Source organism: Ovis canadensis, chromosome 20 (genome assembly GCF_042477335.2).
Source record: "Ovis canadensis isolate MfBH-ARS-UI-01 breed Bighorn chromosome 20, ARS-UI_OviCan_v2, whole genome shotgun sequence".
NCBI lineage: Eukaryota > Metazoa > Chordata > Mammalia > Artiodactyla > Bovidae > Ovis > Ovis canadensis.
In genome coordinates, this window is record NC_091264.1 from 60,218,104 (window position 1) to 60,362,282 (window position 144,179).

Genomic DNA, 144,179 nt, shown 5'->3' on the forward strand with positions numbered 1-144,179 from the left:
GGCCTGTCTTCCTCCTGCCTCCTCTTCCACTCTGGGTGATGCGGTCACCACCTAGGCAGTCTCTTTGACCGGAGCCCCAGTGTCATCCCTATTCATTCCCCTCTCCCAGGCTCCAGTCTCATGAGTCACAGGAGATTTTCCTGGAAGATAATTCACAGCACACACTTGTTCATTCCTCTTAGACACGTTCCTCAAATCTGACTTCCTACTCCTACTCCCGTCGACATTCCCTGGTCACCTCGTCACCTTTTGCCTCAACTACTGCACCCATCCATGAGACATCCCTGGTGGGCCAGTGGTTAGGACGCTGAGCGTCCATTGTAGGGGATCTCAGGTTCCATCCTTGGTGGGGGAACTAAGATCCCACGTGCCACATGGCTGAAAAAACCCTCCAAAAATGATCACGCCCATCCAGCCATGTCCATTCTGCAATCTGTTGTCAATGTGATTTGTTTAAAACGGAAGTTCTTAAACCCTCCATGGTTTTCTGATGCTCTCCAAAGTCAAGTCCAAACTCCCTGCATCCTTAATATACATCCTAGAGCGATCACACTCCCCTGCACCATCTTGCCCTGACAGGCTTCTGCAGCACCGCTGCTGGGAGGTCTGGAACACGTGGCCACACTCCCGGCTGAGTTGTACTTCCAACCTTTTTCCACGCCACTACCCCCCTGAAAATCCAAGTCTTTTAATTTCTGCCAAAGTCTCTTTTCTCTCAACTTTCTTGTGGACAGATTGTTTTTCCCCTCTTCAAAACTTAACTCAAGAATCTTACCCTCTAAGGGATTAAGGGATAGTTAGGGAGTTTGAGATGGACACACTGTTCTATTTAAAATGGATAACCAATAGGGACCTACTGTAGACCACAGGGAACTCTACTCAATGGTATGCGGCAGCCTGGATGGGAGGGGAGACTGGAGGAGAATGGACACGTGTATATGTATGGCTGAGTCCCTTCACTGTTCATCTGAAACTATCAACATTGCTTGTTAATCGGCTATCTCCCAGTACAAAATAAAAAGTTAAGAAAAAGAAAAGGTCCTTGCCTTCTGTGAAGCTTCTTTGCATTGTACCAGGCTGCTTGCTTACCCCTGTGCTCACCAGCTGGAGCTTCTTCAGCACTTTGGAGATGCTCAGTCCAGTTTCCTGAAAGTGTGAGTAAGCATAGGCAGAACCAGGCTGATAGAACAAATTTATAGGTATTATGGGTGAGCGAAGTTCTGTGGGCATGCTTGCAGAAAGAGGTTGCTATTAATGTGTGGAAGATGATTTCTTCCACTCAGGCCACTCTCTTTTTCTTCTTTTGGCTGCATGTGGTCTCTCTTCGTTAAGGTGCCTGGGCTTTCTCTAGTTGTGGCCTATGGGCTAAGCTGCCTGAGGCGTGTGGGATCTTAGTTCCCAGACCAGGGATGGAACCCATGTCCCTTGCATTGGGAGGCAGAATCTCAACCACTGGACCACTCGGAAAGTCCCAGGCAAATTTCTAAATGGCAATTTTCATTAAATTTAGCCTTAGTTCTAGGTAGATAGGGGTAGGCCATGCACACAAGAGCTATCTCCTCTGAAAATTGTACCTATTTGGTTTGCTGTGGCTAAGTGAAATTTAAAAAAGATCCAAAAAAGAAGGAGGTCCAAAAAAAGAGATGATATATATATATATATATACCTATGGGCTTCCCTGGTGGTTCAGACAGTAAAGAATCTGCCTGCAATGCAGGAGACCCAGGTTCGATTCCTGGGTTGGGAAGATCCCCTGGAGAAGGGGATGGCTACCCACTCCAGTATTCTTGCCTGGAGAATTCGAGGACAGGGGAGGGCTCGAGGACTGGTGGGCTGCAGTCCATGGGGTGGCAAAGAGTTGGACACGACTTGGCGACCAACACGTCACTTCACTTCCTGTATACATATAGCTGATGCACTTTGCTGTCAGCAGAAACTAACTCAACACTGCAAACAACTACACTCCAGTAAAAATTCAAAAAATATAACAAATAATAACTAGAGAAATCTGTGAACAAAAATTTAAAAACTCTCACCACGGGTAAGAAATGAAACTTTTGAACTGGGAGTAAAGGAGGAGAAAAGCGAGTGGGAGAGATAAAGTCTGATCAGTGGTCTGAAGCAAGAACAAGCATGTTTTCTGCAGAGAACAGTGGAAAGGGCAGCCTGTGTAAGGGGCTGCTGGGATGTTGGCAAGGAGGATCTTTGTATGAAACGGACAGAGAAGGTTGAGGGTCAGGCTGAGAGGCGGGGACACGATTGAGTTTTTTTTTTCGGTTTGGGGATGGCAGCTTTGAGCCAAGAATGGAAGGGTGTCAGAGCACAGCAATGTGTTCCTTCCCCAAGTTTTCCATGAATGAGGTCTTGGGGCAATACTGTTCCTTGCCTGCCGTGCACAAGGTCTCAGGGAAGGACAGACTTCATTTACATTTGGAGTTTGCTTTGCAGGTAATGGGGGATTTGACATCCTGACCCCTGGGAGCTCGCATCCTCAACCACTCCAGACTGGTCAAGGCAATTCCATTAGCATATCTGTTCTCTGTGACAGATTATTTTTAGCAGCCCATTGCCCGAATCCATTCAAAGAATGCACCTGTTAGATGGGAATCTAGATCTGGCAACCATGCAAGCTAATTTCGAGAGAGCCAAGTCAGGTTGTACCCTGAACTGGGCGACACGACCGCAGCTCTATTGATCTGAAGCTCATGACAGCTGCTTTGCAAAGCTGGTAACATGAAGGTGTTGCTACTCATCTGGATATTTTAGTTTAACTGGATTCGTGAAAATAGTCAGATACAAAGGAACATTCTTTCCACTCTCCTCGGTTCCCTTGCTCCCTTTCTTCTTTCCTTTAGCGATATAGTTTTTAAAATATTTTATTTTGTTATTTTCAATTGGAGTTTAGTTGTTTAACAATGTTGTGTTAGTTCCTGCTGTACAGTGGAGTGAATCTGCTCTGTGCATACGTATATTCCCTCCCTTTGCGGATCTCCTTCCTACCCCACCCCCATCCCATCCCTCTACGTCATCACAGAGCACCAAGCTGAGCTCCCCGTCCTATATAGCAGCTTCCCATGAGCTATCTGTTCTACGCATGGTAGTGTATTTGTGCCAAGCCTCATCTCCCTAGTCATCTCAGCTTCCCCTCCCCTCTCTGTGTCTATTTGTCTAGCAATATTTTTTCAATGTTCTATCTTGGGTCTGGAATCTCGGGGGTAGAAAAAACAACTACGGTTTCCTTCTTCTATTAAATGTATATTCCAGAAAGGAAAATAGGTAAGTAACAAATAAACAAGTTAAAAGATAATTTAGTTGCATAGGGTGATGTGTGCTGGGAAGAAGGGAAGGAAGGATTAGAGGGTGACTGGGCGTGGACTAGAAAATCATGCGAAACCTGAACTGAGAATGGGCATTCGAGCAAGTCCTGAGGTAGAGAGCTTGGCAGGAAGAGGTGGCAAAGAGCAAAATTTGGTCAAGGAGGAGCAAGAAGGTCAGTGTGCCTGGGGAGGAGTGGTGAAGGAAGAGCAGGGTGGGAGGAGAGGAAGCAGCCAGTAGCTGCTTCGCTAGGGACTTGTCGGCCACAATGGGAGCCCCGAGTGTTATTCCGTGTGCAGTGGGAAACTGTTGGAGTTGTGCAGGGAAGCAAGGGGATCTGATCTACAGTTTAGGAAGATTATGCAGACAGCTCCATGGAGAATAGTCTTGTTGAGAAGAAAGAAGGAGGTGGGAGAGCAGCTGCTGGGCTTTTGGAAGCGCACGTGGAAGCTGACCGTGGCTGAGGGGGGAGGTGGTGGTGAAAGATGCTGAAGCCCAGCACGTGTTTTAAGAGACTGTCAGAGGACTTGATAAAGGATCAGATGAGGAGCAAGATGGAAAAAGGGGAGTCAAGGGTGACTTGTGGGTGGAACGTCTGAACAACAGGATGATTTGTGGGGTCATTTTCGGAAATGGGGAAATTAGGGGAGGAGGTAGTTGAGATTGGGAAATTGAGAATTCTGTTTTGATCATTTGAAGTGAAGACATTGAGAATTAGATGGATATGGAGAGAGTAGGCTGCAACTGAGGTGAAAGATCAGAGCTGGAGAAACACTTTGGGAGTTACCAGCGTGACTCACCAGTAGACAGGGCATTAAAGTCATGGGTCAGGAATAAGTCACCTGGGGAGGGGCGTGTTCACCTGGAGGCTGGGGCTGAGCTCAGGGGCACTCTGATATTTAATGGGTAGTCTGAGAATAGGCCGCCCAATGCGAAGAGTCGCCTTATTGGAAAATACCCTGATGCAGGGAAAGACTGAGGGCAGGAGAAGAAGGGAGCAACAGAGGATGAGATGGTTGGATGGCATCATTGACTTGATGGACATGAGTTTGAGCAAGCTCTGGGAGATGGGGAAGGACAGGGAAGCCTGATGTGCGGCAGTACACTGGGTCGCAGGGAGTCAGGGACGACTGAGCAACTGAACAACAACGAGAATGGGGAGCCAGCAAGGAAGACTGGGAAGGAGCAGCCAACAAAAGAGGAGAAAACTCAGACCTAGGCGGTGTCCTGAAAACCATAATGTTTTAAGAAAGAACAGGTGGTCCACTGTGTTGATTCCTGTTGAGACATCCAGTAGAATCAGGATGGAAAGCTGACCGCTAGATTTGACATGATGACCTTAACACGAGCAGTGATAGCTGAATGGTGGGGAGAAAATGCTGAATAAAATGAGTCAAAGAAAAAACGGGAGGGAAAGAAGTGGAGATGCAAAGTATAGAGACTCAAATTTTGCTGTAAAAGGAAGGAAAATATGGGAATGTGGGGTGAAAGATAGATTTTTTTTTAAGGAAAAAGCGGTTAAGGTGTTTCTGTATATGGATGGAAGTGGTGTAGAAGAAAGGACGAAAGATAAATTACAAGAAAGAAGAGATAAATAGGAGTTACTAAGCCCTCAATAGGCAAGGAGTTACTGACTCAAGAGAACAAGGGATCAGTTGACCTTGTGTGTGTGTGTGTGTGCACGCGCTAAGTTGCTTCAGTTGTGTCCAATCCTTTGTGACACTATGGACTGTAGCCTGTCAGGCTCCTCTGTCCATGGGACTCTCCAGGCAAGAATACAGGGAGTGGGTTGCTATGCTTTCCTCCAGGGGATCTTTCAGACCAGGGGATAGAACCCATGTCTCTTATGTCTCCTGCATTGGGAGGTAGGTTCTTTACCAGTCGTGCCACCTAGGAAGCCCAATCAATTGACCTTAGAAGGTAGGAAATAAGGAAAAGCAAGTTAAGGCTGTAGGAATATGACTCATTGGAGAAGACCCTGATGCTGGGAACAAGGCAGAAAGAGAAGGGGACGACAGAGGATGAGATGGCTGGATGGCATCACCAACTCAATGGACATCAGTCTGAGTGACCTCCGGGAGTTGGCAGTCCATGGGTTGCAAAGAGTTGGACACGACTAAGCGACTGAACTGAACTAAACTGAATATTGGTAGAACTGGGTTGTGGGGAAGCTAGCTGAATCTCTTCTTCTTGTTTCTATTTTCTGTAGGAGATAAAGCAGTGTCAGAGTGAGTGGGGAGGTGTGACGTCTTTTAGAATTTTAGGAAGAGAGGAAACGGGGGTGAGATAGTCATTTTGGAGGATGAGAAACTGAGTGACCGGACAGCTAATGTTAGGAAGTTTTCAAAAGTCACTTGAGATTTTTGTTCATAAACTTTTAAGCTATAATATAAATTAAAGATGAAACCTGTTAGGACTGCTGTGTGCTTTTCTCCGGTCCTGTTCAGCTGGAGGGCAGATGCTAAGCAGACGGGCGGGATGGGGGGGGGGGGGGCGGGCCTTGGGTTTAACCAGATTTTGGAGTTTTGCCAAGTGAGTTCTAGGAAGGGGAGGGAGAAAGAAAGGGATCGAGGGTGTGTGTGAAGGGGAGAATACTCAGACGGATGTGAATTCTAAGCAGGGTTAGGAGGAAAACGTACATCTTGTGAAGCTGATGGCTATGAAGACAATTTGGAGGAGTACACAGGCTTGGGTCATTGTGGGTCTAGGAACTGTAGGCTTTTCTTCTTACCATCTGTCCATTTCTCTCTTCCTTCCTTCATGCCTCCGTGTAAGATCTCTGAATTTCTAATGCCTAGGTCATTTCCTCCATGAAATCCTTCCTATAACTAGGCTCTTAAATGATGTCCCCTTTCCTGGATTCCTATTGTATTTTATTATGTGTATGTTATTCGAACGTATTTAGGAATAACTAGCAAAGACTTGTAACCAAGTGCTTGTTATAAGTACTGAGAAGGTGAACGTGAACACACGCTGACGTGAACCTGGGCCTCACGCTGCATGGTCTGTTACAGAGACACATGGAACAGATTACAGGCACACTGTGTTGCACAAGACCTAACAATCCGGAAAAATCTCAGATGGGATGAACATTTCTCAATGACTAGGTGGTAAGCCTCCAGGAAGCAGATGGTTGCGCTGCACCAACAATGGTTCAGTAAACACTGTGTCCTTGGAGAGCTTCTCTTCACCTTGAGGATGTTCCTTGCAAAGGTCTGCAGGAAAAGGAGTGAGCAGGAAAATGGCAGTAGGAAAAGTTTTCTTGAAGCCCATGAGTTTATATCCAAGTTTGGGAAAGCTTGGAATGGTTATGGAATGATCATGTCAAGAAAGCTTGGTTGCTTCCTTGCACAATAATCTTGTGCTTGTTCCACAGTTTGTTAGGACCATATGTCCCTGGCAACCCATAATCTATGCGCTGCATGTCCCTTTCAGCATTTAAATTAATTACCTTGAAAGGCTAAGGTGTATGTGTGACAATCGGATCTAAGTGGGAAGAAAAAAAAACTGTGGTCTTACCCTGAATTGTTGGAAGACTTAAATGGATAGTTACCAACTAGTGACCACACATTCAAATCAAACACAGCTTTCTCCTTCACCAGATGTGTGCACTTATCAAGAACTTTCTGCTAATTATTCAAAGAAGTCCTAGAACAGCACACATGTGCCCTCTTCAAGGAAAGCCCACGTATGCAATACACACTCATAATCACTTACAGATAAGCCAGCCAGATGGACACATTGTTTTACATAATGTTACATAATTCTGCCAATGATTAAGACATATTTCAGCACATAATTCAATATCAGTTCAGTTCAGTCGCTCAGTCATGTTCAACTCTTTGCGATCCCGTGGACTGTAGCAAGCGCCAGGCTTCCCTGTCCATCACCAACTCCCAGAGCTTGCTCAAACTCATGTCCATCAAGTTGGTGATGCCATCCAACCAACTTATGCTCTGTCATCCCCTTCTGCTCCTGCCTTCAATCTTCCCCAGCATCAGGGTTTTTTCCAGTGAGTCAGTTCTTCGAATCAGGTGGCCAAAGTATTGGAGTTTCAGCTTCAGCATCTGTCCTTCCAGTAAATATTCAGGACTGGTCTCTTTTAGGATGGACTGGTTGGCTCTCCTTGCAGTCCAAGGGACTCTCAAGAGTCTCCTCCAACTCCACAGTTCAAAAGCATCAATTCTTTGGCGCTCAGCTTTCTTTATAGTCCAACTCTCACATCCATACGTGACTAGTGGAAAAACCATAGATTTGACTAGACTGACCTTTGTTGGCAAAGTAATGTCAATTCAATAAAGTAATTCAATATAGGAAGTTTAAATGTAAACCCAGCATTTTAGTTATGAAAGGTTATGAATTACAGTGATATGAACTAGAGGTTGTGAACAAGAGTGATACGGTAGATTCCAAGTGAAGAGGCTCAGAACACTTTTATTCCTTTGCACCAAGGACAACTAGTTGGGAATAGCCAGTGTTACTTTTTGTATAAACAGAGCATCTGTGTCTGCAGTTGGGTTTTGGAAGAGAGCAGTTAGTGCCAGTGTTGGTGATGTGCCTGAGTCCCAAGGTGTGGAAAGTCATCTTACATCATGGGAATTGGGAGATTGATTTTACTTTCGATATGGGCCATTATTTCTTTTCCCACTTTGATCTGCTTTCTAGGAATTGTCCTGGGGATATTTTGGGTGTAGAAGTTTTCTAAGCTGGCAAGTAAGGGCTCTTTCATTATGCTTTTTTTCTTATTGTTGCTTTTTTGGCTTGTGGAACATACTCCCGAGTATAGTCTATGAATGTGAATTATAAACCCACTTACTGTGTATCTCTTATTGACTATGAAGCATATGAAAGAAAAGGAGGCATTTTAAACTTATTTTACATCCTTCAAAGGTGTAACTGAGATCAATCAAGGCACGCTGTGGGTGAGAAGATTTTAATTCATAAGAAAAAAGAACTACCTAGCACTCAGAAAACAAAAAATGGAATAGTACTTTCCCAGCAGCATCTTGTGCAAAGTCTTCTTCTAAGCTGGAAATTGATGAACTTAATGTTTCTCACACTGGCTCGTGCTTCAAAGAGCGAATTCAGAACAGAACCCAAAGTGGCCTTGCCAGACACCCATCCTGAAAATGTGGGCAGTGCTTGGGTGTGGCTGGCATTGATTGGACAATGTGGCTAAGTTTTGTGGTCACTCTGGGATGCTGTGGGGTGAGTAGTAGGTACTTAGAATGGTGAGAAATTGGAAGGGCTGGTCACTGGGCGATAGGCACTGATATGAGATGCGTATTTTCTAGAATCAGAAAGTGGGAGTGCTGAGAAATCATGACTATTACCTATATTACCATTAGTCCCTTAACTCCTCTCTAAAAGGCAAGACCTTAAGTAAAACCAAAAGATCTACTTGGCTTGAGAGTGTGTCCAGTTTGAGGTGCTAGGCAGCCTTTGCTAGGAGGGATGAGACCAGCCGAAATTGGAGTCCATCTTGATCAAAACTGTGCTGACTATAAAACCCAGCAAGAGACAGAGTGTGCTTGGTGGCCTTGTGATCCCTCTCTGCTAGCCTCTGTTTTCTTTTTTCTTAACTAAATTTTTTTTGAATTTTATTTATTATTAAAGATGTTTTATTTATTTATCTACTTTTGGCCACGTGGGCCTTGTCTATTGTGGCGAGGGGGTCTACCCTGTGTGGTGAGCGGGCTTCTCATTGTGGATGGGGGTCTACCCTGTGTGGTGAGCGGGCTTCTCATTGTGGAGGCTTCTCTTGTTGCTGCACACGGGCTCAGCTACCCCGAGACATGTGGGATCTTCCCGGACTAGGGATTGAACCCCTTGTGTCCGGATTCTTTACCATCAGACCACCAGGGAAGTCTTTTTGTTTAATTTTAAAATTAGGTGTTTTTTTTTTTTAGTGTAACTGCTTCACAACGTGTTAGTTTCTGTGTGCACCAAGGTGAGTCAGCTATATGTCTATATGTACATGTGTATACGTCCCCTCCCTCTGTCACCTTGCTCCCGTTCCATCCACCTAGATCATCACAGAGCCCCGAGCTGAGCCCCCTTGCTATGCAGCAGCTTCCCACGAGCTCTCTACTTTGCGCATGGTAGTATCTATATTAGACTTGGTTTTCTTTATCCACTATTGGAAGCTAGTGGCACAGAGGGGTGGGTAAGGAAAAAAACCCAAATATTTATTGAAAGTCTGTTGTGCACTTTTAGGTGATTTACACATCTTAACTCACTTTGTTCTTTGGATCATTTTCTCTGGGTAGATTGTTACTATACGCATGTAGCAAATGGGGAAACTGAGTCTCAGGAAGATGAGTTGGGATCCAAGCCAGTCATTTCATGACACTGTGCTGGATAAGAGAAAGGAGGAAGGTTGACGATGGGAGATATATTACCTATAGGGAAATGATACATTAAGCATTATTCATTTTATTAATTGTATTGCTATAATGGTATAAAGTTGTCACAGTTATAATTTCATGCTTTGACATTCAGAATTCCTGGCAAAGAATGCCTTTTTCTACACTGAATTTTCAATGACTCTGTCTTGGTAAGCTTTTTCCTTTTGCTTCTCTGGTTAAATCCGGGATACACTTTGTCATCCTTGAACTTTTAACTCCCAGTTTGAACTTCTGTAAGTCCACCTGCACCTGTTATCAGACTTCTCATCATGAAAAAGGCTAGGTCAGACTTTATCAAGCATCTCTCATTCATTTTTAGCGCTCCACCCAATTCCACTCTTATCTCTATCTGGAGTCTCATTTTGAGTTACTCCCTTCTCACCACCAACTCCCCTTTTTTTCACCAGTCCTCATTCCTGACCTCTGCTTCATCCCCTTTTCCATTCACTATTCTAACATCACCTTCCATTTAGTGACTAGTGGGTTCCCTCACCCTACTGCTCTCCACCTAGGTGCTCTTTCCCAATAAAATCTCTTGCTTTGTCAGCACATGTGTCTCCTCTGACAATTCATTTCCGAGTGTTAGACAAGAGCCCAGTTTGGGGCCCTGGAAGGGGTCCTCCTTCCTGCAACAAATGGCGACTCTGGTGGGATTCTTCTTCGCTGAGACTGACATCCTGACCACTCGGGGTACTCAGGGGCCAGCTTGCCTGCCAATGGACCAGAGCCAGCGGCCGCAACTGGGACCCTTTGTCCCTGGTCTTCTCCTGACGCGGACAACTGGCCAGAGTGCCCCGACCGGTAAGGAACAAAAGACTTTATTGACCTCTCTCCCCTTCCCTCTTTCTTTCCTCTCCTTAACCCTTCCTATCCTTCCCTGTTTTTCTAGTCCCCCGGTCTTGGACGCAGGAATCTGGTCGAAGGGCCCTCAGCCTGAGCTGAGGATTGGAGACTGATCACCTCCTCTTGGCAGAGAACTCGAATTCTGGTTCTGGTCTGGTCTGATTTCTGGTAGGGCCAAGTTCCAGTCCTCCCTTCTCTGGAGGCCCAGGGAAAGTCCCATAATGCTTGGGTTTCTGCAGGTGGCAGGAGACATCTGTAAGGCCACTCCTTTTGCCCCCCTCTCTCGCCTCCTCCCCCTTCTTCTTTCAACCTAGCTTCCTTTTCTCCCTTGAAATCTTTGATGTTAGTACTTGGATTCTTATATTTAAGGGCTTCCCTAGTGGTGCAGAGGTTAAAGCATCTGCCTGCAATGTGGGAGACCTGGGTTTGATCCCTGGGTTGGGAAGATCCCCTGGAGAAGGAAATGGCAACCCACTCCAGTATTCTTGCCTGGAGAATCCCATGGACAGAGGAGCTTGGTGGGCTATAGTCCACGGGTTGCAGAGTCGGACACAACTGAGCGACTTCACTTTCACTTTCACTTAAACATCTAAAAAGCTAGTATATGTCCAGTTAGAGCTTTTTATTATTTCTTGACTTTTATTCTGTTTTGTTAAAAATGATTTTTTTATTGGAATGTAATTGCTTTACAGTGTTGTGTTAGTTTTTGTTCTAGAATGAAGTGAAAACCTGTATGTATACATATATCTTCCCTCTTGAGCCTCACTCCCCACCGCCATCCCACCCCTCTAGGTTCCCAGAGCCCTGAGCTGAGCTCCCTATGCTATGCAGCAGCTTCCCACTAGCCATCTATTTCACACATGGAAGTGTATATACTTGGAATGTATTTGGAAATTTGGGAAACAAATTTGGAAAACAGCAGTTTAGAAAAACATAGCAGAAATTTGGAGAACAGCAAATCTGGAAAACTCAGCAGTGGCCACAGGACTGGAAAAGGTCCAATTTCATTCCAATCCCAAAGAAAGGCAATGCCAAAGAATGCTCAAACTACTGCACAATTGCATTCATCTCACACGCTAGCAAAGTAATGCTCAAAATTCTCTAAGCCAGGCTTCAACAGTATGTGAACTGAGAACTTCCAGATGTTCAAGCTGGATTTAGAAAAGGCAGAGGACCCAGAGATCAAATTGCCAACATCAACTGTATCATAGAAAAAGCAAGAGAGTTCCAGAAAAACATCTACTTCTGCTTTATTGACTATGCCAAAGCCATTGACTATGTGGATCACAAACTGTGGAAAATTCTTAAAGAGATGGAAATACCAGAGCACCTGACCTGCTTCCTGAGAAATCTGTATGCAGGTCAAGAAGCAACAGTTAGAACTGGACATGGAACAATAGACTGTTTCCAAATTGGGAAAGGAGTACGTCAAGACTGTATACTGTTGCCCTGATTATTTAATTTATATGCAGAGTACATCATGGGAAATGCCGGGCTGGATGAAGCACAAGCTGGAATCCAGATTGCTAGGAGAACTATCAATAACCTCAGATATGCAGATGACACCACCCTTATGGCAGAAAGCGAAGAAGAACTAAAGAAACTCCTGATAAAAGTGAAAGAGGAGAGTGAAAAAGCTGGCTTAAAACGTAACATTCAAAAAACTAAGATCATGGCATCTGGCCCTATCACTTCATAGCAAATAGATGGGGAAACAGTGGAAACAGTGGCTGACTTTATTTTGGGGGGCACCAAAATCACTGCAGATGATGACTGCAGCCATGAAATTAAAAGACACTTACTCCTTGGAAGAAAAGTTATGACCAACCTAGATAGCATATTCAAAAGTAGAGACATTACTTTGCCAACGAAAGTCCATCTAGTCAAGGCTATGGTTTTTCCAGTAGTCATGTATGGATGTGAGAGTTGGACTATAAAGAAAGCTGAGCACCGAAGAATTGATGCTTTTGAACTGTGTTGTTGGAGAAGACTCTTGAGAGTCCCTTGGACTGCAAGGAGATCCAACCAGTCCATCCTAAAGGAGACCAGTCCTGAATATTCATTGGAAGGACTGACGCTGAAGCTGAAATCCAATACTTTGGCCACCTGATGCAAAGAACTGACTCATTGGAAAAGACCCTGATGCTGGGAAAGATTGAAGGCACGAAGAGAATGGGACGACAAGATGAGATGGTTGGATGGCATCACCGACTCGATGATGAGATTGAGCAAGCTCTGGGAGCTGGTGATGGACAGGGAAGCCTGACATGCTGCAGTCCATGGGGTCGCAAGGAGTCAGACATGACTGAGTGACACTTTCACTTCACAGTGTACGTATGTCAATGCTACTCTAGAAAAATGGTCCTGATGAACCTGTTTGCAAGGCAGGAATAGAGATGCAGACATAGAGAATGGACTTGCAGACATGGGTAAGGGGGGAAGGGGAGGGTGGGATGAATTGAGAGGGTACCATTGATAAGTTATAGCTTTTTAAAGTCCCTAGAAACACAGAACATGCAGGCTTAAATGAAACATAGTGTATTTACGGCAGCATCTACTTTAGTTTCCCTGACCTCATTTCAGTACCATCTGGATGATTTTTTTTTTTTTTTGGTTGCACCAGGTGGCATGTGGAACTTCCCCAACCAGGGATTGAACCCGTTCCCCTGCAGTGAAGGAACAGAGTCATAACCACTGGACCACCAGGGAAGCCCCCATCTGGCTGCTTCTTTCCCTCTCTTCAGATTTTTTTGTGTGTAATTTGCATCTTTGTCCACATTATTTGGCTACCTCTCTTTTTCATCTAGCGTGCTAACATGACCTTTTACAATGTCGATTTTTAGGACTTGCATAGTTTTCCCCATCTATTTAGTATTTTAAAATTTAACCAGCCTGTTATTTTGTACATTTAGGTTGCTTCCCAGTTTTTCTTACTATAAATCACCCATGAACATCTTTGTTTCTAAATCATAGTGCATTTCTCTGGTTACTTTCTTATGGCAAATTCATAAAAGTGGAATGGCTGAGTCTATCTTGAAAAAGGTTGCCTAAATTATTATTTGGAAAGATGATCTGTTTGTCATTGTAGAGGAAGTATTGCAAAGGTTTTTTATAATATAAGAAGAATGATATCATCACTCCTAACCCACACTAAATTACTCATGTGATATTCAGTAAACCAAAAAACTTTTATCACTATCAACTGATTCATATATTAGACTGAAGGCAATGGATTAGAGCTCTAAGGTATTCCTCCATATGTCATTCTTTTATGCTGATTTCACACAGTGGGAATAATTGCATTCCGGAATCTTCTCTTTGTTGCTGTTGTTCAGTTGCTAAGTTGTGTCTGACTCTTAGCAACCCCATGGACTGCAGCAAGCACGCCAGGCTCCTCTGTCCTTCATTATTATCTCCTGGAGTTTGCTCAAACTCATGGCTGTTGACTTGGTGATGCTATCTAATCATCTCATCTTCTGTTGCCCCCTTCTCCTCCTGCCTTCAATCTTTCCCAGCATCAGGGTTCCAATGAGTCAGCTGTTTGCATTAGGTGGCCAAAGCATTAGAGCCTCAGTTTCAGCATCAGCCCTTCCAGTGAATATTCAAGGTTGATTTCCTTTAGGATGGATCGGTTTGGTCTCCTTACAGTCTGGGCTTCACAAAAGACAATTTAGAAAGCCAATCCAGTGAAGTGGCTGAAACAAAGGCACAGATTTTCTTGAAGTCCTGTCTTAGGAGAAAGAAAAGAGTTGCCACTGTTTTCACTTTCACTTTGGCCTCCAAAAATTCTTTGTTTTTGGTTTTCAGTCATTAAGTGATGTCTGACTTTTTGTGACCGCAGGGACTACAGCATGCCAAGGACTAAATATTCTTCTTGGTGCTAAATATTTAGCAAAATGGCTTTTGATCTTGTCCACGTTTGAGTAATGTCGCTCATGGCTCTTATTATCTTTCTCATTGATGGGTTCTCATTGGCATTCTCCAGATGAAGAAACAGCAGAATCTGAAAGCTGGTGACCTGCTCAGCTTTAGAAGGTGAATCAGAGGTTATAGCAAGGAACTTCCTAGACTTTCCCCCATGAGGCTAGCAGAAAGAAGGCTCTGCCTTGGAATACTGCTTTGGGTCTATCCAAGGGGGTTATGGGAACTAGTAGATTGAATTCTTTCAAAACACTCTCCTCCAGCAGGGCCCTGGGGCCAGGCACTCTTTCTCAGATCTTATGTGGAGTCTCTGACTTTTTCTTACTTCTGGCAATCAGCATTTGGGTCATCAGGATATCCATGCCAAAGGATGAACCTGGCAAATGTACGGATGAACTCAGACATCGCTGATAAAAACAAGAGTTGAAAACAGTGATGAAACGCGGCACCAAGGACAGTTTGGCTTACTTAAAATTTTTGTTGGGCAACAGCTATGTGGAAGTTCCATGCGGGCAGCATCCAGAACGGGAGGAGACTCAGGGCTTGATATGTATCTGCTGAACGCCAGGTTCTGGACGTACAAGGATAAATAAGCCTCAGGACCTTCCCTCAAGCAACTCGCAGTCCAGCAGAGGAGACTGACACACACAAAAAAACAGCAGCAAAATCATAAATTGAAATTTATACAAACACTCAAGCAGCAAGGAGGAGGGAGTGAGTGAGTGACTTGAAAGCTCTACTACAGTAAAACTTAAAAGCCTGCCTCATCTGATAGATTTCAGGTGCAAGTTCCTTTCAGAGCAGATGGACTCCTGAACTTTTCTCTGACGTGAACTTGTATGTTTCAGAGCCTATATGGTTTCATTATAAAATGGAATGTATATACACTAAAATTACTTTCGATAACTCGAACCATTAAATTACTTAACAGTTTCCTCCCTGCTCCCTTCTGAGCAAAGTAAAAAAAAAAAAATTCTTAACGGAATAGTCACAGTGGATTGAAGTCATTTGTTTCCAACCAATTGACACTTCATTATTTTCCACTGGGAGTGAATGTGCAACTCCTTTTGATTATTCAGAGCTTGTAATACAGAACAAGAAGAGGTTGCATTAAGACTATTACAATATTGTAATTATCCTTCAATTAAAAATAAAATAAAGAAATGAAAAAAGAATGTGCAGACTCTTCTAGACTAGAAAAAATGCAGACATATTGCAGAGATGGAGTCTCCTTGTCTCAGGAAATGAAGTAAGGGGATGGGATGCGCTTACTGGAATATTTATGGCTGAACGGACTTGAATATTATGTAAAAGAAGTTGTGAGATTTTGTGTGTTATGTGGATTGAGTTAGTTTTCCAGTTCCTAAATTCTTTGTTTTGTGGGGGGAGGTGTTATATGTCTTTTCTTTTTAAATTTATTTTTAATTGGAAGATAATTGGTTTACAATGTTGTATTGGTTTCTGCCATACAAGAACATGAATCAGCCATAAGGATACAAATGTCCCTCCCTCTAGAACCTCCCTCCCACCTCCTACCCCACCCCTCCCACTCCTCTAGGTTGTCACAGAGTCTAAATTCTTTGACAGTGAATTTCAGAGTATCAGATTTCTGTGTAATGAGGTGTATATGTGAGGGCTACATATACAAATCCACTTCCTATTTCCCAAATGATTTGTGACATTTAGGGGAACTCTATGGGAGATTAATACGAGAACACCTTCCTATCTTTGTAGAAGAAAAACATTATATACTGTTAATTATCATAACGTTTTTCTTGTAGAAAATTGGAGAAATCGAAGGTTGAGAGGCACAGATGTTCTCTATATTAGAACTCTCAGTCAAGAGTTGTACTGAGGGGAATTTCCTGGTAGTCTAGTGGTTAAGAATCTGCCTGCCCATGCAGAGGACATAGGTTCGATTCCTGGTCAGGGAACTAAGATTCCAAATACTCTGGAAGAACTAAGCCAGCATACTTCAGCTACTGAGCTGGCACACATGCCTGCGTGCTGCAACGAAATATTACACATGACACGACAGAGATCCTGCGTGCCACAACTAGGCGCTGATGCAGCCAAATACGTAAACATAAATTAAAAAAGATAGAGCTGTACTGAGGAAATTTGTCTACGCACAGAATCCACATTGTTGAGAAGGTGGCAGGCACGATTTGCATTTGAAAAGAACTCCATAATCCTTCTGATGTTTATCCAGCTTAATAACATTTCAGATGTTTAAAGATTTTCTGATTCTTTTACTGTGCCAAGTATAAAGGAATTAACTTATTGATGGTTGGAATATTCTTCAAATAAGCACTTTTACTATGAAACTACCCAAAAGATGTTGAAAAATGAGTGTGAAAAGAATTAGGTCTACATTTAGAAATAAATGTATGAATTTAAAGGAAAAATAAAAACCATGAACACTGCTCTGTGTCTTAGCTTAGAAATATTTCTCTTTCTCTTTAAAAAAAAATTATTTATATTCATTTAGTTTGGCTGTGCTGGTCTTCGTTGCTGCTCAAGTTTTTCTCTAGTTGTGGGAAACGGGGCTACTCTTGAGCTATGGTGCTTGGGCTTCTCATCGCAGTGGCTGCTCTTGCTGCAGAGCACGTGCTCTAGGGTGTGTGGGTTGCGGTGTGTGAGCCCCCAGGCTCTAAAGCGCAGGCTCAATAGTTGTGGTGCCCAGGCTTAGTCACTTTGAGGTGTGGGGGTCCTCCCAGACCTGGGATGGAACCCAGGTCTCCTGCATTGGCAGGCAGATTTCTTTACCACTGAGCCACCAGGGAAATCCCTCTTTTTCGTACGTTGCAGGGGCCTTGAAGACTAACACAACCCAAAATGGCCCATCAACATGTATGGATGTTCTTCTGTCCCAAATGCCATGAAGTTGGTGAGAAGTGTTCTCCTAATTCCACCCCAGATTGAAGTGGGGCACAAAAGACGAAGCAGGCACCTCACCCAGAGTCACAAACCAGGCAGCTGTTGGAGCAGGAGAGAGGCTGAGAGCTCCAGAACTTTCCCACACTAACCTTTAGAAGGAAGACGTCCCCTCATTCTGCTTCCTTGACACCACTCAGACCTGGCTGGCTGGTTTTTCTGGACCTTTGTTCAGGAAAATATTATTATGCAGATGATGGAATTTGGCTTTTAATATTTCTGGGCAAGGCTCTGGGAAGGAACTGTTGTTCAGCTTTCCCATTTATTTCCTTTTCAGAAATAGAGCCATGTGCAGGAAGACTGGATCCAGGGAAGGTGTCCAGCTCTTCCTTGGTCTTTCTTGAGCACTTCCAGATCCCTCCCCTTTCTATTTCTTTTTTTAAAAATTTATTTAGTTTTAATTGAAGGATAATGCTTTACAACACTCTGTTGGTTTCTGCCATACATCAAGAAGTCATGTGCTTTCTGTAGAGGCTTCCCTGGTGGCTCAGACAATAAAGAATCTGTCTGCAGTGTGGGAGACCTGGGTTTGATCCCTGGGTCAGGAAGATTCTCTGGAGAAGGAAATGGCAACCCACTTCAGTACTGTTGCCTGGAGAATCTCATGGACAGAGGGGCCTGGCAGGGCTACAGTCCATGGGGTTGCAAAGAGTCAGACATGACTGAGTGATTAAACAACAATCCTGAAGAATACAGTCCTGTCCTGAGAGAATAAAGTCAGCTGTCACACTGGTCTCACACAGGAAGACTTTCCCCCTCACTAGTAGCCAGTAAAGGGTGAACTTAGCTGAGAAGAGTCAAGTGGGTTACTTCGGAGTGTGCTGGGTGGGTGGTGCTCTGAGAGGTCTTGGCTTCTCCTGGGAGTTGCTTTCTTTTTCACCCTTACATACACTGAGCACGTGCATGCTCAGTTGCGAAGCCATATCTGACTCTTTGCAACGTCATGGACTGTAGCCCGCCAGGCTCCTCAGTCCGTGGGATTTTCCAGGCAAGAATACCAGAGTGGGTTGCCATTTCCTCTTCCTGAGGATCTTCCCAACCCAGGGATCGAACCAGAGTCTCCTGTGTCTTCTGGGTTGGCAAGCAAATTCTTTGCCACTGAGCCACCTGGGAAGATATTAGATGCCACCGAAATAGGTGTGCGCTTGAACGAAACACTTCACTTTATATTACTGTATTATACTCGTTTTGGCTTCGGTTTTTATTTTACGCTTGGAATGTAGGATAAGGTTGCTCCCGTTTCAGCTTTTATAGTTGCTTCTTTGACCATGTTTGGCTTGGCAGTTAAGGAAAAAAACAGAAGGATTACATTTCAGTGGCACAACACCTAATCCTCAGGCAAATGATTTGTCCACACTTAATATAAAGTACTTAGGATGTATTGTCTGATGTAAACACCGGTTCTAATAAAGTGGTGCCTGAGGTACAGTGCTTTAACGTGTAATACCCTATTTGTGTTGGCCTGTACACACTGGATATAAAGCCGTTATGATAAAATATATCCTCTTTAGCTTGATAAAAATGAAAATCAGAGTACAGAACTCTCACCAAGAAAGAAAAGACGCTATAAAACACAAAGACCCCTGTGATATTTGTAGTCGGCACGGGGGACAAGCCAGTCAGCATCTCTTCAGATGGAAACTACCCAGCTGTCTTTTTAAAAAATAATTTTAAATTTGCTTTGTTTATTGGCTGTGCTGGGTCTTTGCTGCTGCTCTGGCTTTCTCCAGTTGCAGCGAGCAGGGGGTACTCTCGAGGTGTGGTGTGCAGGCTTCCCTTTGCGCCGGCTTCTCTTGTTGCAGAGCACGGGCTCTAGGCTCACGGGCTCAGTAGCTGTGGCTCCCTGGACTCTAGAGCACAGACTCAGTAGTTGTGGCTCACGGGCTTAGTTGCTCTGCTGCCTGTGGCATCTTCCCAGACCAGGAATTGAACCTGTGTCTCCTGCTTTGGCAGGTGGATTGTTTACCACCGAGCCACCAGGGAAGCCCTACCCAGTTGTCTTGGAGGAGCATCAGTTTAATCATTTCAGGTACTTTATTTGAATCTAACATTGTACTGAATTCAACGACATTTAGCTGCTCTGTTGTGGGGTTTTTATCACTGGGAAAGAGCAGCTGCATGGAGGGAGTAGATTTCAAGCACAAAGAAAGGTTAAAGGAAGCAGATACGATTCCACCTACCCTGGATAGCAGTCTCTGCCTTCCAACATCCACTTGGTATAACCTTTTTCTCCAGGACCCCGTGCTGCTTAGAAGCACGAGAGGTTAATAATAGCAGGCAAAAAAATGCGAGGCATTTCAAGACGCAACATTCATCTTGCCGTTCCACTAATGCGGGGATGACAGAAAGTCACTTTCAACCTCCTTTTCTGCTGCTTCTATTACCTGGGTGTTGCGAGACACTCCTCCAGGTACTGGAGAATGATTACTGTTCATAGGGTATTATAAGAAAGATAGGCATATTTGCCATTATCCTCATCTGATTTAATGCTTATAAATCAGCAAAACCTCTACCTCAGTCCTCTTCTCTTAGTCTCTGAAGAGCAGATGCTCAGTAATAGCCCCATTCACAGTTCATCCGGCGACTCACTTCCCAGACACAGGTGATGGAGAGCCTTCTCTGTAATTGTTGCTTTAGCCAATGGATGAAAAATCACAGGCCTTGAACTAAAGTGACTTGTGTTTTCAGGTTCCTGCTTCCTCCTGGCTCAGACTCGACTCCTCAAGGCCTGCAGGAGAGGTGAACTTGGAAATGAGATGCAGTCTTTGGCTTTGGGTTTGCCTTCCTAATTTCTATCTTCCCCAGAAAGAGTCGTTCAAAGGGCAAGTCTTTGAAGGCTGCTTTGACTTAGATGTTTATTTTTGAGGGTGTTTACAAATAGATGCAGCACTTAAATGCAGGAAAGTATCTTTCCACTAACTGAAAATCTGGAAGTAAACCTGAAAACAGGAATGGCAACGAAAGGGAAGGAGGAGGGAGAATGATCCTTTTTTTTCCCTCAGTTTAAGGGGGTCATTTCATCACAGCCCTCTTAGGCACCTGTGCTTATCCTCGCTAAAAGACCCTGAAAGTGAAGTGAAAGTGTTTGTCATTTCAGTTGTGTCTGCCTCTTTATGACCCCCTGGACTGTAGCCCCGCCAGGCTCCTCTGTCCATGGGATTCTCCAGGCAAGAATAGTGGAGTGGGTTGCTATTCCCTCTTTCAGAGGATCTTCCCAAGCCAAGGATAGAGCTGAGCCTCTAGGGAAGCCCCATGACACTGGGAAAAGAAAAACGAACGTGTTAGTTGCTTAGTCGTGTCCGATTCTTTGTGACCCCATGGACTGTAGCCCATCAGGCTCCTCTGGCCATGGGATTCTCCAGGTAAGAATACTGGAGTGGGTTGCCATTCCCTTCTCTGGGGGATCTTCCTGACCCAGAGATCAAAGCAGAGTCTCCTGCATTGCAGGCAGATTCTTTACCGTCTGAGCCAGCAGGAAAGCCTGAAAGGCACAGAGACAAAGGTGACTACGGCACACACTGATTTCTGTGCCAGGGTGAGTCCTGTGTCCTCCGGCACCGTGAAGGGGGCAGCCCAGTCCGTGAGAGGCCTTTCTGGGCTCCCACTTGGCTCTTCTGGCCCATTGGCCCGGAGCAAAGAGGCCTAAGTTCTAATTGATTGATGGAAACTTGGGAAAGAAGGGCTGGCTCTTCCAGGAACTCTTCCTTTAATGCAGGTCCAGAGTCCCTCACCTAGGTGAGGCCAGTAGGTATGCGCTCAGGTATTCAGATCAGACCAGGAATGTGCTGGAGCCTTTCCAGGGCTTTCTCTACACAGGGGAACTGAACTGTCCTGAAAAGAACATCCTTTCCTGGTCAGGTTCCCACCCACGGGAACGCAGCTGGAAGCAGATGCCGTGTGAGAGGTCGAATTACGATGGAAGTTACAAGGAGAATCAGGAAACCTTTTGGTTTGCTCTGACAAAGACTTCTCTTCAATCAAATCTTAAATGGTTTCCTATTCTTTTTTCCATTGTTGGTTCAATGTCCAGTCGTGAAGCTGGGAGATTTTCCTGTCACTTTCTGCCCTGCGAGTAGCCACTCATATTTACCCTAGACTTCAAATCTTTTAAAAATAGGTTCCAACGACTTCTCTGGTGGCGCAATGGATAGGAAGCTGCCTGCCAGTGAGGGGGCAGGAGGTCAGTCCCTGGTCAGGGGAGATTCCCACGTGCTATGAGCAACCAGGCCCATGTGCTGCAGCTACTGAAGCCCGCTTGCCCTAGGGCTGGTGCTTCTCTCCACAACTAGAGAGGACACCACCAGGAAGAGCAGACCCCGCTTGGTGCAACTCAAGAAAGCCCTTGCAGAAAGCAAGAAGACCCAGGATGGTCAAAAATAAAAAAATAAAAGAAACAAAAGTGATTTTTAAAAATAAATAAAATTTTAAAAATGACTGTTAAATAAATAAAATAGGTCCCAAGACTTCATGCCAATTCTTTGGTTGATTTGGAATTTTGTTATTTCATGTCCACTACCTCAGTTAAATGAAAGAAGAGGTGGATTTGGTTTACGTATCCAGAACTTTCTTTTTTCATGACAAGTGGTATATTTTAAAGTGAAGCTATTCTCTCTGATTTTGAGAAACTCCTTCAGAGGATTATGAAGGAGATTTGGTCTTTAATCCAGGTACCTGAGAGAGTGCCTATTATTAGCATCAAAACCCCTATTATATGAGCATTAGAGAAAAGGCCACTTGTGTAACTACTCTTTACCAAAGAGGCAGGGACAACAGAAACTCTTGTTGGAATTCAGAATTCTTTTCTGAGGAAGGAGAAATTGGTTATCCAGAATATGATAAATGTGTGAAAAATGCAATCACAAAACTGATAAGATACCTAAGTGTACTTACTATTTGGTTATAGATAGAAATGTTCTGGCTGTTGGTATTTAAACTTTGGAGTACGTCAAGGCTGTTTATTGTCACCCTGCTTATTTAACTTATATGCAGAGTACATCATGAGAAATGCTGGACTGGAAGAAACACAAGCTGGAATCAAGATTGCCGGGAGAGATATCAATAACCTCAGATATGCAGATGACACCACCCTTATGGCAGAAAGTGAAGAGGAACTCAAAAGCCTCTTGATGAAAGTGAAAGTGGAGAGTGAAAAAGTTGGCTTAAAGCTCAACATTCAGAAAACGAAGATCATGGCATCCGGTCCCATCACTTCATGGGAAATAGATGGGGAAACAGTGGAAACAGTGTTAGACTTTATTTTGGGGGGCTCCAAAATCACTGCAGATGGTGACTGCAGCCATGAAATTAAAAGACGCTTACTCCTTGAAAGGTAAGTTATGACCAACCTAGATAGCATATTGAACAGCAGAGACATTACTTTGCCAACAAAGGTCCGTCTAGTCAAGGCTATGGTTTTTCCTGTGGTCATGTATGGATGTGAGAGTTGGACTGTGAAGAAGGCTGAGCGCCGAAGAATTGATGCTTTTGAACTGTGGTGTTGGAGAAGACTCTTGAGAGTCCCTTGGACTGCAAGGAGATCCAACCAGTCCATTCTGAAGGAGATCAACCCTGGGATTTCTTTGGAAGGGATGATGCTGAAGCTGAAACTCCAATACTTTGGCCACCTCATGTGAAGAGTTGACTCATTGGAAAAGACTCTGATGCTGGGAGGGATTGGGGGCAGGAGGAGAAGGGGACGACAGAGGATGAGATGGCTGGATGGCATCACTGACTCGATGGACGTGAGTCTGAGTCAACTCTGGGAGTTGGTGATGGACAGGGAGGCCTGGCGTGCTGCGATTCATGGGGTCGCAAAGAGTTCGACACGACTGAGTGACTGAACTGAACTGAACCTGCTTTTAGTCTAAGAGAATATAATGTTTGGTTTGAGAGCTCTCAAACGGGTTCCCATTTCCTTTCTGGGTGACTGTGCTCTGAGGGCCGTCTAGTCAGTAGCTCTCCGCTGTTAGTAACACTTCAGTGGAGATGTTTTCTGTGTTCTGCGTGGATGTGGGGGAGTCCGGCAGGTGCACAGGCCGTGGTGGTGTTGTGTGCTGTTTACTGGGATCTGGGCAGTGCAAGCTTTTGCAGGAATGCAGAAAAAGCGCTTCTAACAATCTGGTGGGGACAGGTGGCTGGCAGATCAGGACAGGTGGCCAGAAAAGGCTTCTTAGAGGAGGTGATATCTGGTTAGACCTTCAGGACAAGTGGGGTTTGGTGAGACGGACAGGTGGGAGGTTTAGGGCCTTGCCAACAGCATGTTATGCAAGGAAACATTCATTGTCTGTTGCTGCCTGGAACTTATCTATCGGGACAATGCATCGACGTTCATGAATATCAGCACAACGAATCAGGGTATGAAATCAACCTCTGGTGCAGTCGAGGAGGTTGTGTAGGGCTGCTGAATCCTCGTGCTTGTCTCCCGTCACCACGCTGACCCCATGCCAAAGCAGGCGGAGGGCGATCAAAGGAGAGCTTGAAATTCTTCACGTGCAACGCAGGTTACACAGGACAGTCTGGCCTGAATCCTGCCCCGGAGGCCCTCTGATCCTCTGAAGAAGGTGCGCTTGCTGTTCTGACTCAGACCAGCCATGGAACTGGGCCTCCTTCCTAGCAGCATAGAGGTTATTTGCACTGGACACCTTTCCAAACAGTCACCTGCGGAAACACCCTCAGGGGCCTTTCAGTAAGATCAACTGCATGTGAAACAATATTTCCTGCTGCCCTGCCATTTCGTGGATCCTGTCGGATAAAATACAGACACTCCTTTTTTTTTTTTTTCCCATCTGCATGATATCTTGTGATAGTTGTCGCCTCCGTAATAGGGAGCTCTTGAAAGGACTGAGGAAGATGAGAAAGCTCGTCTGGACCTCTCTTTGGAGATGCTCTGCGGTCTTGAGCAATTTGGTGAAAGAAGAGGAGCAAGTTAGAAGACAGGGGGAAAGAGGAACTGCAGCGGCCCTGCTCCGAATATAGAAACCTTGGTTTGCTCTCTGGATCTGATTTGGCCTGAGAATGCAGGCATCGGATAAAAATAACAAGTCACCCAGTAGAGGACAGATTCCGGCTTCTCCCCTGCCCGAGGCTGCGCATGCCCAGTGCGCGCCTCTTCGGTGGAGAAGCGCCCCGCCGCATCCCCCAGCAGAAGGCCCGAGTGAGAAAGGGCCTGTGTTTGATGTATGAGCTCCGGCTCGCCATCGTGAGTCACCCCAGAACTAGCTGCAGGCAAAACAAAAATCTTTTGTGATTAATTAGAAAAACTGGACAATTATGAATTGACTGCACACAGCCAGGGTATGGTAATATAAATAGTAATGACTCTGGCAGAGCCAGCTGAAAGCTCCATGTTTGTGTGAGGTCACTGGAGGAGGGCACATTTTTTAACAGGGAATCTGCTGAAATAGGACAATTCCTGATCTTTGACGATCTGAGGGTCTTGGTGGAGATTTCAGCCGACACCTTGGAAAGGGATTCCAGTCGACTTCTCTCCGCGGCCCCTCCAAACATTGGCTTCTGTACCAAACCGATTGTTCTTTTCTTTCTTTTTTAAAAGGACCCCAGACATATCCTTTTTAGCAGCTCTGTGGAACCGCTCACATCTTTTGCTAACCTCCCTCCCAGCGCATATCCTTTGCCTCTCCACTCTTCACTCTCTGAGGAATGGAACACAGATACTGTTTTTACTCTGAGGCACTTGTTGCTTTAATCTTCAGGGGGAAAAAGGAACCACTATGGATGAACTGTGTTTATCAGGGAAAGGAGAGATCAAAATATTCTAGTAAGTTATCGGATGGCGGTAGTGAAGGACAGGGAGGCCTGGCGTGCTGCAGTCCACGGGGTCGCCAAGAGTCAGGCACAACTGAGCGACTGAATAATGACAACAGTGGGATTAATGACTTATTCTGAGGGACAGAAAGTGGAAGGGTCTTCAAACCACAGAGTTGAGTGAGATATTTAAATCCCTTTGGGTGTGAACTCTGTATTTTTTTGCTTGATATAATCTGCCTTTAATTCCCCCTAACTGTACCCCTGCCCTTCCCACCTCCCCCTCCAAAAAAAACTCTCACACAGAATAAGCATATCTCACGTAGTGAAGCTAAGGAAGATTTCTTTTAAAGGAAATCCACAATGAAAAATAATTAAACCCTGACAGTGCTTGCAAATGTCAAAATACAAATTTTCCCCAGTGATCTTTTTTTTTTTCTAAACCACCAAGGTAAACAAGTTTCCCTGTGTGCTGGGGCAGGATTGTGCAGCCAGCAACGGAGTCCCATACCTAAGAGGGAGATGAGAAAATGCCATCTCGCAGAGGCTCTTTCCTCCAGCACCTACCGCACTGTGATAAAACATCTTCCAGACCTTTGAAACTGGGTATCTGCCGGGCAATTAACTCACCTTAACGTGCATTGTGCGTGGCCAAGTGCCTTTTCTGGCCCTCTGTTTGCACTCCCTGGCGTTCTCAGGGCTTTCTATTATTATTCAAGCAGCGCCGCCTCAGTGGTAAACCCATTGACCATTCAATCAGTGCAGTAGCTGCTGCGGATAATTAAAAGTTCCCAACCTTTTGCCCCAAGGCCAGGCTAGAGCCAGTCAGAGAGGAGCCAGGTCTTGGCTGTGGAGGGACCAATCGATCAGCTGATTAACCCTTCTTACTGATTGGTTAGAACTGATTGCATCTCCAGTAAAGAAATCTCTTCGGGCCCTGGGGCACAAATGGCAACCATACATTCAGGGTGAGTGTAAGAGCCTTAGTCCTCACTGTCCACAGACAGAGAGCAGGGAGGGGCGGGGGAGGGCTCCTGGGACGACATTTTCAAGATTTTTATCTCCTCCCTACTGTTTTCTCTGGACTATCTCAGATTTTATTTCTAGAGAGGAAAGCTCTGTTGCAGCTTCAGGAATGATGGAAAAGATTCCTGGCATAGCACTTGTCTACTCCTTAGCTTGTGACTGAAACGGAGGATTCTTTTCAACCACCGTGTCCCCAAGGGTCCCCTTGCAGAGTGAACGAGATCAGGAAATACTGGAGACATACCTTTCATCAATGGGTCCTAGAAGGTTGCGGCTGGACCTCTCCACTCTGACCGGGCTGGCATTTGCTGGTTAGTAAATATTTCTGTGTATGGATAAACAACCTATTTTCAATTGTGCTTACATACTGTATGGGAACAGAGGCATTAAAAAAAGAAAAGACAGCCCTGCATGTCTTTGAAGGGAGTAGCTGAGATGCTATCAGAGGGGACCATAATGGGCAGCTCTTAAAGGCTGATTTATGCGACTTTGGCAGGGGAGCACAGCAAGGAGACTCTCCTGTGAAGGTGTTGGCCCTGCAGGTCTCAGGCATACGATCCTATCCGCCGCAGAAGGGGGAAAAAAGCTGAATTTTGCAAAGCAAACTCTACCAATATTATCTCTGCTTCCGTCTTCAAGAAGGCCGAGCTCCCCTGACATCAGAGGCAGGTGGCGGCAGATACATCAGCGGCTGTCTGGTTGGGAAACACATGTTGTCCAGAATTCTCCTGATTTGCCCTTATTTGGAGATACTTACCCATGGAACCGCAAGAACCAAAAATCAGGAGACATTTCCAGGAAGCAAAACATTGTCAGGCTTCCCTGTTGGCTCAGGGGTAAAGAATCCGCCTGCCAGTGCAGGAGACATGGGTTCCATCCCTGACCTGGGAAGATCTCACGTGCGACCGAGCAGCTAGGCCCACGCACCACAACTCTGAAAGCCCGTGTGCGCTGGAGCCATGCTCTGCAACAGGAGAAGCCCCCAAAATGAGCAGCTCAACCACCGCACCTAGAGAGTAGCCCCTGCCCACTGCGACTAGCGGAAAGCCCACCCAGCAATGAAGACCCTGCACAGCCTAAATAAATAGATAAATACGCACCTACATGTTCATCTCACAGTGAACTTGATGGAACAGAATGTGGTCTTGTATTCGACCGAGAAGGCTCATTACAGAAGAGATGGCTTTGTTCCATGGGAGCCCTCAGAGCGGGTTTAGGGACCGAGTCCTCTGTGAGTGGTCAGGCACCGTGGGTTCGGGGCTCCTCACTTTGAGGGATCTCTTTCTCCACAGCGGCTGAGGTTAAGCAGGTGAGAGCCAAAAGTGGAAAGGTTTTGAGGTCCTTAAAGGAGGAGTAATTGTTGTAGGAACACCCAAGAATGATAGTTATATGGTAATAATAATATTAATAAAATTAATAACACTGTATATGTAAATAAGTGAAAGTATATTCACTTTTAGGAGGACCAAAATGATCTATATTTATATGACCTTGGATCTATTTATTAACATCTTGGTGGCCTTTTAGTCTTTAAGTGAGGAGCCTGGTGGGCTATAGTCTGTGGGGTCACAAGGAGTCGGACACGACTGAGCACTCTTCTTGAGTCTGGATTAGATTACAAGCACACACACAGGCACACATACACACAGGACTTTTTTTTTTTTTTTGCCAAGACATGTAGCTTGTGGGATCTTGGTTCCCCAGCCAGGGATTGAACCCATGCTGCCAGCAACACAAGCGCAGAGTCTTAGCCACTGGACCACCAGGGAAGTCCCTCAAGGAGAATTTTTACATGAACTCATAGTTATTCAGTTTATAAAAAAAAAAATTCTGAAATCAAAGCAGAGTTTGTAAAATTTGTGTGTAAGCCAGAACCGCAGGCTGTTAGAGGAAAACACCGTTCAACCGAGGAGGCTTGAGATAATAGCATAAATTCTGTTAACACCTTGCTGTTAACAGATCACCAATCATTATTGAGAAGATAATTACACTGACGCTGCTAAATAGGAAAGGGAAAATAATGCAAATATCTGTTTTTGGTCTGTTGGAATCTCAGAGTCTATTTAGTGTCATAAATGCCACTTACTAAAATGTCCATGAGGCTGCTTGGAATTTTTAAATGTTTTGAATAAAGTGTTTCTACTTGAAACTGCTTTTTGATGTAAGACTTCTGTGCACGGAGAGGAAAAGTATAAAATAGGTGTTATAGGGCTTCCCTTGTGGCTCAGCTGGTAAAGAATCCGCCTACAATACAGGAGACCTGGGGTTGATCCCTGGAATGGGAAGATCCCCTGCAGAAGGGAAAGGCTACCCACTCCAGTATTCTGGGCTGGAGAATTCCATGGACTGTATAGTCTGGGGTTGCAAAGAGCTGGACATGATTGAGCGACTTTCACTTTCACTTTCAGGTCTTAGAAGAGAAATGAGTGAGACTGTATTTGTTAATTTTTTGTGGTTGGAGAAAATTGACTGTATTTGGGAAACCAGGTCATTTATGATAGGTTCAGTTCAGTTCAGTCGCTCAGTCGTGTCCACCTCTTTGCGACCCCATGAATCGCAGCACACCAGGCCTCCCTGTCCATCGCCATCTCCCGGAGTTCACTAGACTCACTTCCATCGAGTCGGTGATGCCATCCAGCCATCTCATCCTGGGTCGTCCCCTTCTCCTCCTGCCCCCAATCCCTCCCAGCATCAGAGTCTTTTCCAATGAGTCAACTCTTCACATGAGGTGGCCAAAGTACTTTAGCATCATTCCTTTCAAAGAAATCCCAGGGTTGATCTCCTTCAGAATGGATTGGTTGGATCTCCTTGCAGTCCAAGGGACTCTCAAGAGTCTTCTCCAACACCACAGTTCAAAAGCATCAATTCTTTGGCGCTCAGCCTTCTTCACAGTCCAACTCTCACATCCATACATGACCACAGGAAAAACCATAGCCTTGACTAGACGGACCTTAGTCGGCAAAGTAATGTCTCTGCTTTTGAATATACTATCTAGGTTGGTCATAACTTTTCTTCCAAGGAGTAAGCGTCTTTTAATTTCATGGCTGTAGTCACGATCTGCAGTGATTTTGGAGCCCCCAAAAATAAAGTCTGACACTGTTTCCACTGTTTCCCCATCTATTTCCCATGAAGTGATGGGACCAGATGCCATGATCTTTGTTTTCTGAATGTTGAGCTTTAAGCCAACCTTTTCACTCTCCTCTTTCACTTTCATCAAGAGGCTTTTGAGTTCCTCTTCACTTTCTGCCATAAGGGTGGTGTCATCTGCATATCTGAGGTTATTGATATTTCTCCTGGCAAGCTTGATTCCAGCTTGTGCTTCTTTCAGCCCAGCGTTTCTCATGATATACTCTGCATATTATGATAGGAAGTGTAACTCAAAATCCATTGGTATACTTTCGTGGTTTTGAGATCATCATTCAGAAATTCTCCCAAGGAAGTGTTCATCGTGCATTCGTGTTGCACTATTTCTCTTTTATCATAAGGGGATTTTATATGTGTGTGCTCAGTCATATTCAGTCATGTCTGACTCTTTGTGGCCCATGGATTGTAGCCCACCAGGCTCCTCTATCCATGGGATTTCCCAGACAAGAATACTGGAGTGAGTTGCCATTTCCTCCTCCAGGGGCTCTTCCTGATCCAGGGATTGAACCCCCGCTTCCTGTGTCTCCTGCATTGGCAGGCGGGTTATGTACCACTGAGCCACCTAAAACATGCTATAAACACAAAGTGGAAAATTTTATTAAACTCAGGTTATACTTACGTGGAGGTTAGTAGGCGCTCTCCTGTCTTGAGAAAGGGAAACAGCATGCAGAGTTTCTAGACTGGAAGCCACATTCTCAAACAGTGTCCACAGTGAGAACACACTCAGTATCAAACTGAAAACAGGGAGGATTCCTGGGACGGAAGCACGGTAAAGATTAGCCATATTTTCTGTGGTCAAACAGAGACCACAAAGTACACCTCCTCACTCATCAAACGGCCTCCCCGAGGCATCTCTTTTTCAGAAACCATTAATTTTTCTAAAGAAAGCTGATAAATACCTTTGACTGCATTTGGTGAATTAAATGAATTGTGAATGATCCTGTTTTAGTGATTCTGCTTATAAAGCATTTCTGAGTATGCTTAGAAATGCCCCCAAAGTTAGTAAACTAGATCTGGAATTTTTTAAACACACAAGACAGATAAGAGTTCAGAGTTCTTACTTCATTCCTCTTTTTTCTTTTTTCTAAAGCACCCAAGAGATAATGCAGCCATCAGCACAACCGAATATCAAATTTCACTTTATACAGAAGTCTATGAAACCAAAAAGCTAGTTGCTCACCCATTCCGGGGCTGACTTCATGCTTCCAACTTCATGCTTACATCGATTGTTGTTGTTAAGTTACCAAGTCATGTTGGACTCTTTTGCGATCCCATGGGATTTCCCAGGCAAGAATATTGGAGTAGGTTGCCATTTCCTTCTCCAGGGGATCTTCCCAACCCAGGGATTGAACTCACACCTCTTATAGTGGCCAGGGGATAAAGTCTTTATCACTGAGCTACCTGGGAAGCCCTTACATCAGTTAATTCAGGATAAAAGAAATATAAGCAGTCACCAGACCTGTGTTGGTTAAGAAATGGTATATATATATATACACACACACAGCACCATGCAACGAGATTGTTCAAACATTTTTTTTGAATCTCTAGATGTGGAACCTTATTTAAAAGAAAAAGTGTACCCTGTGTATACATTTTCTTTTAAACAGGGCAGAGTGCCATGTTTGGTTTTTGCTGTCTCAGTCTGCTTAGGAATTCCTAATGAGTAAACCATAGTGTTTAACAGTAAAATATGGTTATGGCTCTTAAATGCAGGCTACATTTAACAACCGTATATTGATTTTTTCTTGTAATTTTATTTCCATGAGCATTTCTGGTTTCTTAATTAGTAGCCTTTTAGAGGGAGATTTAACATTCTCTCTATCAGAGGATTCGGCTTCTGTGATCCAGCTTCTGAGGGGAAAGAAAGTTCTAGGCTTGCAGCCCGTGTCGGGAAGGAGAGGGTCAGCGCTCTGTGCACACGTGTACAGGTGCACAGGGACGCGCAGCCCGCCCTCCTGGGCCCTGCCAACACAATTAAGACAAAATAGCGTCAGTGAGCCCGGTGACAAAACTCAACAATTTCCAATTGCACGCTCACCCCGTAACGGGAACAACTATTTACCCCATGTTCCTTATTAAACTGAAGTATTTTATTTAATGAGCATGACTCATGCAAGGTGTTCCCATAAATCATTGGCTGGTTTACAAACTCAATAACTAGGCTTCCTGCTATAACTAGGCTGTGCACACCTTAAATTATTAACACGCTAGGGCCTTAAGGCACATCTTTGATGATGATGATATAAACACTGTGGAGACAAGGTGCTCTCTCAGCAAAAGATTATTGACTCTAATTACCATTTACCACAGGAAAAAGAAAAGAAAAGACAATAAAATATGAGGGAGAATTGAAATCTAAGATTTAATTTTATGAGGAGCTTTAAATGCAACCCCCTCAACTATTTTTTTCCCCCTTTCTCTTTTCTTCTTGTTGGCGGCCTTATCGCACTGCGGGTGTATAATGATGGCCTGTGGTTGGCTACCCTTGGAAGGATGACAGTCGTTGGAGGAAAGAGATGAGAGGATGGAAACAGGGGGCTAATATTACGTACATTCTTGGAAGCGTGATGGAAAAAAGCCAGGGGGAAGAGAAAATGATAATACACTGGGGGAAAAAAAAATCCCAGGTGTAATTGTTTTCACGTCTATATGCAATAAAAAGTTTAAAGGACTCAGATGCCTGACTCCACTTATTTTGCGGTAGTAAGCTAGACTTCAGGTCAGTTGTGTAGAAAGAGACATTTGCTCATATTATGGCGTGGATTTTACTGTATCCTCATTATACATTTGTTGGAAGGATGCAGAGAGGTTACAGTGAAAGAGGTTTAATGATTGTTGTTGTTGTTCATTCTCTAAGTCGTGTCCGACTCTTTGTGACCCCATGGACTGCAGCACGCCAGGCTTCCCTGTCCTCCACTATCTCCTGGAGTTTGCTAAAAGCTCATGTCTGTTGAGTTGGTGATGCTATGCAACCATCTCATCCTCTGTCACCCCCATCTCCTCTTGCCCTCAATCTTTCCCAGCATCATGGTTGATGAGCATCAGGCTCCCTTGAGTCAGCTCTTTGCCTCAGGTGGCCAAAGTACTGGAGCTTCAGCTTCAGCCTCAGTCCTTTCAATAAATATTCAAGGTTGATTTCCTTTAGGATTGACTGGTTTGATCTCCTTGCTGTCCAAAGGACTCTCAAGAGTTTTCTCCAGTACCACACTTTGAAAGCATCAATTCTTTAGCACTCAGCCTTCTTCATGGTCCAACTCTCACATCCTGTACATGACTCCTGGAAAAAGTGTGGAAATGTTAGTCACTCAGTCGTGCCCGACTCTTTGCGACCCCATGGACTGTAGCCCCTCAGGCTCCTCTGTCCATGGGATTCTCCAGGCAAGAATACCAGAGTGGAAAAAGAAAAAAAAAAAAAAGAATACCGGAGTGGGTTGCCATTTCCTTCTTCAGGGGATCTTCCCAAGCCAGGGATCTAACCCAGGTCTCCTGCATTGCAGGCAGATTCTTTACTGTCTGAGCCACCAGGGAAAGACTCTAGGACCCAAGATAGGAAAACCATAGCTCTGACTATCTGGACCCATGTCAACGATATGATATCTCTGCTTTTTAATACGCTGCCTAGTTTTGTCATAGCTTTTCTCTTAATGATAAGATAGCTTGTTAAAAACAAAAATCCAGCAAAAAGGACACATGGATCATGATCAGGTGTCAGGAAGGTGGGCCTATTGCTGGGGAGGGATAAAGGAAGTTCTCAGAAACTGTAGAGGAGGGTCCAGGACGGAATGAAGGGTGGGAAAAAGGGAGACTCTATGTAGGTTTCTGCTGTCAAGGGCTTTTCTGTCTTCCCCTGTGGTTCTGCACATTTCTCCTTTCAAAGACTCTCAGCTCAGGTCATTGTCTCTGTGGGCTAAATTGTTGGCTCAGATTTCCCCTTCTCAGAAACTCATGTTTCATCTAAAATTTATTGATGGAATCATAGGATGTTGGAGTTGGAGTGAACTTGGAAATGTCCAGTGCCTTCACCTTACAGATGTGAACATTTCAGCCTGGAACGAGGAAGTGATTTGGACAACACCACCTCGTCCGAGGTAAGGAGGTCTGATGAAGGTGGGACCCTCACCACCTCCTCACTGTGTCATAAGGTGATGTCCTTCTGAACATTGTTGTCGTTCAGTCGCTCAGTCGTGTCTGACTCTTTGGGACCCCATGGACTGCAGCACACCAGGCTTTCCTGTCCTTCACCATCACTTGGAACTTGTTCAAACTCATGTCCATTGAGTTGGTGATGGCATCCAACCATCTTCTCCTCTTGCCTTCTTTCCCAGCATCAGGGTCTTTTCCAATGAGTCAGTTCTTTGCATCATCAGGTGGCCAAAGTTTTGGAGCCTCAGCTTCAGCATCAGTCCTTCCAGTGAATATTCAGGATTGATTTCCTTTAGGATTGACTGGTTTGATCTCCTTACAGTTCAAGGGACTCTCAAGAATCTTCTCCAGCACCACAGTTCAATAGCATCAATTCTTCGGTGTTCAGCCTTCTTTGCGGTCCAACTCTGACATCCATACGTGACTACTGGAAATACTGTAGCTTTGACTAGACAGACCTTTGTTGGCAAAGTAATGTCTCTGCTTTTTAACACCCTGTCTAGGTTTGTCATAGCTTTTCTTCTAAGGAGCAAGCATCTTCCAAACTTAGAATTATAGAAAAGTGGCCAGTGACTAGAAAATCAGCCTCATAAATAAAATAGGTGATACTGACGACCATATCTGCTGTGCAGATGTTGAAAGCAGGTCTCCTAATTCAACATGATTGTTAAATTATGACCAGAACATGTTGGGAAGGTGCTGGAATCTGTGATAGAACTTTACAGCCTTGGCCTTCTTATTTGAAAAAATTTTCCTAGACATTTTAGGATCGCGTAAGATTTTTGGTGCTGGCTTGATTCAGGGGCACACGAATTTGCTCCCAGCACTCTCCTCTCTAGTATTTCTTGGCGGTCTGCCATCGGTCTCATCCCCTCCTCAAGGAAGTCTTAGATTCCTACGGGGCAGCAGATGTGGAAATGAATACAGGCCCTAAGAATCTCCTTCAAGGGGCCTCCTGGGCACCTGCCCTGTTTTCCCATCTAGTGAGGTTGGGGGAGGTTTGGCTGTCATACCCCATGCTCTGCAGCCGGTCAGCACCCACCACAGGGCAAGCACCCCGGGGCCAAGTCCATCGTGCCTTTCTTCCCCGAAGAGCACGCAGTGAGTCTGTGTGTAAAATGAAAGATGCTCAATGCCTTTTGCTATTTTGGGGAAAAGAAAAAACCCATGTAGTTCTCTCGCTGGTCATTTTGAGCCTGTCCAAGCAGGATCACTCACTAGAGACCAGAAAGCAAAGACTCTGGCCCCTGCTGACCCTCAGGACTACTCTCATGCGCCCCAGGACCCAGGAGGCCTCATCAAATTCCAATTGGGTTAATTGCCTTTGTGATTATCTTATTGGGGCTTCCAAAGAACTTTATTGGGGCTTCCTAGGTAGCTCAGTGGTCCAGAATCTGCCTGCCAATGCAGGAGATGTGAGTTCGATCTCTGGGTTGAGAAAATCCCCTGGAGAAGGGAATGGCAATGCACTCCAGTATTCTTGCCTGGGAAATCCCATGCAGAGAGGAGCCTGGGTGGCTACAGGCCATGCGGTTGCAAAGAACCAGACAAGACTTAGCAGCTAAACAACAACAAAAGAACTTTATTGTGTAGTCTTATTTTTAACTTTTCTGGACATCACATAATTTTCACCACTTCATTAAATAAGGGTTGTGCATCATCCTTCCAGCTACATTTTTCCTCAGAAGTAACCGCAGATACATATTGAAAGGAAGAGAAATAACTCTTATGTGTGGTGTATACACACCCACATAGACACACACACACACACACATATATAGCCTTTAAAAAAGCTTAGGATTCTTTTTAGTGTAAGACATTGTTGTTTTGTGGGAGACCATGAAATATATAAACACCAGGGCAGAAAACCTAAAATTGTGTGTGTGTGTGCACTTGGAAACCTTGGTGTGCAATTTTCATTGTTAAACATGAAATTTACACATCAAAACCACTTTTTGCTCTTTGCCTTGGGCTGATTATAATGCAAAGAGTCACAGTGGAAGCCTCTTCTTGGGGCGCTTTTGAGAAAGCCTGGTCCTGTGGGGGTGGACAAGGCTCTTCCCAGGCTGAGCCTTGTCTGGGTTCTCTGCCCAGGGACTGCCTGGGGCAAAGCCTGCTGATGGCTCTCACTGGCTCCCAGGGGTCGACCTGGGCTTAGTGGCTTGTACTCAACAGTCTAACCTGGGGAAGACGAGCTAACAGAAGAATGTGTGTGTGTCTGCACGCAGGGTGAGTTTCGGAGTTCAGGAAATGCTCCCCCAGAACTTCAGAACCTCGTTCCTCATTTCAGTTCAAAACCAGAGGTGACGCTTAGACGGCTCTTCCTGAAAATGCCAGAATTCTGTGCATTCAAGTGTTATTTCATTTCTTATGTAACTCTCTCTCTTTTCAACTACATTACATTCCCTCCTGCCACCAACTCTGCATGCTTAGACAATGTTCTATGCATATATATATATATATATATATACACACACACGCACAGATAATCCTTCAAAGAAATCCTTCAAAATTGTGATCATGGGCTACATTCTGGCTTCCCTTTTCAAAAACATTTTTATAATGGAACATTTCAAGCATATTCAAAGGAAAACAAATAATATAGAATCAATGGCCTCATCCCCCAGCTTCAACGATTAGCACAGTTGGCCAACTTTATTTTATCTATACCTAAATCACCACCGCCCCCCCCATTATTCTGAGGCAAATTCCAGACATCATATCATTTCATTGTACATATCTCCACCGCTTTCTGTTTTTTTTTTTTTTTTTAAAGAAGTAATTTTATTTATTTACTTCTGGCTGTGCTGGGTCTTCGTCCTGTGCAGGCTTTTCTGCAGCTGTGGGGAGGGGGCCTTCTATCTAGTGCGGTGTGCTGGCTTCTCTTGCTGCAGAGCGTGGCTCTAGGACGTTTGGGTTTCAGTAACTGTGGCAAGTGGACTCAGTAACTGAGGCTCCCAGGCTCTAGAGCACAGGCTCAGTAGTTGCCACGCACAGATTTAGCTGCTCTGTGGCGTGTGGGATCTTCCCGGATCGGGGATTGAACCCGTATCTCCTGCGTTGGTAGGCAGATTCTTGACCACTTGGCCACCAGGGGAGCCCCACTGCTTCCTGTTTTTAAAAACTGTGGTAAAATATACATAACAAAACTTACCATTTAGGTCATTTTCAAGTGTACAGTTCTGTGGCATTAAGTGCATTTACATCGCTGTATAACCATCTCATCAAACATCTCCAGAACTTTTTCATCTTCTCAAACTTGAACTCTGTGCTCATCAAACACTAACTCCCCATCCCTCTGCCTCTAACTGCTAGCAACCATCCTTTTGCCTCTGTCTCCATGAATTTACTCTTCAGGGTACGGCACATGAGTGGTGTCATAACAGTATTTGGCCTTTGTGATGGGTTTATTTCCCTTAGCACCACCAAGGTTCATCCACGTTGTAGCCTGTGTCAAATTGTCTTTCCTTTTTAAGGCTGTGGATTCTGTTTTCTGATCTGCTCGTTCATTTAGTAAGAAAGCACTGAGAATATTTTTAACTCTCCCATTTAAACATTTCCTCATTATTAAACATTAGTGTTTCCTTTTGACTTGTTTATTTGGAAGGATATTAGATCGCTGATTCTGGAAGAGAAACTCTTTCCTCCTGCTAAAGCCTCGGGTTCTAAGATGTAGGTTAGTGAGTGGTGCACTTTCAGTGGCTTAAAATCACAAGCATGAGATGCTTAAACGTGCTCATGTGTGGGATTTTGTATCTGTATATTGCATGTACTTTTTAAAAATTAAAAATAAATTTTTTGGCCACACTGTGTGGCATGTGTGATCTTTGTTCCCCAACCAGGGATCAAACCCGCACCCTGAATTGGAAGAGGGAGTCTTACCCACTGGACTGCCAGGGAAGTCCTATATATTGCATATATTGACTCTCTGTATGATACACTAAATACACACAGTTTTATGATACTTAACAGTATGTTTTCTGTGGATGAAAAAGATGGACAGTCTGAGAATGAACTCACACGAGAGAGTAAGATCATACACCTCATCTGAACCACATTTTCCCTGAGAACCCCAAGTCCGTTTGGAATTAGCCAACTCATCTTCAAAATACATCAGACTGTGAAGCATAAACTGCTTTCCCTACTATCAGACAAAGAAGGTATATATTTGCAAAATCAATTGACACTTGAAAAATACCGAGCAAGGTAGGGAAGAACCCTTTTTAAAATTTATTTATTTATTTATCTTCACTGTTGAAAGACATTTTTTTTTTCCACTTGTTGCTTTTATTAACAGTGCTATATTAAATCTCCTGGCGTATGCTGTGTGTTTACACAAGCAGTCTCACAGGCATGTATAGCTTTCCGCATACTTTCTTTAGGGAATATTTCTAAAAGAAAAATTGCTGGATTAATGGTTATATACATTTTAAAGCTGGATAGGTCCTGCCGTATATTCCTTCACAAAGTCCATACCGATTTAGACTCAACAACAGTGCATCAGAACACTCGTTTCCCCACCCTAGATATTGCCAGTCAGTTTAATCCTTGCCAATGTGTACGTCAAAGTTGTGTTGATTTTTCCTTTGATTAGTAATACGACTTATTATTTTTAAATTGCTTTATGGTGCTGTGTTAGATACTGCTGTACATCTGGGTCATCCCAGAGCTCTGGGCCGAGCTCCCTGCGCTACACGGCAGCTTCCCACGAGCCACCTGTTTGACGCCTGGCTGGGTACATATCTCAGTGCCACTCTTTCAACGCGGCCCACCCTCCCTGTCCCCCTGCTGTGTCTTCAAGTCCATTCTCTGTCTGCTGGACCCTTTTGCCTCTGCGATCACTGCATTTACCGCCTTCAGGCCCATCCATCTCTGGGTCAGGATCTCTTGCATAGTCTGCAGTGTTTAAACGTCTTTCCAAGCCTGTTCTTGCTGTCAGTCCCGCCACGTCCCTCGCCTCCCCGGTGGTGTGGTGAGCTGTCTGCTCTCCACCCACTTCCGGAGCGTGGGGCTGCTTCCTGGGAGCTGGTGGTGAGCAAAAGTGAGGGCAGCTCTCCGGACTTGCGCTCACCCTTGCTCCAGATCCCTTGCAGCTCCCGGTAGGAACCAGGCTCCAGCTTCATCCTTTCACATAGTTTCTATTCTGGGCGGTAGCCCTGTTGGTCTCCTTTCTGTCCTGAGCTCTGACCACATCATCTTTATCTTTTCACTTCCTTTTGGGAAAACAAAAAGAGGAACGCTCAGAGGAGATGCAGGAGAGCCACAGGAGTGCTTCACGCAGCAAGAGCTTCGGCACACGAGGAGTACGTGGGTGCACGAGGGTGAACGTGCCATAACGGCTCTTCCTCCTTCCTGCCTGTCTCCACGCTGTCCACCTCCAAGTCACCTCCTCCGTGAAAGCTTCTGGTCTGACCCACTCATCCATCATGTAGTCATCTGCCGGCTGGGTCATCATCTGTAGCTGCCTTTTGCTGTTATTTTCATCTCTATTGTTTTTTAACCTCTTGTGATTCACTCTTGCTGTCTCAGCTTGAGGGTTACTTCCTCAGGAATTGGGACATGACCACGAATTACTTAGTGGTGCAACTTAGCACAGGGTGGGCATTCAGGATGTCTGTACGGAATGGACAAGGGCTGTTCATGGGAGGCCACATGGTGGCCTCCGCCCAATTGCCTGAGGTCACCCAGAGTGGGCAGTCAGACAGGAGAGGATGGCTCTGCCTTTCTTGGTCAGCTCTCGCTGGGTGTAACTGCTCCAGACGAAGGCAAGTCTGAGCTGGCATGCAGCTCGCAGGACATGTGATGGTGCTTCGTGCTTTTAGGGGGCTTCCCTGGTGGCTCAGACAGTAAAGTGTCTGTCTGCAATGCAGGAGACCCAGGTTCGATTCCTGGGTTGGGAAGATCCCCTGGAGAAGGAAATGGCAGCCCACTCCAGTATTCTTGCATGGAAAATCCCATGGACGGCAGAGCCTGGTAGGCTATTGTCCATGGGGTTGCAAAGAGTCAGACACGACTGAGTAACTTCACTATAAATCACTGTGAGATTAAAAAAACCATCGGGGTTGGCCATGTCCCCTGAAGTCACCTATCTGGAACACTCAGCTCTGGATCAGATGAAATTTGGTGCTATGGTTTGGCATCTGAACTCAGTATCTCACCTATAGTTCCTTTCTAGGCTGCTCAACACTTACCTTTGAACTGCTGACGACTTGACTAAGAAGGGGCTTGAGGACACTGACAGTCTCTTTGAAAAGAAGCTGCACGGTACAAGGTGCTGAGATATTATTTAGGACAGTTTACAAACCACGGATCTTATTTGTTAAATGTCTCTTACTGAAGCATTCCAAGTAGTCCATAAACTAGACATGATCGCTAGATTTTTTAAAAAATATCACCAGAGAAGCTTAATCTGAATGCAGCAGTACATAAAACATTTCTGTAATGAGGAATTCACAACTTAAAATATAATGCTTTTGTAACTCTGGACCTCTTGGGGAAAAAAATAAAATGAGTCATTAAGTTCATGAAAGACAATATATGCCTTCAGCTTTAAATGTGTTCACCGAACAGGCTTTTATTTTTCCCTCTATGGTATGATGCTTTGCCTTTATCAGAAGAACAGAATTTGGGACTTCCCTGGTGGTTCAATGATTAAGAATCTGCCTTCTAATGCAGGGGACTCAGGTTTGACTCCTAGTTGGGGAATTAACATCCCATATGCCACGAGGCAACTAAACCCCCACTTCAACTAGAAGAAGCTCATGCCAGGCTATGAAAACCCAGTGCCATCAAAAAAAGAAACCAAGAAGAGAAAAAGAAAAGAAGAACATAGTTATTCTCCTGCACGAGAGATGACTAACTTGAGTAATAAGAGCCACAAGTCCATATCTGTTTCCATCTATTTCTACACCAAAAATGTTATTCGTCTCATTTCTAAATAGTTTACATGCTTTCACAGTCTGTTCCGTGTGGAAGTGTAGAGTGCAGAGCTGCAGAGATGAAACACGCTTCTTGAACTTCAGGCTGATCATTGGCTTATCAAATCAAAGACGGGCAAGAGCAGCAACTCCCACCTTCCCTCTACTAGGTTACATTTATGGGGATTAACTACATTATTCAACGTATTTCTCAAGAATTAAATTAATTATAATGCATTTGGATTCCCTGAGCATTCTCACAATTAATTTGTGCTATTGAGTTATCAAATATCCCTTTCTTAAGGGATTAGCTCATTTCTGATGTTTTGCACTGGTGTCCCGGGAAGTAATTTTGGACTAAAAAAAATTGGATCATTTTTCCAAGGATTTGTTCTTAATCTCTGAAGGAATTCTTGGAACACTGGAATAAAACAGTACAACAGTGGCTAATCCCTTAAGTAAGGATTTCTGATCGCCCAATAACACAAATTAGCGAAAATAGCAGGCCAAGGAAAGGGTCCTCTCATCTCATCTGCTCTTTTCAGACTAAGCTCCAAAAACAGTGCCTATAAAGAATCTGTCATTCCTGGTTCATTATAAAGCTATTGAATCCAATGTTAAAGAATTATATATTTTAACATACAATACGGCTTCCCTAGTGGCTCAATGGTAAAGAATCGGCCTACCAATACAGGAGACACAGGTTCAATCCCTGGTTCAGGAAGATCCCCTGGAGAAGGAAATGGCAACCTGCTCCAGTACTCTTGCCTGGAAAATTCCAGGGACAGAGTAGCCTGGTGGGCTACTGTCCATGGGATTGCAAAAGAGTTGGACATGACTTAGCAACTAAATAACAGCACATATTTTAATAACTTGTTTCAGGTGATCAAATATCCCAGAGAATACTTTGAATATTTAAAATATCTCAGTTCAAGTTTTAAAGATTCTTTTCATAATATCACTTAACTTGCTTCCCAAACTCAGATCTGCTCATTTTAACCCATTTTGCAAGGATGGCATGTGGAAAGAGCTTTTATTGAAGATAAATGGTGAGACTGTTTTGTTGTTTTAGATGCTGGGTCTGTGTATGTGCTGTTATTTGGTTGCTAAGTCATGTTTGACTCTTTTGAGACTACATGGACTGTAGTCTGCCAGGCTCCTCTGTTTATGGGACTTTTCAGGCAAGGCTATTGGAGCGGGTTGCCATTTCCTTCTCCAGGGGATCTTCCCAACACAGAGATTCAACCTGCATATCCTGCATTGCCCGCGTCTCCTGCATTGCAGGTGGATTCTTTACTGCTGAGCCACCAGGGAAGCCCATTATCAAGGACTGAAATAAAAGTATAGTGCTAGGTAATTTTTTCCACCCATTTCTTTAAGGTAATCTAGTCAAGGTCTCATCTGCCTGTTATAGTTAGAAGGTCGTGTATTAGAGCTGTGATGCCTTTAGCAGGAAAATAGTTCACAACTGGGAAAATACAGTTATGAAATTACTTTCAAGAGTGTGAGAAATCTAGAGAGATGCTTATACCATTTTAGCCAGAAGACTCAGGAGATGCAAAGACAACATTCTGGATCAGTTTCAAGAACAGTGGGTTTATATTTTGAAAATCCACAACATGTACTAATTACTAGATTATTACTAGTAATTATTACTAATTACTAGATTATTACTAGTAATTATTACTAATTACTAGAAAATCAAACTAAATTTAAATGTATCAATAAAAGAGTGTCCTGCACATTACAATTCTGCATTTATAAAAGAGATTTTTAAAACGCAGTATATATATTTATGGTAAAAACATACCTGAACTTTTATTTATTTTATTTTTGGCCTTGCCACTTGGCTTATGGAATCTTAGTTTCCCTTCCGTGAAAGTGCAGAGTGTTAACCTCTGGACCACCACACACCTGGATTTTTAAAAAGAAGTATCTTTTTTTTTGTTATCTTGAAATATCATCTAAAAACCAGAATCAGAAAAAGAAATCTTTTTCTTCACATGTTTTTCCTAAGTTAAAGCATCTGCCTGCAATGTGGGAGACCAGGGTTCGATCCCTGAGTTGAGAAAATACCCTGGAGAAGGAAATGGCAACCCACTCCAGTACTCTTGCCTGGAAAATCCTATGGACGGAGGAGCCTGGTAGGCTACAGCCCATGGGGTCGCCAAGAGTCGGACACAACTGAGCGACTTCACTTTCACTTTCAGTATTTGAAAAGGACATCAGTTAATATCTAACTCAACATACATGAATTATCAGCACCAGTTTACAATATGCAGGTCTAAACATAAGATTTATTTTTCTCATCTGGACCCACAAAAATCCTCAACCATCCAACATTTTTTGCTGTATGTTTTTTTCTCCATTTTTTTCAATACTCTCCTTTCTCATCCAGCAGAGCAGAGCAGTAACTTCCTGGGAGAACAAAACTGTAGCCCAATCGTGACCACGTCTTTCATGAACTGACTTTCCTATGGAAGATACAGTAGAAGAGATTAAAAATCCTACTCGTTTTACCTGACACATATCTGAGTTATGAAGTAAACAATTGTGCACACTTCCTTTCAAGACACTTAAAATGTTCCTCAGTTGCTTTTCTTTGTGGACATCGTGTCTGGGGAGTAGACTGGACCCCATATTGTGGGGTTTTCCTCCCAATGCATTTCATAGCTCACTTCCTTCTCCACCTTGCTCTCCCCACTTCAATTTCTTCTGTCTTTCATTAGAGTGAAACAGTCCAGAAAAGCTTCTCACTGGCGTTCACTGAGGGACTTTCAGATAAACCAGTGATTGAAAGAATGCGTGCATCAATTTTGCCTCCTCTGAACTATAAAATTATTGAGGTCCAGGCAGCCGGTCGTAGTCAAGATATGGGCTCTGGAGTAAGAGCATCTGAGTTTGAGTGTGGACCCTTCTGTTTATTGGCTGTGACCGTAGTCTTGCTCTGTGTCTCAGTTCATTCATCTGCAAAATGGGCATAGCAATGGCTCTTACTTAATAAGATTGTGAAGTGTAGCAAATTTACTAATATATATAAAGCTCTAAGTGAGGCTCAATTTCAACCCACAGTCAGAGCAAGCACTCAATTTATTTAGTATTTTTGGGAACTTTTTATTCTGTTTGGGGGCATAGCTGATTCACAATGTTGTAATAGTTTCAGGCCAATTTGTCTAGTCAACACCTATTAAGGGCTGACTAAGTGCTGGGCACCACTCATATGTGACAGAGACAGATTCCTGCCCTTGGCTGACATTCAGGGGGAGGAAGTAGACCACTGTGAACTTGGTAAGAAGTGTATTAGCAGGTGATTAGAAAAAACAAGGAGCAGCGGGAGGGGAATGGAGAGAGCCAGAGCGTGTAGGTGCGGGCGGCAGGTCTTAGTTGGATAATGGGGAAGGGGTTACAGAGGAGGCGATGAGGGGCCTCCAGGACAGATGAGGGATTTAACCACGCGCATATCTGGGATGAGATGGTTCTAGGCAGGGGTCGCAGCCAATGCAAGGGCCCTAACATTGGGTGTTTGGGGAACAGCATGTCACTTAGTCATCTTTTGTGTCAAATCACATCCTGAGCCCACACCCCATAATGAGACCTGAGCGAGCAGGGAGGTGAGTTGAAGGAGATGAAATCACAGAGGCAATGAGCCATGTTTTATAGGACTTTGTGAACCATTGTAAGAGCTTTGATTTTACCTCTGTGAGGTCTGCATGGAAGAATTTCAGGGTCTTAGATTTATAAGATTCTTCTCCCTTGTGGCTCAGACGGTAAAGAATCTGCCTGCAAGCGGGAGACCCCGGGTTCCATCCGTGAGTTGGGAAGATCCCCTGGAGAAAGGAATGGCAATCCACTCCAGTATTCTTGCCTGGAGAATTCCACGGACAGAGGAGCCTGGTGGGCTACATCCATGAGGTCACACAGAGTTGGACATGACAGCGACTGCGCTTTCATTCTGCCTGTGATGTTGAGACTAGACTAAGGGTTAGCACAGTTCGTCGTCACAGCCTCGCTAAAAGGCTCTGCAGGAACAGGGTATGCATGATACTCAATGAATTGGGTAGTTCATTTACTGTACGGGCTTCCCAGGTGGTGCCAGTGGTAAAGAACTTGCCTGTCAATGCAGGAGACTCAGGGGGACACAGGTTTGATTTCTCGGTCAGGAAGATCCCCTGGAGAAGGAAATGGCAACCCACTCCAATATTCTTGCCTGGAGAGTTCCAGGGACAGAGGAGGCTGGTGGATGCTTCTCCAACCCACATACTGCTGTTCATTTGCCTTTTCACATCTAGGTTTTCTCCCCATATTTAAATTTTCTCCCTTGTGATTTCTGGGGTCTGCTAGCCCAAAAGAAAGAGTTACATTCAGTCACTTGGTGTCAAAGAATGAAAATTTGACTGCCTTTAGTCCAAGCAGTTGACATATATATGCAAATCACTTAAGTGTGATGATGGAGATATCATAACAGGAGACGCATGCCCTGCTTTAAGCATGCCTTGCTTAAAAGCACTCATGTTTCTCTACTGCTGCCTATTATGCATTCATATGTGATATTTATCTTTCTCTTTCTGACTTACTTCACTCTGTATAATAGGCTCTAGGTTCATCCACCTCATTAGAACTGACTCAAATGCATTCCTTTTTATGGCTGAGTAATATCCCACTGTGTATACGTACCACAAACAGACATAAAAATCAGACTTATGGACATGGGGAGAGGGGAGGAGAGGGTGAGATGTATGGAGAGAGAAACGTGGAAACTTACATTACCCTATATAAAATAAATAGCCAACAGGAACTTGCTGTATGCCTCAGGAAACCCAAACAGGGGCTCTGTATCAACCTAGAGGGATGGGATGGAGAGGGAGTTGGGAGGGAAATTCTAAAGGGAGGGGATATGTGTACACCTATGGCTGATTCATGTTGAGTTTTGACAGAAAACAACAAAATTCTGTAAAACAATTATCCTTCATTTAAAAAATAAATAAAATTTTAAAAAAGAGAAGATTAAAGCAGAGAAAGGTTTCCTAACTCATTCTGGAAGACCAGCATTTTCCTAAAACTTAAAACCAGAAAATGACATCACAAGAAAATAAAACTATAGGTCAATCTCTCATAAACACAGATGTAAAATTTCCAACAAAATACTAGCAAATCAAATTCAACTATGAATAACAGTATTATACACCACACACACACACACACACACACACACACACACACAAAATGCACACATGTTGAAAGCTTTAAAAATGTCATGTAGGGTAACCCAACCTGTGGCTGGGCAGGCTTAAGGTACTTGTTCCTGATGGCCACTTAATGCTGGTTTACCTTAAAGATGCCTGGGAGTGGGGGTGGGGAGAAGCAGGCCACAGCTTCCTCTCCGCTCTGCACACCATCAGTCACAGAAGGCTAGACTGTCCTCTGCTGGACCTTGGTGCGGTTTAGGAAAGGTGCTTGGTTCGGTGTGCAGAGGGCAAGCTGTGTTTCTGTTCCTGCTTGTCTCCTCAGCCGGAGGCTTTTGTGCAGTGCCCTACCTGCTCATCACATCCTCTGGGACACGACAAAGCTTGAACGAAACCATGAAGTTCATTTCCCTCTTGGAAGCAGGCATGTGTTCCTCCTGGCTTGTGTGATCTTCCACTTTGATGACCTAGCTGCTTTTTCTCTCTCTTATCATCTTAGACTTAGTAATTCTGCCTCTCTGTCTTGAATTCAAACTCTCTGGATGAGATTTTGGTGGATTTGGCCAGTTGCCTGTTAGTAGAGATCGGGTCCAGGGCAGCCTGTTAGCTCTTAGGAGTGCTCAAGAACCCATTCCTATGCCAATCATCCTTGTCTAGGGCATAAACGTCACACACAGATGTAGAGAATATGCCCAGTGAATACCTCCATGTGCAATGTAGTCTTCAAGAGCAACTTTTTGCTCTCTAGGATATACTGGGCAAAGTAGCTTAATTTATAGGAAACTGCCTAATAATGTTAGAATTTTCTTTGGATACCCTGAGAAAGAAACTGAAACGCATAATAATCTAATATAAATAGGGCTTGTGTTTACCGGAGGGAGGTCATCTAAATGTACAGCTTAATAGTCAATAAATGCAACCAAAGGATGAATTCCTTGTATCATGCCTTGGGTCGATTTAGTCAGTCACCTTATTCTGTGTCAATATCCCGGTCAATAGTCTCTATCATCTTGCTTTCTAAATACAGCTAGTTCCTTATGTGCGTACCTTCAAGTTGAGAAGCTTCAAAGATGCAAACGTGTGTTTGCATGACTAATCACGTAAGTTAGTTCACATTTCTGGTGTCTATTGTCACTTGTGTGCGTCTCTACAAGAGGCTGTGCTTCTGCGGACTTCACGGCTCAGTGCTGTGTAGCGCACAGTACTGCAGTATCTTTACGTCAAGCCCAGGATGCCCGCAGCAAGCGCAAAAGCAGTGGGAATGGAGCTGTTGCTACGGTACTTTTCAAGGTACCGTACTGTAATATTAAAAATGTTTTCTCTATTTTCTATTTCTTTTTATATAGTGTTTGTGTGAAAAGTATTATACACATTACTGTATGGTATTATATAGCCAATTTTGTTAGTTGGGTATCTAGGCTGACTTTGTTGGGCTTAACGAACAAGTTGGACTTACGAACGTGCTCTCAGAACCGAACTCGTTCGTATGTAGGGGACTTACTGTATGTGTTTCTGCCTTTCTATTCTTGCTCTCATTCACATGCTTCTGTCATCTGTTATAATCACCATTGCGACTTTCCCAAGGATCTCTCAGTTTGTACTGCCCTCCCCTTCCTTTGAACAATCTCTGCATCACCACCAGAACTATCTTTCCAGAGTTCGAATCTATTACTGGTCACGTGGCTCTGACTGAGAGTCTGTAGAGGACATTTTAGCCCTATTCCATGAGAAGCTCTTCATGATTTAATCCCTTCTTGACATCCAAGAGCGATTCCCACTGCACTCCTGAATCGCGGTTAAGATTCTTAAACCCCTAAGCCTTTTGATATAATGGCCAGCCCTTTCTCCTTCACTTGGCCGACTCCCCCTTGACACAAAGGCTGCAATATTTCAGAGGCCTCCTTATTCCAATTACAGAATTAGGGTTTCTCTTTTGGAGGCTTTTGAGTTTCTGAGCTTCCCTACATTAAAACATAATGTGACTGTGTAGTAATTCTTGGTTTCCATGCTCGTCTCCTTTGCTTTATTGTGGGGTTCTCAAAGACAGCCACTCAGAGGACCTATCTCTATAAACCCAAGACTGTTCACCATGTCTGACTCATAATGGCTGATCAAAAATAACTTAAAATGGAATTGAACAGAGTAGCCCTTGTCCCTCAAGGGTCTCCTCCAAAGGACGCTGCACTTTCTTGAGTGAAGTTTACTCCCTGTTGCACTCCACCCTCAAGCCTCTATTTTAGAATAAAGACTGTGAAATTACTTCTCTCCTTCCTGTGTTTTGCTGTACCAGTGCTATTCCCCCCAAACTTTCCTTAATGTTGATTCCAATATATGATCTAATGATCGAGTACCTCTGAGATCTAAGGATGTCTAAACACTGGGCTGCCTTTTTCTTTTGAGTGTTGCAGTCTCTTGAGTGTGATTGCTCTCATATCTGACTCACTGAACTTACTTTCAGAGAGTCTGGCTCAAAACGGAGCTCGTGTTTGTCACGGGCAGGCTGGTCTGTCTGAGAAGCCACGGTGACTTTCAGATGAGGGAGGAGAGGCCCAGTTGTGACCCGGAAGCAGGAGTCTTACCCAGACGATCGTTAGGCTTTGATCATGCTCCCAGGTATAGCTGATCACCAGGCTGGAAGAGAATGCTTTCTCCTTTCAATTGTGTTTTATCGTTATATCTCACAGGCTAACAAAAACCCAATTCTTCACATGGTTGATTATCCAAACCTTCCCTGAGGTCCTATTTCCTTTTTCTCCCTCCAACAGGCAAATCCTTCTTTATAGTCACACTTTCAAGTGTCTACAAGGTTTCCTCTATAATTCGGTTCAATGGCCACCTCCTGTAAGGAACTGATGAGCTCTTGGGCTGGTTAGGAGTGTTTCTTTTCCACACCTCCTAAGAAAGTATTCTACCAATGAATCACCAATTTAAGATGCTCATTTGTTATTTTACTTTAAGCAGGCTCTACATTATAATTTAACGGCATAATGGAATCCCTATTCTAGTTGACAAACACTGTGGTGCAAATGATTTAATTTACCAGCTCGAGCATCAGTCTACATATTATTGTACTGATCAGTCATTGCGTACTAAAATCACTCATCCTTAATGTAATGATTTGGTATCCCTACAGAGAATTCCAGTCATCAGAATGTCATTAGATACAGTAAAAAATGAAAATTACTATTACACAGCAGTAAACGCTATTAACTGTTAGTTAAAATAGCATTTAATTTAGCCGTGCAAGAGTTTACAAATTTTCACAGTTTACTTGGCCCTCGAATAATTGTCACTGTGAAGTTAATGACACTTCTGCCAATGAAATGATGGAATGAGGAGGGAGTGATGATGAACTGGTGCTTTTGTACGGCGGATGTCATCTCATGACAGTGCAGGGCCTGGCTATCTGGGACATTTCATTGAGAAGGAAAAGAAGCAGGCTGGCATCCTCAAACTCTGATTCAGGGCAGTAGAGTTTGTGTGCTCTTGGGGGGCAGGGTGTTCAGTCGTGTCTGTCTGTGACCCCACGGACTGTAGCCTGCCAGGCTCCTCTGTCCTGGCAATTGTCCAGGCAAGAATACTAGAGCGGGTTGCCATTTCCTACTCCAGGGGATCTTCCCGACCCAGGGATTGAACCCATGTCTCCTCTGTCTTCTGCATTGGCAAGTGGATTCTTTACTACTTAAGCCACCTGGGAAGCCCTCAGAATGCAGAGGAACATTAAGCATAGTTGGGTAGAGGAGGAAATGATGCCTCCCAGGTGCCTTTTTCTTTCTCCATCAGCTCAGGTTCACACTCTGGCATTCCAGATGTCTACTGCAGCGCTGATGAACCGGGGTGGCCATAAAGTTCTCACCAGTGTCCCTGGCTGGTGGATCTGATCTTGTTGGGAATTATGGGCCTGGTTGGAAAGTATTTTGCAACAAGGCTCTCCAACCCCAGGCTTACAAACAGCACCAGCTTAAGTTGCAAAAGATGCATTTACCTTGAAACGGCCTCTCTCTGCTGCAGCCTGAGTCCAGCATTCCCCAGCTTTAAATAAAATCAGCAGCACCATCGACCATGCCTGTAAATGTGGGCGCTCTGTGGGTGCCTTGGCTCCAGAGCTCTGACTTCATCCAAGCCGTTGTGATTCATTTCCTTGTTTATTCCATAACTGCGTGTTACTGAGTTTGGGTTCTGTGCCCAAAATGTTGAACTTAGATATGGAAAGGGACACCAGGGACCTCTCTGTATATGCAGAAGGTAATAAAATCCAAATAACAGGCAGGACCGCTTCCTGCCTTGCTCATGCCTCTCATGCCAACTCAATGGGGAAAATGAGATTGGGAAATGACCAGCCCTGGTAAGACAACAGTTGGGCGAGATGGTGCCCAGTTTGCAGAATCTTGAAGGAGCTCTCTAGCGAATGCCAATCCTAAATCAATGAAGTCACAGTAATGTGGCAGGATGTATATTCGTGGAAAGTGTTTCTAGTCTGCAGTATGGCACCGCCAGCCATATTTCATTGAGAATATGCAACAGAGAATTGCCTGGAAATGGATTCTTTATTACTCATGGCATGATGGGGTAGAAATACTTGGCAGCAGACGGCATCGGGTGAATAAGGAGACATGAGTGTTCCCACCGAGGTGACATTCCAGGGGCTTGGGTGGTACACACTTGGTCCTGCTATACCCACTGTCCACAAATTACACACCGGGTACCAATATGGTGTTCTCTGAGACGTTATCGTTCAGAGTAGTTGCATTTTTCACCTTAGAAAGAAACTTGGGACGAAAGTGTAGGGAAAGAGCAATTGGCCAGGTGGCGGGGGTTAGGCTCTCTCTGGTTCTGGCCCCACATTTTGGAAATAATGATTATGGAACAGCTGAGATCTCTTGTGGCACTGTGCCTGTGCCTCAGGAGGGTCTCACTTGGCCCCTGGGCTACTTTTGTTCTGTAAGTGTATATGGACTCCACCTGGAGAAGCCCGCGGTGGTGTGTTGGGGTGTGCTGTGGTATGTGATGTCTGCTGCATTATGGCTGTGTTATTGCTGCGATGACAGCTCGGTCAAGCAGGAGCACGGAGAATACGGCAGGTCGGCTGCTGCTACGGCTGCTGCGTCAACCAGGAGGGAAGAAACATGTCTGCAGTTCCTACAGCTCCTCGCATCTTCTTCCAGCCTCTTAGCTCTTGCCTTGCCTACCCTGGTTCAGCACCATGAACAGTGAGACACCGAGATATAAGAAAGTCACTGCTACTGTGTGAGAAAAAGTACCACGTTTGCTGCCGCGGACTCAGGTTTACCTGAGTTATTTGTTCAAGATGCAGGTGACTAGGCCCTGTGGGAAGGGCTTCCCTGGTAGCTCAGTTGGTAAAGAATCCTCTTGCAATGCAGGAGACCCCAGTTTGATTCCTGGGTTGAGAAGATCCGCTGGAGAAGGATTAGGTTACCCACTACAGTATTCTTGGGCTTCCCTTGTGGCTTAGCTGGTACAGAATCTGCCCACAAGGGTTCGATCCCGGGGTTGGGAAGATACCCTGGAGAAGGGAAAGGCTACGCACTCCAGTATTTTGTCCTAGAGAATTTCATGGACTGTATCCATGGGTTCACAAAGGGTCAGTCACGACTGAGCGACTTTCACTTCAGGCCTTGTGGTACAGGATCCTTTCTCATCACTAAAGTGAGACGCCAAGTGCAGATTATTCCTCAGTGAAATGGACACAGATTTATTTCAGAGTGATTTTCAGGGTCGAAGTCTCTAAAATCATTATTCCAAGAGTGTCACAGTCCTGAATTCTTTCCCTTTACAACTGCCCTCATCCTATCTGCTGAGAAAGACAGTGAAATGGCAATGTGTGGAAATCACGCTGATGGGAACATTTCACCTGCCTGTACAGCTGATGGGTCCCAGCAAGACCCAGGATTTGTCCTGTGCATTTCTACTTCCCTAGGACGGAAGGACTCAGCATTGTGGTTGGGTCAGAAATGAATTCCATTGCACTTTCAGGGACCAGCCAGTGGGTCTAGACTGGCCAGTGCCTTTCAGGGGTGTGTGTGTGTGTGTGTGTGTGTGTGTGTGTGAGATCTACAACATCACAATACTTAAAATTCCATTTGTGTTCTCAAATAGTCTTTGGTTAGCTTTTGACCCAAAACATGGAAGTCTCTTTGCTGGCATATCCCTCACTGAAATTTTCTGTCACGGGTCAAATACTCATCAGAAATAGCCAGACCCAGTGATTCAGTCTAGGACCAGTTCCTCAGTGGCTGAGTTGGTAAAGAACCCGCCCACCAGTGCAGGAGATGCAAGAGATGAGGGTTCAATCCCTGGGTCAGGAAGATCCCCTGGAGAAGGAAGTGGCCACCCACTCCAATGCTCTTGCCTGGAAAATTCCATGGACAGAGGTGCCTGGCGGGCTACAGTCTATGGGGTCACAAAGAATAAGATACAACTGAGCATGCAAGCATCAATGTTAGGGAATGGATTGACAATAGCTAGGACCCATGAGCATATTAGCCAAGGTTTTCCAGAGAACAGAACCATTTGGAGACAGACAAGCATACATTTATTACAGGAATTGGCTCATGCGATTTTGACAGAGTCCTACTGTCTGCTGCCAGCAAGATGGAGAACCAGGAAAGCTGGCAGTGGAGGTCTGAGGATTGGGGGTGGTGGGCAATGGTGTAAGTCCTATTTCAAGTCCCAGGACCCAAGAACCAGGAGTGTTATTATCTGAGGGCAGGAGAAGATGAATGTCCCTGCTCAACCAGAGAGTAAACTGGCCCTCTTCCTCAGCCTTTTCTTCCATTCAGGCCCTCAGCGGAGTGGAGGAAGCTCACCTGAGTTGGTGAGCGTGAGCTCCTTACTCAGGGTACTGATTCAAATGCTGACCTCTTGCAGAAACAACTTTACAGATACATCCAGAAATAAACAACTTTACAGACACATGCCAGCTATCTGGGCATCCTTAGCATAAGTCCTTGAACATAAGATTAAACACCACAAACTGTAAATAAACTAACCAGTTAATCCTCACTAATTGGTTTTCTTCACTGTTAAGAATAAGCTTGACTTATAAGGAACTTTCTTAGCCTTCAGTGTTGATCTAAGTTGGGCAGAATAATCAGAAAATAATTAATTTGTATGCACCAATAAGATGAATATTCATTGGAAGGACTGATGCTGAAGCTGAAGCTCCAATACTTTCGCCACCTGATGCGAAGAGCTGACTCATTGGAGAAGACCCTGATGCTGGGAAAGATTGAGGGCAGGAGGAGAAGGGGATGACAGAGGATGAGATGGTTGGATGGCATCCCTGACTCAATGGACATGAGTTTGAGCAAACTTCAGACATGATGAAGGACAGGGAAGCCTGGTGTGCTATAGTCCATGGAGTGGCAAAGCATCAGACACGACTAGCGACTAAATAACAATGACAATTACTGTGAATCTGGTATACTCTCCATTTCTGATAGGCACTCTTTGTGAATCAGCGTGTCCTTACTTATTTGTGGAACCTATTTGAACGCTTACTTTATTACTTCAAAAATGTACTGTACTCCTGATTCATCGTGTTTTTATTTAAACCAATCTACAATGTAGCTCATAAACATTGCTGGAAATGAATTTACATTCTACAATCTATTAATCTAGCCCTACTCATTACATAAGTGAACCGATAAATAGCCAATAAATCAAGCTATGAGAAACAATAAAACAAATTAACCAGTATCATTTAAATAATTGCCATCCCGAGCAGGCAGAACAAAGTCTCACAAATTAACACTTTAAGGGTGTTCTAACGTGAATCTCGTCCTTACACAAATAGCACTAAACTTCAAATGGATTTTGGAAATCATGTGAGGAAAACAGTGGAAATCAAGGTTGTTGGAACTGGCCCTGAGTTTTTCCTGCTCCTGTGAATGTTTACATTTGAACCATCTCCAAAGGAAGGCCCGTCTGCTTAGCTTCAGCCCCAGCATCCCTGGGTTACTTTCCCTTTCCCAGTTTTGAGGGACAGGGCACTGAAGGCCCATGCCACACATCATCTCGGAAGGTCATTTTCTGGAGCAGGTGCGCCTTGCAGCAGAGAAGACCACCAGATCTCCAATCAGGTTTTTTAGCCTTGCTGGTTATTCCCCAGCTGGGTGAATTAAACTTCTGTAGGCCTCAATTTCTTCATCTGTAAAACTGAGATGCTGATGGGATTTACCCGAAGAAGACCAAATGTGTGATGTATGGAAAGCACTTCGCAGCGGCTGTTGTGCTCAGTAAATGACCGACACTATTACTGTTGTGAGTCTCTCTGCCACTTTGTGCTTGCGCTCAGTTGCTAAGTCTCTGAGACCCCAGGGACTGCGGCCCGCTAGGCTCCTCCATCCATGGTATTTCCCAGGCAAGAATACTGGAGCGGGTTGCCATTTCCTTTGCCAAGGGGTCCTGCCGACCCAGGGATCGAACCTCTGTTTCCTGCTTTGGAAAGCAGATTCCTGAGCGCTGAGCCACCTGAGAAGCCTTCACTCAGGGGTATACTCCCTTCCTTTCCCTACTGCATTTTTTTTTCTTTTTTTTTTACATTCTGCTTTGTTCTTGGAACTCAGGAGTACTTGTGGAGGCTGTGTGTGTCTGCTTTTTGATATTGTGATGTATGTCTATATTGATACCTTGAAATAGAAAGGGAATCAATCTCTAATTTTCCATCAAAAATAAGCAAATTTGCACCTCTGGAATAAACCCCACTTGGTCCTGATATATAATTCTTTTAAATATGTTGCTGAATTCTGTTTGCTGATATTTTGTTAATTTTTGTGTTAATGTTTATGAGAGCTATTGTTCCGTAGTGTTTTTTTTTTTTTTAAATAATCTTTGTCTGGTCTTGGTATCAGGGTAACATCTGCTTCACAAAATGAATTGAAAAGGGCTTGCTCATTTTCTATTTTCTGGAAGTGATTTGTAGAGTTGGTATTAATTCCTCTTTAAACATCTAGAATCCACCAGTAAAATCATCTGGGCCTGGAGGTTGCTTTTTGGGGAGCTTCTGAATTACCAATTCAATTTCCTCAATAGTTACAAGGTTATTCAAATGCTCTTTCATATTAGGTGAATTGTAGTAGTTTGCATTTTAAAAGAATTGCTTCCATTTCAAAGTTGTCAAATTTATGTCTGTAAAGTTATTGGTTGGGCTTCTCAGGTGGCTCAGTGGTAAAGAATCTGCCTGCCAATGCAGGAGACCCATGAGACGGGTTTCGATCCTTGGGTCAGGGAGATCTCCTGGAGAAGGAAATGGCAACCCACTCCAGTATTCTTTTTCTTTAAAAAAAAAAAATTATTTGTTTTAATTGTAGGATAATTACTTTGCAATATTTTGATGGCCTCTGACATATATCAACATGAATCAGCCATAGGAATACATGTGACCCCTCCCTCCTGAACAACTCCCACCCCATCCTTCGAGGTTGTCACAGAGCATCAGCTTTGGGTTCCCTATATCATACATCAAATTCCCACCACTCCAGTATTCTTGCCTGGAGAATCCCATGGACAGAGGAGCCTGGTGGGCTACAGCCCATGGGGCTGCAAAGAGTTGGACACAACTGAGCATGCACGTACTACTCTGTCTGATATCAAGATAGTCACTTCTACTTTCTTTTGATTAGTGTTTGCATGATAAATAATTATTCCTCAATTAATGCTTGCATGATATATCTATCTTTACTTTCAACTTGCCTGTATTGCTATATTTGAAGTGAGTTTCTTTTAGACTACATATAGCTGGGTCACGTTTTTAATCTATTCTGTCAATCTTTGTCTTTTAATTGGAAAAATTCAATGTAATTATTGTAATAATTAAGTTCAACATAAATTCAATGTAATTACCGATATGTTAGGGCTTAAGTCTGTCATTTTATTTTATTTTTTGTTTTTGGTTTGCTCTATTTTTCATTTTTCTGTTTTCTTTTTCCTAGCTTCCTCAGGGTTACTTGAAGGTTTTTTGGAATTTTATTTTGATTTATCTTTTGTGTTTTTGGATGTGTCTGTGTTTTTCAATAGAGTCGGACATGACTGAAGTGACTTAGCAGTAGCAGCAGCAGTGTTTTTCAATGCTTGCTATAGGGATTGTATTATATATATATATAAGTTATTGCAGTATGTTGATGTTGCCACTTTACTGATTTCAGTCGAGTAGAAAACTTGCCTTCCCTTTCTCTTTCTCTTTTATATACTCATACAGTCAGCACCACATTAGACAGAGTTTGCTTCAACCATCAGATATAATTTAAGACTCAAGCAGAGAAGTACAGCTTATTGTATCTACCCATATTAGTGCTTACTGTGTACTTCCATTTTTTATTTTTGGCTGCCCTGGGCCTCTGTTGCTGTGTGCAGGTTTTTTCCTAGTTGTGGTGAGCAGGGCTACTCTCTAGCTGTGGACCTCGGGCTGTAGGGCTCACAGGCTTCCATAGTCGTGGTTCCTGGGCTCCAGAGCACAAGCTCAGTAGTTATGGGGCACTGACTTAGTTGCTCTCGGGCACGTGGGATCTTCCCAGGCCAGAGACCGAACCGGTGCTCCCTGCATTGCAAGGCAGATTTTAACCACTGGACCACCAGGGAAGCCCCATATTTCCTTTCTTTATTTTCTTCTTAGAGCATCCCCTTTAAACATTTTTTAAAGAGCACATTTGCTGGTTGCTAATTCTCTTATTTTTACTTTAAGAATTCTTCTCTTTCCTCTTCATTTGTGAAGAATGTTTTTGCTCGATACAGGGTTCCGATGGACAGTTCTCTTCTTTCAGCGCTTGTAAAGCGTACCGCTTCCTTCTGGCTTCCATGATTACTGAAAAGACGTCTGCTTTAATGCAAATTGTTCCCCTACAGGTAAGATGTCATGCTTCTCTTGTTGCTGTCGACATTTTAAAAAATTGGCCTCTGTTTTCTGAAGCCTGACTTTGATGTGTCTTGGTGTGAATTTCTTTGGGTTCATCCTAACTGAGATCTGCTGTGCTTCTTGTATGCCTTTTGGCAGAGTTGGGAAACTTTCAGGCATTATTTCTTTTCCAGCTCTGTCTTCTTTCTCCTCTCTTTCTGAGATGCTGATAACACGAATGTTAAGATCTCTGGTTACAGTTCTGCAGGACTCTGAGGCTCTGTTCTTTTTCTTTTCTAGTTTATTTTTTCTTTGTTGTTCAGGTTTGGTTAACTTCCATTGTTTTGTTTCAGTTCACTTATTATTATTTTTTCCCTTTGTCCCTTTCATTCTATTACTGAACACATGGCAAAGTTTTCTATTTTGGTTACCGCATTTTTCAGTTTCAAAATTGCCACTTGGATTTTCTTTACATCTTCTATTTGTTTGCTGAGGGTTTTTATTTCTTACCTGAGATTTTCTGTTTTTTACTTGTTTCAAGTGTGTTTGTAAATAACTCATTCTGGTATTTTTATAATTATTGCTTTAAAGTTTTGGTCAGATACTTCTGACATCTCTGTCATGTTAATGGTGGTATCTATTGATTGCCTTTTTAAAATTCAGTTTGAGATCTTTCTGGTTCTTGATATGATGAGTGATTTTCAGTTGCAATCTGGACATTTGTGGCATTATGTTTTGAGATTCTGGATCTTCTTTAGCCCTTCTGTTTCAGTTGGCTTCTTTTGATGCTCCGTGGCAGTAAATAAGCAGGGTTTCCTTTAGGAAGGACTCATTACCACCCTCATTACCACCTGTGTGCTCAGCCGCTTCAGTCGTGTCTGACTTTTTGCGGCCCCATGGACTGCATCCTGCCAGGCTCCTCTGTCCATGGGATTCTCCAGGCAAGAGTATTGGAGTGGGTTGCCATGGTCTCCTCCAGGGGAATCTTCTCAATCTAAGGATCAAACCTGAGTTATTTATGTTTCCTGCATTGGCAAGTGGGTTCTTTGCTGCTAGTGCTCCCTGGGAAGTCCTCATTATCGTCAGGTAGGGGTAAAAATCAGGGAGCCCCTCATTAGTGTGAGAGGAGGTAGGAGTTCCCATTCTCGCCAGGCTTCCACGGACAGCTCTGTCACTGGGCGCTTAGGAGCTTTGTGATTGCTCCTTGATGAAAGTCCCAGCTCCCTATTTGGCCTTCTCTGGGGTCTACCAGCCCCGAAGGTGTGTTTGAACACCTTGTTACAGCTTTGCAAGGAAATCTAGACTCTCCACTTGGCCTTTGCTGGTGTGGATATGGGTGGGACTCACAGTTTTTTAATAGTGGTTGCCTAGAATAGAACAGTTACCATCTGAATGTTTTTTCTGGCTTGCCAGTATGCCCCTTTTCCGGTGCTTAGGACTTTTTTTGCTGTCTTAAATATTGATTTGTTTTTGACTGTGTTGGCTCTTACGTGCAACGTATGTGGGATTCTCCAGGTGAGGTGCATGGGCTTAGCTGCCCTGAAGCATGTGGGATCTTGGTGCTCTGACCAGGGATCTAATCTGTGCCCCCTGCATTGGAAGGCAGATTCTTAACCCCTAGACAACCAGAGAAGTCCCAGGGTTTCGGTTTTGTTTTTCTCTGTGCTTGTTGCAATTTCCAAGTTGAATTCTCAGCTACAAGTCTGGGATGTACAAACCGAAAAGAAAACTGACAGAACTCATCCCTGTGTCTTTCTTTGGGTCCTGAGATGGTTCTTCTCCTTTTCAGAGTTTTCTTATGTTTGTTTTAATATAATGCCCAACATCTTTAGTTGTGTTTAGCAGAAGGGATAGGGGAAAATACACCTACTTCTTCATCTTCCCAGAAGTAGAAATCCTAATTGACTCCTGTTTTGAGGGCAATGTTGAATTAATCAATTTCTCCTTTTTTCTTCCTTCAGTATTTTTCTTGTTTTCCATCATTTCCTACTGTCTCAAAAGAAGGAATTCTACTTCTCTGGGGTTGTAGTAGCTTCTTATGACTCCCAGACCTATCCCAGTTTCTCTTGTCTGCTCTATTAATTTGTTCAACCAACGATCCCATCCTACTTGTATCTTTTTTGGCATTGCCTTTCTTTGGGATTGGAAAGAAAACTGACCTTTTCCAGTCCTGTGGCCACTGCTGAGTTTTCCAAATTTGCTGGCATATTGAGCATAGCACTTTAACGGCATCATCTTTGAAGATTTTAAATAGCTCAGCAGGAAAGACTGAGTGCTGAAGAATTGACACTTTCGAACTATGGTGCTGGAGAAGACTCTTGAGATTCCCTTGGACAGCAAGGAGATCAAACCAGTCAATCCTAAAGGAAATCAACCCTGAATATTCATTGGAAGGACTGATGCTGAAGCTCCAGTATGTTGGCCACCTGATTCTTGAAGGAGACACTGCCCTTCAAACACTGCTTGAAGAGAAGACTGAAGGCAAGAGGAGAAGGGAATGGCAGAGGATGAGATGGCTGGATGGCATCACCGACTCAATGGACATGAGTTTGAGCAAACTCTGGAGATAGTGAAGGACAGGGAAGCCTGGTGTGCGGCAGCCCATGGGGTCACAAAGAGTTGGACACAACTTGGTGACTGAACAACAACAAAAACCTTCCCAGTGTTATTCCAGCATTATCCCCACTGAGGGACACCAGGCTCCTGCAAAACTAAAATATCTAATCATTCTTTCATCCTAACTGCTTCTTCTTCCTCCACCACTTAAGATGGAAGCACCCTCTCCATTCTTCCCTAGCACTTCCGCTCTTTATTAGGGTGCTCATCAATGTAGAAGTTGTATTAGAAGTATTTATATGCTGATAGTACTTCTACTACACTGTTAGCTTTGGATGAGGTTGGCTGATCATTCATTAACTCATGCAACAGATTTAAGAAAAATTTTTATTGACGTATAGTTGATTTGCAATGTGGTATTAATTTCTTCTTTATAGCAAAATGACTCAGGTAAACATATGTGTATAATTTCATATTCTTTTCCATTATGGTTTCACAAAATATTGAACATAGTTCCCGGTGCTGTACAGTAGGACCTTGTTGTTTATCCATCCTAAGTAAAGTCAGAAAGAGAAAGACAAATAATATATATTGCATATATTAATACATAGAATCTAAAATACGATACAAATCAACTCACCTATGAAACAGAAACAGACTCACAGATACAGAGAACAGACTTGTGGTTGCTGAGATAGAGGGGTAGGGGAGGGAAGGAATGGGAATTTGGGATTAACAGAGGCAAACTGTCATTCACCAAATTTCTAGGCACTGGGGATATGGCAGTGAAAAAAGCTCCTGGTGTTACTTACAGCCCCGGGGTCCTTGTTATTTGTTGCTGTTAGTTCGCTTTCATGCTATAAAGAGTGCCTAGTCCAAGATCAATGTCTAGCATATCCAGTAAGCACGTATACTCCTTATTAAATGAATGAATGAACTAGCAAGCAAGTAAAATGAGATTGCTAAAGCTGCACGATGACTGTTTTAAAAGTTCCTGGCATTTAAGACTTTTCTGATGAAAGAGAAAATAAAAACTGAGCAGGAGAGGCAAAATATTTATTAGAAATAAATGCAAATGCAGGAATCTATCATCTGCTTCTTTGGATTATGGCTATGATACAGCAGACGTTTTCAACCCATTTTATAAATGACAGCAATATTTAAAGAACATCGGTCTCAAAAGATGTATTTTTGTAAGATAAAAATGATGACTATGGGAACTGTCTATTCCAACTAGCTCTCCATACTTAATTTGAGGCTTTTTAGCATAATAAGACATTTGTTCTCTTTGTGTTTGAGACAGGGGTTTCATTTTACTTCCTATGGAGCTTTCCAGGGTGAATGTTCTGTGGCAGCTTGATGCTCTTATAAACCGTGTCTTCTGTCTCATGGAAGTTTCTCAGCTCGCCAAGGTCAGCTTCTGAGTTTAAACAAAAGAGTTGTTGGGGGAAAAGGAAACAGCAAACCAGTAAAATGAACAGCCTCTATGAATGCCTTACTTTCTAGAGTCTGCAGAGCATCAGAATGTTAGCCGGTTCTCACTGACTCATTTTTCACTCCTTATATCTCACTAATGTTGATACAAAGTCAGCTGTAAAGATGCGAGGCTTAGGCAACTGCCGTTCTGTTCCCCAAACATCAGACTCCAAATATTTCCTCTGCTCCTTGAAACACATTCACTCCATTAGCAATGGCCAAAAGGAGAAAAACACATTCCTTCTACACATTTAATTTGCTTTTCTCTCATCCTGTTCGTTGCATTCTTAAGTCCCTAGATGTTTCATCAGTTTGTTTGTTTGTTTTTTTTTTAGTTTTCTTATAAAACTCCTTTCAAAAACACAAAGTTTTAGAGACCTTAGCTAGGTTCCCTTCTTACAGTAATTTCTTTTGTTTTTTAAAAAGCTTCCATAGTTGTGGTTCCTGGGCTCTAGGGCACAGGTTCAGTAATGGAGACACACAGGCTTAGTTGCTCCATGGCATGTGAAATCTTCCTGGATTAAGGACTGACCTGAGGGAGGAGAGGAACAGACCGAGCCGACTCCATTTTGAAAAAGAAGGAAACTCCATCTTGCACTTTCAGTGAGTCGGACCATGGGCCTGGTAGCCATGGGGATAACATACCTATGGCCGAACTGGCCTCCCGGACTGATAAACACCAGATTCCACACCAAGATTTCCCGTCGCCAGAAAGAATATAATGACCTCCTATATAGTCAATCACCTTTGTAATCTTGATGGCACCCATTGGTGTAGGCTACAATGTATAACCAGCTGGCCCTTCTGATTATGAGTCATGGCTGTAACCTGATCGTATCTGCTTTTAACACTTTCCAGGCTAGGTTTAAGGAATTTGGGGATTTGGGCTTGAGCAGTACACTTAAGGTGTAAAAGGTTTTCATGAAAGTCGGTCGGGGTCCTTGGCTAAGAGGAGACTCTGCCTTGGGCCCGATGCTGTAATAAACAGAGCTCCACTATCTGCATTGTCCTTCTGAGTGAGTTTGTTTCCCGGAACACGTGGCTACAACAGAACATTGTCCCCTGTATTGCAAGGCGGATTTTTAAACACTGGATCACTAAGAAGTCCCTCTCATAGTAATTCCTAAACCATGCCAAGGATTTGAGGGCCCTGAATGAATTTCCAATAAGGAGCATCTAAGACTATACAGGCTGTCACACTTTCATTTGTTTGGGGTGCCAGCATGAAGGTTGCATAGTGGTAAAGAATCTGCCTGCCAATACAGGCAGAGATACTAGAGACTTGGGTTTGATCTCTGGATTGAGAAGATCCTCTGGAGGAGGAAATGGCAACCCACTCCAGTATTCTTGCTGGGAAAATTCCATGGACAGAGGAGCCTGGTGGGCTACAGTCCATGGGGTTGCAAAGACTCAGACACGACTGAGCACGCACACACGTGACATGGGAACTGAAGACTGTTTCTCCCTCAAATCTCTACGTATTGAAATGCACGCTGGGGAAGCTGTACGTCAAGTCAGGGGCAGTGTCTTACCTCACACTTTGCAGGCGATACTGGTGATCAGACCTGCTGGATATGGTTGATGTGTAAGGAGAGAATGTCCACCTCCCTTCCCCATCTTACTTCCTTAAACAGTTGGCTATTAGTCCCTAAGAAGAGTTTTGCATCTGTGACCGGGCTTGGCAGTATAGAAGAGACTTAAGTTTTCTGAAGTGATAATACTCTTAGCGCGATTTTTCCAACAATCATTTACCTTGCCAGTGATTTGATTTCTGATAACACACTGGGACAATCATTATTTTGGGGAGGGGGCAGGAAGCTCTGTTCAGCATGCAAATGTGCTCCTTATGCCCAGTTATTCATAGTTTAGTGCTAGTGAAGAGGAAGTGAAAGTCGCTCAGTTGTGTCTGACTCTTTGCGACTCCGTGGACTATAAAGTCCATGGAATTCTCCAGGCCAGAATACTGGAGTGGGTAGCCTTTCCCTTCTCCAGGGAATCTTCCCAACCCAGGGATCGAACCCAGGTCTCCAGCATTGCAGGCAGATTCTTTACTAGCTGAGCCACAAGAGGAAAGGGAGGCTAAAAAGAAGCTTCGGAGAACAGGCAAAGTGGGGAAGTTGGTGAGTCGCAGGCCACAGCAGAACAACTTTCGCACAAAAACCAAAATGGCAGCTGGTTCTGAGATTTCATGAACACATAACCGCCCAAATGCCAAAAAGCCCCAAAAATTCTATTTAAGCAAATTTCCCCCTCTCTATAGGAACCGAGCCTGTCAGCGGCATAAACACTTGCAATCCTGCACTTCCTTGGATGCATGTGCTATCGAAAAGGGAGGTGTTAATTGCTGTGCTAATTACATGATTGCTTTGCACTTGTTTTGCACTTGTAGGTGATTAAATTTTTAACGAAGCATATTACTTGGCACTGTTAGCACAGTTAACACATTTCTCTCTCTCTCTCTCTTTTATGCCTTGGGAGAAGTCCCGCGCCACAGACCCTTCCCTGGCTGTGACGCGCTCTTGTGTTTGGAACCAGCTTCTGTGCAAGGCTCTCGGTAACAGGACTCCAGCTTCCTGCTTGGGAAAGAGCAGCGGCCTATTATAATCCTACGCAGCGTGATGGCACTAGCCAGATGCGAACGCGGAACCCACAAAGGTATTAGCTAAAAATTAGGCAGCGCTGCCAACGCCAGTCTCCAGCCTTCGTTTAAAAACCGCAGCGACTCCAGCCAGTCGAGCGGCAGCATCGTCGGAGGCTTTAGCAGGAAGGGAGAGAGAGGACAGCAAGTTCCACGTGATTTATTTCTGCTCTCCAGCCCACGTTCCCAGCTGAACGGGAGCGCGGGAAACCGGCAGCTGTTGTCTTGCGTCCCCCGGTTCCCACTGTGCGGCAGGCTGCAGTCCTCGCCGGAAGCGGACTTTGTGTTTGCGCGCCTGTGCATGCAAACGCTCTGTCTTTCGTAGGCCTCCTTATTCAGAAGTGCTTGGGAACACAGTCTGGTTCTAAGCGAAGAGCTAAGCGAGGCTGGGGTTCGCAACCAGCTGCTGGGGGTCAGAAACTGAATGTCATGTAGCTAAATTGTCTTTCATGCTGCCTGTCAAAAAGCAAAGACACAGAGACGCCGATCCAACCAGAAAACTCAAGCATCCAACTTTTTATGATTCAACTTTCGTGACTTGGCAGGTTTTTTTTTTTTTTTTCCAGCAAGGATCCCTAGGATGATGGTCTTACGAGAGCCGAGTGAACAAAGGAAACAGATGAATTCGATTGCCTGAGAAGTGCCTGTGTGCCTTTCCTGCTTGTAAGTCCACCCATAGGCCGGGTAGGGTAAAGTGGCAAAACTCACTCTCAAAGACACATAAATTCCCTGAAGCCTGAGTTAAGATTTAAATTCTAAGCCTGAATAAACGTGTCTCTAGAACCTTTTATAAACGTTACCCTTCCAGAGGAAAAAAGTTGTCTCTATACCACATAGCTTAGAGAACCCCATGAAGGGTTCAGCCTGGTGAAGAAATGCACAAACTAGATATGAGTAGATGTTGCTGTTCAGTCGCTCAGTCCTGTCCAACTCTTTGCAACCCCCTGGACTGCATCATGCCAGGTTCCCCTGTCCTTCACCACCTTCTGGAGCTTGCTCAAACTCATGTCCATCGAGTCGGTGATGCCATCCAACCATCTCATCTGTCGTCCCCTTCTCCTCCTGCCTTCGATCTTTCCCAGCATCAGGGTCTTTTCCAATGAGCCAGTTTTTCGAATCAGGTGGCCAAAGTATTGGAGCTTCAGCATCAGTCCTTCCAATGAATATTCAGGATTGATTTCCTTCATAATTGACTTGTTTGATCTTGCTGTCCGAGGGAGTCTCAAGAGTCTTCTCCAGCACCACAGTTCAAAAACATCAGTTCTTCAGTGCTCAGCCTTCTTTATGGTCCAACTCCCACATCCGTACATGACTACTAGAAAAACCATTGCTTTGATTTTGTGGACCTAGTGGAAGGAACTGCTAAAAAATATTTGGGCTGCTATATATTGTGACATGACCGAGGATTTGAAAGTAACTTCTGTATTGGTGTCCCCTCGGCAAGAATATTATCTCTTATTAAATAAAAATTAATTCCATTTTTAACTGTCACTTCCATGGTGTTCTTCCATTAAGAAAATCTTTTTCTACCCCAATAACTTATTGGCTGCATTTTCTTTTTCTCTGTTTTCACTAAGGAGTTTAATTACTTTCATTTGCAAACTCTGCCTTTCTCATCAACTTTGTAGTTTATTATTTTTAATTTTTGGCCACACTGCTCCGTTTGTGGGATCTTAGTTCCCTAACCAAAGATTGAACCTAGGCCCTCTGCAGTGAAATTATGGAATCCTAGTCACTGAACCACCGGGGAATTCCCTCGATTTTGTATTTTAGGTGTATCTATTGACTGCTTGACTTCACCTGGCTATTCAATATAAAAAACGGATAAGTAGGTGGTGGTTTTTCCCAAGGTGTCACATACCCCAAAGGGAAAGAGAGGCCAGTAACTTTTATACCTTACTAAGATGTATATTTCTCATGTGGGCAAAAAGGTGATTTGGGGAGATAAGAGTATTACAGACATGTGGGAGATAAAGCCAGATGTCCTGAAAATAACGCTATTAATTCAGCAGTATTGCAACTTAATGTTTGAAAATGTTTTGAGGGAGATTAGAGAGTTTAGGCTGCTAAGGCCTAAACATCCATTTTTAGAGTTTATCATCAGTCTTTCAGTAAGTTTGTTCTGAAAATTGTGAGACATCATTAGAGATAGCGGATCTGCCAACTTTTCAGAGGTTGTTTCTCTTTGCTGAGTCCACTTTTGCTGGACTCATTCTTGGTTCTTTCTTCCTTCTCTCTCCTGCCGCCTACTCAGCTGCCCCTCCCAACACCATTCATAGGTCGGCAACCTGAGAGATTCCTAGAGACCCAAGACTCCAGGCTGAATGGGGGCTCAGCTACACCAGCCCCAGTGCCATGGGTATTTCAAGAATCTGCTGCTTCAGCAACATCAAGGCTCTTTTCTTTTCCTTTTTTTGCTCTTTACAATTTCTTTTTTCCTTTTTTAAAAAAAAAATATACATGTATATATTCTTTTTCAAATTATTTTCCCATTGGCATTGTTACATAATATTGAGCAGAGTGTGCTCTACAGTAGGTCCTTGTTGGTTACCCATTTTAAATATAGCGGTGTGTACATGTCCATCCCAAACTCCCTAACTATTCCTTCCCCCCCCACCCTTCTCCCTGCAACCATAAGTTTGCAAAGTCTTTGAGTCTTTTTTTCTTTTGTTTTGGATGGACATGCTGAACCCCACTTTCTCCCTGACTGTTGAGAAGAAGAGGAAATGCGTGAGGCCAGATTTGTTTGTTTTCTGAGCTGATGTGCGGAGACACACACGCGCATGCGGTTTCCCAGAAAACCACTCCAAGTGTAGGCAAGATCGGCACACGTTGCCTGAGTGAATTCCAATGAGTCAATTTTATTTTGTCTCAAGAGAACCGCTTGAAGATGCCGGACAGGCAGATAGAGTTCATGGATGAGGAGGGTGGAATTCTCAGTGAAACTGGGGCCCCTTGTCACAAGTGAACTCTAGGTGGAATATTGCTTAGGGACTGTCAGCTGCAGTTTCCGACAGTCTTTTCCTTAAAGTGTTCTCCTGCTTTTCGTCTTGGCATCTGTTAGTCTTCCCTCCTGACCCTCACTCTGAACACGAATTGCCCTGCAGGACTTTGATCAACCTTTTTCTTCTCTGAAGCCTGAGAAAGAGTAAATAACCCTCTCCAATGTATGTGACAATGTCCTGTGGCTCACTCTGCTATTTATTCGATATATGGTCTTAAGATTAGTGCTGTGGTAAATAGAACAATTTTGATGCATGCTGATTCTTGTCGTTATAATATTGTATTCTAACTGATTTTTTTAAAAACAACTTTCAAATTACAAACATTTTAAAGTGAAAGTGTAGTTGATTTATGGGTTTCCTGGTGACTCAGTGGTAAGGAATCTGCCTGCAATGCAGGAGACATGGGTTTGATCACTGGGTCAGGAAGATCCCGTGGAAGAGAGCATGGCAACCCACTGTAGTCTTCTTGCCTAGAAAATCCCATGGACAGAGGAGCCTGGCGGGCCACAGTCCATAGGGTTGCAAAGAGTCAGACACGACTAAAATGACTGAGCATGCTTGTGTAGTTGATTTACAATGTTGTGTTAGTTCCTGGTATACAGCGACATGATCCAGTTTTATATACATAAGCCCTCATGGAACTTCTATGAAAGAGTCTGACAAACAGATAAACAAGTGGCAATTTAAGTGTCAGATATTGGTAAGTGCCATGAGAAAAAATAAAGTGAGGAAGGAAGGTACTTCACTGCAGAGGTGGCAACTGGTTAGGAAGATGCTTTATTGAATCAGTGGACCAGGGTGATCTTACTGCTAAGTTGCAGGATGCCAAGGGCCTGGAAGGAGCTCAAAAAAAGAACCATAGGAATATCATGGAGAAAGCCATTTGAGCCAAAGGGAGCAGAATGTGCAAAGGCCCTGAAATGCTTTTTGGTGTGTTTGGAGAACAGGAAGTTAGTGTGGCTGAAGGGGAATGAGTGAGGGGGATAAAGGAAAAAGATGGGTCAAGAGAGGCAGAGGTGTTCCAGATATTTTTCAATCACCAGCTATTCAAAGATAACTTAGGGAGCCTCCAAGACCTCAAATTCACTGTGGACAGTGACTGCAGCCAAGAAATTAAAAGATGCTTACTCCCTGAAAGGAAAGCTATGACAAATCAGGACAGCATATAAAAAGCAGAGCTATCACTTTGCTGACAAATGTCTGTCTAGTCAAAGCTATGGTTTTTCCAGTAGTCATGTATGGATGTGAGAGTTGGACCATAAAGAAGGCTGAGCAGTGAAGAACTGATACTTTTGACTTGTGGTGCTGGGGAAGACTCTTGAGAGTTCCCTTGGACTGCAAGGAAATCAAGCCAGTCATCCTAAAAGAAATCAACCCTGAATATTCATTGGAAGGACCGATGCTGAACTCCAATACTTTGGCCATCTGATGCGAAGAGCCGACGCATTAGAAAACACCCTGATTCTGGGAAAGATTGAAGGCAAAAGGAGAAGGGGGTGGCAGAGGATGAGATGGTTAGATAGCACCACCAACTCAATGGACATGAGTTTGAGCAAGCTTTAGGAGTTGGTGATGGACAAGGGAGCCTGGTGTGCTGCAGCCCATGGGGTTGCAATGAGTTGGACATGACTTAATGACTGAATGAAAACAAACGAAAAAGCAACTTCAAGGCACGTTGTGCTAGCAGATTTGTTCTTGTTTATTTGAGTGAACAGGGTGATTAAAAGTGTGAACTAATTAAGGGAGGAGGGCAGTGTTTTGGGAACAGCTGGTTAGAGATGATAGAGGGAAATCTAAGAAAAAATGCCATTTGTTCTGTCAAAAATGCAGGAGAATTCTGGTAGGTTTGAAGTTATTGCGAAGAGTTGACTCATTGGAAAAGACTCTGATGCTGGGAGGGATTGAGGGCAGGAGGAGAAGGGGACGACCGAGGATGAGATGGCTGGATGGCATCACGGACTCGATGGACGTGAGTCTGAGTGAACTCCGGGAGATGGTGATGGACAGGGAGGCCTGGCGTGCTGCAATTCATGGGGTTGCAAAGAGTTGGACACGACTGAGCGACTGAACTGAACAGAACTGAAGTTATTCGTACTGGTAGAAGAGAGTCATGCGAAAGATAGGCTTTGAATAGCACGATTTCGATTTGCTTTAGAATAGCGGGTCCCAACCTTTTTTGCACCAGGGACCGGTTTCATGGAAGACACATTTTCCACAGATGAGGTGGGGGGATGGTTTCAGGATGTTTCAATGCATTTCATTTATTGTGCACCTTATTTCTATTGTTATTACATCAGCTCTGCCTCAGATCGTCTGTTATTTAGAACCCAGGGGTTGAGGACCCCTGCTTTAGAAGATAGCACCTAATTTTTAGTAAAAACTTCTTAATTAGGCTTTTTCTGTCTATTAAATATGTTAGTATTTTTCAATGACACATAAACAGAGTGGCAGGAGATAACCCAGAAGCTTGGGACAAGAGGGGGACATCTTGCAGTGGATAGTCCCTAAGTATATAAACGAGAGGTGTCAGTAATAGCAGTGGGAATTTTCTTAGGCTCCTTTCCTGTGTTTTCATGAGATTGATAGGAGACATGCTCATAAAGTCTCCTTTCTAGGGTTAAAAAGAGTCTCATAGCACATTGATAGTTGAACAATTAATTAAACTTAAGGCAAACACCATTTTCATTATCAGGAATAAAGTTGATGTTTTCTAAACAAGGGATCCTAGTTATGTTTGTGCTGTGCTAAGCTGTTTCAGTCATGTCCATCTCTGCGTGACCCTATGGACTAGAGCACCCCAGATTCCTCTGTCCATGGGATTCTCCAGGCAAGAATACTGGAGTGGGTTGCCATGCCCTCCTCCAGGGGGGTCAAATCTAAATCTCTTATGTCTTGTGCGTTGGCAGGCAGGTTCTTTACCACTAGTACCACCTGGGAAGTCAGTTATATTTAAACTCAGCTGAAAACTGGATAGTTCCACGTGTCACACTCATTTGATTTTTAGTATTATCTGCCAAGAAAAGTAAATAATACCCATCCAAAACTTTGGACTGTCGGATTTTTCTGGAGCACTTTTAGTGTTCTTCACTTTTCTTTGCAGAACCTCCCTCCATACTGTTTGTAGGTCACTCTTATCAAATGCTAGCCCTATGACTTGGCTTGGACCAGAGAGACTCAACACATCTGAGCTCCCCTGATGTCTAGGACTCCAGGCACCTGATTGGATGGTATTTTCTCACTCGTCCAGGGTTTCAGGTCCAGTAGCTTGGCCTCAGCGCTGCCCAGAATTCCTATCAAAGTGTAGACGAGGGGCCAATTAGCACCGAAACCAGACTGGCTCTTTTAAAAAAAAATTTTTTTTTAAATTATTCTTATTGTCATTCTATTTATTTATATATTTTTGGCCATGTTGCACAGTATGTGGGATGTTAGTTCCCTAACTGGAGATCAACCCCCTCCCCCCTCCCCAGTATTGAAAGCTCAGAGTCTTAACCACTGGACCACCAGGAAAGTCCCTAGATTGTCTCTTTTATCAGTAAGAACTCACAGGCTAATAATACTCGTGCTGGTTCATCTCAGACTCTGAAAAAGAACTGAAGAATTTGCCCAGAAAACACAGGTATTGCTACAAATATGAGAAGGTGTGAAACAGACAAAAAAATAGACAGAAAGCAGTGTCACGTGTGACGCTGGCGTTTTGTATGGGTGACAAGTGTCGGCTGCTACGGGAGAGGGAAAGAAAGAGCACCCTAGACAAGCACTGGCAGGAAGATGATCAGAGTCCAGGATGAATCAGACTGGGAAGACAGATAAATGTTATAGAAACAGAAAATCTCCAAATGCACAGAAATAGCATGGAGTGAAAAGGCAAAATCTGAGGTGGTCTAGGTTGTGCAGTAAAGATCGGTTGCATCCAAATTCAATGGAACTGGGTTTCTGGTAAGAAGCATCACTTGGGGTGTCCCGGTGGCTCAGTAGTAAGGAATCTACCTGTGAAGGCAGGAGACTGGGGTTCGATCCCTGGTCTGGGAAGATCCCACAGGCCACGGAGCAATTAAGCCTGAGCACCACAGCTATTAAGCCTGTGCTCTAGAGCCTGCAGACCACAACTACTGGAGCCCATGAACTTGGGCTCCACAGAGAGAGAAGCCACTGCAATAAGAAGCCATGCACACAATTACGGAGTACCCCTGGTTGCCACAAATAGAGAAAAACATGCCCAGCAACGAAGACCCAGCACAGCTAAAAATAACTAAATAAAATTACATGAAAAAAATCATTATTTGAGTTCTTTATGTTGCTTAGTTGCTTTCATCAATCAGCAGTCGATGTTCCCTTCATTTTGGGGGTCACTTTTCACAAAGAAGCACAACTTGCTGCAGAAAGGCAGCACTTGAGTTCTGGCTTAGACCTGGGTTAACGTTCTGGCCCCTCCACTGACTAACAGGGCGACCTTGAGCAGATTATTTAATTGATCCATGCCTCACTGTGTTTCTCCACAAAATGAAATACTTCCCGTAAAACTTTGAGCACAAACTGCTTGGTACCCAGTAAACATTCAAAGGTGGATATTGCGAGTGCTATTTCTGCGAATTGCTATGTGTGATAATTAGCAGAGAACACGTTGAGATTTCTAGGGTAGGTGGGTGGATAGACTCAGTCCCTGCTGAGCTAATGTGTTTTATCCAGACACCTTTGGTTAGAACTGTTGGCTTAGAAAAATGGCAAATTATCCTGTGTGATGAACCACCAGAGTGGTGCACGATGACTTGAAACCTCACTTGTCAATATCTGCCAGTGACGAGGATCTACGAGACTTTCTTCTCCTCTGTCCCTCAGAAAGAACAGCTGGACACCAGCCTGCGTGTGCTTGTAAACAGTGATTAAATTACCCTGTAAACTTGTCTTCTCCAGGCAGAATGAACTTGGTTCTTTAACCTTTCCTGAGCATGGTTTTGATTTTCTGTCTCTTTAATCATCTCTGTGGCTCTTTCGTGAACCTTCTCCAAGTTCTCTGTGTCCTTCAGTTTGCTCTGGAGCACCTAACTGCTCAAAGTTCCTCACTAAAAGTTTTCACAGCACAGAGTTTACCATTTCTAGGTGCCCTGCTGTTTCTGTGCACACAGGCCAGTCTTCTTTTCCCAAACGTGCTGCTTTGCTATGGAATTATATTAATGACGCCTTGCTTTTGAACAACAAAGTCCCTTTCAAAGGACTTTCCTCCATGCAATTTACTTTGACTTACATTACAATCAAGTGAGCTAGTTGTAATCATCTCCCTTTTGCAGACAAGGAGACTGAGATTCAGAAGGATTCAGAGGCTTGCCTGAGGTCATAGAGGCAGTAATGTTATGGTTGGGACGGGTCTTAGGACTCTGGTCACTCATTGTTAAGTTCTTTCCACTGCATCCAGCTCATGCCTATAAACAGTCTGTAAAGTACACGGTCATCTAAATAAATTTTCTGCTCTACTTCCCGAGAGCTCTTTTTTCCACTGTAGTTGGATTGCTTTCATTAATTTCTCCACCAAACCTTTCCATAATCCTTCCATCTGACTCAGGGATCCTTCAGGACTGTGACTGCTGTGTGGCGGGGCTGAGTGATCAGTTGGCAAGAGAAGACTTTTGCTGATGCGTCCTGAGGAAAGCCCTTGGAGAGGGGCTTTGGAAACATCGAGTTTCTCTTTAGTGTTATTCCAAAATGACCGATTGAGAGTTTTCCTCCTAATGATCCATGTGGCAGTGAGAAACTTTGACCTATAGGTGTCTTTGCTTACTGTTTCCATTTATGATTCTTTATGTTTTATTTTTGTGATGGCCAGGGTTGGGGAGAAGGGGATTCTAAACCTGCCTCAGTGCACTATCCTCTTATAAGTCCCATGTGCTGGAGCACATGGATGGTTTCCTTGTACGTGACCAAGTTTCTTTGGAGGATCAATCTGTCCAGCTCAAGGTCAAGACCATCTCTTAGTGTTTATGTAGATTTGTTTTCCCACTCTTGAGGAGTGATAGACACTGAATGCTAAATATTCCCTAACTACTAAAAAGGTAAACACAGTTCATAATTCTGGATCTAGAAAGCCTCATGACTTATATTCCATCATTGAGGAAGGATTTAAAAAGAAGCTTACTCACCTATATGTTGGATATTTAAAAATAAACTCACCGATTCTTTGACTGAGTTAATGAGTCAATTAAACTGTTTGAAATGTATTCCCACACCCATCTGCAGCAATAGTTAAAGAGGATCTTTTTAAATAAAAATGCTGAGGCAGGGTGGTTAACAATAAAGATTAGAGAAAGAGAGTGGTAACAACTTCACAGCGTTTTGCAGCCATGGATGCGTTTGAGTCAGCTAGGTGGAGGATGGAGGTGCAATAAATAATCCCATTTCCCCAGTCCGTGTCAGTCTGATTTCTTTTTTTTTTTATGCTGCACTGGGTCTTCACTGTTGTACAGACTTCTCCAGGTGTGACAAGTAGGCTTGGTTGCCTCGAAGCACATGGGATCCTTGACCAGGGATCATACCTGCGTCCTCTGCATTGGAAGGCAGATTCTTAACCACTGGACACTTAGGGAAGTCCCTGCCATTTTGATTGAATTGGTTAAGTTGGAGCCCTGCAACAATTTTATTTAAAGCTCTTCAGATGACTTAAAGTAGCCATGGTTGAGATGCAATAATAAGGGAAAGAGAGGAGACTGGGGTGTGAGGATCACTGCAGGAAAATGCTTCTTATTACCTGGCTTGGGTTTGCTCAGCTCTGGGTAGCTGGCCTTGATGCTTGTAACCATGAGAAGGCCTGAAATGGTATCCAATGGGCCTGGAGAGTGTAGGGATGCTCACCATCTTGAGGGACCGTGGATCTGATGTCATAGAAACACCTTCTAAGCCACGTGATCCAGCAGACCTGAGGTGTGAGAACCTGTGGTCTCCAGTGTCAATGGATTTCTCTGGGAAGCTTTTCCTAGATGAACTTAGTCATAAGAATCTCCTGGGGGTGCTTGTTAAATATAAATATTCCTAAATTCTTACCCTGGAGATTCTGATTCATGAGTTCTGGGATGGGGCACTAGTGGGTCTAGCCACTAAAAAGCACTCTGGGCAGGCAAGTTTAGGAAATTTGGAATGCAGTAGATTCAGTTGAGGAGCTCGTCAGAGGCATGGATTTCCCCAAATCAGTTCAGTTCAGTTCAGTCGCTCAGTCATGTCCGACTCTTTGCAACCCCATGAATTGCAGCATGCCACACCTCCCTGTCTATTACCAGCTCCCGGAGTTCACCCAAACTCATGTCCATCGAGTCGGTGATACCATCCAGCCATCTCATCCTCTGTCGTCCCCTTCTCCTCTTGCCTCCAATCCTTCCCAGCATCAGAGTCTTTTCCAATGAGTCAACTCTTCACATGAGGTGGCCAAAGTATTGGAGTGTCAGCCTCAGCCTCAGTCCTTCCAATGAATATTCAGGACTGGTCTCCTTTAGGATGGACTGGTTGGCTCTCCTTGCAGTCCAAGAGACTCTGAAGAGTCTTCTCCAACACCACAGTTCAAAAGCATCAGTGCTTTGGCACTCAGCTTTCTTCACAGTTCAACTCTCACATCCATACATGACTACTGGAAAAACCATAGCCTTGACTAGATGGACATTTGTTGGCAAAGTAATGTCTCTGCTTTTGAATATGCTATCTAGGTTGGTCATAATGTTCCTTCCCAGGAGTAAGCGTCTTTTAATTTCATGGCTGCAATCACCATCTGCAGTGATTTTGGAGCCCCCCAAAATAAAGTCTGTCACTGTTTCCACTGTTTCCCCATCTATTTCCCATGAAGTGATGGGACCAGATGCCATGATCTTAGTTTTCTGAATGTTGAGCTTTCCACAAAATCAAATGTAATAGGCCTGGATTGAGGCCCAGGAATATCCATTCTTAGCGACACTCCTTTACTTCTCAGGTGTGTCTGATGTAGGTGATTCTTTGCTCATTGTTAGAAATGCTGCCCCAGGGGAGAACTGCTGTTTTTCCAAAGATCTCCTCTGTGCCTGACCCTGTCCCAGCTGTTGGAAGCCTTTGTGCACTTTTAATCTCCCTTCTGTCCTTGCAGGCATGTGCAGGACCTGTGCCGCTCCGTGATGACCAGTTGGTCTGGGAGTCCCCACTGACCACATTCTCAGCCTCCTTCATGGTCTTATTGCCACTCTTTGCCAAAGTACCCAAACCTGACATTACGTAATTCTACACAGTTAAGGCAAAAAGGAAATTATGTTGATATATATAGACTTTACAGTTTGAAAAATTCACACTAAAGCTATAACAGTTAAGGTAGCTGTGAAAGTCACTCGGTTTTGTCCACCTCTTTGCGACACCATGGTCCATGAATTCTCCAGGCCAGAATACTGGAGTGGGTAGCCTTTCCCTTCTCCAGGGAATCTTCCCAAGCCAGGGATCTCCCATATTGCAGGCAGATTCTTTACCAGCTGAGCCACAAGGGAATCCCTAAGATAGGTTAGGCCACACATATCATGTAATTCAATGGTAAATGGTTGTAAAGGCATTTATTGACTCAAGAAGTGGAAAAGTCCAACATTCTAGTAAGTTTCAGGAGCACTTTGATCAGCTCCCGGGCTCCGTGTTTTTGAGATCTGTTTGGCTTTGCCCTTGCCCTTCTCAAATGATTTCATTCTCAGTTTGGACTTTCCCAGCAGGGATGGTTGCAGCAGCTCCTGACATTCCATGTCTGAGGCACATCTTCTCAGAGGAAGAGAAAATTTCTCTTCCTTGAACCTTTAAACAAAATCCTGGACATTTTCCTGAATAACTTAGCTTCAGGATCATCCCTGAATCAAGAATTAAACTGACTGGCACAGGGTAACCAGGGTCCACCCTGGTGGAGTGGAGGGACCCTTAGTCTTTATGATTGAAATTGGGATTCAGTGAAATGGATGCTTCCAACGAAACCAACAGTATCCATTACAAAAGCACTCTATCTTAGTCTGCTATGACTGAGTATAAATAAGACATCGTTTTGTGGGTGTGTTGTTTTCTATTTTTTCTGTTTTAATAGAGGATGATGAAGAGTGCCTTTTAATGAGGTCAAAATTATCCCCCTAAATGCTAGAAATAAAAGTATTTGGTTGAAGGACTTCCCTGGTGGTCCAGTGGCTAAGACTTCACCTTCCAGTGCAGGAGGGTGGGCAGGTTCAATCCCTGGTCAGGGAACTAAGATCCCTCATGCCTTGTGGCCCAAAAATGATAATGGAAAACAGAAACAATATTGTAACAAATTCAATGAAGACTTTAAATAATGGTCCACAGAAGAACAATCTAAAAAATACAAAGAAATAAAATAATTGGTTGAGACCCTAGCTTTTCATACCACACAGCATGGAAGGTGGGTCAGTTCCAACAGAGTGGCTAAACCAGCTGTTTATAGAAATTCTGGCTCCTTCATTCTTATGGAGCTAATCATAATATTTGCTACCATCTATTCAGTTCAGTTCAGTTCAGTCGCTCAGTTGTGTCCGACTCTTTGCAACCCCATGAATCGCAGCACGCCAGGCCTCCCTGTCTATCATCATCTCTCGGAGTTCACTCAGACTCACATCCATTGAGTCTGTGATGCCATCCAGCCATCTCATCCTCTGTCATCCCCTTCTCCTCCTGCCCCCAATCCCTCCCAGCATCAGAGTCTTTTCCAATGAGTCAACTCTTCGCATGAGGTGGCCAAAGTACTGGAGCTTCAGCTTTAGCATCTTTCCTTCCAAAGAAATCCCAGGGCTGATCACCTTCAGAATGGACTGGTTGGATCTCCTTGCAGTCCACAGGACTCAAGAGTCTTTTCCAACACCACAGTTCAAAAGCATCAATTCTTTGGCGCTCAACCATCTATTACTATTGTGTTAATTACTTCCCACAATTTATCCTACTGACTTTTCACAAGGTAGAGAAGTAATGGAGGCTCAGGGGAGTTAAGTAACTTGCCCAAAGTCACACAGCTAGTGAAAGACTGGGCAAGACTGGTCTGGGACCCAGCTGTATCCACTTCTGAGAAAGAGAGGCTGATGTTCTTCCCTTTCTGTGCTCCTCATAGGAAGTATTTGTGTCCTTTTCATTATAGGGAACTGGAATGCAAAAGTGGGAAGTCAAGAGATACCCGGAGTAACAGGCAAATCTGGCCTTGGAGTACAGAATGAAGCAGGGCAAAGGCTAACAGAGTTTTGCCAAGAGAACGCACTGGTCATAGCAAACACCCTCTTCCGACAACACAAGAGAAGACTCTACACATGGACATCACTAGATGGTCAATACCGAAATCAGATTGATTATATTCTTTGCAGTCAAAGATGGAGAAGCTCTATACAGTCAGCAAAAACAAGACCGGGAGGTGACCGTGGCTCAGATCATGAACTCCTTATTGCCAAATTCAGACTTAAATTGAAGAAAGTAGAGAAAACCACTAGACCATTCAGGTGTGACCTAAATCAAATCCCTTATGACTATACAGTGGAAGTGAGAAATAGATTCAAGGGATTAGATCTGATAGACTGAATGCCTAAAGAACTATGGACAGAGGTTCATGACACTGTACAGGAGGCAGTGATCAAGACAATCCCCAAGAAAACTAAAGGCAAAAAGGCAAAATCGTTGTCCAAGCAGGGCTTACAATTAGCTGAGAAAAGAAAAGTCGTGAAAGGCAAAGGAGAAAAGGAAAGATAAATTCATTTGAGTACAGAGTTCCAAAGAATAGCAAGGAGAGATAAGAAAGCCTTCCTCAGTAATCAATGCAAAGAAATAGAGGAAAACAATAGAATGGGAAAGACTAGAGATCTCTTCAAGGAAATTAGAGATACAAAGGGAATATTTCATGCAAAGATGGGCACAATAAAGGACAGAAATGGTGTGGACCTAACAGAAGCAGAAGATATTAAGAAGAGGTGGCAAGAATACACAGAAGAACTATACAAAAATGATCTTCATGACCCAGATAACCATGATGGTGTGATCATTCACCTAGAGCCAGACATCCTGGAATGTGAAGTCAAGTGGGCCTTAGAAAGCATCACTATGAACAAAGGTAGTGGAGGTGATGGAATTTCAGTTGGGCTGTTTCAAATCCTGAAAGATGATGCTGTGAAAGTGCTGCATTCAATATGCCAGCAAATATGGAAAACTCAGCAGTGGCCACAGGACTGGAAAAGGTCAGTTTTCATTCCAATCCCAAAGAAAGGCAATGCCCAAGAATGCTCAAACTACCTCACAATTGCACTCATCTCACTCAGTACCAAAGTAATGGTCAAAATTCTCTAAGCCAGGCTTCCACAGTACGTGAAGTGTGAACCTCCAGATGTTCAGGCTGGATTTACAAAAGGCAGAGGAACCAGAGATTAAGTTGCCAACATCTGTTGGATCATCAGAAAAGCAAGAGAGTTCCAGAAAAGCATCTACTTCTGTTTTATTGACTGTACCAAAGCCTTTGACTGTGTGGATCACAACAAACTGTGGAAAATTCTTAAAGAGATTGGAATACCAGACCACCTGACCTGCCTCCTGAGACATCTGTATGCAGGTCTGGAAGCCACAGTTAGAGCTGGACATGGAACAACAGACTGGTTCCAAATTGGGAAAGGAGTATGTCAAAGCTGTCACCCTGCTTATTTAACTTATATGCAGAGTACATCATGGAAAATGCTTGAGGAAAGTTATGCATTTTGAGCCAGGGGCTTCCCTGGTAGCTCAGCAATAAAGAATCTGCCTGCAATGCAGGAGACAAGGGTTCGATCCCTGGGTCAGGAAGATCCCCTGGAGAAGGAAATGGCAACCCACTCCAGTACTCTTACTTGGAGAATCCCATGGAGGGGAGGAGCATGGTGGGATACAGTCCATGGGGTCGCAAAGAGTCGGACATGACTGAGCGACTTCACTTTCACTTTCTAGCAGCAGTATAATTTACCAAAGAAATTAATATGTTGTTACTAGGCTGAGACATCGAGAAGCCAGGAAGGGGCCTGGAGGTTGGGCCAGAGAGCAGACAGGATGTATTTCAATGAGGCAGGAAACAGAGCTCTCATTTCAGAACCCTGAGTCCTAAACACTCCCCTGGCCACTGATGAAAGAGCCATGTCTGGGGGCCTGGTAACCATGTGAAGACACTGCATCAACACTGGCTATTGTCTAATAAAATAGAGTATTTTTTAGAGTATCGTGTAATAAAATAAAGTAAAAGTCTAGTTCTGAAATATTGAAACATTATGCACAAAATTACCTGCAACATGTGGAGTTAGAAGATGCTCTTAGGGACTTATCTTTATTTGAAAATGCTTGCAAAGACACTGGGGTTTCCTTAGGACATTAAAAAGCAAAATAAAAAACCAACTTCTTCACATGTAGCATAGTTTTATAAATTTGGCTTAAAATGTAGACTTCACAAACCTTGGAAACAACAGCCCAGTCCCAGGCGAAATCCTTTGGGTCATTCACTTTCCCTAGGAAAAAAAGTGAGGTTAAATCTCCAGCTCAAGGCAGGGAGTCTTCACCGCACCCTTCAGATTAAGCCGGAGTCAGCTAGACAGGAAAGGTGTGACTCGGTGAGTCAGTGACTCAAGAGAAAAGGCTGTGCTTGACTGTCTGGCCTCCCAGCCAAGGCCTTTGCCCACCGCCTTCTGGCCACTGGCCACGCCTGTGCCAAAGCCTCAGGTCTACTCACAGAGTCTCTGACACTCCGCGCCCTCTGTCTGTGGCAAAATGAGGCTGATCGAGTTTTCTCTTCTGACGCATCTTTGTCCATGGTGGAAGGGATATTCACAACCATTTCCTGGGCTGTTGGTTCCCCTCTAGCTCTAAAGATCCTGATCCCAAGCCAACAGAAGATACGTTTTAGCCCGACCCAGGTCTGTCCCTTCCTGCTGCACCTCATTTTGCATCCATAAGGGTAATAAATGTGGTCTGCGCAGGGGGGAGTGATGTGGGGAGGGAGAGTTTCCAGTCCTCAGGATCAGAGGACACGAGGCACTTGGTAGGAAAAAAAATAAGTTTCCTACATTTTAATGTTTCTGAATTCCTAGGAATACAAATACGATGTTCTGAAAGCAGGTGCTATTATAAAAATGCAGTGTAGAACTCCATTTACTTATCAAGACTTTCATGTAAAACAAATATTCCATTAAAGGCAGCATGCTTTGGGCTTCTGATTAGATCACAGAAGTATAAATACCATGGGCTTTTATGTGTCTGTATGATGTGAAGCAGCAAAGTTCCTTCCTCTGACCCTTACTTTTTAATATAATCCTGTGTAAAGAAACATACTATTTCTCTCCACTGTTCTTATTCAGTGTGCTCTTCTCGGGTTTGCATTCTTGGAATAAGTTGTAAGTTTACAGAGCAGACATTTTAGAACCAAAAACTAACCCACAAACCTTTCAAGGGGCTTCCCAGGTGGCTCAGTGGTAAAGAATCTGCCTGCCAAGCAAGAGATTCCCAGGAGACATGGGCTTGATCCCTGGATAGGGAAGATCCCCTGGAGAAGGAAATGGGAACGAGCTCCAGTATTCTTGCCTGGAAAATCCCATGGACAGAGGAGCCTGGTGGGTTACAGTCCACGGGGCTACAAAAGAGTCGAACACAGCTTAGAGACTAAACAACGATGGTCTTTCAAGATCCTGCTCTATACCACGGGTGGGGAGCAATGCTCATTCCCAGCTCTGCTGCCGGAATGAGGATGGACAGGAATGACTCTGATGGTGTAAACCTCAGCCCAGTGGCTTTCCTATCTAAGATGCATTCCACTTTATAGTCCAGAAAGCTGTTTTTTTTTCTTTTTTTTTTTTTAAATAATGGAAGTGTTTGACTCCTAGGCTGGAATGTTCAGCATTTAAAAAATATAATGGTTTACATACTGTGCAGTGATTTGTAAAATGTGAGTGCCTGCAAAAGCAATGGTTACGCAGCACAACATTATCTTATTTTTAGTTACACAACCAGTAAAACAGCTGGAGGTCTAAAATCATGGCCTGGCACTAAATGCATTTCTACATTATATCCCATGCGGTAAGGGCCTGTCCTTTCAGTGAGAGGATAGGAGAAAGTGGAGTGATTACTGCTAAATTAACACTTTCAATTTTAATAGAGAAGCCGAGCCTACATAAAAACATCGAAATTAGAATCTGTGCCAGTTAGACATTGTACAGCAATACGGTGTGCATCTAAGCCACACTGATACACGATCACAGTGTCTAATCAAATGAACTCTTCCTCATTAGTCAAGGGCTGATATCTACCCACTTTCACTAAAGGATTCACCAGCAGAATATTTTACGTGATGGCTTCTTAACGTAGTTAATAGAATCATCTTGGCAATAATGGTAGAATATAATTGGCGCTTTGCAGGGCTTGTTTTTGCTGCCTCTGTGAAAGGATGAAATAGTCTATAGCACTGTGTCCCCTTTATCTTTAAAATCAACCTTTTCAGCTAGGTCAGTGATTTTTCTACAGCAAATCCAGGAAATATTAGGTTCCATCATATGAAATTGCTGACAATGACTCATTTGCCCACCCCCCCCCCCCAAAAAAAGGCAATTTCATATGGTCTGACCCAGAGTGTTTTATAAAAACATGCACCCAGAAGCGCAAGCACACGTGTTTGGTGCTGATATATTTATTTGTTGTAAAAATTGAGGATTTTGAAGATAAATGTTTCCTGATTTTTTTCCCCCACTGATCTTTGGTGATTGTGTCTAAGAGTTGACTGGGAGGTGGTGGTTAAATCTTCCCCTCGTGATCCATCTGCCGGCTCTCAAGCCACACAATAATACAACAAATACAAATAAAACATATTTTTATTCATTATAATAAAATGGGAAGGAATGTATCTTTGTGACATTTATTGCTCTAAATCAAAGCTTCTAAAAACAATCTCTTGACAAGTCCCCTGGACCCCTCCTCCTCACTATTCTTACAACCTGATTCAGCCATTTAATTTAAATTATTATTTAATCATTTCTTCTAAGGAAATTAAGTTCTTTCTTCAGCCATGGGCTTTCCTGCCACACCTAAACCCTTGCCAGCACCCAGAGTGGGTCCAACTCCAAAATCTTATATGAAATCCTCCTCTTTGATCAAAAACTTTGATCCTGATGACTCAATCACTCCCTTGAAGGTCTCCTTTGACTCTGAAAGAGAATGGATATGTATATATACGTATATATATGGATATATATATGAACGGATATATATAGTTATATATCTGCACATTTATGTATAACAGAATCACTTTGCTGTACCTGAAACTAACACAAAGTTGTAAATAATCTATTAATATACTTCAATATAAAGTAAAAATTAAATGATAGAAAAGAAAGTCTTCTTTGAGACGTTCAGTGCCTTGACTCAACTGTCTTTACTCCATATCATTTTTGCTATTGTAAAAAATATGATTTAAAATTATATCTCCTAATTATTTGCTGCTAGTTGGACTGAAGTGACTTAGCAGCAGCAGCAGCAGCAGTACATAGAAATGTGATGGACATTTTTTGTTATTCTGGTCTCAGCGACTTAGCTAAATGTAAATGCCAATAATTTACAGGGGGATTTCATGGGGTTTACTATGAGGAAAGATAGTGTTTTTTTCTTTTTTTTCCAATTCATCTTCCTTTTGAAACTTTTCTCACTTTACTCTCACTGGGCTGGTTAGGCACTCCAGTACAGGGGTGAGTAAAAGAGGTCATCAATGTCTTTTTTTCTAATTTTAAAGCCAATGCTTTCAACATTTCACTATTCAGGATGATATTTGTATTAGTTGTTGAAAGTCTCCTCAGGAGGTTAAAGGTATTCTGGTCAATTTTTAGTTTGCTAACTTTAGAAAAAAATACTCTTTTCCCATCTAAATATTGAGAAAAGCAAATAGTTCTTTCTTATGATTTTAAGTGGAGTCTTAAATGAGTAAGTATTCTTACAAGACACCAATTTTGTGTTCCAGGGCTAACCTCAATTTGGCCTTTTAATTATATCATTAGATTTTTTTTCTAATATCTTGTTTAGATTTTGCACCTATGTTCACGACTGAGAATTGTCTGTAACACTCCTTTCTTAAAGATTGATATTGTTGGTGCTGATAGCAAGCATCACAAAAGGAAATGGACCCTGTTCCTAATTTTTTTCTCTTTTCTGGCAGTTTGGGTAAGGCTGGAATAAGTTCTTTAAAAGTTTGCTAAACTTGCTGCCTTGATCAAGTTGTTTTTGTGAGAAAGTTTTGATTACATGAATGATTGGATAACTATTTGGTTTTTCTAGTTCTTTCCAAGTTAGTTTTCTTGAGCTAAATTTCTTTAGGTGAATTTCTCCAGCTCACCTAATTTTTGGAAATGTATTGGCTTGTTGTTCAGAATATCTTTATCTTTTTGGATCTTTGTAGCATTTGTAGTCATGTCCCTGTATTCACCCTATTAATGCTTTGTTATACATTTTCTCTTTTCTCCTGATTAATCCTACAAGAGATTGTTAACTTAACTAGCTTTTTCCAGGAACTAACTTTGGGCTTTGTTGATCTCCAGTGTATGTCATTTTCTATCTTTTTAATTTCTGCTCCTTTTATTTTGCTTTCCTTCTGCTTTCTTTACTTTCTTTTTCTTGGTTTTTATCTGACTTCTTAAGAGGGATGCTTTGTGTATTTTTAGCCTTATTTTAAATACAGCATTTAAAGCTAGAAACACTTCTCTAAGTAACATTTCAGTCGTATTCCATGTTTTAAATGTGTATTTTCATGATCTGTCCATTTTAGCTTTTCTAATTATGAAAATTATAATTTTTTTTCTCACGAGTTGTTTGGGAGCATGACTTAAACTTCCAAATCAATGTTTTTTGCTTTGCTTTCTTTTTTACTTAGTTATTAATTTTTAACCTAATGTCATTTTTGTGACAATATTGTATTCCCTGGGTCGGGAAGATCCTCTGGAGAAGGCAATGGCAACCCACTCCAGTACTCTTGCCTGGAGAATCCCTTGGATGGAGGAGCGTGGTAGGCTACAGTCCTTGGGGTCTCAGAGTCGGACACGACTGAGTGACCTCACTTCACTTCACTTCATTGTTGTGAAAGAACTTGACCACATGACATGTTCTTTTAAGTGAATTAAGACTTGTTTCATTCCAAAAATATCCTGGTTATCTTAAAACGAATTTATATTCAATTTGGGAGTGGTACATAAATCCAGTCTTGTTACTTGAATTGTGAAAAGGTCTTATAAAGTTTTACTTTTTATTGTTGTTTATATTTGCTCCATCTAACAATTATTGATCAGGTTGTGTTAAAATGTTCTGCAAAGATGGTTGGTTTGTAAATTCATCCTTATAATTTTGTTAATACTTTTTCTCCTTCAATTTTAATATATTTTTAGGATCATTTATTAAGTATGTAAAAGTTTAGAATTATTATATATATTTTTTGCATATGAATTGAAGTGTTTATAATATAGGATGAACTGTTATCTTTACAAATACATTTCCTTAAAGTATTTTTATTGTATGGTTTTATATTAATATAGCTAAGTAGCTTTTCTTTTGGCTAGTATTTTCCTGGTGTATTTCCCATCTTTTTATTTTCAACCTTTCTGTGTCCTTATGCTTTAAGTATGTAAATGGCTAAAAGCCAGGTTTCTATTTTTACCCAAGCTATCACACTTTGAGTGTGTTGCTTTTTATTTCTGCTATTTTATATTTTCTACTTGTCTTACATTTCCATATTTCTTTCTTCCATCTCTTGCCTTCTTTTGGACTGATTTGTTTTTCTCATTCTATTCTTTTCCCTCTAGGTTTGAAAGTGATAAATTATAATTTTAGTCTTGGTTTCTCCAGACATGCAACAGGTTTACGTAATAAATTAACCAGCATTTTTACCCTCCTTGCCAATAGTGTGAGTAACCTGTTCACCATCTTACTACCCATGGGCTATTTTAATTCTTTATTTTTATTGTTACACATTAGGTATTTACAAATTGGATCCTTTTTGTTTCAGTATAGTTTGCTAAATGGATGGATGAATAAATGAAATAATCAGCCTCTGGATGAAGACAGACAAATTAAAAAAAATGGAACATGAATTGATAATTAGAAGGGTTCCAACATTGCTTTTTATTGCATGGAGGAAGGAGAAGAGAGAGGAGGACAATCAGTGGTGATTTTGAATATACCCTAAGAATGTTGCTATTTATCAAAAACAACTTATCAAGTGCTTCCTGTTATCAAGCCCTCAGGGTTACTGAGGGGCTGTTCAATTCCCATGATGCCGTAAGCCATGGAGAGGCATCACTTACTTTCTTCTTTCTCTGCTTGCATCGTGATCTCAGTTGTTTTTCATTTCTTCTACTTGCTGCATTTCTTTCTTAAATCTTTCTTTTTTATTTTTTAAATTATGAAAATATGATAACACATTTACTGGAGACTTTGGAAATACAGAACAAAGTCACATATAGTTCCACTATATATTACAGTTGTTTAAGTAGAAAAATTAAGGCTTTTAGTTGGAGTTTCAATATCAAATTCTCAGAAGTTAATAGAATGAATGTACAGAGAAGTAGAAGACTATAGTAGACCTGAAAGGCATTATGAACCAATTGGACAAAACTAAGATTGATACCATTTTCACACAACAGTAGAATACAAATTCTATTCCAGTTCCCATAGACTATAAACTAAGAAACACTGGAACATATCCAGAGACATCTATCTTGTACTTTCTACATTTCTGATTTTTTGTTCATTTGTGATGCTCAGACCAGAATCAATTCATATTAGCAAAGAGAACTTGATTATGATTATACCCCCCCCCCCCAATTACTTACTTTTTGGGGATGTTTCTATACTTACTTAAAGTTTTATTTCTTAAGCAATTCCAGGAGTGACCTACGAGGGACGACCCATCCTGGGTCATCAGTGTACCAAGATTTTAAAATATTCTTTGTTATGTGTTATTGCTAGTTCCTTGTCAGTATAGTATATGTATGTAATTTTTGCTATCTACAATCTTAAATGTGCAAAAAATATCACTTAAAACACCCCCACTTAATTTCTAAGTTGAGTCGTTAGTCCACTTAATGACCGGCACTAAAACATAGCCTCCTAGGGGTCAGCTCTCCTTGGGGCTGTTTCTAGGCGAGGGCCGTGTGCCATCGGTGACTTCTGGTCCTCTGTGCTCGCTGTTCACTGATGCCTTTCCTGAGCTGAGAAGAGTCAGACTGTTGCTTCTGGCTCTTGGTCCACACACTCTCAAGTGAAACTCATTTTGATTTTGAGCTCCTTCTGCCTCCCTGGTGTTCTTGGTTCTTTGCTCCCTTTTTGGGAAGTGAGAGGGCAAGGGACTGCTTTTAGAAGCTCTCGCACACCCCTCTGGGGCTGAGACTCCAGGGCTGCTGCAGACCTGTGACCTGGTGACCTCTTTAGCTGCCACACCAGCAAACAGGTGACTTCTCTGGAGGTGTCTCCTCTTCCTCACCTTTTCTTAGGGAGCCCAGTCACCCTTGCTCTCATCGCGCTACCCTGGAATTTTTATCTGTTCTTCTCGCTCCAGAGTTTGAACAGGGTCCAGAGAACTTCCTTGCAGCCCTACGTCCTCATCGGACTTCCTCACTTCCCTTTCCTAATTCCCTCCCTCAGTCAGTGGAGCTGGGATTTAGTTTTCTGCTGTGCCCTTTCCAATCTAGTGTTAATGTCGTAAACTTTGTGTGCTTCAGTAGGCTTAGCCTATTGAAACTCAAAAACCCTGCTCTTGAAATCAAAACCTTTGGCGTGGAGGAGTATAACCTACACTGTGAGTCTCAGAGGTCAATTTTTGCATTCAAACCTGATGTGATTGGGTGCCTTTTTTTTGCATTTTGATATCATCCTGATATTCCAGAAGCCAGTGCACGCTTCTGACTTGATGCGTGTTTGGGAGTGTGGATAGGAAAGCACAAAGGACCAGGGTGAGTCTTCTATGAATCACAGTGGCTTTAAAAATATAAACCCATAAGATTCCAAACAGCTTTATTTAAAACATTCTCATAAAAATATTTTGTATGCTCAACCTGCCATTCAAGAAGCAGTTAATTTCTGTAGCTACTGTCCCCTCTTTGTATGGTCTCAAAGTAAATGCTTTAAATGTTTATTTATAGTTATCTTTATAAATTATAGTTATAAATAACTTTTCTGTGGGGGAGGGCATCCCATGTAGCTTGTGGTATCTTAGTACTCTGACAAGAGATTGAACCTGGGCCCTCTGCTGTGAAACGCAGAGTTCTAACCACTGGCCCGCCAGAAAGTTTTTTCCTTACTCATCCATATTATTTATACCAAAGTGTATGAACACTGTCTTAATCTTAGTAAAGAAAAATCTGGAAATGTCATAATGATATGATTACCATAATTAATAATTACCTGTATAATTGATAAATATAAATTGACAAAGAATTTTCTAAAGTTTCATGGAGTTCCCCAGAGTAGAAAAATAGTGATACAGAAGTAAGCATCATATCTATCCATTTTTATTTCTTTGGAACTGACAGTTTGGTTTTCTGCTTAACTGTCATAAAACTATGACGTATGTGACTTCTGAGTCTCAGGAAGGAAAAGGCCCCGTTTCAATAACATGTCAGGGGGCTCTTGTGGCCATGTGGAGAGGGGCCATGGAGTTAACCCCTTGAAAGCCAGCCTCCTGGGTACAGTTTGCTCTTGGCTGAGACCTGCAGTCCTGTACGGGCACCCGTCAGCGCCATGATTCCCCATAAGCACCCCACGCATTCTGGAGGCTCACAGCCCCTCTCCAGGGTGGACCTCCTTTAACTCCCTCCTTCCCAAATCTACTGCTTGAGATGAGCAGACAGAAGCATCTGCAACATGGCGGGGGGGGGGGGGGGGGGAGGGACTGGGTGGAGGCGGGTGGAAGAAAGGAGAAGCAGACGAGAAAGCCATCCATCCATCTTTCGCTCATATACTTGCTCTCAACACTTCCCGGTGAATCCAGTTCTTCCCAAACGGGATGAGTTAGAATCCTTCCCCAACTGTGTAGTTGGGAAACAAACAAATGTTGCATGGCAGCATTTCTCCAAACTTGATTCAGGAGTCAATACTGGCACATTTCACTCCATTTTTTATTTTTAAAAGATTAAAGAAAAATATGGACCACCTTAAACATCTTTATTAAATTTGTTACAGTACTGCTTCTCTTTTACGTTTTTTGTTTTGTGGCCGTGAGGAGCATGCAATCTTAACTCCCTGAGAAGGGATCGCACCCACAACCCTCGCGCTGGAAGGTGAAGTCTTAACCAATGGCCCACTGGTACCACTCATTCAGTTTTAAATATTTCTTTGGACAAGTCAATTCTTGTTCAAGGCTCTCTAATTATTACCCTTTATTCATGCAGAAAGCCTACTCTTGTGTACTGATAGTGTGAGTAAAATCAAAGCCACTTTCCTTCTGACCTTAAAAAAGTTTGGAACCCACGCTGCTTTGGTTAAAATAATTTCAGACACTGCAAATACCAGAGGAACAGTAACCAAATTAAAAGAAAAACAACAGTAACCAAATACCGAATTCACAATAACAGTGAAGGCAAATAAAACTTGCTTTAAATACAGTTATCCTCCTTCTCCTCTTTCTTTCCCTAATAATAGAGTATTTATTGGACACAGCAAAGTAGGATCTGGCATTTCCAGGGTGGATAATGTACACGAGACCAGTCTCTAGTTTCAGCGCATAAATGTGTGGTCTCACTGTGATCTTCACCAAGGACTCAACAGCTCAAGATAAGAGTTCATGTTTCAGAATCAGTTAAAGCAAATTGTGAAACAAAAGCGACGCCAAAGCAAACACAAATACAAGCTGCCTTTAGTTTATGATTGGGAGGTTATATATTTGGTTTTGTAACAAAACCAAAAAAAAAAAAAGGCACCTGAAAGGAGCTTGCCCTCCAACCGCGCAGGGAAATGTTTCTGACGCAACCTGAATTGTTCTGTCCCCAGCTGTCTGGAGCTTGGTCTGGACATCTGTTTTTAATAGTTTCCAGGCATGTCAGTGGGAACATGATCACAAGTGGGTTGACTGCGATTTTCACAAAGGAAAAAAAGAGACAGCTAATAGATGGTCAATAGAGTTTGGATAGTTCTTAATTTTAATGAACAACGCCAAGAGTGGGATGCTGGGTTCAGGGTCATCCAGGCTCATGGTGCTTTGTTTAAAGGGACCTTCTGTGAAAACTGTCCTTCATATGATGTTCTACGCAAAGAATAGCCATTTTAAATGTTTTCATGCGTTGAAAAGGTAAGATGTTCATTAATTGCGTAGATAGGGACAAAGGGATATTATCAATACTTTATCATTTAACTCAGTGCTTGTCAGCTGACCTTAAAATAATGGCCAGTACCCTAAAAGCAGCCCCTTCTCACGGGATGAAAGGTGAATAAATCCCTGAAGGTACATGAGAGTGAGGTGGTATGTAGTGAGGCCGGACTCCTGGGTCCATTTCACACATGGTAAGTCGGGGGCCAGAAGGCTTCCAGAACACCCCACAAACGCTGCTGTTGGTCATTGTCGGAGCGAGCAAAAAGCATCAGGGCTACTAGTACCAGAGAGGGCTGATGCTACGCCTGAGGGTTTTTTTTTTCCCCCATTTATTCTGGGTCAGTTAAATACAAGCTAGAAGCAAACTCATCAGAAAGAAGAGAGAGTTGGGAAATAGTTTTGAAATGCCATTGTGCATTATGCATCCACCTACCTTCTTCTCATAATTTTTCCTGTCTAGAGTAAAAACTTTCTAAGTGATCATTTTACCAACCATCCTCAAGAGAACCACAGACCCAGGAAAATTTACCATGTTGAGTCTTGTCCTTACTGATGCATTGAAACTGTATGGAATAGAATGTATCATTTAATTTTTAATGACTCACTCCTGTGGTACAAAATTCAAAAGTGCAACAATGTGTCCATTAGCAAATTTTCTTCTTACCCCATTCTTCAGCCAATTATGTCTTTTTTTGTCCTGAAGCAGCTGGTTGCTTGTGGATCCTTTCAGAGATATCCTGTGGGTGTTTCATTTTAGATCTGATTTTTTTTTTTCCCTAGCAGCACGAAGAGATGTTGAGACAATTACATAGATAATTTTGAGCTATATAATCTGTTAGCCAGTTCCATAACATTCAACAAGTGTGCCTGAAAGATATTATGCTCAATATGGTTACTAGGACTCACAGCAGAAGTACAGGGTATAATCTCTGGCCTCAAGAATTTATGAGCCTAACAATAAGAAAGGTCATATGCCTATGCATGTAAATGTGCTTTATTGAACCAGCATAGTGCGTTGTAACTTCCTTCCCTTTGATTGAGAATCATGAAAACAGACTCTTTCTAATTTATCTTACTCTGTAAAGGTTCTTGTGTGGTGCCTGGCATGCAGTAGGTAGTCAGTAAATGATTGTCAAATGAAAGCGTGGATTAATGAACTAATGACTGGAGAGTGGCTCAGAAGACACTTGGCAACACTTGGATGAGGAGATTACACTCATGTCCTGGAAAGGGTGGTGATGCTGAAACAGGCAGTAATGAGCAACAGGGATTCTGAGAGTCTGCCTCAGGAGAAAGGGAAGACGGCTGGTCCCTGGAAGAGGTGAGATGCGATCCTGAAGCATGGGAGGGTGGAAGGATGGAAAGGTGGGAGTCTGAGACCCATCTTCAGGGTGCAGGGGCAGAGTGGTGACTAAAGCGAGTGATGGTGGTAGAAAAATGCACGGGTTGCTGCAGAGACTAGAGAGGAAGCAGAGTCTTCCTCTTGGATTTGTTGGACATTCGGGGAAACCTGGTGAGGTGGGGTTGTGATGGGGGATTCAAGTGTGTTATCTCAAAGGTACTAGAACGTGCCTGAAGTCTTTCTGAGCTTGGAAGCACTTAGGAAGCATAATCTGATAAACTAGGAACTGGGAGGCTGGCCAGGTAGGTACTATAATATTTGGGGGCATCACGTGGTAGTTGTTGGGAATGGAAAAGGAAATACTGTCTTTAAAGCCTTGGAGTGGGATGAGGGAGGGGAAACTGGACAAAGGCGGTCAGCAAGTACAAACTCACAGCCGTAGATAAATAAGTAGGGATATAATGTATCAGATCAGATCAGATCAGTCACTCAGTCGTGTCCTACTCTTTTCGACCCCATGAATTGCAGCATGCCAGGCTTCCCTGTCCATCACCAACTCCCGGAATTCAAACTTACTCAAACTCATGTCCATCAAGTCAGTGATGCCATCCAGCCATCTTATCCTCTGTCGTCCCCTTCTCCTCCTGCCCCCAATCCCTCTCAGCATCAGAGTCTTTTCCAATGAGTCAACTCTTCGCATGAATTGGCCAAAGTACTGGAGTTTCAGCTTTAGCATCATTCCTTCCAAAGAAATCCCAGGGCTGATCTCCTTCCGAATGAACTGGTTGGATCTCCTTGCAGTCTAAGGTACTCTCAAGAGTCTTCTCCAACACCACAGTTCAAAAGCATCAATTCTTTGGCGCTCAGCTTTCTTTATTGTCCAACTCTCACATCCATACACGACTAATGGAAAAACCATATCCTTGACTAGATGGACCTTTGTTGGCAAAGTAATGTCTCTGCTTTTTAATATGCTGTCTAGGTTGGTCATAACTTTCCTTCCAAGGAGTAAGCGTCTTTTAATTTCATGGCTGCAATTATGATCTGCAGTGATTTTGGAGCCCCCCCCAAATAGTCTGACACTGTTTCCACTGTTTCCCCATCTGTTTCCCATAAAGTGATGGGACCAGATGCCATGATCTTCGTTTTCTGAATGTTGGGCTTTGTATAACACAACATGATTTATACAGTGAACACTGCTGTATGCTATATATGAAAATTAAGCGAGTAAATTCTGAGTTCTCATCACAAGGAAAAAAAATTTTTTCTATTACTTTACATTTGTATCTCTATGAGGTGACAGGTGTTCACTAAATTATTGTGATCATTTCATGATGTATGTAAATCAAATCATTACATTGTACACCTTAAACTTATACAGCGTGTGTGTGCTCAGTAGTGTCTGACTCATTGGGACCACGTGAACTGTAGCCCGCCAGGCTCCTCTGTTCATGGAATTCTCCAGGTAAGAATACTGGAGTGCGTTGTCATTTCCTCTTCCAGGGGATCTTCCCAGCCCAGAGTTTGAACCAGAGTCTCCTCTGCTTCCTGCATTGATAGGCAGAGTCTTTACCACTGAGCCACCTGGAAAGCCCTGTCCAGTGCTGTATGTCAATTATATCGCAATAAATCTAGAAGAAATGAATAAATGTCAAGTGTATAAAGCAAACAAAAAACACTTGAGGCAGGTGTACCAAGAGCATCTGATAATTGCTGGGACAACAGAGATAAAGGAAAGAGATGGTTTAAAAAAAAAAACCACAACTATGTAGAATGCCACCAATTTGACGCCCTTTTATTGACCGAACACCTACTATATTTAAGACCTTGCATGTCCCACAGAGAAGAACCATCAAATACACACTGAACAGCGCCAAGAGCTGAGTAAATACCCATGTCCTTATTGGGATCTTTGCTAACTACAGGCATATTGCACGTATCTGACACATTTATTGGCAGGTCATACTTAATTTTTTTTTTTTTTTTTTAAGGAAAACAAGCTTAAAAATGCTCTTGAAATCATGTTAGATAGCAATCGGAAGACTTTGTCTGCAAGGACGACCTAATTCACCATGTTCTTTTGCTTCTTCGTCTTGGATCCTGGCAGTGTTCACAGGTGCCCCACAATTTCGGTCTTACCCCTCCGTGGCTGGGACTCTCCGGACTGATTTGCTCATAAATCTGATGTTCTTTTAGAATGTGTGGTTTACGAAAGGCTGATGGTGGGTGTCCTATCCTCTCCCCAGCCCACCCTCCGCGGCTGCTCCTTTGTGGTATGTAATAGTGACCTAGCAGGAGCCGCAGAGAGGACTGGGAGGGGTGACTTGTTAACAAAGAAATGATAGCTGCAGCGCGCAAATGCCCTCCAGAGTCTGGGGGCCACACTGATGGCGTTTGCTCTGCGCTCCTCATAAGCTGCTTCAGCCAGTTTTGGATTTGTGAGTTCTTTTTTTTCTTGGGGTCCCAAATAAACCGGTTTGGACAGACTTCCCCTCTCTGGACCTCTTTATTCCATCTCAACACACGCACACACTCAGACACACACACTCCTCACGCACCATAACTATGTGCCTTTGGCATCTGGTCGTCTACAACAAAAAGAGAAAATTGCCCCAGAATGTGACATGATTAAAAAGAGAATGGATTAAAAAAAAAACAGATAAAAAATTTTGGATAAGGCTGAACAAAAACAAGAAAGAAGAAAAGGAAGGAGAAATACTCCGCTTTAATCAAATCCTTCATTTCCCCTAGAGCAAGCAGTTCTTAATTATATTTAACAGACACAACAATGTGCCGCAAGTCGGTCCAAACAGCTGTGGGAAAGCTCCATTTTGCGGCAAACATGGCCGGGGAGGAAGACCCCGCTGGCCAATCAGCACGTGCCCTCGTTTCAGATGAGGATCGCTTCCGAGCTTCTGACGTCTGCTGCTGGGCCGTGGGGGATGTGACCCGAGTTCATTGCCCCTCGAGCTGTATTTTTCTGGTGGTGTTCTTTTGCAACTAAATATTTCAACCAGGCTTTCAGTGGGTCCTTCCAGATCTGTCATCTACACTATTTTTACTAATAGTTGACTGTGGATAGATTGGCATTTCCGTGAGTTGCCTGTTTGCTCCAGAAACCTGCTCAACTTGTCTCCAGCGGCAGAACAAGAGTTTTGTTCTCTGAACCTGTCACTTAACTATAGGTTTAGGAACAGAAAGTTGAAGGCACCCAAACCCCAAGCTTCTTCCCTGCCCTGTGCTGTGTGCTGTGCTTAGCTGCTCAGTCGTGTCCAACTCCTTGTGACCCCCTGGACTGTAGCCCGCCAGGCTCCTCTGTCCATGGGGATTCACCCACCTCTGATTCCAATTCCCACTCTTGTTAAACCTGCTTGTGTCCGTAGCTGTGTGTGTCTGGTCTTTCACGTTAAGAAGATACGCATGCTTGCAAAGGAGAACAGCCATTGAGCTTAAGTGTTCCTGATTATTTGCAACATATTTTTCAGCCAGGAGATTAAACTTTTTCATCTTTTTCTATTGCATTTCTTTATCTGTCTTTATCTACTGGATGTAATCACAACCAAATTGTGCTATGGAAAGGAACACATTCCATAATTTGGGTTTATTAAATTTCCCATCATCTGCCTTTTATGTCTCTTTCAACAGACATTTTATCATCCCAGAAGATCTAAGACATTTTCCCCATGTAAATATACATCTAAATCACCAAATTCTTCATTCTCATTTCTTCTCACTCAGTGCATCGATTCTTTTTCCTTTTCACTTTATAAAATTGTAAATAAATAGCCAATTAAACGTTAAATCACTGCACTGATTGTATTCTATTTGTTAAGTGATACACTTCTCACATATTTACTTAATCTGTCATAAGTTTCCTTCTTGCCTGATAATACTTTGAACATTGGGCCACATGCTTTGTTAAAGATAGACTTTTTGTTTGAGTTTGTTTCTGAGAGAATTCTCACTACTAAATCCATCTCTAGTAATGGTCTCTAAAATGCTGTTTAGCACTCTGATTTTCTTTCATTATTTCCATTAGCTTAACAGGTAGTCAAAGATGCTTTCCTCTGTTGCTGTATTAAAGGCCCATTACAAATTAATAATGAGAGAAGCAGCAAATATCCCCCTAATATTTTCTCAGTCTTCCACTGATTGAACACGATTCTGCGCATACACCAATCCCATTAAAAAGCTCTTTCACTCCAGTGTAAACAGTATCCTATTAATAGAATGTTAGGGCTGTGGCTTGCGGCTTTAGACTCCATTATATTATTCAATCTATCTGTGCCTCATCCTGAATTAGTGAGGGGATGTTTGGGCAAGACAGTTTAACCCTCTCTTTGCTGTCTTTGAAAATAGAGGTGCAGCCTGGAGTAGAGGAGGGGCTCCTGAAGCAGCTCCTGGTACCTGAGATCAAGCTGTGGTCTCTGCTGGCTACGTGGCCTTGGATCCATCACAGAGCCTCTGCCCAGCCCTTACCCACACACCTTTGTTTCCTCATCTGTAAAATAAATGAATAGAATGACACAAAGATGTTCCAGCTCCGTAAGAGGCACCAAATCTGTTCCTTAAACCTTTCATGTAGCTATCTTCAGCTAAATTGTTTTAACTCATCACTTTTACCTGGAGATTTTCATCCTTGGCTGCAATGAGAATCACCAGTGGTGCTTTTATTTTTAAACTGTTTAGGTATCTATTAATATTTATTTATTTTGGTCTCAGCATGGAGGATCTTAGTTCTCCGACCAGGGATTGAACCAGCTTCCTCTGCATTGGAAGCGTGGCATCTTAACCTCTGGACAGCCAGGGAAGTCTCGCCAGTGCTGCTTTAACCCTGTGATGTATCAGTAGTTTGGAAAGTTCCTCGGCTGATTTCAACGTGAAGCCAGAGCCGAGAACCAGGGCTGTCACCTGAAATGCAGGCATTCAAATTCCAGTCCTTGACTTTTATCCCTCTGAGGAACATCATGAGAAATGCTTTGAATTCAACAGTAAATATAATAATAAAAAGGATGATTGTAGTCAGAACTAGAACGGTCTGTAGTATTCTGGTCACAAAGGGGTATAACAGCTCGATAGGGTAAATATCACCTGATGAAAAGAGCATCAGAAAACTAAGTTGCACGTGGTCACCTGGGGATGCAGGCAGTTAACCAGCCTGCCTTGGTCTCTCCTTTTCACAGCTGGAGGGATAACCGCTGGTGAAGGTGTGGTTCTGCATGGGTCAGCTGCTCAACCACACTTTCCAGGCCCAGGAGGTGCACGCATGCATGTTCAGTAGTGTCCGACTCTGTGATTGCATGGACTACAGCCCGCCAGGCTCCTCTGTCCATGGGGCAGGCAAGAACATTGGAGTGGGTTGCCATTTCCTCTTCCAGGGGATCTTCCCAACCCAGGGACTGAACCCAGGTCTCCTGCATTTCAAGCAAATTCTTTACCACAGAGCCACCAAGGAAGCCCCATTGTAATTACATAAGACAATCATGACAGAATGTACTTAATATTTCCTTACTCTCGTTATCATGTTTCCAAATTTTTATGTTTATAAATAATACTTAAAGTAAATGAAAACTTTAAAAATATAGGCAATGAAAAGGAAGCATAAAAGGAAAGCTGTCTTTGATATGTAAAGAGCTCATGTAATTGAAAGTAAAACACTAATTAAAAAAAATGAGCAAAGGACACAAATGAGCAATAGCTCAAATGAAGAAATATAAGTGGTCACTAGATAGGTGACGAATGTTCATATTTATTAATAAATAAAAACTAACAAGACAAATGGCAGTAAGAAACCATTTTTTACCCTATCAAATTAGAAAAAAGTTTCAGAAAGTGATATTTTAAGAGTGTAGTACTAAGGCTTCCCCAGTGGCTCAGCAGGTAAACAACCCATCAGCTAATGCAGGAGACACAGGAGATGTGGGTTTGATCCCTGGGTTGGGAAGATCTGCTGGAGAAGGGAATGGCAACCCACTCCAGTATTCTTGCCTGGGAAATCCCATGGACAGAGGAGCCCGGTGGGCTACGGTTCATGCAGTCGCAGAGAGTTGGACACAACTGAGCATACACGTCAGATACCATTGACAAGAGAATAAATTGATAAAATACTTTTTGGAACACACTTTGAAAATACACATCAAAAGTTTAAAATTGTATACTGTTTTTAAAAAGTATGTGTCCCTAAAACAATAAAGTTCTGTTCTCAGAAAATAGAAACTCAGACAAAAATGTACGTATATAGATGTTTAATGTGCTAATGAATAGAATAATTAAAAGTAGGGACAAATTAAATGGCCATATAAATCTGTATGCTGTAAGACTGTGCAGAATGTGAAGTAATTAGCGGAAAAGGATGGAAAAATTCTCACACTGTCATGTTGGATAAATATACTATGAGACAGTTATATAATAAGATTTTATATATATGCATATCAAAATGACTGAAAGGAAATACTAGTTTTCTTTGATTATTATGAGTGGTTTTAAATTTTTTCATTGTGTTTACCTATGTTTTCCATTTTTTCAATGAGACTGTTATGCAATGAGAGCAAGAATGTAGGTTGCTGCTGCTGCTGCTGCTAAGTCACTTCAGTTGTGTCCGACTCTGTGCGACCCCATAGACGGCAGCCCACCAGGCTCCCCCGTCGCTGGGATTCTCCAGGCAAGAATACTGGAGTGGGTTGCCATTTCCTTCTCCGATGCATGAAAGTGAAAAATGAAAGTGAAGTCGCTCAGTTGTGTCCGACTCTTTGTGACCCCATGGACTGCAGCCTATCAGGCTCCTCTGTCCATGAGGTTTTCCAGGCAAGAGTACTGGAGTGGGCTGCTATTGCTTTCTCTGAGAATGTAGGTTACTAGCTGAGAAATGGCTTCCTGATGCCAGTCCTTGCCCCACCACTCACTGTTCAACCTTGAGCAAGTTTTTTAACCTCTCTGTGCTCTGGTTTCCTCCTCTGTAAAATGCAATAATAATAGTACATCCACCTAGTAGATTTGTACGAAGATAAATGATTTAATCATATAAACATTTAGGACAATTTCAGGCACAAAGCAGGCACTAAAACAGGTTAACTATTCTTATTTTTTTAATAATCAGAAAATATGTTAATTTATATAATCTGCCCCTTTCTCAAAAAGCACTGTGGTAAACATTTATGTATATAGTCCCTCCCTCCCATCCTAATAAAATAATTATACTAGGTTCTTGATAATTTCTGCTGAAATTCTTTCCAAAGTTATAAGATATTTTTCATGCCAGAAATGAAGGGTATTGATAGCTTTAGCAAGCTCACTGAACATTGTTATTTGAAAATAGCTGTGCGATAAAAGAAAATAGCTTATATTTTAAACTGAAAGTTCTTTAATGATTTGTAAAATTGATAACTATTCTTAAAATTGCTAAATAATGTTATAAAATTATTTGTCTCTAACCTACTTACTTATTGGAATCCAATGTTTTTCTTATTGAAAGCTTTTTATATGGTAGAAATATTAACCATCTTTCTGACCTAGAGACTCTGAATACTTTTCCATTTGTGGGCTTATTACTATATTTTGGTTAGATGTATGGAAGTTCAAATATTGTAGTATCAAATCTATCCATCTTTTGCTCTGCAAATTTTGCCATTGCTTTAAAATCAAACAGTGTCAGATGGAAAGATTTTTGATGTGATTCTGTGTTAGCCCTAAAAACCTTTCCAATGAGTTCTATAGCGAATGGCACTTTTTAATTCTGAAAGAGCTTCTTCTGACCAAGGTCATTCATGACTGGGAAGCACTAGTGAGCTCACCTCACTAATCAGGCTGAAAGATTTCTCAGAATTCCAAATCACCAGGTAGAATTTCTGGGACAGCAGCCTATTTCTTTGCCCCCCTCAGAACACGGAAAGCACAAGCTCTTCTCACTAGTCACTGGGCAAATATTGTCCCCAAGGTAGGCAGTTTCTGATCGAAGCCACAGTGACATGTACATTGCCAGAGTAGGCCAGAAAGCAGGTGGCATAGCTCCTCCATGCTGGCTTGACCACGTGGTTCAGTCTCAGGGCACAAAACGTAGAGGATGAGAAGGTTGGATAGCATCACCATTTCAATGGATGTGAATTTAAGCAAACTCTGGCAGAAAGTGAAGGGACAGCCTGGCATGCTGCAGTTCATGGGGTTGCAAGAGTTGGACATGACTTAGTGACTGAACAACGACAACAGGGCACAAAACTGTCACGTGTGATGCTTAGATGGTCCTATGGAAAACAGAGGGGCCAGCTGTTCCAGCTAGTTCACAGGAAGAAGGCATCTCGGGAGGAACAGTGGTCCTGGGTCTTGCAATTGGCTGAGTGGGAGGTCACTTTCTGCCCCAACTGGGTTTCTGGCAGTGTCCTTCTGGAATGACTGTCAGCAGGGTGGAATTGGATCCTCTAGAGAAGAGTCTTTAAGTCTCTTTGTGACCCCATGGACTGTAGGCCTCCAGGTCCCTCTGTCCATGGGATTCTCCAGGCAAGAATACTGGAGTGGGTGGCCATTTCCTCCTCCAGGGGATCTTCCCGACCCAGGGATGGAACCTGTGTCTCCTGCATTGCAGGCGGATTCGTCACCTGCTGAGCCACCGGGAAAGCCCCAAGTCTCTGGGCTCAGTGATCTCTTTTTAAGGAGTAACAGTTACCCCAGGGGATGGGATCTTGATCTTGTCGCTTGTTCCTGCTCCAGTGATATACGTTGCCCATCGAACTTCTAATTATCTAAAGTAATATTCTTAGTTCATCATTCTAAGATATTTACAGTCCTACAGTGGACGTTTCAAAACAGCTGCTATGGAAATTCACAGTGACTACTTAACGTGTCTTAACACAGCTTAAATCCTGTAAGTTTCACACAAGATGAGTAGCAATCATAACACTAAAGAAATCACATCGTAACTCAAGAGATTGAGTCAACTGATATGTGCCTTGAGTGTTTTAGAGAAGCTCAAAGAAGAAGCAAAGTCCTGATGACTGGAGGAGTTGAACAACTCAGAAACTATTAATAAAGGTGGGAAATCTGGGTTTGAAATTCCTAGCGTCCATTGCCGTTTTTGAGTGGATTCAGCTAGTGGTTTGGTTCCTCTTTTTCTCCGTTTGTTGTCTCTGTGCTTCTCCCCCTAGCTGTCAGTTCCTTTCCAGAGATGTTCAGAAATTTTTTTTTTTTCCTGCTAGGTGAGAGTAAAAGGTGTGTATTGAAAACAGTCCCTGCCAAAACTAAAAAAGGGTCATCTCAAACACAAAACGTTACTTCATCAGCGTTTAAAGACTTGGCTGCTCACCTGCTCACCTGAACATTTTGGATGTCCCAGTTGGCACTGGTGGTCAAGAACTCATCTGCCGATGCAGGCGACAAGAGATGTGGGTTCCATCCCTGGGCCAGTAAGCTTCCCTGGAGAAGGGCATGGCAACCCACTCCAGTATTCCTGCTTGGAGAATCCCATCAACAGAGGAGCCTGGCTGGCTATGGCCCATAGGGTCGCAAAGAGTTGAACACAACGGAAGAAACCAAGCACGCACACACGTGCACACCAACTCAGTGGACATGAGTGTGAGCAAGCCCTGGGAGCTGGTGATGGACAGGGAAGCCTGGCGTGCTGCAGTCCATGGGGTCGTAGAGTTGGACACGACTGAGAGACTGAACAGAACTGAACTGAACACACACACACACACACACACACACACACACACAGAGGACATTTTAATATAAACCTGAAGACACTTTTACCGAATGTTGACTTTATACCTTGGTTTGTAACTAGCTGCTTGGTCTATGGTAGTCCTTTTCTAGCAATTGTTCACTAAACTATATAAGCAAATTTGATCTCTTTTCTCAGGGCATTTTATATGATAATAACATATTACCAAAAAATGGTCTAGAAAATACTTGTTATTTTGTCCTCAAATATTCTTCCCTGGCACACTGTCTCTTTGACGGTCCTATTGTAGGATAACTCTGACATTTAGACTATCAGAAATGAATAGGAGCTGACAACATGCTTTAACCTAAATTGTAAAGACTCTTGTCTGGCTATTCAAGTCAAAACCAGAGTTTACATAACCACCTAGCATGGTTTCTGGTTATGTAAAATGTGACTGAATAATCTGAATCCTGGATCAAAAGCTTCCTCCACATGAATGGTTTAGTTAGGGGGGAAAACCCAAGACTGAACTGTGCCAGTGAAAGCATGGATCATTTCACATTTCGCTTTGTGAAAGAGCAGAAAGTAAAGACAAATGAGGAATATACATGGGGCACATCAGAATATCAGGTCAGTGGAAAAAATAAGCCTGGAAAATGCGGGGGAGAGAAGCCAGTGACTCAAAGAAAAGTCACAAGGACCTGGCAAACTTCCAAAGGACTCTGAACAAGAGGGGACAAGGGATGCTTGACTTGGGGACGAACAGCTCCAAAGCTATAAATTCAGGTCCTCAAGTGCTTGTTGAGCTTTCACTAGGAAATGCACCTTCTGGGCTTCCCAGGTGGTGCTGTAGTAAAGAATCCGCCTGCCAATGCAGGAAACAGGAGACTCGGGTTCGATCCCTGGGTCAGGAAGATCACCCAGAGGAGGAAATGACAACCCACTCCAGTATTCTTGCCTGGAGAAGTCCATGGACAGAGGAGTCTGGCAGCAGGCTACAAAGAGTAGGGGTTGCAAAGAATAGGACACGACAGACAATGAGCAGGCACGCATGCGCACCTTCTGGGTCTAAAGTGCTGCGTGGGGAAGGTATAAAGAATAACGTTTCCCTCCTTGACCTCAAAGCATTGATAAAGGCGTGAAGACAGGAAACCTTCACAGGGGATAAAAAGAAAAAACATAAGAAGACTGTTCAGCTGGACATGATAATGCTGAATATACAGGGGAAGTGACCATAAATATTATGGGCTATCAGGGACATGTAAGATAGAATCTCATGGTGAGTTTTGAGATGTACATCACAACCATGGGGGCAACTTGGGTAACCTCAGAGAAGAAACAAGGGGTTTCAGGAAGGAGTAGATGTTAGACAAAGTATTAAAGTTGGGGATAAGCACAGCAAGTATGTGTGCAAGGCTGGGAGACCTATCTGGCGGGGGTGAAGGGTGTGTGTTGTGGCCAGATCAAGGATGATGTTGAGTGATACAGTGAGGTGTTTGCCCTGAAACAATTAGCAACAGAAATAATAAAAAAATCATAGATGTTGTGACACATCATATTTCATAAGGGTACAGTGTTTGCTGAATGATAAAATTTAAGCAGAGAAGTGGCATGAAAATCGGTGCTTGTGGTATTAAAGTCAGTGAACACTGATGCATCATGTGATCAAGGGTAAGTGATTGACTTTCATGGGTCTCAGTGTTCTCATCTGGAAAATGGGAGCAATAACATATATGAGGGTCATTAAAACAATAAAACAGGGTTAATGCATAATGGTACTTATAAAAATATAATGCACCTATAAGTTATGATGACAGGGCTGTGGTGAGTGTAAAAAAGGCTTTGAATTCAAATAACCCTGAGCAAAAATTCTTGCTCCTCTATTTACTTTTTCCTCTTGGGCAAGTTATTTAGCCTCCTTATGCCTCCGTTTTATTGTTTTTAAATTGGGGATAATAGTATCTATCTCAGGGCTGCAGTGAAGAGATCTTTTTCTTTTGTGCTGCTGTGAACTCTTTCTAGACCTGCTGGGCCTTGGTTATGTGTTTGCACATGAGAAAGAAATCTTGAGTTGTTGGTTTGAGTTTTCTCCCTTGTTGAGTGTGTGTGTGTGTATGCATGTATAAGCTTTGCATTGGGAAACTGACTAGCTTCATTTCACGGGAAGGGCTTTGCTTAGGTGGGGGCAGCCAATCCCTATCATGGAAGCATTGGCTTTCTCCAAGTACTTTCTTCAGGCTTGACAGAAGTGTTGAAGATATTTGACCTAAGAACTATCTGCTGCCTAAATTTAGGGTGGGAAGAGGAGGGGAGGATGGGAGTTTGGGCTGGTGGGTGTGCAGCTGAGAGATAGTGTATTAATCTCTCACTTTTCACTCTCACCATGTGAGATCTGCTGACTGTGAGCCGGATCCCTCTCTGGGGCTTGATGTTCTCCAGAGCAAACTGCATCCTAATCCTTTTCTCCTCCCTTAGAGACCATGGCTTCCTGCACCTTTTCTTTTATCTACTTTCCAGAGCTTTGTTGAAATTGGTTGAAATCCCTCCTTGGTGGTGACTGTCCTTTTCTTCTCTCCACTTTATATCGAGTTCCTTTTTGTACTTCTGTGCTTTTTCTTCAGGAGGAATTTGGGAAGAACCCCAAGCAGATTCTTTCATACGGTCTACATCACTGGAAGTCCTTCACAGTTGACTATTTCACACCCTAAACTGCAATGCTGCCCAGCAGGCGTGTCATTTTTATTTCACAGATGAAGACCCAGAAAGGTCACTGCGATTAAGTAATTAACTGATCCTAAGTTTTGCTAGCCAATGGCTAAGCTGAGATTCAAACTGAGTATGATACTTCTAAATACTTTAATTTTTCCCTAAAGGAGAGATTTGAGGAAACTCTTTCCTCAAAATGTGTAAGGAAAGCTTACTCTCTCTTTGGAAGACAAGGATGGACCTTGAAAAAGACAGAAAGCTTGGAGTGTGTGGGTGCCCAAAGGACTCCTCCAGTGCTGTTAACAGGTGTTTGGCCCATTTCAAACTTCTTTTCCTTTATCTAGGGGCCTCTCTGATGGTTCAGACAGTAAAGAGTCTGCCTGCCATGTGGGAGACCCACGTTTGATCCCAGGGTGGAGAAGATCCCCTGGAGAAGGAAATGGCAACCCACTCCTGTATTCTTACCTGGAGAATTTCATGGACAGAGGAGCCTGGTGGGCTACTGTCCATGGGATCTCAAAGAGTCAGACACAACCGAGCAAATAACACACACATCGTGCTGCTTAGCCATCTAGCCACTGCTAACAACTACACAGGGAAAAGACTGAGATGAGATAAACAAATTCCACCCTAATGATCTATCTTAGCTGTTAAAAACTCACCTGGCTCTGCCTTTCTGCACTCTTCAAGTATGTGAGCCAATAAATTAGCTTTATGCATAAGCTGACTTGGGTTTGGTTTTTTGGTCACTGATAACCAGTAGATTCCTAACCAAGACACTGGGCATGGCAGTCACACTAACATATGGTAATGAATGATTTGCATAATCACTAATGCCCCACGCACTGTATAAAAAATACCCCTAAAATGTTGTCTTAAAAATCTTACTTTTTGAGTTTAGCTTGGATTTCTTTTTAATAAGGAAAAGCTGTAAAAAAAGAAAAATAATGTTTGTTCAGCATGGCTTTGTACAAAACCTACTGCCTTTATTTCCACATTTGTCTTGGTTATTGTCATCCTATATCCCAGGCATGGAGCCTGATGGTTTTGCAGACTCCAATACATATGTGGATATACCTTGTCCCCTTTCCAATTTTCTAGCAAATCCCCTAAGAATTTCTTTTTCAAATGGCTGGTATTTCTTGAGTGAAATTTGTTCTCTCAGCCTCACAGTAAGCAGGGATGCAGTTAGAAAATTCTAATGCACAGAGAGTATTTTTGAAACTTGTAATCTACCAAGAGAAAATGCCTGACCACATTTCAGCTAAGCTACTCCCATGGGGCCAGGATCAGCTAAATGCAGAGAATTGCCACTTTACATTTCCAGCTTAAACTGTTCTGCTTGGAACTCGGCTTTCAGTGCATTCCCCCAGTATAAAGAAGGACGCCTCCTAGAGTGGGCTGCCTTTTGACTCTAATGCAAGCCTGGTTGTTGGAAAGGGAAGTAGGGCTAGCCGTAGTAGGAGAGAAATGAGCCACGGACATCAATCAAGAACTGGACATTGTGTCTGAAACATCCGACTTGGCGATCGCTGCAGATCACACTCCCCAGATAATTGTCAGTTTCCTGTTTCCTTTTGTGTTTTGTTCTGTGGAGCCACCAGACCACAAGGAAGCTGATACTCTCTCTCCATCCCTGCCTGCCACCCTCCTGCCAACCATGGGAAGATTCAGCTTTTAGTGAAGCTTCAGTTTCAGCAGCTTCATGGGAAATCCCCCGCTACTCTCATTGAAGAATCTCAAGGCAGAGAGTACCTTGTACTCTAGGCACTTAGTAAATACCTTCTCTTTCCTTTTTATTTTTTTGATTGCACTGGTTCTTTGTTGCAGTGATTAGGTTTCTCTTGTCGAGGCAAAGAGCTTAGTTGCCCCTTGTGTGTGGGATCTTAGTTCCCCGACCAGGAATTGAACCTGTGTCTCCTGCATTGGAAGGCAAATTCTCAACCGCTGGACCACAAGGGAAGTCCCAGTAAAGGTTTTTTGATTAGAGCTTTTTCTACATTCCTATACCCTTCTTTATGCTTTATCTTGACTTTCTCACAAAAGATTCCACTTCTCTTAGGAACAACCATTGCTGCTGCTGCTAAGTCGCTTCAGTCGTGTCCGACTCTGTGCGACCCCATAGACAGCAGCGTACGAGGTTCCCCCATCCCTGGAACAACCGTTAGGAATCCTTGAAACTTGCAGCAAAACTCAGGAGAATTCTAGAATGTTTTATTAATAACTAGATAGTCAAACTCTTTTGTTTTCTAGATAAAGAGAAAGTTAAAAGTAAAAATGTTAGTCGCTCAATCATGTCCAACTTTTTGTGACCCCATGGTCTGTCTGAGCTGAGTTTATTCACAGAAATACCAACTTTAGGAGATCCTGCTGAAACAGGATCAGAAAATATTTTCTACTGATGCAAACCCACATCTCCTATGTCTCTTGTATTGGTAGGTGGATTCTTTATCACTGAGCTGCCAGGGAAGTGAAGTAGTGGAGATGACACTCAAACTCAAGACTGCCCATCCCAAAGCCCATTAGTGATACTTGGGCGAAGTAAGAACCCAAAAGCCTGGATTCAAATTATACAATGAGAGATGTATTATAGCTTTAGAGATATTATTAGGCCAGTGGTTCTCAGAGTGTGCCTTTCAGGGCATCTTCTAGGTCCTTTCTCTTTCTGTTGAAAGCTGGGTTTTCCTTAGCTCTTTCAATCAAAATAATTCCTCACAACAGATTAAATACAGACCAGATATGAGAATCCAGCTGTATTTTATTAAGCCAGATATTGAATAGATTTGTGAAAGAAGGTAAAACAGTTATGCTCATCACAGTAAACTTTCTTTGATTTGGAAAGAAGAGTTAATTTTTTAAAAATAAAATTTATATTACACTTTAGTATGCAATGGATTTATTATAGTTATTTTAACAGATAAAAACTTTAATCTTCCTTTAATTTCTAATATGGTAAATATTGATAAGTATAAACTCTGTAATCAAAAACTCTTTGGAATCTTTAAGAGTATTAAGAGATGTCAATAACACAGTATTTGAGAACTGCTGAGGTTGCTGGTCTCAGAAAGAAATTCTCAAAGAGAAATCTCCAAGTGTTTGATCTTTTTCTTGAGTTCTCCTGGTGTGACTTTGCTTGGCCAACAACTAGACTTTGTCTTTGAAAAATGATAGGTTTGTTTTCCATGATAACAACAACCTGGAAAACTAGAGCCTGAGTTCTTTATTTTTTTAAATTAATTTTTATTGCGGTATAGTTACTTGTGTTAGTTACTCGTGTTAGTTTCTACTACATAGCAAAGTGAATCAGCCACACATATACTATATCTCCTCTTTTTTGGATTTCCTTCCCATTTAGGTCACCACAGAGCAATGAGTTGAGTTCCCATGCTATATAGTAAGTTCTTACCATTCAGTCACTAAGTCGTGTCTGACTCTTTAAGACCCCATGGACTGCAGTGCACCAAGCTTCCTTGTCCTTCACTATCTCCCAAAGTTTGCTCAAACTCATGTCCATTTTGTCGATGACACCATCCAACCAATTCATCCTCTGTCGCCCCCTTCTCTTTCTGCTCTCAATCTTTCCCAGCATCAGGAGCCAGCTCTTTGCATCAGGTGGCCGAAGTATTAGAGTTTCAGCTTCAGCATCAGTCCTTCCAATGAACATTCAGTGTTGATTTCCTTTAGAATGGACTGATTTGACCTGTTTGCATTCCAAGGGACTCTCAAGAGTCTTCATTCGCTATCATTAGTTATCTATTTTATACAGATGGACCTAGAGACTGTCACACAGAGTGAACTAAGTCAGAAAGAGACATATCATTTATTAATGCATATATATGGAGTCTAGAAATATGGTATAGATGAACTTACTTACAAAGCAGAAGTGGAGCCTGAGTTCTTGATAGCTCTTTATTAGCCATTGGGTTCAGATCTCTTTCCCACCCAACTTTATTAAAAAAAAGAAGAAGAAGATGACAAAATGCTTGATTTGAGCTTTGGGAACAGAGTTACTGAGACACGGACTTGGTTGCGTTGGCTGAGAACATCGTGTGCCTGTCGGAACACTGTGATCACAGCACGAAATGTGATGCAGAAGATACTCTTTCAGGGCCAAGGGGCCAAGGGAGCGTGAATGTCCATGGTGAACCAGATGACTATGACATAGTGTGTTATACAATTTTATTTAACTTTTCACCTTCACTCTCTGTTCCCACTCAGTCCTTGCCTGAGGGGGACGCAGAGAGTGAAAGCAAGTCCCCAGCAAGAAAGGAAGCTGAAGCCCAGGAAATCCACAAATTAGATAATAAGTTTCTTGAATTATCAAGAATTGTGGGTATTTCTAGATCGAGGAAACTGGCAGACGCTTAAATTGTTTTCTGAAAGCTCTATCTCATGGTGGAGGCTCTTTTAAAGTTTCTCAGCAATTGGGGGTATTATTTCCAGCTTAGACAGCTAGCAATTTAAAATTATTAAGAATGGCTTAGCCTTCAAAGCAAATTCCAGATTGTTTAATTAGTCACATAAAGTGCTGGATGTTACTCATCATACAAGAAATAGGACTATTTATTAGTTTTGAGTGCAATTAATCCCCTTTCAGATTTTCATGAAAGGGCAAAAGTCCATTTGATTTTCAAGTCTGCATCTGTAGCAAATCGCACTTAGGAGATTTCGGAATTCTAAATGAGTCTAAACTTTGAATTTAGGAAGCAGAGTTTCAGCAAGGTTTGCGACACAACAAGCTCTTATGGAGCCTGTAGCTAGGAGCTGATCTCCAGACCCTGGGGATCTTAACAATGGGTTGTTCCAACTGAAATTGAGGGTGAGAGAATGAGTCCCCTCTACCTAGGTCTCAGCATAAAAGTAGCCAGAGGGATTTGAGAACGAATTGATCGAGGTTTGGAGGAAGCAGAGTGAGTTGGAATTCTGCAGGGCAACACACATTGTAATTGAAATGGGATATATTTGAGGGACGATTTGTATTTAGTAAAAAGAATTCAGGGACAATAGCTGATTATATTGCAGGGCAGCTGTCATCTCTAAATTGTCCTTAGAATTTAATACTCATTTAAAATTCAATTTGGCCACATTTTATTGAGTATTACTGTTTTCAAAACTCTGTCTTAGGTGTAATGTGGGAAACAAAATATGAATGCAATGGGCCTGCCCTTGAAGAAGTCTACAATCCAGATGGACAATAAAATATATGTGAACATTTACCATCTAGGACAGAGTGTGATAAATGCTAAAATAAAAGCGCTAAGGCACTAACTGTTTTGAAATTGCAGAAAAAGGAAAGTTTGATATCAGTTAGCAAATTTGGGAAAGTTTTCATTGGATAGTAGTATTTGACACGGATCTTACAAAGGATGACGTTCTAATGAAGATAAATGGAAGGACATTTCTGACTAGGAATGATTTGAGTCAGTGGGTAGATATAGCGTTTAGGGCATATGATATTGTCAGGCATTTTGGATAAGTGGAGAGTGCCTTTAAGCCCAGCCTCAGTTAAGGGCAATCACACCACTGATGAAAGTGAAAGCCGCTCAGTCGTGTCCAACTCTTTGTGACCCCATGGACTGTACAGTCCATGGAATTCTCTAGGCCAGAATACTGGAGTGGGTAGCCTTTCCCTTCTCCAGAGGATCTTCCCAAGCCAGGGATTGAACCCAGGTCTCTCACATTGCAGACCCCATTCATAGTGATGTGCAGACCTAGGCAGGTGTGTGTTTTGCCAAGTGACCCTGTCCCTATTGTCTAAGCTGGGTGGACCAGAGAGACGCCATAGGTATCGTGTGTCCTAGCCTGAAAACCTCTGCATAAACAAGAGACAGCTGGGTTGATTAGAGTCTCGATTTTGGGAAATTACATGGTGGAATAAAGAACCTGGCAGTTAGGTTTGGGAAATGAGGGTGAGAGGAGGCAAACCCCAGAAGAAACCATGAGTAGAAGAGGGCATTATGAGTAAGTCAGTGATGTTATGAAGAAGTTGAAGTCACAAAGAAGCAGAAATTGTGCAGGAAAACTTTGCAGAGGGCGAGCAAGTCAGGTGGCGCCAACAGCGGTTCCCAGTGGCAGCCGCGCTACTGCGCTTGCAGGGCTCGAGCGAGCCTGATGCAGTCTGGAGCTCCTTAGGTTCTCTTTCTCTCTCCAGTGTCTGCAGTTCTTGATGGGGTCATAGTTCCTGTTCTTTGATTTTCATAGGATGCTTTTCTTTCTTGTTGCATCACATGTTCATACCCTAAAACTCGATTGGACCATAAAGAAGGCTGAGCACTAAAGAATTGATGCTTTCAAATTGTGGTGCTTGGAGAAGACTCTGGAGAGTCAACTTGGACAGGAAGGAGATCAACCCAGTCAGTCCTAAAGGAAATCAATCTTGAATATTGGAAGGACTGATCCTGGAGCTGAAACTCCAATACTTTGGCCACTGGATGTGAAGAGCTGACTCATCGGAAAAGACCCTGATCTGGGAAAGATTGAAGGCAATAGAAGAGGGCAGCAGAAGATGAGATGGTTAGATAGTATCACTGGCTCAATGGACATGATTTTGAGTGAACTCCAGGAGATGATGAAGCCTGGCGTGCTGCAGTCCATGGGGTGGCAAGGAGTCGGACACGAACAGCAACAACACTCACCCAGGTATGCTGCCTGAATAAGCCCCACAATGAGCCCGGCTGTGACATATTATGTGACTTTAACAGAGGGAGAAGAAGGGCAGAAAGTCAGGTTGGGCACGGTTTGTGGATGTCAAGGGATTCTGTATAGGTGATTTGATGCTTTTGTCTGCTTTTTGCCAGGCATTTTGGATTCAAAGATGCATAAGACTGGGTCTCCAGTTTCAAGGTGAAGAGAATAGGGGCACAAAGATAGTTATCACTGAAGATTAACATATTAAATATTGGGCTACCATCCCACTCACAGGATTAAATATTGAATGTGCCAAAGATGCATTCATCCAGTCCTGGAAGGAAGGGGCCATCTGAGCAAAGAACTTGAAATATTCGGATTCCATTAAAGAGTTGCGTGCATGTGTGCTCAGCTGTGTCTGATTCTTTGTGACCCCATGGACTGTATCCTGCCAGGCTCTCTGTTCATGGAGTTTTCCAAGCAAGGATACTGGAGTCGGTTGCCATTTTCTACTCCAGGGCATCTTCCCAACCCAAGGATTGAACCTTTGTCTCCTGCACTCAGGCAGATTCTTTACCACTGAGCCTCTGGGGAAGCCCCTCCGCGAAAGGGTTATGAGCAGGAAAATAAAATGAGTAGATAAATACTACAGAAAGGTGACTTTTGTCTAAGGATAATTGGATTACTGAGAGGCTGTTATCAAGAAGATTAATTTTAATACTTGGGAGGATAATTCAGTTGTAGAGGAGGGAGGGTGGGGCTCTTGAAAGAAAAAAACAAAAGAAGAGGGAAATAGACCCCGGGATGACTTCAAAGGTAGAACCAATTCAACCTAGTGCTTGATTCAATGTAGTAGATACTTGAAGGGGTGGGAGTGGGGTTAACGTGACATCACAGTGATGTCGAGAAGACACTTCCCTCCATCTCTTGAATCTGTCTTTCTTCTCCTTTCATGCAGGCAGTCTTGTCCCCAAATGGTGGCAAGGTCATCGTCTCAGCAGCCTCAGTAAAAGAACAGTGCTTTCGCTGAGACTTTTGGTGAAGCCCTGGAGGGACACGCCGCTTTGGCAGGCTTGGCCACGTGCCCTTTCCTCAGCCAGTCACTGTGGCCCATGGACAGGCTATGCTGCTAAAGTCATTGTCAGTCCTGGATTCTAGGGTCGACCCCATCGCAACCATAGGCAGGAGTGACAAAGAGATGGGTGACTGGAGAAAAACAGGGCTGTTGCTGCACCAAGGGAGAAAGGATTTAGGACAGCATAATAGCAGTACAAGTGCAGCTATGAAGGTTTTGTGCTCAGAGGGACAGCAGTATTGAAGCAGGGTCTCGTTTCCCTGCCCAGGGATGGAACCCATGTTTCTTGCATTGGCAGGTGTAGCTTTATACTAAAAAGGACCTTAATGTATACTCCTGAAGGATACTGACTGCTTGCTTGCTTCCTTGCTTGCTGTTTCCCCATGGAAATCAAGGGAATTTTGTTTCTTTTGTAACCGTTTCCTTATTTCATCATCTTTTCGGGTTTGTTTTTGGTTTGCCTCCAGTTTTGGTCGATCGGAATGTCACGTGACTGGATCTGGCATGCTTGCTGTGTCCTGTATGTTTGCAGATCAGGAACACCAAGCATAAGAGCTCCCGCACAGAGCCCTGTCCCCAGAGATACCCCCCCCGAGTCCATGCACAGAGAGTCAGCAGGGTGTGCACACATCTTGTAGCTGAGCCATCTCCAGGAGTCTTGCACTGTTTTCCCAGCTGAAGACAGAGTCCATGAGGCTGTGGCTGAGTGGGAAACCCTCTGATCGCCGAACTGCAGACGCTGACAGCTGGATTCTCAGGACTCTTGAGCCGTGTGCAGTGTCCCCTCTGGCCCCCAAGGGAACCTTGGTTTCTGACTGTGATTGTGTTGGCCAGTGGCCAGGCTTCTTCCTAGAGTAACCACCTTCTACCTAAGATCAAGCTCTGGAGCTCTCTAGGTCAGAGCGGCTCTGACCTTTTTTTAAAAATTTTAATTTACTTTTATGTTTGGCTGTGCTGGGTCTTTGCTATGCGGGCTTTTCTCTAGCTGTGGCAAACAGGGGCTACTCTCTACCGGTGGTGCTTTGGTTCTCACCGTGGCAGCTTCTCTTGCTGCAGAGCATGGGCTCTAGGGCACGTGGGCTCAATACTTGCTCCCTGGGCTCTAGAGCACAGGCTCAGTACTTGTGGCACACAGGCTTAGTTGCTCTGCTGCATGGGGACTCTTCCCAGACCAGGGATTGAACCGGTGTCTTCTGCTTTGCCAGTTCAGTTCAGTCACTCAGTTATGCCTGACTCTTTGCGACCCCATGGACTACAGCACGCCGGGCCTCCCTGTCCATCGCCAATTCCCGGAGTTTACTCAAACTCATGTCTATTGAGTTGGTGATGCCATCTAACCACCTCATCCTCTGTGCCTGCTTTACCATGTGGGTTCTTTATCACTGAGCCACCAGGGAAGCCCAGCTCTGACTTCTAAAGCCAACAACTGTGGATCGAGCTCTGTGTTGTCCAGTGCAGAATCCTCATGTGGCTAATGAGCCCTTGAAATGTGCTTTGTCTGAATTGAAATTGAAGCAAATGTAAAGCACGCACCAGATTTCAAAGACTTAGTAAACTATGGACGGAATGGTGTTCTCTCGCCCTCAGATTCATATATTGAAGTCCTAAAGTGATGGGGAAACAGTGGAAGCAGTGTCAGACTTTATCTTTTGGGGGCTCCAAAATCACTGCAGATGGTGATTGCAGCCATGAAGTTAAAAGATGCTTACTCCTTGGAAGAAAAGTTATGACCAACCTAGATAGCATATTAAAAAGCAGAGACATTACTCTACCAACAAAGATGCGTCTGGTCAAGGCTATGGTTTTCTCAGTGGTCATGTATGGATGTGAGAGTTGGACTGTGAAGAAAGCTGAGTGCCAAAGAATTGATGCTTTTGAATTGTGGTGTTGGAGAAGACTCTTGAGAGTCCCTTGGAATGCAAGGAGATCCAACCAGTCCATTCTAAAGGAGATCAGTCCTGGGTGTTTACTGGAAGGACTGATGCTAAAGCTGAAGCTCCAATACTCTGGCCACCTCATGCGAAGAGTTGGAAAAGACTCATTGGAAAAGACTCTGATGCTGGGAGGGATTGGTGTCAGGAGGAAAAGGGGACGACAGAGGATGAGATGGCTGGATGGCATCACCGACTTGATGGGCATGAATTTGAGTGAACTCCGGAAGTTGGTGATGGACAGGGAGGCCCAGAGTCAGACACGACTGAGCAACAGAACTGAACTCCCAATGTGATTGCATTTGGGGTAAGGAAGTGATTAAGGTTAAAAGAGGTCATAGGATGAAACCCTGATGACCAGGAAGCTTGCTCTCCCTTTCGGCCATTATGAGAGGACACAGTGAGAAAGTGGCCATCTGCAAGCCAGGAAGTGGGCCCTGGCTGGAAGCCCACCATGCTGAGCCCTTCACTTGGACTGCCAGCCTCCAGAACTGTGAGAAAGTAAACTTCCGTTGTTTAAGCCCCCTGCAGTCTGTGCTTTTTGCTATGGCAGCATGAGCAGATTAACATACTATATGAAAAAAAATGTAAAATATCTAATTAATATTTTATATTGATTATTTATTGAGATAATGCTTTGGATATATTGGGTCAAATAAAATATATTATTGAAGCTAATTTTATCTATTTCATTCTCTTCTTTAAAAAATGTGGCTCCTAGGAAAATTCAAATTACATATGTGCCTTCCATTATATTTGTACAGGACAGTGATCACCTAGACCTTTGTGTTATCATCATATTGTCTTAAATTTCTCCATCAGTTACTGCTCAGTCCCTGTTCATGAAGAATCCCTAAACTTTTCTCTATCTTATACAACATTCTGTTTCTTTTTCCTTTAGTATCCAGGACATTAAAACCAAACAAAATAAAATGAAACACATTAAAACCCAAGACAACATGAGCACAACAAAACCTACTGTATTTCTCTGGTTTTTGTATTATTATTATTTTTGATTAAAGAGATTTTTTTTTTCTCTCCTCTTGATCTCGCTTCTGCCTTACATTCGTGCTCGTTGAAGCTGATATTGAAGAATCAAGTTTATAGTTTGTGGTGTAGCACGACAAATCCCCTGGGGAAAACCAGCCCAAAGAAAGTTGGGGAAGTTTTTCTACTTAGCCCTGGGTTCCTGGTTGTTATTACCATACAATGAGAAGGTTAATGAAAATGGGGGAACAGAGACTCCTTTTTTTTTTTTTTTTTTTAAATATGTCAGGGCCCCACTCAGCTGTAGAGGGCCACACTCTCAGGCCTTGCTGGCTGGGAGAAGGGAAGGTTCTGCTGAGCTAGATTGTTGCATTGTTGACAACATCAAATGGGCATCTGAATAAGTTCGGGAAATTGGAGACTCCTAGCTCCTGTGACCTAGAGCTGGGGAAATGTTTTGTCAATAGCAGAACCGAGTGCAAGATGTCCTGGATTAATCCATATGCTTTGGGTGAGTGTTTACTTGGGAAGGCAGCTTCTGGTGGCAGATTTATAATTGGAATTCATGGTCTCCACTAGTAGGAGCATCATGATTTATTTCAAATATACAATCTCCTTAGTACAGCCCTAGATTTTCTCAAATTTTATCTTCAGCAACAAATACTGCTAGGCATTTACCTTGAACTAACAGACTCACTCAGTTGATTTTTGAAATATGTCTGCCAAGTAGTCAAAGTTGAATAGCCAAAGTGAGCCTGCCAGTCATTCTTCCAAGTAAAAACAGTGTTCCGTGAAGACAGTCATATTTCAATTGTAATTCAAACGATTGCATAAATACTTTTCCCTGAAGGCAAGCAGCAGAAGTACTGTATGGGCACCTCCCATTTTATCCAAATAGAATATTTAAAAACTGTGTATGTAAGAGCTCAGATTAATAAGTTCATTCTTACTGCTTCATCAAGATCATTAAGTAAAACTAGCTTTCCCTTTTTTTCTCCTGTGAATAGGGATTAGGAAGAACCTGATAGCTGCTACTTCAGTTTGCTCCTATTCCTGGGTCTGGGCTAAGGGCCAGCAGCTTTACCCATCATTTTTTGCACCATCAGCGCAAATGTCAACACAGTGAAATGGGAAAAATTTTATTATGAAAGTAGTTTTGAACTCCAGCACCCTCTGAAGGAGCTTCAGAGATCCCTTGGGGGTCCATAGATGGCACTTTGAGAAGGGATTCCTCTAAAGTGTATTATAAATGTACTATAATTCTTCTGAAAATTAAAGGTCATTTTTTTGGTAAATCATTATTGGACATGCTGAATTACCTCCAGACCACCTGTTTGGAAATGAGGAATTAGTGCATCTACTGGAAGACTAGATTCAACCGTTGTCATGGACTCTGTTAATTAATTTAAAATATATATTTTCTTATGGCTGTGTCGGGTCTTAGCTGTGGCCTTCCCCCACCAGGGATTAAACCTACATCCCTGGCATTGGGAGGTGGATTCTTAACCACTGGATCACCAGGAGGTCCTAGTATCTGTTAATTTGTGTTTAGATTTTTGTGCTACGTGGCAATTGCCACAGCTTCACAAGGATGTTTGGACAGAGTGGACCCTGCCTTCTAGTTGTGATGTGGACAGTAGATTACTCTTCAGGATCCCTCAATCTTCCATCCTGGATGGAAAGCTTTTCTTTCATTCGTGGGAATCTAATAGGACCTTGCAGTCTTGAAATCTAAACTAAGTTGTATGATTTAAAACATCAGCAGGTGTTTTGGTGGTGCATATATGGATCTCCTGGTTTCATAGTTCTAGACAAGTAAAGGATTCTCTTGGCACAACTGCCTCGCTGAGCCTGGAGACTGGACACTGTAGCAGCTGGAGGAAAAGAGGCAAAAGCCGCATTCTCCTCTCATCCACACATAATGCCACGAATAGCATCATTTTCTGACATTTTTTTAAACATTTTAAAAAAATTTTTATTTATTTATTTGGCTGCTCTGGGTCTTAGTTGTAGCATGTGGGATCTAGCTCCCCGACCAGGGATCCCCCTGCACTGGGAGCTCAGAATCTTAGCCACTGGACCACCAGGGAACTCCCTCTCACATTTTTTAAAATTAAAAATACAAATGGATGACAGATTGCTTTGAAAAATCTCTCAATAGAAACCTTAATACCTTTTAAAAGTATTTGCCCGCTTTGTATTTTAGGAGAGGAGTGAGCAAAAATGGAAATTCTTCCCACATCTCTATGGCTCCTGAATTTGTGCATTGCTCTCCATATTGAAAGAAATGAAATGAAGGGCCTAGATTCAGTCCTGACCAATGCATATGTACCTAACTATTGACAAGTTTTAGTGACTTGCCATTACATTGTCATAAAATATGCGTCTCCTGGCATAACAGTGATTTTGTGTTTTTTTTTTTGCTCAGTTTTTTTTTTTTTAAGGTCAGACCTCTGCCTTATTCAGCCACCAGGGAAATAGATGCATCCCAGTGTCTCTAAGATAACTTTTTAGTGTCCTTAAAATGGTTTTTAATCTACTATGTCCTTGGGGAGATTGCTTTTAAGTTTAGATTTTAAGCAAGAAACCAGGCATAATATATACGTTAGGCACAGATGCACATTGTAATAGGGAGATTATTTAAGCCTAGAAACTGAAAACAAGTCTAAGATCTCACCTTCCAGAAATCATTTTCATCTTTCCTACTTATTTTGGTCACCCTAAGAAGAACACGTTTTGCCTTATATCAAACTATAGACCTTCTGAACTTTACACCATACTTAATTCTGTTTCTATTACATACCAGTTTTCCTAGGTGTGATTGGACAATATTATTTTCACTTAGTCAATTAAAAACCCAAAGAAAATAGATGGATATTAAGGAGAAAGTTTGAACATCAGCTTTCCTTGTCTCTTTTTGTTTGTTTCCTTTTGTATACGACCAAATCTATATTTGCATGAGCAAAGTAAATCATACCTGCAAGTCCACAAATGCAGAATTTGCATGCTTCCCTAATCCTAGATCCTTGGGAAAGCACTATATTAATGCCAAAACCAACATATAAACAAGTTGGCCCTTGGTGTCCGACTTAGCTAATGGAGTTGAGCACCATCCAGCTTCTTACTGGAGTTGCTCCATGTATATGGATTTTTGAGCTATGCTTCTAGGGCCATCTTCAAACTGCCAGGAAGCTACCCCCTGAATCTCCCCACAGTCTAGTTACCAGACTGTTTAACTGGAAGTCCTTTGAAGGCAGCATTTATATCCTCCTTGTTCACATGAATTTATGAGTCGTGCCTCAATGCAGTGTTTCAGGGAAACAATGAGGATCCCTGAAAGGAACTTCTTATAAAGTTAAATTGCCTGTACAGACAACAAAATAGGGAAACTAATTATATCTGTTTTTTGAAAGGATAACTTTATGACTGTACAAAAAATATTGACCTCTGGTAATAGTTTTATTATCTGTAAACTGAGAGTTTGTTACTTAAGCTAAACCCTTGATCTCACACATTCATAGCCGCTATGGAACACAAATGTATTTCTTTTTTATCATCACCATTCTGTTGCTCTTGGTGTTGAGCAGTATAGTTTTTGTTCATATAATCTGAAAATAATCATACAGTTTGGGCAAGAGAACTTAGTAGTTTAAATCAGTTATTTGATAGACTTTATTGGTTATATGATTACATTGTCTACTCAGTTTGACCAGTCATACAAGCTTAGCAATTTCAGAGAAAATAGTTATAGTATTTTTAAGTGAAGTGAAGTTGCTCAGTCGTGTCCGACTCTTTGTGACCCCATGGACTGTAGTCTACTAGGCTCCCCTGTCCATGGGATTTTCCAGGCAATAGTACTGGAGTGGGGTGCCATTGCCTTCTCCAGGGGATCTTCCCAACCCAAGGATTGAACCCAGGTCTCCCGCATTGTAGACAGACACTTTACCGTCTGAGCCACCAAGTTGTGGCATAGTATTTTTAAGTGGACTATTAATAATTCAAGGTTCTCAACCTCTTTTGGGGATATGTTGGTATTACACTTAATATTTCTCACATGTTAAAGATTTTCATTTAAGAAAGTCAGACTGATGAGGGGAACTTCTCAGTGGGGAGGTGGGGAAGAGAATACCTTCCTCTCCTCTTGCTGGAAAATATGGTAAATTAGAGGGGAAATGAAGAGTCTATAATTGATTGAAGACTCATCTGGTATGACTTCAAAGGCATAAGAAGTCCACAGTTCCTCACTGGGAGTTCTTGAACTAGGAACTTCTAAGAAAGATAGTTTGGACCCTTTCTACACCACTCAATTTCTTCTTCATCCAGTGCTCTATAAATGCAAAATAGAGACCAAACTGGAAAAGCGTGTGCAGACAAAACCATTTAAGCCGTGTAAGCAAAACTAAGTCTAGCTTATTTCACAAACGTAAGCAAGATTTAATTTAGATTACTTCTTGTAAATCATGAAAGAAACTTCAGTCGTCTTTCTGAAATGCTATGAGGTAATCACTTTGAACCAATCCCCTGCTGTCTGGTAACCCCTGCTGTCAGAACCCATCACTGTGAACGTTTAAACAACTCTCTCCTTTCTGCTCTTCATGCCATGATGGAATCATCCCTCTGAGCCTCATCTCAGTTTTGAATCCAAAAGCTCCCAGATTGCACACTGTCCTTATAGGCACAAAAAACTCTTACTGAATGCTATTTTCCCGTTCTGGTTTTAATTGGTTCAGTTTCCGGAGTTTTGAGAGAAGGAAATGTGTCAGGAAAACACAGCGAGGAGAAGCGACGGTTGAGCTAGGATGAGTAATCGGAATGGTTTTAGCTAAGAATGGAGATGCAGTTGAAGCTGAATTGTAGAGGATTTTGAACAAAATGCTGAAGAGTTTGGACAAAGAGCTCGACGCTGAAGAGTCACTGAAAGTGTGCACAAGAGAGCTCTATGACGGAGCCGTTCTTAGGGATATTGACTATAGCAGCAGTGTGTTGGGGGTCTTGGAGGAGCAAGAACAGAGGCTGAGAACAGAGCGGGAGGTCCTGAACACGATCAGATGGAAGGTAACGGGAGATTGGATTGACTGTGAGCGGTTCCAGTACGAGAAGCGGGTGACAGCTGCTAGAGATGGGGTCTAATTGGAATGAAAAGCATTGGTAGTTACTCAGAGAAAGGCTGGCGGAAGCTCCAGTGAGAAACTTGGGTTTTTAATTTTGTTTCATTTCTTTTTGAGAACATTGGATTTTTATTCTAATTAACTTATTTTTGAGGACCTTGAGTTGTTTTTCTAAGACCTTTTATTAACATATTTTCAAGACCTTTTTAGAAAACATTTGTTTGGCTGTCTCCAGGTCTCTGTTGCAGCACGTGGGATCTAGTTCCCTGACCAGGGATAGAACCCAGGTCCCCTGCATTGGGAGCTTGGTATTTTACCTACTGGACTACTAGGGAAGTCCCAGGAACCTTGGGTTTTTAATCCGGATCACCAATAGGATACTAATGGCATTTGCAGAGATGAGCAGGTGAGGACCAGGAGTAGAGGTTGGGGTGGTGGATGGGTGGGCAAAGGAAACTATGGCTCCTGTTTTGGGAATGTTGGGCTTGTGATGATGGTGGAACACTTGGTGGAGGGTTAGGATATGCAGTGAGAGTGGCCTGGGAACTGTGGATTTGGATTTTCTAAGAGGAGAGTTGAAGTGGAAACTGAAGTGAGGAGTGTAGCAGACTGGCATGTGACTGAGGACGTGCGTGTGGCCACAGTTTAGTCCAAGAGACAGGTCAGGATCGATACCATAAGCACTGTACAACAATGTATATGGGTCATGAAGATGCTAACACAGGAGTGAGAAGAGCTGCCTGCCAGGGAAAGCCAGGCACATCTGTAGCTGGGCCTTAGAGCCGAGAAGTTTGCCAGACTTCCCAGGGAAGGAAAAGCATTGCAGGCAGGAGAAAAGCACAGACGGAAAGTGGTGGTGATTTGATTTGTTGGGGAACGGAGTGGTGAGAGGCGAGAGAAAGGAAACGGATACTGTCGAACATCCTCTTTTCATTACACGGAGGAAGAGATCCCTGAGTGGAGGGTGGAGAGGGAAGAAAAGCCAGCCAAGCTTGTGGGATCCTGAAAGACACAGTCAACAGTGATTCAGCTGGCTGGAGACGGAGGTGGGCTCCGGCACCCTGGACTTCTTGCCTTTGCTCTCTGCCTTCTTTTATAAAAGGAGGTTAGCACCCGGTCATTTCTGAAGCCCTTTCCCACTAAGGTTCTGTGTGCCTCTCCAACTTTGGGAAGCTTTCTTTTCTTTTTGGGTCACATTGAGTAATTTAGTGTTTGAGTAATTAGAGTCTAATTGGAAACCTGTGACCCGGAAGAGGTAACACACTTCCTTACAGGGTCTGTCTTGCTCTGGGGGCATAGTTCACAGTACTGGGAGCACTTCCTCATTAACTGTCTTCAGGGGCCTCCATCCAGCAGCTAGTTACTGGGGTGGGAGGAAAGTACTAATGTTTATAAAGGTCACATTGGAAAATTTTCTGAAACAATTGAACTGCAAAACATGTGTTTAATATTTATAGCGCTTGGAATGGAAAAGATACTTTTGATCATCCTCTTTCTTCCTGGAGTTTAACCAGCTCCTAGATCTCTTGGGAGAGCTTCTTCTCAACCGGAAAATAATGAGACCTTGCTATCTCAAGGGGACCTTGTACCATTTCTTGTGATTTAGGTGAAGGCTTGATTGCAGCTCATGTTTTCTGATCCTGGTAATCTTCAATAAATAATCCAAGCCCATGGCATTAATAAAAGCAGTAATTCTGTCAAGGATCCTTGCTAACTTCCTAAACTTCTGAGGGTCCGGAGCTGGTGATTTATGAATGCTGCCAGAATCTGAGCTGTGGTGTTTTTTAGGGGATTCGTTGGGAGGTATGCCTTTAAGGGTAATTACCATGTGTCAGAAGGATGCCTTAGCCCCGTTGACACTGTGTGCTCAATTTTATTTAGAGGTCAAATGGCAAGAGAATGATATGTAAAAGGGTATCCTTTCAACATTTACAAGTAGAAAGTAAACGTAACATGCTAAGCTCAATTCTGAGTGGATGTGATAGTCACATTAACTCTGTGTACCTTGCTGTTTGCAGGTCATTTGAGTTCTACAGATATTAATTGTGCTTCTAACACACCCCAGTGGAAGACTGACACACACACGTCTCTGGGTCTGGCATGGTCCAGTTGTTGTTCCCTGTTCAGTCTCTGAGTTGTGCCCACCTCTTTGTGACCCCATGGACTGCAGCATGCCAGGCTTCCTTGTCCTTCACTGTCTCCCAGAGTTTGCTCAAATTCATGTCAGTTAAGTCAGTAACGGTTAACTATTTTATCCTCTGCTGCTCCCTTCTCGTTTTGACTTCAATCTTTCCCAGCATCAGGGTCTTTTCCAATGAGTCAGTTCTTCACATCATGTGGCCAAAGTACTGGAGTATCAATTTCAGCATCAGTCCTTCCAATGAATATTCAGGGTTGATTTCCTTTAGGATGGACAGGTTTGATCTCCTGACAGTCCAAGGGACTCTCAAGAGTTTTCTCCAGCACCACAGTTTGAGAGCATCAATTCTTTGGCTCTCAGCCTTCCTTATGGTCCAGCTCTCACATCTGTACATGACACTGGAAAAACCACAGCTTTGACTAGACGGACCTTTGTCAGCAAAATGATGGTCCAGGGCTGAAGTGTTAGACCGGGGCTCCTTGAAATGTGAAGGAAGAGCAGCTAACAAAGCCTGGGAGGTGATGGAAGGAGGTGAGGGAGGGCAAGAATGTCTTCCCTAAGAAGGTCTTGCCTGAGCTGGATCTTAAATAATCAGCTGGGTTTACCCAGGTAAAAGGTGAAAAGAGAGACAGCTTGAGAAAAAGTAGGAGATTGCAGCAGTGCTAAGTGGGGGTAACAGAGGCCTTTTGGTTGGAGCACGAAGGACAGGGGCAATTATAGTTGGTGGTACCACTGCAGCAGTTTCAGCTGAGAAGTTGAGGGGAACAGGCAGCTTGCTAGTCTGATGGCAGTTTTCTTTCCCCACTAGTAAATTTGCCTAAAATCTGCTGCTCCCCTGAAACGGATCTGGAATCTTGAAAACTGTGTGCCTGTTATTCCCTTGTCACCCAAGTTAGACTTCTACTGAACATGGTCGGGTGGTCTCCCTGCCTTCTCCCCAGATCCTGGCTCCTTCTCCAGTTCTAGAACTGGAACTTGGATCGGCACCCGTTGCCTAGGCCAGTGGGTAATTCCCACCCCTCTGTCCCCTAGAATGGCCCCAGATTGATATCCACCCCATTAGCTAAGATGAGTCTCCGTGGTTCTTGACCCAGACACTCAAAAGGTGCTCAGGAAATCTCACCGTGGAACTCTCCCCACCAGCCGCGATTGGGTAGATCGGCTTCTTAGAAACTAAGCACCCAGTTCATGCTTGATCTTTCTGCAGCTCTTGAGTTTGGTGACCTGGGCGATAGCTTCTTCTCCTTCCCCTCTGCCCTGGTTAGTTTCCCTGCTGCCGCCAGCCTCAGTGGATGTTTTCAGCTCTAAACCTCCCACTGACTTGTCAGCTGATGTTGAGCTGGTAGGGTGCCTGACGAGGCTGAAGCTCTCTAGAACTGGCAAAGGTCCATTTCCAAATGTCCAGACATTTCTTTGGCCTGCTTCCAACCCCAAACTCAACTCTTAGCTTTTAAGTCCAGCTGTGTGGCTGGCGATTTTATAAGGAAGCATTCCCTAATGTGTGTTTGGAGGAACCGTAAGTGTTGCAGACAACACCCTCATTCTTGGGGAATCACAATAATTATTAGCATATTGAAAGGCTCTGGAAAGTTCTATGGTCTATAAACTCTGATAATTTGCCCTTGATAATTTCTAAAATAAAAGTCTTCCTGCACCAGTAATATCTATCTAAATGCCCAATCATTGAACATTTCATGAAACACACTTAGGGAACCTGGTTTGAAAGCTTTATGATTCTTTTCCAGTACTATTAACCAGGGTGGTAACCTTCCCAGTAGGAAATGGAAACCCACTTGCCGGGGTCCAGCCCCGGTGGATCCAGGGTGATTCGAAGGTGGGGGGATGGAGTCGGCGTCTTTGGAAAAATACATATTTAATCACAGATAGAGAGAGATTAGAAACGGATAGTGTAGTAGGAAGATTAGTGGAGAAAAAGAGGCTGAATAACTTGGATTACGTGGAATAGCATCCATGCTCCAGATGGGAATTCAGCCAGAAAAACGGGAGCAAGAAAGAAGCGACATGGGGGAATCAGTCTTTCCGGAAACTGATCCGATTTCTTTATTTTTGGGTTTGCTTATATACCTTTTGTTACACATAGGGGTGAATACAGAGTCACGCGGGGGTCAGCAGTCCTGACCTTTATCAAAATCAGGTGCTTCACATAAATGTATAAAAAAAAAGGTCTTAGGGATATTACATCATCTTCTGGCCATGAGTGAGACCTGCTGACATTTTATGATCCTTTCTTTCTGATAACCAAAAAACTTATTTCTTCCAATGGTGTTTTTTCTTAAACCAGGCACCATCCTCCAAATAAAGTTACATTCCTATAGGGTGAGGGTGTAGTGAGTTACAATCAAGAAAGGAATTTATTTAACCCAAGGTTAACATGATTAATCTTAAAGGTTAATACTTATTTCTCCTATATGCTTAAAGGTTAATACTTATTTCTCCTATATGTTTAAAGGTTAATACTTATTTCTCCTATATGTTAGTTATATTCATTATAAGGGTAGGGAACATGGAGATTTAGCAGCAAACATCAGCCCAACAAATGAAAATCCTTTCACCAATGCTCCCCTTAAGATCTATTTAGTCTTAAGATACGATAAAGTTACATTCTTACATAGCAAGGACACAGTGATTTATAACAAAGTACAGTGATCTATTACAAAAGAGAAAATCCATTAACTCAAAAAGTCTAGTATTGCTAACATCAAAAACTACCATATTTCCTTTGCTATATTCCAAATACATTGATTAATATATTCCCAGGTACCTAAGGATATAGAGGCCTGGCAGCGATCATTGACTCAACAAGAAGAAAAAGTCCTATGCTAATTAAGACTCTCAAAATACTTCAAAACTCTCTGTGCTGTTTATGGTTGAGAGATAGTAAACAATCATGTGCATAGTGGCAGCAGTAAGGATAATCCTGTCACACAAGCTAGTCTGTCAGCAGAGAGGTTTGACCTGAGACATCCTTGTCCCACCCAGAGCAGGGAATTAGCAGCAATTATTGACACAACAAATGAAGTAACCCTCACCAATATAATTCCTAACCAACTATATTAATAATTTCTAACTCCCCAAAATAATTTGCCTTTAGTAAGTCTAAAACATCTCATGCCTCTCAGGTTGGGAGGCTGTAAACAATCACATGTGGCCGGACAAACCTATACAGGTGGGCTAGATAACCTTCAGAGGAGTCCGTAAGCTGAAACACTCTTGTCACGCCCAAGAATTTTTATTGCCTTGGAGCTGCACGTTTACTCCTTCTCCAAGAGAAACGGTTATGGGGGAGAGCCCCCCGTAAAGTCAGAGGTGTAGGTGAGAGCATAAAACAGACTCTGGCTTTGGGGTTGATGCTCGGGAACAGGGGGTTTCCTGAGGCTTGATCACGCCTTTGCGTATGCCAAGCCTCCTTCCTCATGACCTTTGCCATGGGCGGAATTCCTCACCCTGGCCCCCGGCACCCACTGCAATATTCTTGCCTGGGAAATCCCATGGACAGAAGATCCTTGTGGGCTACAGTCCTTGGGGTTGCAAAGAGTCGGATCTGCATTAGTGACTAAACAACAAAAGAACAGCAAACCTTCCAAGTGGGGGCATTCCTCAGGGACTGGAAATATTGCCTTCTCAAATCAAGTTGTCGCAAATTCACGACAGGGTTTGCTGGGAAAGTGTCTGCAGTGGCTGGACGTGTTTAGCAGACAGGTTGTTTGTGCTCGACAGCATTGATTTCCTTTTCTTCTGATAACAACCTCAAAATTTCCTTAGAAAATTCAATTTATAAGGCTGAAGTGTGCCCCCACCCCCACCCAATTTGTATGTTTAAATCCTAATTATAGGGTATCCCAGAATGTGACTATGTTTGGAGATAGGGCCCTTTAAAGAGGTGATTAAGAGGCTATGAGGTCAAATGGGTGGGCCCTTATATCAGTTCAGTTCGGTTGCTCGGGTGTGTCCGACTCTTTGCGACCCTGCAGCACGCCAGGTCTCCCTGTCCATCACCAACTTCCGGAGTCCACACAAACACATGTCCATTGAGTCGGTGATGCCATCAAGCCATCCATCTCATCTTCTGTCGTCCCCTTTTCCTCCCGCCTTCAATCTTTCCCAGCATCAGGGTCTTTTCAAATGAGTCAGCTCTTCACATCAAATGGCCCTTATATGACACGGTCTTTATGAGAAGAGCTTAGGACTTATGCAAACAGAGAGAGGACCACATAAAGACAGTGGACGCAGACAGCCACCTACAAACCAAGGAGGGAAGTCTCCAAAGAAACCACCTTGCTGACAGCTTGACCTTGAACTTCTCAGCCTCCAGAACTGTGAGAAATAAGTTTCTGCTGTTCAAACCAGTCAGTCTGTAATACTTAGTTATGACAGCCCTAGAGAGCTACTTCACAGGTAAAAGTGAGGCTGATCCCATCATGTGGGTCATCAAGTATCCACCACAGTCCATGAGAACAAGGTCTCAAGATGGTCCACAGTGACTGGCTTTGGACTGGTCACATGACCCAAAATAGATCAGCGAGCTCCAGAGGGATCCTCTTCCCATGTGTGTGTTCCTGCTCAGTCACTTCGATCGTGTCCGACTCTTTGCAACCCCATGGACTGTAGCCCGCCAGGCTCCTCTGTACACGGGATTCTCCAGGCAAGAACACTGCAGTGGATTGCCGTGCCCTCCTCCAGGGGGTCTTCCCCACTCAGGGACTGAACCCCCATCTCTTGCATCTCCTGCATTGGCCGACAGGTTCTTTACCACTAATGCCACCTAGGGGGTCCATCCTCTTCATATAATTGCAGTTTAACAGGTAGGAGGCCAGGCTGGAAGCTGTCTTTACTATGATTAGAGACAGAGCCGCTTGAGAACAGAGCCAGAGAAGGAAAAAAACGAGCTGAGAGTAATGGAGTCAGGCTCCTGATAGAATCATCTGGTAACGGAGCCAGACCTTTGGGGCCTTCTGGGGACTACCCTTCCCCCCATCCTTTGCTTTAGCTCCTCTCTAAAGTACGTAGACAATAGCATGTGATGCAGATTTTCTGAGTTGTTTTGCAGATGTAAAATGTCTCCTCCTCTCCAACAAATATATGATACTAACTCTGTGAAGACCCTGAACAGTAGCCCCAGACCTCCTGGAGCCTAAGGACTGCTGGCCCCTGTGACCCCACCTGCCACCGCACCGTCAGTCCGGCGGAGAATTGGGCGCCTGTCGACTCCCCTCCCTCACCTGGTTTTTAAAAAAGTGATTTGCTCAAAACCCTTGGGGGAGTTCTGGCTTTTCAGGCGTGAACCACCTTTCTCTGCTCCAAATGTCTGACGGTTCAGTTTGTTTGGCCTCTCTGTGCCTTGTCCACATGAACTTGAGTTAACATTTTTGAGTGCCTAGACCTAGCCATACCTGAGGTTTTCTGGCCCCTGGACTTCACGGAGCTGCCCCCCAACACATTCACTTTTTTTTTTCTTTTCCTAAGAGATTTTGAGTTGTAAAAATGATATGTAACAATAACATGATAGTTTTTGATAAAATGCCATCAGTGTTACCTTTGTATCTTTGCTAAACATTTCCCTTTCCAAATGTCTATGTAGCCTGTTCCTCTTGAATTGAATCTCCTCAGAAATAGTAGTCTTTGTTCCCTGAAACGTATGAGATTTTTTCAGATGAAACCCCTGATGAATTCAGTGGTGGTGTATCCTTTACAACCCATGCTACTGTGTCTATGGTGGTCTGGGTTAGTCTGTATCGATATCACCAGCTGTAATTTACAACCAGGCAGATAATTTTATTAATGCAAATTGTCTCACATTTACAGCAAATGCTTTAAAAATTATGATGATGTCATGATTAATAAACTGAGTCATCATTAACAAAAGTCCTTGGCAAACAATTTTCCCACTTTCTCTAGTATCCAGACTGTTGGATAAGCAATTTTCATGACTATATTCTAGGGTTCACTATGCCTTTGAAAATAACCTGAAGGTCCCCAAAGATCCAAAGCTTTAGGGCATAGGAATGGTCCTCCATCCTAATGAATTCCTGGTTGGCAGCAGAGAGGATGTCTGTGAACCCAAGGAACGCCCCCTCCACCACTTTCTGCCCTGAGCCCTCACCGCCTCCCACTGGTCTGTTCCTGAAGCAAGTGTGGAGGATGAATCTCTGAAGACACATTTGGAAAATCCAAGAGAAATGAAAATTCATGCAAGGATTTTTTTTTTTTTTTACGCTTTACCCGTCATTGTTCAGTGAACATGGTCCGAAAAACTTGTCACAATAAGCTTCCTTCTGAAATGGACATTGCTTCCTTTCCTCTTATCAGTCTGGAAAGCTGGCATGCCCTTCCCTTGGTGAGGCATCCTGGCACCTCCGTGTGGCATTCAGCCAGAGTTCAGAGGTAGCAGGCTGCATCCGTGCTGTGGACCAAGGAGAGACGCGCAGGTTCACGTTGCTCCCCTCCCCAACAGGACCGTCCACATCTCTGGGGAGAAACAGAGTGGCAGGAGGTGAGGAAGGAAACAGATTTTTGGTCTTTTTTTCTTTTTTCTCTCTAGTGATCATGCTTCTGTCTTAAAGATCTCCCCTGTGCATTTTCAGATTCTCAGTTCTTTGCTGTCCTCAGTGGTGATTTGGTAGTGGAAGATGGTGTGGGAATAGTGGTAAAGAACCCGTATGCCAATGCAAGAGACCCAAAAGACGAGGGTTCAATCCTTGGGCCTGGAAGAACCCCTGGAGGAGGGCATGGTAACCCACTCCAGGACTCTTGCCTGGGAAATCCCATGGACAGAGGAGCCTGGTGGGCTACCATCCATGGGGTTGCAGAAAGAGTCAGACATGACTGAACAACTAAACAACAGCAAAGTCCATGTTGCAGAGCCTGGCATAGAGCACCCACTGACAAACACTTGCTCTTTTCAATACTATTATTATGACCCACAGATCCTGGTACCTGTGGGCACATGATAAATGTAAAGCTGATCCATTTTTCTTAGCGTTCATTGTATTTATGTGTTCGCCTTCTCACAAACTAAACAGAAGCATGAACTATGTCATTTTCAACCTATTAAAAATCAAGTATACTCTTTTCCTGTGAACCGTTGACAGCATAATGCTAAGCAATCCCATGACACAGTTCAAATGCACAATATTGAAATGAAGGAGGTAGAAGAAAATTGCCAGTTTGGGAAAGGATTCATATACATGGAAAAACAAAAGCACCGAGTTAAAAAAAAAAAAAAAATATATATATATATACTGAATCTTTTATAGAGAAAATGTCCAGGCCTTGGATAGCCAGACAACTTACTTCATAAATTAGTTTTATAGAATTTTTGCAAAGTGCTAAAGCAATTGTCAGGATATACTGATTCGAAGGAAAATAAATTAATAAATTTGAAATCTTTAGGCACCTATATTCAAAGGCCGCTAGGCATTTTAATAGGAGATAAGTAAGAGCCATTAATCATGGTTTCCGCACACTTTCTCACATCACCCTAGGCAACCGTGGCTGGGCTGAGGAATGGTACTGAGAGGGAGAAGCTGCTGGGACCGGATAAAATAGTGATATTATCTACAGTGTCTACACTACACTTTGTCTACACTTTCGCTCTCTTACAAGTAAGTACAAAATTGTACCTGTTGACAACTTAATTTTTTTCACCTTTTTGCTCTCCCCTTAGGAAAAGGTAATAAAATCAGTGAAACATGCATTTCTGTTCCACTCGCTTGGCATAAATTATTGGCCACCCTGAGCCAGAGAAGCGGGGAGAAGCGCACGTGTGCATTGGCCTCATTTTTGCATTGACTATGTATCTTCCTTTCTTTTGATTTTTTTTTTCTTTTAATTCAGAGCAGTGTCTTCTCTTTCTTTTAAATATTTATTTATTTATTTGGCTGCGCCAGATCTCGGTTGTGGCAAGCAGGATCCTTAGTTGTGGCATGTGAACCATGAACCTTAGTTGTGGCTGGTGGGATTTAGTTCCCTGGCCAGGGATCGAACCTGAGCCCCTTGCATTGGGAGTGTGTGGAAATCTTAGCCATTGGGCCACCAGGGAAGTCCCGACATAGACCAGGTTTCAAGCCAAGTTTAGAGTCACAAAGATTATTAATAGAATCCTTGGTCTTTCTGGAGGCAGAGACTATTTTGAGAATCTAATGAAATGATGAATCCTCTCCCCTCAAAATACGCAGACCTCTAAGATCTACGAATGTCCTCATGAGACCCTCCATGGATGGTTGCTCAGACATCAGGCTTACATTGCCAAGCGGTGATAATCATACAGAGAAGAACAGAGAAGGATTTCCCTTTTTTTAAAATACCACCTAGAAGCAAATTAGTCTCTCTTTAGTCTCAACTCTTATAAATCACTTTCCCCATCAAGTTTCTGACGTTTTTTTACACTGAAGTTAAAAATCAGCTGGATTTGCTTCCCAGATTCAAAGACCGTTCAGCCACATTGGTAACAGAATTTCGTCTCCCCCATCCAAGTAAGCCTTAGAAACAAGGTGCATTCCCTTATCAGAAAAAAATACTATCTTTCCTTCTTTAAATGCTGTAGCAGTGAAGTCAGGAGCTTGCAGCAGCTCTGTCCTTCCCACTCGTCTCGTGGTTCACGCCTACTACCTTGCGGCCTTGGGACTGCCCCTCTGCCCTTGAGAGTAAGCTGAATTCTATTTCCTTTTTCTATAAGTGTCTCTTTTCATCAGAGGGTCGGGGTCAGATTTCCAGATACGATTTGAGGACTCTTGTTCTACTATTTAATTTAATTAACTTCTGCTGTAGTAAACCTCCTTTCTGAGTGAAATAATTGGACCTTAAACATGGGCTAGCTTTGTAATTTTAAGCATGTCATTGAACCTTTTTCAGGATCCAGTTTCCCAATATGTCAAATCTTTAAGGTTGCTGGAAGTCTAACATTCTATATTTTTGAAACACATTTTTGTACATTACGTGTGTGTATATTGCCTAGGCCTGGCTATTTTTCTAAGTGGTTGATAACCTATGAAAGAAACCCAAATGCTCAAACACATTTTTTTTTTTTGGTATATTTTAAAACATATAGAACCATTTTTATTCTTGCCCAGCTAGTCTATTCAAGCATCTAAAGGTCACTAGCAAATAATTCACTTCCAATAGCAAGTCTGGAATATTTAGCTTTAAAATATTTTTTAAAAATTGTACTTTCTTTGTATACATTCGTTTGACTACATAAAAATAAAATGCAAAGCATGAGTAGTTACAGTTAGATGAAATTTGAAAGAGACTCAGTTTCTCTAGACCAGCGGTCCCCAGCGTTTTTGGCACCAGAAACTGGTTTTGTGAAAGATATTTTTTCCATGGACCGGGTAGGGAGTGATGGTTTCAGGATGATTCAAATGCCTTCCATTTAGTGTGCCCTTTATTTCTATTATTATTACATCAGCTCCGCCTCAGGCCTTCAGGTATTAGATCTTGGAGTTTGGGAATCCCTGCAATCAAGACCACTAGAGTCACCACTACACTCTCGGCACCTCACATTGCATGTGGCACATAGTAGGTACTCAATGAATGTTTGCTGAGCAAATTAAAATGTCTAATAAACTGATATAAGTGCATGCTCAGTCCCTCAGTTGCATCCAACTCTTTGCAATCCCATGGACTATAGCCCTCTAGGCTTCTCTGTCCATGGGATTTCCCAAGCCAGAGTACTGGAGTGGGTTGTCATTTCCTCTTCCAGGGGATCTTCCTGACTCAGGGATCAAACCTGCATCTCCTGTGTTGGTAGATGTATTATTTACCTCTGAACCACCTGGGAAGCCCAATAACTGATAAGGTACAACAATTATTTCTAGGGTTGAAAAATTAGAAATTGGAGATGGAGTGTTAGTGGGTGGGATTCAGTGTGAGAAGATAGAAGATGAGTTTAAAAAAAAAAAAGATGATTCCAAGAGTGGAAAAGATCATGAACTTGTAACTGCTTTTTATGGTCATGAAACTGATAAGAGAAATGATTAAATGGGCTGCTGACAGTGAAAACATTTTGCTACATTTTATTTTTTTTTCACAATAAGTAATTTTATTTTTTTGCTTCCCAGGTGGTGCTAGTGGTAAAGAACCTGCCTGTCAGTACAGGAGGTGTAAAAGATGTGGGTTCAGTCCCTGGGTTGGGAAGACCCCCTGGAGAGAGGCATGGCAACCCACTCTAGTTATTCTCGCCTAGAGAACCCCATGGACAGAGGAGCCTGGCGGGCTACAGCCCATGGAATCGCCAAGAGACACGACTGAAGCAACCTACCAATTTTGTTTTTTTTTAAACTACACAGTGCATCTTATTCACAGTTTAGATTAATACCCTAAACCAAATACTGAATGACAATCCTTTGAATGAATGGAGACTTGTGTATTTATTTTTTAAATTAATTATTTTTTTTAATTGAAGGATGATTGCTTTACATAATTTTGTTGTTTTCTGTCAAACCAATACCCGTAGCACCTCAAGCCATAGGTATTAACTGAAGCCACTGAGGAAACTTGTGATCTGATCAAAATTATTCTCTTGAATGTCTGTAAGTATCATCTACTCTAGGATTGTCCTCATTTTAAGATCTTTTTTCATTATGAAGTCTATTAATATTAATCTGCAGTTGAAGATTTTCAGCCCAGATAACTAACTCAGTTTAAAATGTATTTGGTTACAGCTATTGAAATACCCGTCTGAAAAAATATGAGCAAATATTTGCTGGCATTGACTAAGATGCTCTGTAATGACCTTGGACGCACAGTTGGTTTTTTTTAACCTCCTTCCTCTCTATCATCATATGTTTGTTAGGTGCCATCCTCATAGTTGTAAGGTGGTTGCTGTAGCTCCAGTCATCGCATGTATGTTCAAGGAGGGAAGATGCGTGTGTGGTCTGGGGAAAGGACAAGTCAATTGTTTCAGTCCCCTCTAACAAATGGTAATATTTTCCTAGCACATGAGTGGACATGCACGTATATCTCAGTGGCTGATGGTTTGACAAAGCTATCCTGGATGTGAGAGTAGGTGGAGAATGAACATCCCACCTGCGGCTAGACGCGTCACTGCTTAGCAACATTTGGGATCAGCTGACAAAGAAGCACTAGAGAATGGAAACAGGTTGAGAAACCAATAATGCTTGCCACAGTCTAGAAAGATGATGGGAATCAGAAGAATAAAAGCATAAATAAATAAATTTCTCTTTTATTTGATGTTTAAAGCTAGTCTTATTTCCTATAATTGCTTTGAGTAGGTGTTACTGCTTGCTTGCTTAACTCAGGAGAGCACTTAGAGTAAATAATGATACAAGCTATGTTTAATAGTTTAAATAACAATGAGTCAGATGTTTCCTGTGTTGCAATTTTTTTGCATACGTGAATTTTAAATTTTATGCAAAATCATTATTTAATGATTGTACTAAAGTTGTATATAAATTTGCTAATTTGCACATGTACAGTTTTGGAATGAAATCCCTGTTTTTTGGTTAATGGTCAGAAATGAGGATATGGCAATGTTTTATATGTAGAACTGTTCAGGGGAAAATAAAATTTTTTTTTCTGCTGTACATAAGTCAAAGAAATGGGGAATAAAGGCAATAAGGAAAATGAAAATTGTTTAGATAGCATGGGATGAGAAAGAGGATGACATTTAGACTGGCAACAGATAAGACTGTAGCAGGAAGAGAAAGAACAGAAATAAAATAAATGAGTGCTGAAGTTCTCTTTGTTTTTTAAATTAAACATTTTATTACAGAGAATTTCAAGCGCATACTAAAGTAGAGAGAACGCTGCAATAAACCTGTACCTATCCATCACCAGGCTTCACAGGTGGCTCAGTGATCAAGAACTTGCCTGCCAATGCAGGAGACGCAAGAGATGTGGGTTCCATCCTTGAGTTGGGAAGATCCCTTGGAGAAGGAAATGGCAACCCACTCCAATATTCTTGCCTAGGAAATCTCATGGACAGAGGGACCTGGCAGGCTACAGTCTATGGGGTTGCAAAGAGTCAGACACAACTGAGTACTCACTCACCCATCCACGATCCAGCTTCAAAAATCAATAATCAACACAATGTCAGCTTTTTCACTTACAAGCAACTTCTATCCCCTGTAATATTTTGAGGCATCTCCCAGACATTATATTGTTTCATTAGTATCTAAGTAGTCCTTTTTAAATTAAAAAAAGAAAACTTTAAATATGTAGTTATGTTTGGATTTGGATAGTGCAGAGTTCAAATTCTATCATGGGCACCAACAGCTTCGGGGCCTTGAACAAGTCCGTTCATTCACTCAATACATATTTATTAAGCATCATCTGGGAATCCAGAAACAAACAACTACATTGAATAATTTTAGATAGAGATAGGTGGAATGAAAGAAATGAAAAACAGGGCAATGGAACCAAGAATGACTGGGAGTCTGGGAAGCTGGGAGGGGTGAGCCATTTTCCACTCTACTCTAGCTTCCCGTTCTGTGAAATAGGATCAGATCTGTGTCTCAAATGAGTCTCGAGGGTTTGTCAGTATCTGAGAAAGTGCTTAGCAAGGCCTGGTACATGGCAGCTCTACGTAAGTGGAAGACCCAATGATGATTTTCTTGATTGCCATCCAGGGAGACCCTTCCCAAGGAAGGCTGCAATGGTCCATCTGGCTTCATTCTTTCTTCAGGAGCATAGAGATGCGTTGGGCTCATTGCCATGGCTGTGCATGCCTGCTCAGTTGCACCCCTCAGACTGCAGCCCACCAGGCTCCTCTGTCCATGGAATTCTCCAGGCAAGAATACTGGTGGAGTGGGTTGCCATGTCCTCCTCCAGGGCATCTTCCCAACCCAGGGATTGAACCTGCGTCTCCTGCACTGCAGGCGGATGCTTTACCACTGAGCCACTGGGAAACCTGACTATAGGCTTGTCAGAACTCTGTCACTTCTGATTTTATTCCACCATGAGCCACCTTATTCTAGAACGTGGTGAACCTCAGGAGTTGTATCAGGAAAGTAAGGTTATAGTGGGTCTGTCTCTCTCTCCTTCTCCTCCCTTCCCCAACTTTGTAGGACATAACTGGCTTATAAATTCACCATATTTTAATGTAGAAAAGACTCATTTTTTGCTTGAGTGAGTTATTGGAGGAGAGCTGCTTAAAATCTTATATTAAGCTTATAAAAAAAAATCTTCTGAGATTGAGTTTTACAGTTTCCAATTTGGCAGACACTTAATTCTAATCCAAACAAAGTACTGCTGGCAGTTTATCAAAAAAACAAGAAATTTCAGGTTTAAGGAAGGGCTATTTTTCAGGAATTTAATGACCTTTTTCATAAAATTTTAGCAGATCAACTTTTATTTATGTTAAACATAGGCTATGATCCAGACTCTATGCAGTGAAGCAACAAACACGGGAGAAAAATGGAATTCAATGCAGTCATTCACTTCCTTTAGGTCTGGGAAACGCGAGGCCAGTGAGCTGTGTTTACCCAAATCTAGCCTGTGTAGAGCTGAGTAAACTGGAAGAACACAGGCTCTCCTTCTGTAGGAAGGATTAAACAGTTTTGGCCATGCCTTGTTGCTTAATCCTAACCTGGAAGAGTAGGAGGGTTGAGGACGGGTGAGCTCTGTGTGCGTGCTAAGTTGCCTCAGTTACACGGCATCCACTACCCTTTACCTGTGCTGTGCTTAGTCACTCAGTCGTGTCCGACCCTTTGCGACCCCAGGGACTGTAGCCCGCCAGACTCCTCTGTCCACAGGATCCTCCAGGCAAGAATCCTGGAGTGGGTTGCCAAGCCCTTCTCAGGGGGATCTTCCCCAGAGACTGAACCTGTATCTCCTACATCTCCTGCAGTGGCAAGTAGGTTCTGCCCCACCAGCGCCACCTGGGAAGCCCTGGGTGAGCTCCAGGACTGACTCCTCAGCCCCTCTGGCCTCCCCATCGGGATGTACATGGAGGTGTTTTAGAAAATATTTATTATTATTTATTTATAATATTTATCATTAATGTATTGTAAATATTATTCATTATAAACTATTATTATAATAAATGTTTATAATAATATTGTTATTATTTATTATTAAAAGAATAATATTATTTATTCTTTTGCTGCGCTGTGTCATAGCTGCTGCGTGCGGGCCCTCTCTAGTTGCAGCCGGCAGGGGCTCCTCTGTTTAGGTTGCCCAGGCTTCAGTAGCTGTGGTGCACGGGCTTAGTTGCCCTGTGGGGTCTTCCCAGGACCAGGGATGGAACTGAAGGAGGAAACAGACAGAGCTGGGCTCCGTCTTAGGCCAGGCTGCAAACATTAGGCTACAGGCATGGTCACCCCCCCCCCCCGCCCCCCACCCCCCGCGCCGCCGGTGGACTCTGAACTTTGTGCTTGGTGTCTGTAGAAATGGCTAACCAATGGAAAACCAGACCCCCGGATAAAAGAGCCTCCGGACTTGTACTTGGACTCTCCGTCGCCTAAAAGAATATGCTAATTATCTCTGTAATGGAACAAAGCGGTAAATTCCATTAGGTTTGTCGGGATATGACCACAGGCCTATTGATAAATGTCCACTGTTTAACTATCTAGGCTTATGACACAGGAATCATGGGTTAACTTTGATCGTATCTCTCTTTTACCTTGTCCAGACTAGTTTCAAGGAATTTAGGGAGGTGGGTTTGAGCAAGTACACTTGTAAGGTTTTACAAAAACTGGTTGGGGTCCTTGGCCAAGAGGAGACTCTGCCTTGGGCCCGCCGGTGTAATAAACTGCACTCCACTGTCTGCATTGTCCTTCTGAGTGAGTTTGTTTCCCGGAGCGCGTGGCTACAATAGAACCTGTGTTCTCTGCATTGGCAAGTGGTTTCCTAACCACTAGACCACCAGGGAACTCCTACACAGGTTTTACCAAGACTTCCTACCAAGATCGTCTCATCAACTGGCTCCCAAGACAGTTAGAGCTTCTGGCCCAGCCAGGCAGAGACCACTTCAGCGGGGTCTTTGCTGCTGCACCTGGTTGCCTTTTCATCCCTTTGCCATCCACTTCCTAGACTCTAGGCTCCCTGAGGGGCTGTTTTCAACCCTTGTGAGATCTCCATTTGCCCCAGGAGCTTAGTCCCAGTCAAGTCCTTTACTCCCTGCCCCCCTACAACCTTCTCGCTTTTGGGGTCCACCTCGGGGAGACAAAGCGCAGCTGACCTCTGTCTTCTCTCACTGCTCATTTCTTCCTCTTCCTTCCATTAACCTTTCCTCCCTAGAGGGACCTCAGAGTAGTGGGTGGGGGTGAAGGAGTGACCATTCCCAGCCCTTTGAATGAATCCTCTACAAGACAAATAGCCCTTTCTCTTGCTAATGTTGACCAGCTCTTATATTAAAACTCTGGTCCATTATTATGCTAAAAGAGCTTTCCAGTTCAGTAAGGCTGAAAAGATTGCAGCCTTTTTAACCTAATTGGTAAGTCCCTGGCCTTTAGGAAGAAGATGGGTAAACACCAAAGAGGGTAAGGGAAGGACGCAAAATGCTGGGAATAAATATTTAGAGGTACTCTGGTATGGTGGGGTGTTTGTTCCTTCTACAGGAGTGGCTTCCATTATAAACCATGCTTTTAATAATCTTCACCCTTAGATTTTAATCGTCTTGTGACTGTTTTCAATTTGGAAAAGTCTAACTCGTCTTGATCCTTTAAGTAGTTGCAAGATTCTAGTTGAAATAAAAGGAAGGTCCCTAAGGCTGGAAAGACTAGAGACAAAGGCAGGCCTGGTGTTGGGAGTGCGTGCTCAGTCGTATCAGTCAAGTCTGCCTCTTTGTGACCCCATGGACTGTAGTCCCACCAGGTTCCTCTGTCCATAGGATTCTCCAGGCAGGAACACTGGAGTGGGTTGCCATGCCCAACACAAGGATTGAATTTGCATCACTTATGTCTCCTGCATTGGCAGACGGGTTCTTAACCCCTAGCGCCACATAAGGTGAGTAGCAATTCCGTCAACCTGAGGGTTCCTTGGATGTGGCCCACACCTTTCCCCTGGGTCTGGGTAGCACAGGACTGAAGTCGGTTCTGGGAAAGAATAAACCCAAATTTAAATGGAAAGAAAGAAGCAGTTCCTTTATTATAGCCCAACAGTTATGACAAATGAAGATACATCCAAGAACAGATAATGAAAAATTTTGAATTATTGCCATTGTTTCTCATATTCCTGAGACTTTTGAATTAATATAGCAAACCAGTCTGAAGATAAAAAGCCAGAAGCTTTATCAAATACATTATGTCTGGCAGAATGTCTACCGTTGAACTAACTCAAAGTCCTAGTAGTAGTTTGGGCTTTGTGTAAGAAGTGGCATGGATTCTTCCAGGAGGTATTGACTTACTCTTCATTTGAAGCCAAACTGTCTATATAGTTTTATACTTCTCTTACTGGAGTGTCATGTTGATTTCTTGTTTATTTCTGAGTTAGGTTTAACTACCTTCTGGTGGAGCCAGAATGTTCTTTTCCATAAGTCAAGAATACTGACCCAAGGGGAAAAATGAATTTAAGGCCAATCCTTGAGTAAGAGAGTGCCTAGAAAGTAGCATTAAGTGTTCATGCAAAAAACTCAACTTGTGCAAGAGTTAGGTATTATGTAACATAAATTTATGCAGTAGGTGAAGAGATGATTTAACTTTATATTTAAATTGTTTCAAAGATCAGCTTTAATTCTAGATTATTCTGTGTTTTTGTTGTTGTTGCTATTACTTAGTTGCTAGGTCATGTCCGACTCTTTGTGTGACCCCATGGACTGTAGCCCGCCAGACTCCTCTGACAATGGGATTTCCCTGGCAAGAATGTTGGTATGGGTTGCTGTTTCCTTCTCCAGGGGATCTTCTGACTCAGGGATTGCTTTACAAATAAAAATGGTATTTTCTTTCCCATGGGACTCCCATTGTAGGTGCAAATCACCAAAATAATGCGAATAGATATTTACATATTTTATGTGACAACGAAATACTAAAACTGTGAAATATGGGATTATCCATTTATTGGAGGATTTAGGAGTTTAACTTAGTAGATAAGGAGCTATTTCCTGCTTTTGAAAAAAAGGCTTCCTTCCAGCTATGTTTTTATATGTCGATTGCATTTTTAGATGTCCTCATGCTCATGTTTGTATTTTATAGAGATATTAAAATAGAATTTGTTTATAATTATCTGCTTTCTAATGGCTGTTAATTATTCTTCATAGGAAAGTTATTTATTAACAATAAACATACCAAAAGCATGTAATCACTTCATGTCTTTGAGACCAAGGTAAGGCTAGGAGGAGTTTTTTTCAAGACTGTCTCCTGAGTGGAATCGAGAAAAACAGAAAGACATAATAACTGACTTAACAAAATTTCCTTCCTGGTATCCAGCATTACAGAGACATATATCCAACATACAAGGGAACTTATGGTTCTTACATACAGAAATTGTTCTATTGCTCATCTCCCCGAAGAGACTTCTGCAGTAACTACTATGAAATGTCTATTAAAACTAATACATAAAATAGGTATAACCTTTAATAACTCTTTTACACAATGGCATATCCAAAGACCTTTAGTGCCTATTGCTATACAATTGGACTTGTCACACAAATCAAACTTAAAACTGTATTAAATTGAAATGAAATTGTAATCTCAAAGTAAGTCTGTTCCCCCCTTTTATTTCCTTACTTCCCCACGCTTAACCTAAAATACCCCTCTTTTTCTCCCCTGATAGTCTTCCCTGTAAGAGGACAGCATCAAAGCTTTTACTCTCACAGTCTTACATGGAAATAATATGTTAGTTCGGAAAGCCCCCAAAATGGTGTGATTAGAAAGTCGTTTTTATCATCCAGGTTTAAATTTGTCTTTAAAAGAATTTGAATGTGCGTTTGGGGGTGTTTTGCTAGAATGCTACGCGTTTTCCACGAACAACACAACGGTTAAATAAACCCTGAATGAATCTAACTTCTTGCAGTGGCTATAAATAAATTATGACTACTGTGTACTTACTTTGTCACTCCTGTCTAGGGGCTCACACACACAGCTCACCGTATAGCAGACATGTGCAAAACCGGGTGTGAAACTTAAGAGCAAGGTCTGGGAAAAGCAGTTGGCTTTCTTACCTCAAGGCATAAAAAAACAGGCTTTTTGCCAGGTCTTTGGACAGCTCATTCTTTACAAAGCTAACTTCCCTCCCGGTTAACCCTGTCTTTCTTCCCTTTTCCTGTCTCCTGGGGCCACTGAGAAAAAAGAGAGGAACCCCCTGCCCCTGGCCTGCAGTAGGAAGGTGAGCTGTCATTCACTGGTAGGCATTAGAATGGCAGAAACGTCACCTGTGATCTGTTTGGGTTGTAAACATGATTAAGCTGCTATCCAGAAAGTTATGTAAAGAGTTGCCGAAGTTCCCCGAAGATGTCTACCAGGCTGGCTGCACTGACATCTTGCAAGAGGCAGGTTGGGACCTGTGTGGAGGCTTCCTGAGCTATTTATGAGACCAGCAGCTTGCTGTGAAAAGCTGTCATTTTTCCCCTGGGTGTGTCGAACCAGTTTCTCTGGCAGGCAAGCCAGAAGGCTGAGGCTTATCCAGAAGGAGGGGCCGCTGCCAGGGGCTGTGGGGAAAGCCAGTGATATATATCACTTGTTTAAACTTCAGGTGTAAAGAGAAGCAAGGATGAAAAAGGGAAGAAAAAGAAAAAAGCCATTTTAGAGTTCTTTCAATTATCTGTGGTTCCAAAGAGTGGAACCATTTCATCTCTCTGTTCAATGGGGATGAAGGGAAGTGTAGGGGCTCAGCCCTGCCTGAATTCACCCATGGCTTCTTGCCGGCTGGAGGCTGACTTGAGCTTGGGACCCCATTCTGGGTAAAGATAGTAAGGACTGGCATTCCTTGATTGACTCTCATGCTTCTAGGTTAAATCTCTTTAGAAAGATCTCTCAACACGATCAAACAGAATAGAAATGTCCTTTCCTATTTTTGGAAAATATCTGTATCAGCATCTAAAATAACCCCAGTTGAGTTTTTGAGATGGTGTAGAGTAGAACTTTGGGCTTCCCACATGACACTAGTAATAAAGAATACACTTGGCAAGGCGGGAGACGCAAGAGGTGCAGGTTCGATCCCTGGGTTGGGAAGATCCTCTGGAGAAGGAAATGGCAACCCACTCCAGTATTCTTGCCTGGAGAATCCCATGGACAGAGGAGCCTGGCGGGCTACAGTCCATGGGGTCACAAAGAGGCAGACAAGACTGAAGTGACTTAGCATGGCCTGACAGCGTAGAACTTTGGTGCCTATCCAGAGACAAATACCTGTGGGTGTCATCATATGGTAAAAAAAGAGTAAATAAAACAGGAAAAAAAAAAAAAGATAAACTTCTTTTTTGTTTCCTGCAAAGTAGAGGCAGTCAGACTTCTTTAGCAGGCCTGCCTGTGCGAATGCAAATGTGGAGACAACTTTTCATAATGTATAAAGGCAAAGTCGGCCAGGCATTGATCATGAAATGAATTTGCAAATGACTGTGCGTGCTGGTATAAATCAGTGCCACCCGGCAAAACAGAGGAGCCACATCAGGGCTGGGTTGCTGCTTTTCTTGAATTCTTTCTTAATATATCTGTTTTTTTAAAAAAATGATTCTGGCTGTCAGCTGGGATTATTAGACTGCATAATGATATTTTTTATGTCCAAACACATGAATAAAATTACTTTCTCGCCATGTATATTATGGTTATACATGCTTTCTGAAAGTGAATTAACATAGAAATAAATCTGTGATGTCAAGAATATACATTAACCTGTTTTGGGCCTCATAAATATGTAAAGATAGCACCTAGCTCTTTGCCTCTCTCTGGTGGTAAAATATCTTATGCTGAATCTAGAACGGGGCAGTTTGTGCATCAGCATATTCAATTACATTTACTCAATGCAGTTTAACAATGATTTTAAAAATATGTGAGTGGTGTTGTACCTGGTGGCCTCAGGAATGTAATAAGAGGCTTTCATGCAGTCTTTCTTAAGAAAAAATTTTTGTTTTTAAAATATTTCTTAAATGTTTATTTTGTGTATTATTTGGGTCAGATCTTAGCTGCTGCTCGTGGGCCCCAGTGTGATGTGTGGACTCAGTAGCCCCACAATATGTGGGATCTCAGTTCCCTGACCAGGGATTGAACCCACATCCCTTACACTGGAAGGTGGACTCGTAACCACAGGATCACCAGCACCGCCCTAATGCAGTCTTATCTTTATAAATCTCATAATCTTGCCTCAGACTGATTTATCATTAGTGCCTGGGCTATTGCATCAGAGTCTGTGTGTGTGTGTGTGTGTGTGTGTGCATGCGTGCGCGTGAAGTCCCTTCAGTCACGTCTGACTCTTTGAGACCCTATGGACTGTAACATGTGTGTGTGCGTGTGTGTGTATGTGTGTGTATGTGCTAAGTCCCTTCAGTTGTGTCCAACTCTTTGCGACCCTATGGACTATAGCCCACCAGGCTCCTCTGTCCATGGGATTCTCCAGACAAGAATACTGGGGTGGGTTGCCATTTCCTTCTCCAGGGATCTTCCTGACCCAGGGATCGAACCTGCATCTCTTATGTCTCCTGTGTTGGCGGGCAGGTTCTTTACCACTAGCGCCACCTGGGAAGCCTGCCTCTGTCTTTGTTCTCTTTGCAAATTGTTCCTCACACCTCCTTCTGGAGACACCTGTCTCAGGCTTTGCCCTCTTCCCAGTGGCACACAGAGCCCCCTGCCCCTCTCCGTGGGGGTCCAGTGCTCTGGCCACGTTCATCGGCATGGCGGCCCACCCAGGCCCCGCTCATAGGTCTCCCCTGCCTGCGGCGGCTCTCCACTCTCCAGCATCCTCCTTGCTCCTCAAGAAGTCTGCTCAGGCTCCCTGTGTTTTGTGAACAAGACTTTCCCTGCTGTCTGCTCTCCTGGGGGCTCAACCTTCTGTGACCCCCTCCTCTTGCAGGATGACCTCTCACAGAGCTCTTAACAGGCTCCTTTAATATCTTCTGTGGCCTTGCCAGCGCCTTTGACTGGCTGGAGAGCTCTCGGTGGGCGGGGTTTTTGTCTTACCCATCTTTGCCCGGCCTGCACATGGCCCGACTGGTGGATGTTCCCTGAATGTTTGCCAAATGCCTGGTCCCTTCATCACTTGAACAGTGGTTGTCAAGCACCACTATATCTACCAAGAGCTTTCTACCGCCCTTACGGCTGCAAGTATCCTCTGGGCCAAGTACCTCCAGAGAGCTTTCCTTTCCATCACCTGCGACTTGTCTGTCTCTTCCCTCCTCCTTTATCTCTGTCTACTGACTGTTTCTTTACGCAGACTCAGACAGTACAAGTCACACGAAACAAACCACCTCTTTTCTGGCTTAGACATCCAACATGGCTTCTGTCACCCTTAGAATAAAATAATGCCTTACCTTGGCTTGCAAGGGTTAGGGTCTTGCCTGGTCTGTCTCCCCAAACTCCAGGACTGGCAAGCCGGGAAGAGGGCCCTTGCCCCAGCTGACCCTGCTGGCCCCTTGAGCTCCAACTTCCAGCCTCCAGAACTATGAGAGAGGAAATGTCTGCAGTTTAAGCCCTCAGTTGGTGTTTTGTTATGGACTAAGGCGAGCTGCCTGAGTGGGCTTGAGTACTTCAGCCGGTCCTGGTTTCTATGGCGATTTTGGTGTCTAACATTGATTTGGGATCTTCCCTTCCAGCTTCAAGCTTGCCTACGTTCTCTGGCCTCTTTTCTTTTTCCTGCTTACGCACCTGCCAACATACCTCATCCTTTGGCACACACAGCATTCAAGGAAAGTTCTGAGCTCCTGCCCAATCTAAACCCTACTGTGACTTTAAGTGGGTCCTTTAAATAACTTTTGAAAGGAAGAATTCAACAAGACCTCAAGTTGAAGAAAGGGTCTCTAGGTCTATTTTTGGACTGATCTTCCCATCTTTCAAATGCTGCAATCTGCCAAGGAAGCATAATGTAATGACCTGGATGCATTAGTAGCAAGAATATTATCACATTCCCCAACTCTGTGTATACATAAACGGGGCATTAACGTGACTGTGAGTAATGCTAGGAACTATGTAAATAAATTCCCATTTACAGTAGCTTGTTTTTCCTTTTCACTCCAATTTTTGAAATTCGTTCAGTAACTTGTTGTTTTTTTTTTTTTTTAGGTGTATTTAAATACCTGTAGCCTCTCTCAAGCCATTAAAAATGAAGTAAAGTTCAAGGCCCACATTATCTGGTGGCCACTGCACTCAGGTAGCTTTTCTACTGTTAGTGCCATCCAGCCAAATAACCACAGATCAGCAAAACTGCTAATAACACGTTCTTCAAACTTAATACAGCATAATGGACCCTCTAACAGCCAATCCCTTTGGGAAAAACAGTGATGTAAATGGTCCCCCAATGATTTCATGAGCAGTCCTATAGAGTCTCGGGAGGCTTAAAGGTGATTCTTGGAGCAAACATTTTTGAAAGGCTTTGGTGTTTTAAACAGTTGGAGCAGGTTAAAGAAAGAAGGCCACTGCCCTGTCACCCCCGCCACCGCCAACCTTCTCCAAACCCAAACCAACCCAGGCCACGGGCAGGCACAGTCAACCAAGCTCTTCTGTTTTCCAGAGTCAGAGAACCCCTGTCCACACCAGGGACCCGGCATCATTTACTTCCGGGCAGGGCCACCAGGTGCCCAGATGTCTCTAATGAAAAGTTTGTCTGACAGGTTTTGCCTTGTCATGATTCTCGTCCTGTCCCAAATTCCTTTGGTAAATATTTGTTGAAGGCCCTCTACATGCCAGGGCTTCCCGGGTGGCATTAAAGAATCCTCCTGCCAGTGCAGGAGATGTAAGAGACACGGGTTCAATCCCTGGGTCCTGGTGATTCCCCTGGAGGAGGGCCTGGCAACCCACTCCAGTATTCTTGCTGGGAGAATCCCATGGACAGAGGAGTCTGGTGGGCCAGCGTCCATGGGGTTGCAAAGAGTTGGACACAACTGAGTGACCAAGCACACGCTCCACCTGCCAGGCGCCATGCAAACCTCTCAAAGGAGGCTCTGCAAACCTCCCTGAGACGCTGGAGGCTCTGCAAACCTTCCTGAGATGCTGCTTTGGAAGTAAGAGAGGATGAGAAGCTGGTGTGCCCAGTGTTCAACCAGTTTTGATGGTTTTAAAGAAACTGAAGAATTTTCAGTCTTCAATTCATTAAATATTTGCTGAAGGTCTGACAGCTGTGTATGTGTGCTGCCAAATGCCTACACTATATGAGAACACTGGTTGCTTTTGGGGAGAAGGACTGGTTTTGCTTTTCTACAGCACCTATCACTCTCAGAAACTGCCTCATGTTTTTTTTTTTTTTTGCTGACTTATTTATTGTCTGTTTCTCCCACTATCATGCAAGTACTTCCCAACAGCTGTATCTCCAGTAACTAAAATAGTGCTTGGCATATTTTAGATTCTTAGTAGTTTCTGCTTTTCCTTTTAAGTGAAATGAGTTTAGCATTCAGAGATTGGAGTCAGACTTACTTTTACCCATTTGCCATTTTTTTTATGGCTCAAATATTTAACTTTTTACTATGAAAAATTCAAATACATGCACACGTAAATAAACGGCCATCTATTCATCATCCCAGACTAATGATCACCTCACGGCCAATTTGCTTCACGTATGTCTCCCCTCCCATCCTTCTCCTCCAGGTTAGTTTGAAATAAATCCTAGACATCATTATAATTTTAAACATTTCAACATGTAACTATAACACATTCCATACCTCAACAAATAAACAATAATTTGTTACTATAAAATATCCGGTGTTCACATCTCCCTAATCAGTGTCATTATTTTTTTGTTACAGGTTGTCTGAATTTTATTTAACAGTGTGCATATCTTTTTATACAATCAGTTATAGTTGCTCATTGTTCATAGTCTAGTGTCTGACTCTTTGTGACCCCATGGACTGTAGCCCACCAGACTCCTCTGTGCATGGGATATCCCAGGCAAGAATACTGGAGTGAGTTGCCATTTCCCTCTCCAGAGTAAATACATGTTAAGTGACTATTATGTGCCAAACACTGTTCCAGATGCCCAGGATGCATTTGTGAACAAAAAGGAAAACAAAATTCCTGCCCTCCTAAAGCTTTTACTCTAACTGAGGGAGGCCAGTTTCAGGGATTTTTTCCTGGTAGCCCAGTGGCTCAGACTCCACTTTCCCAATGCAGGGGCCCCAGGTTTGATCCCTGGTCCAGGA